This window comes from Amphiura filiformis, chromosome 14, assembly GCF_039555335.1.
Source record: "Amphiura filiformis chromosome 14, Afil_fr2py, whole genome shotgun sequence".
Classification (NCBI taxonomy): domain Eukaryota; kingdom Metazoa; phylum Echinodermata; class Ophiuroidea; order Amphilepidida; family Amphiuridae; genus Amphiura; species Amphiura filiformis.
The window spans coordinates 10,257,007-10,388,974 of NC_092641.1; the positions used below are offsets into that span (position 1 = coordinate 10,257,007).

At 36.7% G+C, this 131,968-nt stretch overlaps 4 protein-coding genes across 7 annotated transcripts; 3 read left to right on the plus strand and 1 right to left on the minus strand.

Annotated features, from left to right (window-relative positions):
• The first annotated feature begins 10,718 nt into the window (after positions 1-10,718).
• On the plus strand, positions 10,719-21,178 carry LOC140169676 (uncharacterized). The gene is made up of 3 exons (XM_072192969.1): positions 10,719-10,865; positions 15,430-19,688; positions 20,982-21,178. The coding sequence occupies exons 2-3, from the start codon at positions 15,521-15,523 to the stop codon at positions 21,152-21,154; spliced, it is 4,341 nt and encodes a 1,446-aa protein (XP_072049070.1). The 5' UTR covers positions 10,719-10,865; positions 15,430-15,520; the 3' UTR covers positions 21,155-21,178.
• Positions 21,179-35,812: 14,634 nt separating this feature from the next.
• On the plus strand, positions 35,813-48,862 carry LOC140169677 (uncharacterized). 3 transcript variants are annotated; one of them, XR_011861380.1, is made up of 8 exons: positions 35,813-36,027; positions 38,706-38,855; positions 39,819-40,058; positions 40,834-41,226; positions 43,244-43,384; positions 44,077-44,184; positions 44,682-44,870; positions 46,151-46,287. XR_011861380.1 is itself a non-coding variant. In XM_072192970.1 (8 exons), exons 1-8 carry the CDS (start codon positions 35,970-35,972, stop codon positions 46,452-46,454), a joined length of 1,506 nt encoding a protein of 501 aa, XP_072049071.1. In that variant the 5' UTR covers positions 35,813-35,969; the 3' UTR covers positions 46,455-48,862. The 3 variants fall into 3 exon arrangements, 2 of the variants coding, with proteins under 2 accessions (XP_072049071.1, XP_072049072.1); XM_072192970.1 differs by having other exon boundaries at positions 44,682-44,793; positions 46,151-48,862; XM_072192971.1 differs by having other exon boundaries at positions 44,688-44,793; positions 46,151-48,862.
• A 5,250-nt stretch (positions 48,863-54,112) lies between these two features.
• LOC140169679 (uncharacterized) lies at positions 54,113-71,777 on the plus strand. 2 transcript variants are annotated; one of them, XM_072192972.1, is made up of 10 exons: positions 54,113-54,451; positions 56,157-56,507; positions 58,912-59,095; positions 60,205-60,401; positions 61,580-61,930; positions 62,686-62,796; positions 64,343-64,434; positions 67,877-68,057; positions 70,180-70,285; positions 70,903-71,777. In XM_072192972.1, the coding sequence occupies exons 1-10, from the start codon at positions 54,331-54,333 to the stop codon at positions 71,582-71,584; spliced, it is 2,376 nt and encodes a 791-aa protein (XP_072049073.1). In that variant the 5' UTR covers positions 54,113-54,330; the 3' UTR covers positions 71,585-71,777. The 2 variants fall into 2 exon arrangements, with proteins under 2 accessions (XP_072049073.1, XP_072049074.1); XM_072192973.1 differs by lacking the exons at positions 54,113-54,451; positions 56,157-56,507 and adding an exon at positions 58,019-58,166 and having other exon boundaries at positions 70,903-71,707.
• A 31,428-nt stretch (positions 71,778-103,205) lies between these two features.
• Positions 103,206-110,840, minus strand: LOC140169177 (beta-1,3-galactosyl-O-glycosyl-glycoprotein beta-1,6-N-acetylglucosaminyltransferase-like). The gene is made up of 3 exons (XM_072192434.1): positions 110,487-110,840; positions 106,370-106,501; positions 103,206-103,313 (listed from the first exon to the last, which is right to left on the minus strand). The coding sequence occupies exons 1-3, from the start codon at positions 110,838-110,840 to the stop codon at positions 103,206-103,208; spliced, it is 594 nt and encodes a 197-aa protein (XP_072048535.1).
• Between the last annotated feature and the right edge of the window lie 21,128 nt (positions 110,841-131,968).

A 131,968-nucleotide genomic window follows, 5' to 3' on the forward strand; every position in this document is an offset into this window, starting at 1 on the left:
TTTTAATAACATTAAAATGTCGGGTTATATAAAGGTCATGATAACGTTTTATAACGTTTTGTATGAAAACACACTACAACAATATTTTTTAATGTTTTCAAAAATGTTATTGTAAACTATTTTTGCAAACATTTTTGCCAAATATTGTGTCAATACTTAAATAACATTATGTTAAAATATTTGAACCCAGCAAACACAGAAATGTTCTTAAAATGTTGTTTTCAAAACCTTTTAATAACATTTAAATGTCGGGTTATATAAAGGTCATGAAAACGTTTTTAAAACGTTATTGAAAATATTTTGGGCAAACATTTTTCGCCACATATTTTTTCAACCCCAAAATAACATTCTGTTTAGAATGTTTTGTATCAAGTTTTCAAGAATGTTTTTGGAATGTTATTAAAACGTTTTTATACCCTTTATATAACCCGACATATTTGTTTGCTGAGCAGTAGATTATCAAAAATGTTTTTAAGGTTATGAAAACGTTTTATACTCTTAATATACCCTTTATATAACCCGACATTTAAACGTTTTCTGACAATCTTTTCTAACCTTTTGCGAATGATGTCGAAAACGTGTTGTGTTTGCTGGGATGGTATATCAGAATTCGGAACAGGTGTATGAGCCCAGGCTTGGAGCACTAACCAATGGTTACTAACGTGCAATACGACAGCAAATACCTAATAGTACCGGTAATACAGTAGTAAGTCGGCATAATTATTTTACTTTTAACTCGTGCACCGTGATAAAGCAATACGTTAGCATGTAGGTCTAGGTCCTATACTAAATACTAAACCGAAATACTAATTTTTTGTGGTGCTTTAAAGGAGGATTTCGTGATCCTAGCATCCTCTTTTTATGACATTTTCAGTACATATCCACGAAAAAGCCTATTCCCAAAATTTCAGTTGATTCCGATTTTGCGTTTGCGAGTTATGCATGATTATGTGTATTACACTGCTCCATAGACAATGCGTTGTAATTTCGTTCTGGTGCACCAGAACGAAATTCAAATTTCACGATATCTTTGCAAAACGAATTAATCTGCAAGAAATATTTTGTACATAAACATTATGTAGCCAGAGGTTTCCAGTGATATAAAAATCTCAACTTTTTTTGAGAAAAGTGGGGGATGAGGCTGTGGATCACGAAATGCCCCTTTAACTCAGATGAGTTCTGTCTTTATTCGGATCCCGGGATTCGGATGTGCGTCAGCAACAAGTGAACCGAATCGCACGTGAATCTTACACAACGTGCACTTGATGAATCTAGAATTTAGCAGGGGGCACATAATATCAAAGGGACATTTCGTGATTTTGACAATTTGGCACCCTCTTGGTAGGTTATGGTTAAATTAATTGCTATCCACAAAAAACATAAAGGGCCTAGTTTCTTTCGAAAATTGTATTTGATTCGGACATCGTAATGCATAATTACACGTGAACACATTACAGCACCCCATTATAGCCACTATGTTGCAACTTCTGTCTGTACACAGCCAGAAAATACCAATTGGAAGAAGTCCTTGTCAAATGACAGAATGTGTAAGAAAGTTTATGCACAGGCGCAAACCTAATTTTCTGATGGTAAAGAAACCAAGTAAAGTTTTTCTGTTAGACAAGATATGTCACTGATTCCACTGCATATAGGCCCTAACATTGTTGCCACGATCTCTCGGTTTCATTTTTTTTCCTAAAAAGCGAAATTACAATTATATAAATTTTATTGTTACAGTCTGTATTTATAAGATGTTCAGCATTCTGTAACACGACTTAGGGATGAAATCAAAACTCGACCGGCTGTTGCCCGCCGGTTCCTTCCGGTTTCTTAAACAATGGAAAAGGGAATGGAAATCGGATGGAACCGGCCTGAACCCGCATTTGAGTTTTGATTTCATCCTAACGTGATGTTATAAAATCGTGTTGATATTATTCTTCATATGCATGGATATCACCCAAGATTCACAGCCATAAATTTAAGCCATATTGTAACTTGTGATATTTGCTGAGAACGCCTCTCTGTTTTGTCAAAATTCTGATTTTTCCATGATTGTAATGTGTACATTAATGAACTAACCATGCTAACATTATAAGCTTACTGCAAAATAACGCCTTCATGTGCTGTATTTGTGACGAAATCCGTAACACGATCGAAATAATAATCGAATGTATACGCGATGTTCCGCACTGCACGTTGATGGCATAGGCCTACGGGATGGTCAGAACACATCAAAAAGACGCGACCTCAGTTACGATCGACGGAATAACATGCATTGGCGACATCGGCATTTGAATTGAATCACGATTTTCATTGCTTTTTATACCTCTGTTGTGCGGCTCAAAAGTAAAAGGGGACATTATATATGGCAGTAAAACTAAATATTTTTTGGAAAAAATACAAATCTATTCTTAATTAACAGAAATGTTACAATACGGCTTTAAATAATACTGTAAACACACAAAGGTGTAAATGTAGCATATCTATTAACAATGATCATGTAAAAGTAAATAAAAGGTACAAAATGAATGAAATGGAATCGGCATATAAATAACTTACTGGAATAAAGAATTGAGGTGTATATTGAGTGATTATTCTTGTTTCTATTAAAACATAATAAAAGCAATTTTGGGACACTTTGCCCTCTGACCTATTGGGAAAACTCAGAAAAATTGGTTTTTGTTCGTACAAAATATAATCTAAAATGTTTTACAAGAACGAAAGCAAACCTAAAAAACATTAATATTGAATAAATTATTAATTATTTAAATATTTTTAATGATAACATTATGACACTAATAAATTAATTAATGATAATGTCCCAAAACTGCTCTCCAAAACAGGGAGTTAAGTCGTATACAGACTCCGAGTATTAGGCCTACGTATAATATTGTATGCACAATATGTACGTTATTTATCTATTGCCATTCTATTTCAGTAATGTTTGTTCTAACGAATGTTTGATGACGAAAATCGATAATATGTTACATACAATATCTAGCAGAAATATATTATCGATTTTACGTCATCAAACATTCGTTAGAACTTAAACATTACTGGAAATAGAATGGCAACAGATTAAATAACGTACATATTTATTGTACATACAATATTGTACGTACAATAAAAAGTCTGTATACTGCTTTACAATATCGATTAGGGTTATTATGTTTTAGTATTATTGATTTATCAATATTGATCAATATATTCCCATTCACCTACAGTTAATTTAATAGCTATTTAGCTCCATTAAATGTATTGCCCTTCACTATAAGTAATCTGCATTCACCTCACCTGTCATGTCTGTGTATAGACTGAATACAATACACAGCTCTTTTCGAAGACATTATTAATTGTACAGTACAAAAGGGTGGATTCAGGGGGTAGGGTCCTCCTAGAAAGAGAGGGATTTTGTTTTATATTTGCGCGACAATATGTTTTCATGAATGGACTTGGATCCAACCCTGACCGTAGCTAATCTACCTATCTTTGGCCGCACACTGTTCTGAAACAGTGGCGTACCCAGCAAACACAAAAACGTTTTAAAAACGTTTTAAACAAGTTATATTTTGGCTTTTGGTTCAGGTAAAAACGTTTTAATAACATTAAAATGTCGGGTTATAATATAGGTCATGATAACGTTTTAAAACAAACTACAACAATATTTTTTAAATGTTTTCAAAAAATGTTATTGTAAACTATTTTTGCAAACATGTTTGCCAAATATTGTGTCAATATTTAAATAACATTATGTTAAAATATTTGAACCCAGCAAACGCAGAAATGTTCTTAAAATGTTTTTTCAAAACCTTTTAATAACATTTAAATGTCGGGTTATATAAAGGTCATGAAAACGTTTTTAAAACGTTATTGAAAATATTTTGGGCAAACATTTTCGCAAAATATTTTTCAAGCCCAAAATAACATTCTATTTAGAATGTTTTGTATCAAGTTTTCAAGAATGTTTTTGTAATGTTATTAAAACGTTTTTATACCCTTTATATAACCCGACATTTAAACGTTTTCTGACAACCTTTTATATAACCTTTTGCGAATGATGTCGAAAACGTTTTGTGTTTGCTGGGTAGCCACCACTTCAGAGGGTGGGTGGACAGCGGGAGAGAGTGGGGCAAGATAACTTTTAAAGGGGACAAACTTTGACGAAAAGCGGTCAAAAATTGGCTAAAAATTCCTAAAAATCTTAAATATCAGGGCGGCCAGCATCCCACAGGGGTAGTGGAGGGGCATAATTTCTCACAGGGGCAGCATGTTTGCTACTGTTCTGAAAATATCAGTGCAACATGCCAACACCTGTATTGTAGATATACAATATTAATAGGTTCTGGCCAAAAACATACGCTCGATTATATGCAGACCCATTTCTGAATTTTCTGCCCCTTTGTGACCCATGTGCAGCTGCCCATGATACTCGATCATCAAAAACTCCCACCCATAATCACTTATCTGTTGGTGATCACACCTCAAATGATGAATTATCAGGTATGCTCGACGGCAAAACTGAAAAAAAATTGCATCATAGTTTGATTATTCCCATGATTCCCGTCGAAAAAAGCCACTATTTTTTCATGTAATAATTACATGTGTATGGGAATAGGATAAGGCGAATTCTTAAAATTGTCTGCCTAAAACCGTTTGGGCTCCCTTTAGACGTGCCAAAATATCTCCCCATCCTCACCCATATAGGCACACCCCATCTCAGCGCCAGATTTGTACAGGCAAATTGTCTAAATGTGGTGCGAGTGCATTTGGCAAGCAGCGTCGTTTTGCATTAGGCTATCTATTGTTTTGATGCCAACTAAATATATAATAAAACCCCGATTACACGATCATGATGGTCGCCTCTTTATCCAACATGAATTAAATATGGTTGAATAATACAATTACATTATAAGGGGCTAAGCAAAAATAATTAGCCCTACGGGAAATTAACGGGTAGGACAAGTTTTAAATAAAACGCTCTAAAGGCTTAGGATAACAAACTTAGAATATAAAATAGGCCTAAAAATGCTATTTAATTAAAAAGACTTGGTCTTTATACCATAATTGCTAGAAAGTGAAGGAGGATCCGGAATAAAGAAAGTATAGGTGTTTATTTTGTGAACAGATTGGATACCGGGGGTATAAAATAAACATTTTCCTGCCCGCTGCGTTCCATGCATTATATATACATTTATATAATTAGGCCTATGAGCATAAGGTTGAAAACGACCTATCCCAGCACAATTTTTAACCCGAAATGTAAATTTTAGTCAAAACCTCAAGTGTTCCTTACAATATTATTCCAATTTTATGTCATTAAATGATAGAGCACACTTATATTGTCCATATACTACCGGTACCTCATTAGAATGAGCAATGGCCAATTCTCTTTAAATTACAAATCTTTTCAAAAAGTTACTATTTTCGCCTGTTTTGATGGTTGATCAATGACTTGACTTTGACTTTGAAGAAATACTGTCCAACGTTCCCTGGAATGTACTGACTTTGCTAAAGAGCGCTTACAAAAAAATGCTTTCTTTCTTTCTATCAAAGTTCTTTTTTCCTTTCTATCTTCTTTCTTTCTTTCTTTCTTTCTTTCTTTCTTTCTTTCTTTCTTTCTTTCTTTCTTTCTTTCTTTCTTTCTTTCTTTCTTTCTTTCTTTCTTTTCTTTCTTTTTTCTTTCTTTCTTTCATTCTTTCTTTCATTCTTTCCTCTTTCTTTCTTTCTTTCTTTCTTTCTTAGTCTTTCTTTCTTTCTTTCTTTCTTTCTTTCTGCAAGAAATATTTTGTACATAAACATTATGTAGCCAGAGGTTTCCAGTGATATAAAAATCTCAACTTTTTTGAGAAAAGTGGGGGATGAGGCTGTGGATCACGAAATGCCCCTTTAACTCAGATGAGTTCTGTCTTTATTCGGATCCCGGGATTCGGATGTGCGTCAGCAACAAGTGAACCGAATCGCACGTGAATTTTACACAACGTGCACTTGATGAATCTAGAATTTAGCAGGGGGCACATAATATCAAAGGGACATTTCGTGATTTTGACAATTTGGCACCCTCTTGGTAGGTTATGGTTAAATTAATTGCTATCCACAAAAAACATAAAGGGCCTAATTTCTTTCGAAAATTGTATTTGATTCGGACATCGTAATGCATAATTACACGTGAACACATTACAGCACCCCATTATAGCCACTATGTTGCAACTTCTGTCTGTACACAGCCAGAAAATACCAATTGGAAGAAGTCCTTGTCAAATGACAGAATGTGTAAGAAAGTTTATGCACAGGCGCAAACCTAATTTTCTGATGGTAAAGAAACCAAGTAAAGTTTTTCTGTTAGACAAGATATGTCACTGATTCCACTGCATATAGGCCCTAACATTGTTGCCACGATCTCTCGGTTTCATTTTTTTTCCTAAAAAGCGAAATTACAATTATATAAATTTTATTGTTACAGTCTGTATTTATAAGATGTTCAGCATTCTGTAACACGACTTAAGGGATGAAATCAAAACTCGACCGGCTGTTGCCCGCCGGTTCCTTCCGGTTTCTTAAACAATGGAAAAGGGAATGGAAATCGGATGGAACCGGCCTGAACCCGCATTTGAGTTTTGATTTCATCCTAACGTGATGTTATAAAATCGTGTTGATATTATTCTTCATATGCATGGATATCACCCAAGATTCACAGCCATAAATGTAAGCCATATTGTAACTTGTGATATTTGCTGAGAACGCCTCTCTGTTTTGTCAAAATTCTGATTTTCCATGATTGTAATGTGTACATTAATGAACTAACCATGCTAACATTATAAGCTTACTGCAAAATAACGCCTTCATGTGCTGTATTTGTGACGAAATCCGTAACACGATCGAAATAATAATCGAATGTATACGCGATGTTCCGCACTGCACGTTGATGGCATAGGCCTACGGGATGGTCAGAACACATCAAAAAGACGCGACCTCAGTTACGATCGACGGAATAACATGCATTGGCGACATCGGCATTTGAATTGAATCACGATTTTCATTGCTTTTTATACCTCTGTTGTGCGGCTCAAAAGTAAAAGGGGACATTATATATGGCAGTAAAAACTAAATATTTTTTTGGAAAAAAATACAAATCTATTCTTAATTAACAGAAATGTTACAATACGGCTTTAAATAATACTGTAAACACACAAAGGTGTAAATGTAGCATATCTATTAACAATGATCATGTAAAAGTAAATAAAAGGTACAAAATTAATGAAATGGAATCGGCATATAAATAACTTACTGGAATAAAGAATTGAGGTGTATATTGAGTGATTATTCTTGTTTCTATTAAAACATAATAAAAGCAATTTTGGGACACTTTGCCCTCTGACCTATTGGGAAAACTCAGAAAAATTGGTTTTGTTCGTACAAAATATAATCTAAAATGTTTTACAAGAACGAAAGCAAACCTAAAAAACATTAATATTGAATAAATTATTAATTATTTAAATATTTTAATGATAACATTATGACACTAATAAATTAATTAATGATAATGTCCCAAAACTGCTCTCCAAAACAGGGAGTTAAGTCGTATACAGACTCCGAGTATTGTAGGCCTACGTACAATATTGTATGCACAATAAGTACGTTATTTAATCTATTGCCATTCTATTTCCAGTAATGTTTAAGTTCTAACGAATGTTTGATGACGAAAAATCGAGAATATGTTACATACAATATCTAGCAGAAATATATTATCGATTTTACGTCATCAAACATTCGTTAGAACTTAAACATTACTGGAAATAGAATGGCAACAGATTAAATAACGTACATATTGTACATACAATATTGTACGTACAATAAAAAGTCTGTATACTGCTTTACAATATCGATTAGGGTTATTATGTTTTAGTATTATTGATTTATCAATATTGATCAATATATTCCCAATCACCTACAGTTAATTTAATAGCTATTTAGCTCCATTAAATGTATTGCCCTTCACTATAAGTAAGCTGCATTCACCTCACCTGTCATGTCTGTGTATAGACTGAATACAATACACAGCTCTTTTCGAAGACATTATTAATTGTACAGTACAAAAGGGTGGATTCAGGGGGGTAGGGTCCTCCTAGAAAGAGAGGGATTTTTGTTTTATATTTGCGCGACAATATGTTTTCATGAATGGACTTGGATCCAACCCTGACCGTAGCTAATCTACCTATCTTTGGCCGCACAATGTTCTGAAACAGTGGCGTACCTAGCAAACACAAAAACGTTTTAAAAACGTTTTAAACAAGTTATATTTTGGCTTTTGGTTCAGGTAAAAACGTTTTAATAACATTAAAATGTCGGGTTATAATATAGGTCATGATAACGTTTTAAAACAAACTACAACAATATTTTTTAAATGTTTTCAAAAAATGTTATTGTAAACTATTTTTGCAAACATGTTTGCCAAATATTGTGTCAATATTTAAATAACATTATGTTAAAATATTTGAACCCAGCAAACGCAGAAATGTTCTTAAAATGTTTTTTCAAAACCTTTTAATAACATTTAAATGTCGGGTTATATAAAGGTCATGAAAACGTTTTTAAAACGTTATTGAAAATATTTTGGGCAAACATTTTCGCAAAATATTTTTTCAAGCCCAAAATAACATTCTATTTAGAATGTTTTGTATCAAGTTTTCAAGAATGTTTTTGTAATGTTATTAAAACGTTTTTATACCCTTTATATAACCCGACATTTAAACGTTTTCTGACAACCTTTTATATAACCTTTTGCGAATGATGTCGTAAACGTTTTGTGTTTGCTGGGTAGCCACCACTTCAGAGGGTGGGTGGACAGCGGGAGAGAGTGGGGCAAGATAACTTTTAAAGGGGACAAACTTTGACGAAAAGCGGTCAAAAATTGGCTAAAAATTCCTAAAAATCTTAAATATCAGGGCGGCCAGCATCCCACAGGGGTAGTGGAGGGCATAATTTCTCACAGGGCAGCATGTTTGCTACTGTTCTGAAAATATCAGTGCAACATGCCAACACCTGTATTGTAGATATACAATATTAATAGGTTCTGGCCAAAACATACGCTCGATTATATGCAGACCCATTTCTGAATTTTCTGCCCTTTGTGACCCATGTGCAGCTGCCCATGATACTCGATCATCAAAAACTCCCACCCATAATCACTTATCTGTTGGTGATCACACCTCAAATGATGAATTATCAGGTATGCTCGACGGCAAAACTATAAAAAATTGCATCATAGTTTGATTATTCCCATGATTCCCGTCGAAAAAAGCCACTATTTTTTCATGTAATAATTACATGTGTATGGGAATAGGATAAGGCGAATTCTTAAAATTGTCTGCCTAAAACCGTTTGGGCCCCCTTTAGACGTGCCAAAATATCTCCCCATCCTCACCCATATAGGCACACCCCATCTCAGCGCCAGATTTGTACAGGCAAATTGTCTAAATGTGGTGCGAGTGCATTTGGCAAGCAGCGTCGTTTTGCATTAGGCTATCTATTGTTTTGATGCCAACTAAATATATAATAAAACCCCGATTACATGATCATGATGGTCGCCTCTTTATCCAACATGAATTAAATATGGTTGAATAATACAATTACATTATAAGGGGCTAAGCAAAAATAATTAGCCCTACGGGAAATTAACGGGTAGGACAAGTTTTAAATAAAACGCTCTAAAGGCTTAGGATAAGATAGAATATAAAATAGGCCTAAAAATGCTATTTAATTTAAAAGACTTAGTCTTTATACCATAATTGCTAGAAAGTGAAGGAGGATCCGGAATAAAGAAAGTATAGGTGTTTATTTTGTGAACAGATTGGATACCGGGGGTATAAAATAAACATTTTCCTGCCCGCTGCGTTCCATGCATTATATATACATTTATATAATTAGGCCTATGAGCATAAGGTTGAAAACGACCTATCCCAGCACAATTTTTAACCCGAAATGTAAATTTTAGTCAAAACCTCAAGTGTTCCTTACAATATTATTCCAATTTTATGTCATTAAATGAAAGAGCACACTTATAGTGTCCATATACTACCTCATTAGAATGAGCAATGGCCAATTCTCTTTAAATTACAAATCTTTTCAAAAAGTTACTATTTTGGCCTGTTTTGATATGGTTGTAAATTCAATGACTTTGACTTTGACTTCGAAGAAATACTGTCCAACGTTCCCTGGAATGTACTAGGCCTATGACTTTGCTAAAGAGCGCTTCCAAAAAAATGCTTTCTTTCTTTCTTTCTTTCTTTCAAAGTTCTTTCTTTCTGTCTTTCTTTCCTTATTTCTTTCTTTCTTTCTTTCTTTCTTTCTTAAGTTCCTTCTTTCCTTCTTTCTTTCTTTCTTTCTTTCCTTCCTTCCTTCCTTCCTTCCTTCCTTCCTTCCTTCCTTCCTTCCTTCCTTCCTTCCTTCCTTCCTTCCTTCCTTCTTCTTTCTTTCTTTCTTTCTTTCTTTCTTTCTTTCTTTCTTTCTTTCTTTCTTTCTTTCTTTCTTTCTTTCTTTCTTTCTTTCTTTCTTTCTTTCTTTCTTTCTTTCTTTCTTTCTTTCTTTATTTCTTTCTTTCCTTCTTTCTTTCTTTCTTTCTTTCTTTCTTTCTTTCTTTCTTTCAGATCAACCCCTGCTGGAAGAACAGATCTCAACAGCGCCATCAATTAATTATTACGACGGGCTGTTGATAGCTGGAAGACATCTTGGATCGGAAAAGTCCAATTTTGAGTAAAAACTTTCATTATAAATTACCGTAAATAAGGATTAGGTTGCGTTTTAAATGTATATTAACTACGTGACAAAAATAATCTTTATCACAGGGTTATTATAAGATGTAAGAGGTGGTAAGTAATGATTTTTTGGACGGTAAAAAGAGGATGACTTTGTAATGTTTTCTTTCTTTGAACTTCACGATGTTATGAATGTGTGATTAAAACTAGTGGGGATTTATATGCACTTTCAGTTTCCCACGCGTTTGAACTAGACTTGCTTGCCAGTCCTATATACGCCGTACCTATGTATATTAAGGACTGGCTTACGCCATTTTGGATGTCAATGGGAAATACACACTTAACGATTTGCGCCAGTTAGAAACTTGAAAAAAAATCTTTAAAATTTTATCAATGTACCGGTATATAAAAGTGGTACCAACCTTATTGTGGCGTTTTGGGTCAAGCTGGGAGAAAAAAATCCCAGGTCGACCAAAAATAGCGATCGCACTACGATAGACCACCTAAGTTATCGTGAATCGGTTTCTCCCAGGTCGACCGTAAATTTTGGGTTGCCACATTCGGCCCGCAAACGCCAGGATTTTTAGCCAGGTCGAGGTCGACCCATGACAAGCATGCAAATAGCCCTACAACATACGTGTATAAACCATTGTACGGCATGATTCATTCATAACTTTGTGCAAGCGCCGGTGTGACTTACGATATCAGTTTGCATCTAAATTAATTCAGTCATAGGTCTACTCTCATTTTCGTATTTATTTAATAGAGTAGGCCCTATTCTTGTTTTAGTTTGCAAAATACAGAGGCAGATATAGTCCCGGGATATAGTCATACTTCCAAGTTTTCTACTTTCTTGAATTTGCGTCAACATGTAGGCCTAAGCGCTTAAGCTTACATCCAAGCCGGGCATCCAAGTTCGCCATGGACGGTACTACGACTCGATGTTTCAGACTTTACTTGTACGTTGTGAGAAAAGGAAAGTAATAAATTATGAGAAGAGGTCACAAATAGGATCAAATAAAATAATCCAACAAAGAATCACCCTGCCTAAGTGCGGACATAGGCTAGGCCTACATGTTTTAAACTTTATTATTATCCACCACGAATGGAGTGCCAATTTCTATTAGCCTAGGCTGTCTTTCTATCAACAAACATGGAATCTCCCAGCTTGACCAATTTGGCCTTATGCGTTTGCTAATTTAAGACTCGGTTGATTCAGAATTCGAATCGGGAACGAAAATATCCGATCTTTGCGATCAAAAACACAAAATTACAACTTTAAACATACTATTGGCAAAGACATTATTACCAAACAATATAGAATAGAAAATTTGACATCATTTTCTCAAAATATTGAAGAAATTTGCTCACTAGACATTGCAAAAGTACGCAATCCAATTCCCGTTCAAACGCGTGAGAAACTGAAAGTGCATAATCCCGACTAGTTTGAACGGGAATTGGATTGCGTATCGATGTTTGGTGAGCAAATTTCTTCAATGTTTTGAGAAAATTATGTCAAATTTTCTATTCTATATTGTTTGGTAATAATGTCTTTTGCCAACAGTATGTTTAATTTTTTGTTTTTGATCGCAACCAAAGATTGGATATTGTTGTTCCCGATTCGAATTCTGAACCCTTCGCAAGGGTGCCGATTTCGGCAGAACTTTGATGATAATTTTGCCTTTTTGGACACTAAAATGCATTCGATCCTTAATTTTGTTTCAACCGAGTCTTAAACTTCAATTAGCAAGCACAATAAACTACACCACTTTTATATAATCCTGTGTGGATAGTCTCATGATGATGGCAGCTTTTCTATGTGGTCAAATTTCGTCACCCTCATAATCTAATTGCCTAAGTCATTTTTTGCAGTTTTGAGAAAAAGGCAAAATAGTAAATACGCAAAAATGACAAAAAATGCAAAAAAATGAAAAATTAAATAAAGGGCATATCTATTGCCAAAACAAGTTTAACTATATTCGAAGAGATTAATTATTACATTACAAGTTGATACTCGTTGCAATTTTTTTTATGCGTATTTCTCCTGAAAAAAGAGAAATTGTGTTGGTAAAGTTCAGGCTCGTACAGGTCCGTCCCCCGTTCGAAGCGAAATTAATTTTCAAGGAAGCGGGCTGAATGACGCAAGTAAATGAAGAGGAAACTAATCAACTATAGGGGAGAGTGGGGTAATCCCAAACACCTTTTCATTTACGCCTATTTACTACACATTAAAACAACGTAAGATATAGAATAAACCATACCAATATCAAGAATTATACCTGATCTCATGTACCAATACCTTGTGTATTGGTACATGATTCGGCGAGTATATCAGCAATACCGAATAAATGGTTGTTTTTTACTCTGTTCAAAACGTCACATGTACACCAAATACAGCCCCCGAAATGGTCTACTTTTAGCGTGCCTTAACTCCAAAACAGTTTGGTCAAAGTTAAAAATGCGATCCCCAACCCTTTGCTTACCTTTGGACGAATTTGTAGTAATCTCCGCTAGCTCCATGTTGAAAAATGTCTGATACTTGCCCGGTACAAACATAGAATGGCCACATTGCTTCAGTCCTGGTAATGAATATTTCTTCCGTAATCCAATGGTTCCAACGTGGGCATCACGATGATAGTCTCCTACACAACCAGATTGTGTCGGCCTGACGCTCGTCGATCCTAATCGCTAAAGTGAGGACAGTGTGAGCTCTTACCTGCGTAAAAGTCTGTTCGACAAAGGCGATTGTGAATAAGGATGGTTGACAGCGCCATATGGTTCATCGGGCGGAGCCATTATGCCATATATTAGGCTGTTGTTGTGCACACGTCACGCTATATTACGGCATGGCAGCAGATAGGTTGCGCTGTCCTCTGACCTTCACTGTTCGTCACGTAGACAGACCGTGACCTGGGTACACGTACAAAGCAGGGGATGCGACTGCGAGCCGCCATTTTGACACGTGGTATCTACTCTTCAGAAAAATTACTTTTGTTGACGTTTTATATCACACAATTTTCGATAACGGATTTCTACTAGGATTTCAATTTTTTATTAATGAAGGTGCATGTAGTTTTGAGGAATGACATGGGATGTTTCGAGTTTTATTTCAACTGGTGGTGTTAGGGTGTAGGAAGGTGAGTGAATTCGTGAATGAGGCCAGGGAATGAGATTTTCTTGTTTCAACGATCCGATTAGTAGGATACGAAACGTAGGCTAAAAATGTCTAATGACGCCATGTTTACATGAAAACATTAGCTGCTGCGAGGTCAGTGTCGTTCAATTCGTTACCTAAATTCTTCTCAAGATATTCTGATTTCACTTATTTATAATGTGTACGAACGTGCTCCATACAAACTCAAAAGTATGAATGCAAGGTGTTATTGCTGACAATAGAAACATTGTTGCAACGTCATTAAAAACAGGTACATGTATACTTGTACTACAGACGTTCTTGTGCTGAAACGTGATACAGGCTAGTAAGGCAGTCTGATCAAAAATGGGATTACCCGCCGTTCCCCTATGTTCACGATAACACACTGAGCCTAGAGCTCTTTTCATCTTCATTCACATATAATGGTCAACAAAAGGTTATCTACTGGCCCATTGAAATTGTTCTAAAATTCTAAGCTCAAAATATCTTTTTATTTTTTAGTCCAAATGATGTTGATATGTGAATTGTAATATCACAATTTACTAATATGTATAATAAAAAAGTGGCTGATTTTATCCATATGTTTAAAAACCATTAAGTTTGTAATACCGGTACTTGATTCAGAGTTTTTTTTGTCTGAGAACAACAACAGTATATGTTCTGTGCATTGAGAGTGTTTACAGTCCATACTTTCAAAGTGGGCACATTTCATTTCATGACGTCAAACGTTTTTCTAGGTCAAATCTGTCTCGTTCGAAGGAACTCGCCACTTACAGTTGGTTTTGGGGGAATACCAATTTTAAACCATTTAAAATTGGTTTAAAACGCCTTATTTTCTCAAAAAAGGAGTCATTTTCATTGTCCTCATAATATAAACTTGCCAATAATATGATGTCCTAGCAATATATATGCCCTTTAAGGCAATTTGGTTATATGATGTTGGTGTTGTGTTGGTGGAGTTGAAATCACAATAGGCTCATGTGCATAAGATAATGTATTCAAATTAATGAAAAAGACAATGTCACTGATATAGCATTTGGTACAAGTCCTGGAATAAGTGATTGAAATCAATTGCCTAAGTCACATTCACAGACTTAGGGAGACGGTCAAAATCAAAAAAGGTATTATGAGAGGGTTCTTTATGGTAATAATGACCAATGCATTATGTTATAAATACAAGGTGGCAATTGTTATAAAGATTGAGTTAAGCAAAAAACTCAAAACTTCAAAAACGACTTTTATGGCAATTAGGTTATGAGGGTGACAATTTGCTGGTTACGCTTACTAAACTATTTATATATTTTTTGATTCTTAAAATGGCCCCCAAACTTACTCAAATGCAGGGATCAAACATTTTACATGAACAAATATCAAATAATTGTTTTGGTCCTTGGCTCAAGAGCTATGCAATAACTCCATGGCAAAAAGGATCACCAAAATAGCAAAATGAAATTTACATCGCAAAAGTGGATTTGTTTTGCACTGGTTAATTAACATATTTTCTTGTTCTTTTATTTTCTGCAGGAAATGTGTTGCCAACTTGCCACTGAGTTGAACATGGCAGTGGACTGAAGCTTTAATACAACTTGGAAAGAACAAAAAACTAGTACCGACCATGCAGAACAATGTGAATCTTGCGCCGGGGTGCTCTACCTCAGGCCAGTACAAATGTGAAATATGTCCAAGTCAGTTCCCCTTAAAAGAGGATCTGATCGTCCACCAGCTTTTATTCCATTCATACTCCAATCCTAAGCTCACTGACAATGAAGCCACCATGAACATTCAGAGGAGGCAGATTCATCATCCGGCAGAGGTCAGGAGTGCGAATCATCCAGGGACCTTCTCAGCTCCAGCATTGAGTACTTACCAGAGTTCTTGGAGTCACAACACAAGAACCTATCCATCTACATCAATGAGGAGTCCAAATCTTCCGTATAGCCCGCATAATTTTGGTTTTGCAAATAGAGATCGGCAAGTTCAAGCCACTGTTAATCTAGTTCATGGTTCACAAGGTTCAGGGCAGTACAAGTGCGACAGGTGTAGTTGTCAATTTCAAGTCCGTGAAGATATGGTTGTTCATCAACTGTTGTGCCATCCCACTACAAACCCAGCTCTGCAACAGTATCAAAGGCCTGTGGAAAGTCCACGAGTTCCGACCACTGTTGAGAGCCAACCGCTACAAAGCCGGCATCCTGCAGCTAGCGAGATACCTTTAGGTTATAGAGATACAAGAAACCCGTATTATTTTGGAACAGGATTTGCCTACGTACCTGGGAGCTATCCAGGACCCAAAGAAGGTTACAGTTCGGCTATGACTAATGTCAACCATGTGATGCCCCCTCCTCCTCCGCCTCATTCTCCTGTTCAAAGTAACTTTGTTGGCAGAAGTAGTGCTGTGAGCCCTGCGACATCCCATGATATTGCACATAGTATAGAACACAATATCCCACACTATTCTGCAAGTGGTAATATTGGCCATCCTGAAGTTCTTGACCTGTCTTATTCTGATAGCGGTTTTCCAAAGCATCCAGATACTTCAGGAAGAGGAAATATAACTCAAATGCGCGGACCGGCAGTTCTACCATATCAGGAAAGAAGTTATTCTCGAGATGATGAAAACCTATCAAGAAATCCAGTGCACCCTGGAAAGGGGTATGGACTCACATATGTACATGTGAATATCAGTGAAGATGAAAACTTACCAGGGAGAAGTAATGTCAGCCCTTTGCAGGAGCATCACCTTTCCAATGAGCATAGAAGTTTACAAGCTGCCCCTCATAACATCAGTCATCAGGAGAAAGAACCAGAGATGGAGGAAGAGCACCCAATTCTGCAACTCATCGGTGAACAGCGCCCTCGTACCAGTGTAGCTAACGACAGAGATCTCTCTGTTATTAATCGTAGGGAAATCACAGATCCTCCAAGGAGTAGCATGGGTATGGCAAGAGAAATGCAGGATTCAAGAGTGGGTGCAAGTCTTGCTAATACAATGCCTGGAGGCAGCATGTCAATGCCACTCGCACACAGGGAGCGTGAGGAAACTAGACATGTAACTGATCATGCAAGACCACAAGAAATGATTGGCGGGAGAGAAACTGATATATTTAGTAAGAGCAAGAGTAAAAGTAGCCATCATGGACATGTCCCAGACTATCATAGTGGAAAGAAACATGTTACACAAGAACACCGTGTGAAAAAGAGTAAAAAACACAAGAAAAATCGTTCAGAGAAGCATTCTCATCACCATAAATCTTTACCCACCTCTGCAGCACCCACTGGTATTAGGAAAGCAATAGATTTTGGAACAATTCCACCGACAACCACTTCATCTTTTAGCAACCGCACCCATGCATCTTATGGCACTAATTATAGAAATGTATCTGCAAGCCATGGCACTTCTGTGACTATGAGTTCTGTTAGTAACCGCATGTCTACTTCAGCGAATAATCGCACACCCATGTCTGGAAGTAATGCAGCACATGTCCGAAGTAACATAGTTTCAGGAAAGCAACAGCATGCAAATGTTCAAAAAACGCAGCCACGCCCTCAAACCATGCAGCCGAACAGAGTAAACCAAAGACCACAACCAATTGGACCATTATCAATTCAGAATAAAACATCAATGCCAAGTGACAAAGGTGCCCCTGAGAAGGATAGCAAATCAGGAGAAAAGACACCAGTTTCATCTAACGAGAAATTATTGAAGGCATTGACTAAAAAAGAGGAGAGTGTAGATGTAGATTTAGCAAAGGGAGAAGGGACTGGTCAACATAAATGCGGGAAATGTGGAAGTGGATTTCATGTTAGGGCTGACCTAGACATGCATCTGTTACTCTTCCACAGTCTGAAGAAAAAGGTGCCACAACATCCAATGATGAAATTTAGAGAAAAAACAGCAGATGAGAAGGAGAAAATAAAGCAAACCAATATGAAAAGAGCTGTTGATGATATCCTCAGTATGTTACCCAGTAAACGGAAGACAGGGGTCAAGGGTGATGTCAAAGTTGTTAGCGTAAGTTACAGATGTCAAACATGCGATACCAGTTTTCTGACCTTGGTTGGTCTGGAGGAGCACCAGTATGTTAACCACAAGTGTCGGACCTGTGAGTTCACGTTTGATGATAAAGAGCAGCTGCAGAGACATAAGATAATCGCTCACATGTGCGGCATCTGCGGGCATTACTTCAAGCGCAATGAGAGTCGTAAAGATCACCCGTGTGAAGAAAATCTTTGCACCATCTGCGGGGAACGAGTCAAGTCGAAGGAGGAGCTTCTGGAGCATAATGCTGAAAATCATAAGTGTAGCGGATGTCGAGCGTCATTTTTGCATAAATCGGATCTGATAAAACATCGCCTCGACAAGCACGGACATCGATGCGAAGTCTGCGGGTATCACTTTAAGTGGAAAGAAGGCTTGAAGCAACATATGCTGTCAAGTCATGGAATGAAATGTGTAACCTGCAAAGCGAGGTTTACTCTGAAAGAAGAACTTGAGGTGCACATCATGGAAAATCACAAGTGTGATATTTGTTCATTGTTCTTCAAAACTGCGGCATCGTTACAGAAACACAAGGAGTTCATTCATATTTGCAACATCTACGGTAACATCCCCAAAGAGCGGGATAAGTTGACCAAGCATCAGTATGACACTCACAAGTGTGGTCTGTGTAATGAGATCTTTAAGTTGCCGGCAGATCTTGATCAGCACCGACGTACGATTCACAAGTGTTGCTTTTGCGGGGTTGTGTTCGACTCCAAGCAGTTACAAGATAACCATCCCTGCGAGACGTATAAATGTCCTTGTGGCGCTAACTACGAGACAGAAGACGAGCTGGAGCTTCATTCTGAAAACAATCACTTCTGCACTTATTGCGATACTTTCTTCCTCATGAAAGATGAGTTTTATACCCATCGGAGCACCAATCACAGGTGTGCGATTTGTGAGGCTCATTATACGTCAAAAGTAAACTTGGATAAGCATAAAGAGACCGATCATAAATGCAAGAAATGTGGTGCTAATCCGGATTACGATAAGAAAGATCCAAATATCTGCAAATGTGGGGAGAAATTTGGAAAGGGGGATGATAAGGAATGTCAGCCTTCAGTAAGACAAGATGCTGAACCTGGCAAGGCGGATGTAAATACAAGCGCTTCTGTGGTAACCAATGGTGATGGAAAGCTACTTACAGAGACAGCACCAAACTCAAAATCTGAAGTTGATCTGAAAAATAACATCAATTCCGTAACAGCAGACTCTGCTTCAGCTCCTATATCGGTGGTCATCAAAGAGAAGACGTACAAGTATAACAGAGAGGGTGATGAACAGATTGAATATCCGTGCGAGTTTTGTAATCTTGCTTTTCCGGATAATAGACGGTTAAGAGCTCATGAACGAGCATGTCCGTTGAATAATTTAATGGAGCAAAAATTGATGCAAGATGCAGCAAGATTAGCTGCTCAAAATTACAGCAATATTGCCGCAAATAATGTGTCCACTCATAAAGCTACTATCAAATCTGAGACAACAGAAAACGATGTGAAAAAAAGTGAACCAGAAAATGTGTTATCTCTTTTGGATGCCAGCAAAAATATCATGGATAGTTTCGACTGTGTTCTGTGTAGCATGACATTTGATTGCCAAGAAGATTTGGATGGACATGTGAGGGATTTGCACCTGGGACCAACCTTTGATTGTGGTGGTGGTGACGAGGAGGAGGAGGAGGAGGATGATAAAGATGAGCTAAAGACAAAACTGATGGATTCTGAGAATGATGGTGATAAAGGTAAGACTTTTGTTTGTTTGGACCAACCAGTGGGGGGAGGAGGGGTGGGGTGTGTGAATGTGTGTGCCTTTGGTAGATTCTGAGGAAAATTGCTTTTTTAGTTCTTAAAACCACTCATTTTATGCCTTTTGGTGATAAAATATGTAAAAAGTTATCACATTTAAAAGAAGTTTAGAGGGTGTTGCTGGACTTGGATCTTTTACTTCAGTTGCATGCAAAGAGGTAATACATTTTGTAATGTGCATAGTAAGTTGCAACTCTCTTGCATTAGCAATCTTATATGCACAAGGGCTATGAGATAATGAGAACTGAATTTTAAGAAGTCTTCACATACCGAGTGTTTGTCAAAAAATGATACAGTCAAAAGAAAAACACAAAAAAGGAAATAAGTACCATTATTGAAGAGATAATTAGGAATTTAGAAATCAATTAAAGTTTTCATTGTAAATATCCAAGAAAAACTCACTTGTTTTGCATACAGTTTTGGCAAAAAGTAGGAACCATTTCTTTTTAGCAGCCTGTATTGTACTAGGTACATTATTAGAAAGCCTGCTTCTAAGCTCATCTCATTTACACCCAAAGCTACAGCCATTTTTATGAAAATGCTACAATCCTGGAAAAAAGTCTTGGAACACTTTAGTACAATGTACCATGTATTGAAATCGACCACCTGTCTCCCCCAGTACAATTTTGATTGGAGTGATATCGGTTGATGGGTGGTGAGATCTAGGAGGAGAAATATGGCTTCAAGGGGGCTCAAGCTAGCATGAACATATACAACACATTTTGAAAAATGCCAATTCAAAATTGCTGTAATGTTAAAGAAAACATCAACCATGATGCAGCAAGTTTCCCAACAAATTTTTCCATGATTGTAGTTCCATTTAGTTTAAATTGAACCATTGGCCCTTATACCTAATTAACAGTGAGCAGCTTTTCCTCATTTAATGAGAGCTTTTAAGCATAAAAGCTGCACTAAGCTGCAGGTTGGCTGCAGAAGGCTGCCCACTATTAAATAGGTACATGGGCCCTAAATGGCTTTACAGAAACAAAATGTGTGACTTATTAAAATGTCTTGCGATTTTCCATCTGAATTTCATATATGAGTCCTGCTTAACCATGTTGACATTAATAATAAATTATGTGCAGAAATGTTTTCAATGTGATCATTTCTTGACTTATCAAAGCTAGGAATTGAGACAATGTATGAATACCAAAATGGTACTTTGAGTTTGTATTGTTTTGTTTTTTACAAAGCATTTATATTTTACTTTTCCTCCCCATTTTATACAGAATCAATTGCAAAGAAATATTCAAGGAAGGTATATAAGTGCAAGTATTGCAGACTGAGCTGCCAAAACTATGCACACTTGAAGAGGCATACAAATCGATACTTGAAACGTTACAAGGCATTCAGGTATCCAAAAAGTGAGGAAGACAGAGGCAATGTGGACACAGATGAATAGTATATGTTTTATACACATGGATTAGAAGGTGAGTAGTATATGTGTACATGTAAATGCAACATATATCGACTGCTCAGTGCAAGAAGTGGGATAGTGCAATAGCTGCCCTGTGAACATTTGGCATTACACACAGTATATTGTACTCATCACACATGGCAGCTGCACATGACAGCTATTGCACTTGCCCACTTCAGGCACTGAGCAATCGATATGAGTAATCTGCGCTGCCAGTTAGCCATGATCTGGAAAAACAGCATAAGTCAAAACTTTTTTCAGTTAAGGTCATTATAGATCAATTTGGGGCGTTCTGAAATTATTAGCTTACAAAAGTGTACTGTTTCAAAGATAGCTGGACATATCTCGCCCTTCTTTTGCAACTTGTTACCAATAGAGGTTATCCACTTTACTCAAATGTGACATCTGACAAAAGGCGCTGGTTCCCGTAGTATTCCTCATTCAAACCAATTCAATGCATGACCTCGGAGTTACCTGCATGACTTTGGCAGGCTATTTTGAAACATTGATGGTTGCACATGCAGGTATTTCTTTTGAAAGTCCTAAACAAGGTATAGCAGTCGCTGATAGGATTTGCAGATTATAGAACACGGATATATATACACTAAAATAACACTAAAGTATGAGATACATTGACATTTGGAATTCAATCAAAATATGTTGTTTTGCCATACAAATCTGCCTTTGAAGCTGTATTGTTGGGCAGGGGAAACCTCCTGTTTCATTGGACCCTGAACATGGTTAAAGCAAAACCTCCTATGTAACCAGTTGGCAGTTTTGTTTGAAACATTTTCAGGGGCCACAAGCACATAGGAGGCTGTTCCTGCCCAAGAACATCTTTGTAACCTAACAAGGACAAAACAACATAACTTTGTAGAACCTGTTGTATTTTTTTTGTAAAATTTATTTATTTTATGCAAATATTTAATGAGAATGAAAAATTAAACATACTGCACAATTTGAACTTCATCACAGCAACTAACATATCAAATTTTCTCAAAATGGCGAATTTTGAGTTATGTTGTTTTGCCATACCAGAACCATGCTGTTGATGCTGAATACGGTGTTTTACTTGGGGATGTTGAAATAATTCATATTTCCAAACTTTGTTTAGAAAAAAAATCAGTTAAATTAGGAACCATCTCAAGAATTTATACATGTAGGGACTGCATTTATTATTTCTCCCCCCTCTCAACTTTAAAATGACACAATAGTGAATTTTATATTCTCTTTTGTTTTCCAACAGGATCTGCATACATCATGCTCAAGAAATGTGGAAGGTGGTTATGACAGACTTTCCTTTTTGAGTCTGTCACAGACTAACAGTGCTTTTGATGCAGTCAGGTATTTAATATGGAACAAGAGGTCATTTAAAAGTCTCAAATTTGTATGAACGAAAAATGTAGTGTAAATCATTGCCTGAATTCCTCTCACATGTGTTCTGCATACAATATTTTTGATGATGAAAGACCAGTAAGTACTCGCTGACATTGTGTTTTTCTGTTCTTAATTGTTTTCCATCCTAATTTTTGGTGCTCATCTTAGGTTGATTTCCACTAAAACAAGTAGGTTTTTGTAAGGGGTGATTTGTTTTGTTGCAAGGCTGGCCTATACTGCATTGGCCATTTTTAAGCCACTTCATTTTCAAACCTGTGTAATGTTTGTTCTTCCAAAAGGCAATTAGGGTTTGCTTTCTGGCTCGGCCAAATTATTCAGTGCAGTTTCCTATCTGGCATTACACATTCTTTTCATGCTTTTTGTTCTCCTATATCAACTCTTAATTTAAACCAACAACTCATAGTAGCAAAAGTAAGCAATAGTAATAAAAAATCAACCTACAATCAAGGAAAGAATTGTTGGCACACTTTCAACATAAGAACATCAAATTATTGCATTCCCCTTCCCCCAATACAGTGTTGATCAATGTCATGTCAGCAGCAGACCAGTTTACAGATGTAAGTGAACTGTAACCTGTTACATAACATCCACTTCACATGTCATGCAACAAACTTTGCCACCAGAAATTCAGTAAATTCTGAAATTTAGATTAAACAACCAGGATAGGATGTGAAATACTGGTATTGCCAATCATAAAATGTAAGTCCAGTAGATCAGATTGTAATCTCAATTCATAGTTATTACTACCTGGATAATCTTCACAATCATAATTAAATAAAATGTCACAGCTAATATATTGCAACTCAATGCAGCAATGACTTTACTGTGATTCAGCAAGCATTTTCCCTATGCTACAAGTGCACTGGAGTGGGTGTTAAACAGATGCAAGTTCGAAAGCTGCCAAGGGCGCTATTTAGGACAGTAGCACTAATTGGGTAGAATGCGGTACTTGCAACTTCATGAGGTCTCACATTTCTTGTTTGGCTTTAACAACCATGTTTCACTGTTGTTCATCACCGTTTCACAACGATGCGGCCTAGTCGTCTGCTTCGCGAGGGCAGCTTTCAACAATGAAAACAAGCTAAATGTCGTATACTAGTAATTCAAAATTTTGTGCGCTCTCTCGTAACGCGTAGGCATGCTTGCGTGCGCGTACACACTACAGTGTGGATTCATCACCGATTAACAACACTTGGCTCCTGTACAAAGGTACAAAATGTATAACAAGAATTGTTGAAATAATCATGAATGATAAATCATTGTTATGATCGTGTGATTTCTTAATGTAACTCTGCATGTTGCCTGCATACCTTATCAAAACTATAATACTGTATAAATGTATTTATTTTCTGCATGTAGTGATAGATTGAACATATGGTGCTATTGTAACATAAAGTAGTATGTTTAGGGCATTATCTGTAATACTTTTTAGATGTTAGTTTTCTGTGTATAACAGAAAAAATGACCCTGGTATAATAAAAAATAATGTATGAAATTTGTATATGTAATCAGAAATAAAAAATTTCTGAAATAAAATTTGTCGTAACAGTAAGATTAGTATATACAAATGTATCATGTATGTATACCTTAAAATGTATGACAACTGTTTTTTATAATGATGTGTATTTTTGCACACGTTTTTATCTTTCCCAGAATATGTGACCCATTCACCCATCACATCAAAACCTACATGTACCAGTTGTCTTCAGAAATGAAAATTGTGATTTGAAAAACAGTATTACCTGTTAGTTTTTAGCTTTAAGATTACACCTTACTTGAAATCAAATGCAGAACAAAATATGTTTTATAAGACAAAAGAAACTCAAATTTCTTTTCATTTTCTTTATATTTTCTCATCTTCTTTCATTGTTATCTGCAAATGAAGCCAGCTGACAACTGTTTTGATATGATGGGTCACATATGGTCCACTTCTGGCAATGAGCATGTACGTAACAAACTTGTGCACCCAATCACATGAGAGTACTATATACATATGAAATATCTAAATCTATAATGGTACATGTACTATTAGTAGCTTGTTTAGTAGCCTCATTTTGACCGAGTGCCATAGATCATGTAAAAGTGATTAAGAATGAAATATAGTGTCATATATTAATGTAAAAACTGATATTAAAATTAACATATATGTATATACTTACAATCAAGTGCAAATTCTTTGGAACACTTGTTCATATTTTGCGCATATGGTTAAATAAAACCGTTCTTGTAAAGTTCACCATACGGTATTTTTATGCCTCCACCGGAGGTATTATGTTTCCTGGTTGTCCGTCTGTCTGTCTGTCTGTCTCTCTGTCCGTCCGAGCTTGCGAGTGCAATTTTTCAGAACTGGTAAGACGTACAGTGATGCAAGTTGGTGGAGGGATGGTTATTGGGGGTCTTCAAATTATAGGAGATTTTCGTCGCAAAATATGGTAATTAAGTACCTAATTTGCATAATTTATGCGTAATATGCGTAATAAGCAAAATACCTTGTGAACAGATTATGTGGAGATCCGTATGGGGTACAGTGACGTAACTTGGTGGGAAGTGGCGTGGCCAGATGTTCTCGACCGGATTAGATTTTCAGTGCAAAATATGCTAATTAAGTACCTAATTTGCATAATTTATGCGTATTTGATGCGTATCAAGCCAAAAACCTTGTGAACAGATTATCTGGAGATCCGTATGGGTTACAGTGACGTAACTTGGTGGGGAGTAGCAGGGCCAGAGGTTCTTGACCTGATTAGATTTTCAGCACAAAATATGGTAATTAAGTACCTAATTTGCATAATTTATGCGTAACAAGCAAAATACCATTTTCTCGGAGACTAGGGGTCGCATGTTCCTCAAACTTGGTGGGTGGGTGCATCTTGACCCTAGACAGAACAAGTTTGTATTGGTCAGTGGGTCAAGGTCACCCGAGGTCATGCAGGGGTCATCTGAGGTCAAATTAGCCAAAACTGCCGTATGGACATGAAACTGGGTGAGTACAGTCAACATTTAGAGCCAAAATTTTGGAAGGTCATTTTGGGGTCATCTGAGGTCAAGTTACTAAAAACTGTCGTATGGGCATGAAACTTGGTGGGAACAGTCAACAGTTAGAGGCAAATTTTTGGAAGATCATTCCAGGGTCATCCAAGGTCACCCAGAGGTCATCACTGATTAAAATGATATGCCTCAAGGTGGAGGCATTGTGGCCGACGCTTTGCGTCGAGAACCGCGCAAGTCGAGAACCGCTCTAGTTATTATTTAGATTCAACCTATTTCGAACCCCCTTCCACATCCTCTAACCAATATTGGAGCAAACATGTTATGCATCTTCAAAAATTGAGGCATTTGGTATACAAAATTGAATAATATAAAGGATGCGGTGAGGTATATATATGGTCGAATCCAACGAAAAGTGTACACGGCATGTTCAGGGCCATAACTTAAAAGTATTAATCAATTGGCATTCGTTTTTGTATTGTGTTTATTCGCCTTGATCATATACGCTTCACGCCATGTATAATAAGACCCCCTTCTGTGAAAAACTTAGACACAGAGACCCCAAAACATGCTATTTTTACCCATTTTTTCAAAATATTTCTTAAGTTATTTTTAAAAACATCTAAATCAGTTATGAAAAGAAGTCATTGGATTGAATCTAAATTGATTTCCTGAAAGGTGTGTATTCAAAGATTGCCTGTTCAATTTTTCACATATTTGTACATAATTATGAATTTTTTGTGATAATTTTTTGAGTGGTATTTTTTACATTACCTACGAATACAATTTTTCATAGCACTAGATATATCTTTACAAAATGGAAATCACTAATAAATGCGCAATTGATACAAGCTTTGATATGTCCAATACTGAAATGCATTGCATTCGGACATCTTTATTATTGTGTTTAGCTGCCAGAAATTATAAATGGCACAAAGGTAGGTTTGGTAAAAAATATGCATTACCTCCGAATACATGTTAAAAGCTGTGCCATTTCCACAAAGTGAGAGAATAGTAAACAATAGTTAAGCAATAGGTGCAGGGTAATACACTCTTTATTTCTACCAAGTTTCAATAACCTGCGCTTAAATATTTCTGAGATGTCAACAATAAAAGCAAGTATTCGTAGGTAAATTTCGGTAACCGAATGTTACCTACGAATACACTTTGACATCATGACAGTATTGTGAAACACCGCCATTCATGCCAATGCCCATATTGGTACATAACGAAGGCCTGTATGTTTGCTATCAAATCATATGTCAATGAAAGTTGCGAATTCACATACATGCCCACCATGCAAAACTGAATACGGCTTAATTGGTGAAAAATATGTACTGAAATAGACGACGGTCTGCTCATTTGAAAGAAAAATCAGATTCAAAGAAGATTAGAAGGGGATAAATACTTAGATTTGTCAACTGTCATGTGTGCTTCATTTTAAATGTTTACCGACCTTCTGGTTTCTTAGTAATTTGTGTCCAAATTGATTTATTCGAAGGTAACTTTTGACGTTTTCACTAAGGTTACCTACGAATACCATGGAAAAAACGACTGTTCTCATTGTCTCATGATCTAGACAACACATTGATGGACCCTGGTATAAAGCTAATTGTAGTTGCCCTCAAACGAAAGGCCACAAGACGTAACTGACTCCAAGATGGACTTCACAAGTCTGCAATAACGGTTTTAAGCGATTTGTGTGCAATTAAGCACATTAAAGTCACTATAGTGCCTTTGTTTCTTACTTCAATCCTCTTTCAACCGCTAGAACCGACATTATTAATACATGATAGGGTCTAAAGTATCAATAAACGCACATAAAGAAAATAATACATTCAAAGTGCTTTATAAAATGAAGTTTTGATTGCGATATCCACCAAAAAGTCTAATTCTTACCTACAAATACTGAAATGTTACTTACTTAATACAGCATAATACATGACATGTGTAATGAAGTGTCCCTACCAATGGAAATTAATTGTCAAAAACTTTAAGCGGTACCCCAGGACACTATTATTACCCATATACGGATTCATTCAACAATTATTTATTATGTAAAATTGCTGATTAACTACTTGTATATCAAAATGAAGTGGTCAAAATCTTGCTAAAAGCATCAAAAATTTTTGATCTAAGGTAATAGCATTTATTCATTTGGACGTACCATCTGAAAGGGATCTAAAACTACCATTTTATTAATTCATTACCATAATAGCAAAATTTAAACCTATAAACTCAATATAGATATTGTTAAATCGCTCATGTTACCTACGAATACCGGGTTTCTTCACCTTTTCATTGTATAAAGCGTTAGGTGTATGCGTATAATTCCTAATATTCTTGAAAACATATATCATACTCGTTCTTATACAATGTGTAAATTGATTCATACTCATTTGATAAATAAAATACAGAAACTGACCTAAACTTCATTTTCAAAAATAAACTAGCATAAATTGACTAAGATCATATTGATCGCGTTATAAAAATAAAAACAAATATTTTCTGGTTGAGTTAGCATTTTCCTGACACCCTGTGGTCTACATTACACGAAAAAAAGCGTTAATGGGAATACTCCAATAGCGGTAGGGCGATTAGTATTGCGAGAGTGAAAGCCTCGGTGGGGGCCGCGTCGGTAAAATAGGGTTTTGATATCACATTTACTATCACACGCCCTGGATTTATTTTTCAAGATTAGTAATGGCACTTTTGGTTCCTATAAGGCCAATATGTCATCAATCAATGGGCAAAAGGAAAAATTGTGCAGACATTTTTATTTCGGACTTTTATTTTTGGCCCGTGGACACTTTTGGTTGGATTCGACCATATATCTGTATAAGTGTCCCAGCAATTTTGCTCTTGATTGTAGTTGGTCACTTCAACTTCTGAAAAGGGCTCACAACTCAGTTTGATAACATGAGTACAAGTTCCCACATAGACTGGTAGTCATGACAGCTCATAGTTGTGTGCGCCTTGATCGTCCACCAGGGTGGAATCATGCGTGTTATAATCGCTTTATCATTATCATTACAGCTCAGTCATGATATGAAGAGTTCAGACTGGGATGCATTGGGCTATTCCATTTAAAATCCACACTACCCCTGTGGAAGATTTACGAAATATATTCCACAGTTGGAGTATTAATTAGCCAATTAAGTAGATCCATTTCAATTCCATACACTTCTTTTCCTTGTTCTTTGTCTTCAAATCTGTTTCTCACTTCTCTTTCCATACAGGCCAGCATGCTTATTTAGTTATATAGGCTTTTTAGCCTGGCTTGAGCATTTTGTTTGAGCCTGGTCGCAGGACCCAAGCGTGCCTCCACACGGAGCGACCGTTTAAACAAACAAACCACTGAGACAGATTTAACATGAATCTTCAACAGAGGGAGGGTGAGTTTCAAATGGAGCAGTGTTCATTCCATCTGAAATTCAGTCTTTCCTGTGGAAGATATTTCCAAAATCATCCAAATGGCTAGTGCGGATTTTTTTTGCCCAATATACACCATTGCTGCCAGGTGGTATTTTTATTAGTTGTGTTATAAAATATATTTTATGTTTTACTGTACATTATTTTTTTTCTTTTTAATGGACAGGGCTTTAAATACAACTTTTGTGAACCATTCATACAAAATCAGACAGAACTGAGCGCCGCATGTAACTTGTTTAAATTTGATCTGATATTGTTGTCAAGCCTTGAAATAAGCAGACTGGAACCAGGAGCAATTTGTTTTTGAACATTGCTCCTGGTTCACTGGGATTTTCCAAGAACCAGGGGCAATTTCTGAAGAAACAGGAGCAATTTTCAAATAGTAATCATCTACTGCATACAATACCAGCACTACTGCATCAAGCATGCAAGTGCTAAACGGGAACCAGGAGCAATTTGTTTTAGAAAATTGCTCCTGGTTCGTGTGAATTTTACAAGGACCAGGAGCAATTGGTGGCTTTACGAGAGCAAATTTGCTCCCCGCGCCCGCTTATTTCAAGGCTTGATTGTTGTTGTTTGGCTCTGAATCTAGGAATTTGACATAGTGCACGTTAGTATCCATTGGTTACAAGCCTAGGCTCATACATTCATTCATTCATTTATTATTTTCACTCATCAAATTACAAAAAGCTAGAATACATACAAAATAATAATATAAGTGAGAGTGAAGGAATCACAGGAAAGGCCAAGGAGAGGCCTGAAAATCTGTGATCCCTTGATGATTGGTTAATTCATCATTTGACATGGCAGCAGACTGTCAATTCAATGAAGTAACAGTAAGCTGTCATATTATATCTGGATATGAATTAACCTAAATACATGAAAATAACAGTTAACAATAGTAAATAAGAAAATGCACAACACAATTAAATAAGTAATATAAAATATAAATAATATCCAATTTGGTTATAACCAGATACAATAAGAGTTAATAGTAACTTTGCATAAGATGTTTCTTAAATACATGGCGGAATTGATTAATCGATGATGAACTTTTAATGCTGTTATCAACATTATTCCATAACTTAGTAGCTGCATATTTAATAGATTTTACACAGAAAGCTTTTTTGATAAAAGGAAGCCTCAGACGATCTTTATTTCTGGTGTTTAAGTCATGGATCTTAGACTGTTTTACAAACAAATCATCAAAAACACTTGGTAAAAATCCATTTTCATGCTTGTACATAAATAAAGTTCAAATGTATACATATCCCTGACACCTATTCTGAATTATGATATATACCATAGGCTTTGTGTTGTGATCATTTCGATCAGTGGTTCGTAACAAAGAAAGCGTGAGCCAGTTGACCTAGCAACGGTCATATTCTGACGTGCACTATGCCAGCGAATAGGACAATTCGACTGCTCAGTATCAGAAGTCGGTAAGTGCAATAGCTGCCCTGTGAACATTTGGCAATTTACATACAGAATATTGTACTCATCTACACATGGCAGTTACACATGACAGCTATTGCATTTACCCACTTCTGGCACTGAGCAGTCGACATGTTCAATGCTTTTGTTTGAAGTAAGCAGAAACCGTGTAACCAGTAACATTTTAGGTGCCCAGTTTTGTCTGATTTTGACAGAACAGGTCACATTTGCTATACTTGGTGCCCTACCTAATGGGCTATTTCAGTTGCGATCTGTACACCCCCTATGGAAGACATTACCTTTTATTTGTCCTCCACAGAGGGAGTATGAATTTTAAATGGGGTTACCTGAATAGGTACGCGACTTCATTTGAAATTTACACTCAGTGAGTGGGAGATTAAGGTCATGTATTCCATAGGGGTGTATGGATTTCAACTGGAACTGTGCCTACAATATTACAACTATACTGCAAGGCAGGCCATTGGATATATCAAGTTTTGCATCTGCACTCTTCATATGAACATGACCAGAAATAAACTTAAATGATTTTAAATCAAAGGTGGTTTATACTCGCAACTAAAAGTGAATTGGTTGATGGGCGCAACTGTTGTTTTTCTCAGTCCCTGTAATGTTGTTATACAAGGGAAATACAGTTATTTATATTTTGAAAAAATGTGAACGTGAATACAGGCTATACAGCAAATGACCCGGCTGCCAAATTCAACTGTTTTTGCTTCTTATATCTATTCTTTAAAGGTCATTCAGTAATCTCAAAATTAAAATTGTGTTTAAATTACTTAAGGGGTGGGGTATGAATGTTTGGACAGTATTTATTGTGGGACATTAGAGCACATCAGACATATCAAATTGCATTCTGAATAATGAAGAATGTCCTTCTGATATCAAATAATTTTGATTTTTTGAAATTGCAATGTAATACACATTTTATGGCAAATGATTAAAATTGATATTTAACAGTACTCGAAGTAAACTTTATAAATCTGATGAGTATACTTAAAGTGTATGTAGGTGGGATGAAAAGCTGATGATCAATTGAAATTTTGACCTTTCATATTGAAGATATGGATTTTTTTCCCAAAAACACCACAATAAATTAGGTCTTTTTGGAAAAAAATCCATATCTTCAATATGAAAGGTCAACATTTTCAATTGATTGTTAATGTTGGCTTTTCTTCCCAGCTACATACACTTTAAGAATATGTCATTAGATTTATAAAATTTACTTCGAGGACTGTTACATATCAAAAATGTGAAAAATATCTAATTTTAATAATTTGTCATAAAAAGACATTCTTTGTTTTCAGAATGCAATTCGATATGTCTGATGTGCTCTCATGTCCCACAAAAATACTGTCGAAACGCTCATTCCAGATCCCTTAACAGTGAATGATAAATCATTGGGTATTTTTGAAATGAAAATTTGGTCAAAAAACAAGGAAACGGCAGTATTGTTAATAATCATTTACTGTGATAAGATCCAAGGTTGATTTTCATTTAACTGTGTCAAAATTTAAATGTACATGTGTATTTGCTGTCAATATGACTGTAAATGCCTTTAACTGCTTTGTATTTGTTCTGAAAGTACACATAGTTCTTTCCTGCCCAAGGTTGATTTTCTTTTAATTGTGTCAAAATATGTATTTTTCTAGAAATATGACTGAAATCCCTTTAACTGCTTCGGCTTTGTTCTGAAAGTACACATAGTTGTTTCCTACCTAGTAATGAATTAAGGTCATGAAATGTAATGTACTTAACAGGTGGAAGAATTAAAAAACAAGTTGACTGTTCAGTGCCAGAAGTGGGTAAGTGCAATAGCTGCCATCTGAACATTTGGCAATTTACACAAAGTATATTGTACTAATCTACACATGGCAGCTATTGGACTTACTCACTTCTGGCACTGAGCAGCCAAAGTGTTTGCTGTTTTTTTTTGCTGTTAATATTTTAATATATCTGTTTATAGTAGGTTAGTAGTCCTGATAGAAAATCAAGTTAATTTGAAGCTTGAAAACATAATTGCTGATTGAGTATTTCTGATCTAAGACCAAAGTCGGCAATAATTAAGGAAAAATGAAGACATGAAATCATGCGAAAATGGACATAAGATATTATTAAAAGATCACTTTGGAATCGAATAATATGTTATGCGATCAAGCAAAATCAGTCGGAACTCGGAAATATTCAATTTTGGATTTTGCAGAAAAGCCCATTGAAATTGAACAACCAGTTCCAAAGATATGCCGTAAAACACCGTCTACAAGCATATAAAGTGCTTCTGATGAAAGCTACATTAATCCAGGCGCCATTATGGAGTTTGAGCAAATAAATTACGGATCCAAGCATATACAAACAAGTATTATTTTAAGACCAATCTATTGTATTGGTATATTTACGCTTGCTTCGAATTAATTTAGCTTTCATAAAAAACACCATATATGCTTGTAGACGGGGTTTTATGGTAAGCAATCAAAGAGTTTCCAAAACAAGAGGAAACCAAAGGGAATATTTTCTTTGTTTGACTAATCTCAAAATCATTATTTCCGAGTTCCGACTGAATTTGCTTGATCGCATCACATACATGTATATGCCGATTATGTAGGACCTACGGATTTCAGCACTAGCTTAGGTATTGAGCAAGTTAGTAATGGTAATAACTACATTTTCAAAATGTCCATCTACTTTAGCCTGAGTGGATCAGATAGTGTCATATACATACATGTACAGTGGAGGGGGAAGCATGAAAAAAATTGGGGGGGTCAGTGATGAGAATATTTTTTACCAGTTTTAATGGGATTTCAATTTCAGACCATTTTAACCATTTTGTGGGCCAATGTGCGCTTGCAACATTACCCTATTTGGGCACAGTGTTTTTCATACTAAAAAGGGTAATGTCCAGGGCAATTATTGCTTTTTCTTCTTTTGTGATTTTTAGGGGGTGCTCCCTTGCTTGCAAAAATATAGAGGGATGTGCCCCCCAGTGGCGGTGCTAGGAATTTTTGGGGGGATATTGAGGGGCAAAGTGAATTTCAGGGGGGGCAAAATCCCAAAGGTTGGCGCAAAATTACCGTAAAAAGTGGAAATTTTGGTAATTTTGGGTTTTTACTGAGGGAGCAAGAGTTCTGACTGGGGGAAACCCCCCTTCCGAAGAAAATGCCAGCCCCCCCAACATCCAGTTACTATGGTTAATGAGAAATATCAGAATGATATAATAAGCAACAAATAAAAGTTAGTATTAGTTTGAAATTGAATAGAAATATAATTTTTTTACTCTCCATAAAAAGCAATGTTTTTAATGTCCAAGACATGTATAAACAGTTTCTATGAAGTTGGTCAACAATAACAATAATCATGAATGTTTCAAGTCTTTTGTAGTTGTTCTTTTGTAAAAAAAAAAGTATTACAATAAAATCATGTATTCATTATTGTATAAAAAATATCAGTCTGATGATTCTGGTGATGTTGTGTGAAATGTAATCCTTCTTGTTATTGACACCATACATTGAGCAGAGATGCCAACTCTCCCTGATTCTCAGGGAGGCTCCCTGAAATTGATGATTTTTTTTCCCTGCAAACAAATTTCATAACCTCCTTGATTTAGGGGCGTACACAAAAGGAGGGCAATCTTCAAGTTGGGTAAAACCCGGCAAATTCAAAAGACTTTTACCCACTTTGTGCACTAATTATGCATTAAACGGGTTTCAATGGGAAAATGGCTAATTTTGGGTGGAATTTTCTCATATTCAGAACGCTCACAGTTAAATTGTACTACATCGCTGCATGCTAATCAAGACTCTCATAAAGGTAACCTTTTTTAAAGATAAATGTCAAAATGACAGAGTCCAATATCAGTATCCACGCTGCTGTGCAAAACACAAATATCTTCTTTAAAATCGTGGTTGTGGTGTCATGGCAACAGTTCATGCGTATAAAAGGATGCTGATTAACAGGAAAAGATAGAAAGTGTGAGTTGGGATGGTATAGAAATCACAGGACGAGAGGAAGCTATACGCGGGTCATCAGTAAATACAACTGTATGTGTATAAATCTAGAATAGCTGCTTTTAGTAACAAGTGCAATGCGCTTTTGAAAGATTTTTGTTTTTATTTGTATGTGATCTCATTAGGCTTAACCGCTATTATCATGATTATTGCCATTGGTATTATATACTTTATTCTATTACCCCCACGACCCATTATTCAAAATCGCGCACTGTGATTTGTTGAAACGCGTCACGTGACAGACCATTAATTAGCGATAAAGTGTCAAGGGCAACGAACTTTATATTCTTCTATCATCACAGCGAACAGCAGAGCGCACAGCACACCTGCATGCTTATGTAGGGGAGAATGGAATGTCAGGGGTGTGTTATTGTATGTGCATACCTGCTTATAGGGGAGAATGGAATGTTAGGTTGTGTTATTGGAATGTGCATACGCTTTGGCTACGCGTATGCGCTCCACCTTGAGGTAAACAACTTGAAATATTTGGGCAAAAAATTTGATATTTTCTCTTTAAATCACACTATTTTGTGGTAATAGAATAGAAATAAAGGGTGCAGCATTATCCTTTACACGCAAATAATGTGTCCTCGGCAGTAAAAACGTTTAAATAATGGGTTCGGCTGCGCCTCACCCATTATTTACGTTTTTACTGCCTCGGACACATTATTTTCGTGTAAAGGATCATGCATTACCCTTTATTTCTTAATTAAAAGGAGTGACGATGTTAGATTATAGGATTTAAGTAGGATTTTATAGGATTTATGGCACAACGGCGTATGACTTTGGGAATATTAATCCTAATATTAATAAGTGCATGTGACAAACGTTATCGGGTGTGTGTGTGTGGGGGGGGGTCTAAAAAGAACATTGCCAATACTTTCATACTTTTTGAAGTGAAAGTCATACAGATTGGGTTCATGTTGTGAGAAGCGCGCAACAATTTGCGATTTTAATCTAATACCCAAATCAAGGTGTTGACCGAATGTTTGACAGTAGGCCTACTAAGAACAAAGAATGTTTCTTTTTCTTATTTTGATTAAATTTTCAGTTGGGTGATCGCACCCCTGCTTTCCTTTGCTAGACATGCCACTGGGTACATGTGACAAATAAACGTAATGAATCACCAAACTATATTTTGTTTTTGTGGAAAAATATTTTACAAAAATTATCAGAAACCATTTAAAATGTTGGAATTATTTCAAACACGATTTTCTCAAAACTAGTCTTTTTTGCGTTTTTGTCATAACCCATATTGTCTACTCTGGAGCTTCTTATTTGAAGCTCCTTGGGTGTTTTTCTAAATACGGCAGCTTTTACAGTTTTTGCAGATACGTACCTTTTGAAATCATATGACGAACAGTCTACCATTGATACGCACGAGAGGTAACTGCACTGCAAACTTGGAATGACCCGCATTCTGGGCCGTGTATTTCCAGCTCTTTCAGCGAACGCTGGTTTAATTATGATAACATTGATTTGCTAGTTAAACAAAACATTGTTGGACACGGTAAATAACCTAAAACAACATGATGTTTGGAATATATAAAACAATTTTTGTTCTAACAGGGGTTTATTCTGTAATAGGTAAGTTTTCATTATTCTTTATTGTTGTTTTTCTTGCTGGTTGTGTTCTTGCTCATCTTATTGCGTAATGGGCTATATCAGTTGAATATACACCCCTTTGGAAAACACGACCTTAATCTCCCTCCCACACAGGGGATGTAGATTATAAAGCAATAATGTGCGATTTCCATAAACAGATGTGGAAATAGGAGTATAAACTGACCAATAGATACCAGTTATATTAGATGGCCTAGGGGAAAGTTAGCCCATATTTGCAAGACTATCCTTGCCTTCAAGGTGAAAACAAACCTACTCATGTTACCCTCTGGCCATGGGCTGGCCTGGTGTCAGATCTTACCCAGGGAAAGATGACATTCCAATATTGGCCTTTAAGTTTTCACGGATCAGATTAAATCCCCAAGCAAATAATTATGAGGTAAAACAAAGAAAACTGCTATATTTAATTCCATGGGATCCCAGGATTTATTATAAAACTTAATTTTACTGGAGTAATGAGAGCACTTAAAAAGAGGTTTTCACACGGTGTTTTAGTACACTATTATTTATCATTACAATCATGCAAAAAGTAGCAATTCGAGAAAATATTGTTGTGGAGCAAATCACACTTAATTTTAAGGTCACGTCTTCCATAGGGGGGGTGTATGGATTTCAGCTGGAATAGCCCGATGAATTAGCATCGATTAATGTTATAATGATGAACACATCACTACTCATGTGCCTTCCAACGTTTGGATTTTATAAGAGGTACTGCTTCTGATGATGGAATTTATTAAAAATATTAACAAAAATCAAACTAGAAAGCAAAATAAAACTTCTACGCTATTCAAATTTGGTACACTCACCGTAGCGCTTTCCCCGGGTCAACCAGCGTCTTCAGCTGATGTTATTGCTCTAAAGATTTCTTGTTGCTAGTGACGTTGTTGAGACCCCTCCGATGACGCCACATATGTAGATGACGTCAAACAGGAAGATGTTGTGCCTCAACAACATCACTAGCAACAACAAATCTTCAGAGTATGCAATAACATTCGCTGAAGACTCCGCGCCGGTTGACCTGGTGAAAGCGCTCCGGTGAGTGTACACAATTTGAGCAGTGTAATTTTGCTTTCTATATAAGTTTACCGATTAACGTTTGGGTGAGTAAAATTTTAGTAGAACCATTTCGCTTTATTTCAAAAACTTACATTTAAAGGCAGGCCTTGACATAAGAAAAAATCCAAGGGTCCTCCCCGGACCCTTGCCTTTAAAATTTCAAGGGTCCTCACCAATTTTCAAGGGTCCAAGCCCGGACCCTTGCCTTTGTCATTTAAAAACTAGATGGGATCGAAACTAAAATAAAAGGAGCTGGACGTATTATGACATGTATATGAACCAGTGGAACAAAAGTAGGCTATAACAAAACTATGATTTTCTGCTCTTTGCTTGGTTCAATTTTTACGGGTTACGTGGACCCTTAGATTATTAATACACAGATTGAAATCTTGCATGCCTGTGCCCTCTAAGCGCCTACTCGAATTCAGCTGACGCCGGTATGTCCAGCGTACAGACCTGGCGACATCGCTTATCTTACTCGCGAAGTTTCTTTTGTGTACGCTCGCGCTGTTTGCGCTATTTTTGAGTTTGCTCACGCGGTACCTGACTTAGCGTCGATCCCCTGAGGCAACATGCCATGTTTCCGCGGTATGCGTGGACCCATACTTTAGGAAATTTGCGGGTCCGCACCTACTTTTGCGGGTATTTGACGCAAGGACGCGCCTTATTTCAAACGCTGTTTGAAGGTGTTTGGAAAGGTCAAAACTTTCATTTGATGGACTGTTTTTCCTCCCAACTATATACTCTTTAAGTACCAGATTCACTATTACTAGTTTACTTCGAGGACTGTTAAATATCAAAAATATCTGTTTTTAATACTTTGCCATAAAATATATTAGTATCGGAAATGTCCCAAATCTAAATTACTTAATATCATATAAAAACAGGGAAAATCTGTTCCAACTGACCAGCGGGGAACCAAAGGATGGATCCAAAAGGATACATTGTCACACTAGCAATGGATAAAATTAAAAACAGGGAAATATGACACAACATCCAATGGGGGAGTAACACAAAACATATAAACAAAGTTAAAAACCCGACATTTTGAAAAGACAAAACTTTTCTTTCTCCTTATATATAGAAAGCAAAAGTTTTGTCTTTTCGAAACGTAGGGTTTTTAACTTTGTTGATGTGTTTTGTTTTACTCCCCCATTGGATGTTGTGTCAAATTTTCCCTATTTTTAATATTTAATATCAGAAAGACATTTCTCGTATTTAGATTTGGTGTGCCTGATGTGCTCTCAGGCCCCAGTAAAATACTCTGCAAACGTGGGTGACCGATCCCGTAAGCTACTGCACGGAAGCACAGTGACCTATGGATCACTCCACCCTGGTGTAAAAAGGGAGTTGCTATGCTGGGGATAGTCTCCGGTGGGGTAGTCACAAGCTAAGTTGCGGACTTTGTTAGGTGAAAATGATTCTTTCGTTTCCTAATGCAGCGGAATAATTCTTGAAATGTGCTGGTACAGGTGTTATTTTATAATAACACTCTTTTTGATAAACTGGGTCAGATTAAGTCACCTAATAATCTCTTAACAAAAGTAGAGGTAAATCCATCATTTTCAAATGTTGTTTGCTTTTAGACTCAGTATTTGGAGCGTTATCTGCAAACGTAACCGTCGACCATCCTGCACCTATTGCCGGAACCGCTGTATCTCTTACGTGTTACTTCAACCTAGGAGCATACGACACCTTGAACCAAGTCGTCTGGTCATTTGGACCACAGTTACAGGGTGAGTCCCAGTAGCGTAGCCAGCAGGGGGGGGGGGGTTAGGGGCAGAGTGTCCCTCTGACCCCTCTGTGCCCCTCTGACAAAAAAAAAATGAAAGAGAAAATCAGGAGGGCAAAGGAAAAGAAAAAGGGCAAGGAGCCCCTTTTCTAGCTAAATTCAGGGCCAAAATATTGTAAAATACAAAATTTTTCAGCGCTACGCTCGCACATTGTAACAATAAAGCACTTTTTAGCCGGATAATGGGCGAAAATAGTGTAAAATACCATTTTTTTCACGTTACGCGCGCACATCATCACAATAAGGCCCTTTTCGGGAAGCTCGAAGACATACAATCTCTATTTATTGAATGATGCAACTGCAATTTTTTCCGTCTGTGCCCCCAAAATTTTATTTTGCCCCCCCCCGACCAAGAAAGCTGGCTGCGCCCCTGGTGAGTCCGTCAAATCGAGGGTTGAGAGCCAGAAAGCCTCAACGCACAATCACCTGCTCCCACAAAATGAGCATAAAGTCACCAGGGCACTATAGAAGATACGGTCCATTAATCATGACGAAATTCAATAGAACACACAAAAGACATTGTGAAGGCAATATTGATTTCTGAAGACCAAAGCAAGGAGCCAACTTTATGCTCATTTTGTGAGAGCTGGTCATAGTGATGGCTATAAACACGTGAAAATCCATGCACCTTTATGGGGTGACGCCATATGAAATCTACACCTTCCTGTGTTGGAGATTAAGGTCATGAATGAATTGAAATTTTTAACTGAAATTGGTGTGAGTTGCAATAATAATTCGTGCCGAAGGATTTGATCGGGAGGCGGCAAACTGATGTTAGCAGGGGGTTAGCAGGTCGAGGGTATTCGTTTTAATTTGGCACACACGTAGGAAGAATGCAAGAAAATCATAAGTATTAAGTCTTTTTATTATTTTATTGCGCACTATATGGACGATTTTATTATCATAGGTGCTACTCGCATTGTACACTGGAGAGAGAATGAACCAAACATTGTCCACTATAATCATGGATACACCTATACATCATCGATATCACCGATATATCAAATGACGATTGCAAACCTCTACCAAGGGAAAACAGTTCTGACTATTAATCCCATAGTGCTTTACGATAGGGGAAGTTATTGGTGCAGTGTGGTTGTTAATTCGACTGAACTAGCATTTGCAACCACGTATGTTCAAGTTCATGGTAAGTCGGTATGCACTATGTGTATAATTTGTCTGTTTACCTCTGTCTCCTTTTACGTTCCATCCTTATTACGTCACACACACCTTACACAATTTGTAATATTTTACCATTACTTTGTATTATCTAAAATATGGAGTAATAACTCACCCAACCACTAGTCATATTCTGGAAGCAATATGCTTCTAAATGGTCAGCTAGACCCATATTACTAACTGTCAACAGTGAACAACTATTTGGCTCTGGCGAGGGTGACATTTTGTATTAAGTGGTGGGCTTAACAAGGTCAATTGATCAATGCATTGTTGGCCTACAAATCATCAACAAAATCAGTCCACAAAGTACATATGCCCTCAATGTAATAAATATCTAAGACAACAGCATACTATTCTGAAATGATGCAAACTTTCACGAAAATAAAACTATTTAAAGGCCAATCCAGTTGACCAGGCAAACTTTCAAGGGCAACCCAGTTAAGTAGGCTTAAAATATAATCAAGTCAATGTTCAGTTATTGTTCACCTCTATACCAACAAACTTTACACAGCTCCTAACTTAATATGTTTTCCAGATATTTGGAGCGGCCTTCAAGGCAATCCGATTCAAGAATAATAAACTTGCATGATCATTTGCGCAATGATGTGACGACGGATATGACCGTAAAACAAGCGAATTTTGCTTCTTATGAACCTACATGTGGTGGAACCTATTTCATTTCTAGAGTAATGTTTATTTCTCTTTTAAACTATAACTACTAAAATTTCAATTTTTTTCTGTAGCAAGGGCATCTCCAACAGTAAACCTTTACCTGCAAGGGGAACAAGAAATTGAGCGTGGGTTTGGAACAACATTTTTCTGCAACTACACCAAATCACCAATAGACACCATCAGCAGATTGAGCTGGACCCACGGTATCCAGTTTGAATCCAGTGTTAAAATTAGCGACTTCCTGCTTTATGGCAGCCCTACAGATCCTGTTGCAAGCTACCACGAACCTTATAAACCACCCGGTTATGAAGCAGCCTTTAATGAGGTTGATCGAGGGGATCGCGGGTATAGCTCGTTGAGTATAGCTTCAGCAAGGATAAGAGATGGTGGTAGATACTGGTGTGCTATAGAGATATCAAGACACATACAAGCACTAATAACTTCTGTCGATATAAGTGTTTTAGGTGAGTATAAATTAATACTCTTGAACATTCAATTTAAAATTATAGCCTTATGCCGTGTCCCAGGCAACTGGGAAAGAAGGGATAGACCTAATGTGGCGTCTATGTGGTATCATCTGGAAAAAGAAGAAATGGCCGAGAGACTGGTGCAGGGCAGTATTTATTCCACTGCCAAAGAAGGAAATTTGAAAGAGTGTGCCAATCACCGGACCATCAGCCTGATTTGTCATGCAAGTAAAGTGCTTCTGAAGATCATCATCAAGAGAATGAAGTACAAAATGGAGCAAGAAATAGCTGATGAGCAGGCAGGATTTCGTGAAGGAAGGGGTACTAGGGACCAAATTGTCAATATCAGGAATGTGATTGAGAAATGCAGAGAGCATAGACTTCCTCTTTACATGTGCTTCATAGATTACAGTAAAGCTTTTGACTGTGTTAGCCACCCTCAGATGTGGGAAACTATGAAAAGATGGGTTTCCCAAGTCATCTTGTGGATCTGATCAGCTGCTTATATGAAGACCAAGAATCGGCAGTCAGAACAAGTAGTGGAGACACAGATTGGTTCAAGATTGGAAGAGGCTTACGACAGGCTGTGTGCTATCACCAAACCTATTTAGCATCTACTCTGAAGACATAATGAGAACAGCTTTGGAGGGGTTTGAAGGTGGAGTGAAGTTTGGCGGTACAAGAATTACTAACCTGAGGTACGCCGATGATACCACTCTTATTTGTAGCAGCAGAGTAGAGCTGATTGATCTTTTGAAGCGCATCAAAGAGGCCAGCGAAGAAAAACACCTTCTCCTGAACACAAAGAAGACAAAAATAATGGTTGTAGACAGAGAGCGGAAAAGTGATGAGTTTGTGATAGATGGACAGCAGATTGAGGAGGTGAAGCAATTTGAATATCTGGGTTCAATGATTAACAACAGTGGTGACAGCACAACTGAAATTAAGAGAAGACTGGCTATTGCAAGGACAACTTTGCAGGGCATGTCAAGCATATGGAAAAGCAGAGGCCTATCCATTGACCTCAAGGTACGCCTACTTCGTGCAACTGTGTTTTCCATTGCCACTTATGGATGCGAGTCTTGGGCTATGACCAAGAATGATAGGAAAAGAGTAGATGCTTTTGAGATGTGGTGTTACAGGAGGCTTCTACGAGTGACATGGAAAGACAGGAGAACAAATTCCTGGATCCTCGACAAGATTGGTACTAGTCTAACCATCAGAAGCGGCATAATGGAGAGAAAGCTGAAGTACTTTGGCCATATTGTCAGGAAACATGGAGGTGTAGAAAAACAGATTTTGCAAGGGGCCATGGAAGGCAAACGAGGAAGAGGACGTCCACCAACATCTTGGACTAATGACGTGAAGCTGGTTTCTAACCAGGGAATGCAAGGTGCAACGCACTTGGCATCAGATCGAGTGAGATGGCGTACTCTTGTGAAGACCACAGCAGCGCTACACAGCGCCACCTGACACAGAGAGAGAGATGCCGTGTTATATACACGTATTTCCCTTTCAGTATTAAGCACCAGGGCCGCTGAGTAGACAAAACTTTAATGTTCAACATAACAAATATGCATACGGATAATGTTGCCTTGACTTGTTGTTGCCCTGTCACTAATTTGTACCCTTACGGGAGAAAATACAGCTTCTTTAGCCAATGTCAACATAAATTGACCGAATACTTCACATATATGCCAGGAAAGGAAAGAAAAGTACAAATGTTCGAGTTTTTTTTAACAAGGTAGACATTAATCTCTTACACAAGACATGCCACAGGCTTCATGAGTATGAGTATATGACATATTTAGAGGTTATAATTAAGAAGCATGGTACATTAATTTGAAAATAAAAATTTAAAAATTGAGAGTACCATTTATGAACGTGCTTCTAAATAAGACAAGACACAGAGGAACATTATTGTCAGGTCCCAATAAAGAAAACTGTCAAAAAAAGTAGAAGAAAAAACATTAAATTCTCCTTAATTTTCTCTTGATTTTTGTTTCTATTTTAGGTATACCTACAACTGCTCCCCCAACAACTACACCTGTACCTACCACAAAACGTCTAACAACAACTACCAAGACAACAACAACAACACCAGCAAAGCCAACGACTTCTCAAACTACGACAACAGCTTCCACAACCAAAATACGTAAGTTTATTTTGATAGTTGATCATGTTAGCAAGTATCTTAAAATAGTCATTATAAAACATGTACAGTTGGCAAAGGCAGTGGACTCATTCAACCATACTGTGCCCAAAAGTAATATGTAACCAACTGTCAACATTTGACAGCGAAGGTCAATTTCTGGAAAGCTGGTCTGAAACAAGGTCATCTGATGATTCCCCATCTGGGTTAAATTGCCGTTTGTTGTATCACGAATTGGTATAAAATGGGTCATCTCAGGGATGGTGGACAAATTCCTTTGAGAACACCACGCTGTGTGCCAACATGGCCAATAAAAAACGCTGAAAAACTTTAAAAGATAGCCTGGTGATCAATAATAATGTCATCTCTTAATAGCTATTCTTTTATTTGTAATATTATCAATTTCTTGTTATTGCTGTATCATGTGTATGTTCTGTATTCCATCTTGGCATATTTGCACTACTTCAATGAACATAATTGATTTCAGATACACACCACGCTGTGTGCCAACATGGCCAATAAAAAACGCTGAAAAACTTTAAAAGATAGCCTGGTGATCAATAATAATGTCATCTCTTAATAGCTATTCTTTTATTTGTAATATTATCAATTTCTTGTTATTGCTGTATCATGTGTATGTTCTGTATTCCATCTTGGCATATTTGCACTACTTCAATGAACATAATTGATTTCAGATACTTCAAAAATGCGTACTACAACAACTCCGATGACGACGACAGTGCCCACAACGCCGTTAGCAACTTCATCGAAAATGTACACATCTCAAACTACTACCAATACATGTGAGTATGAGAACAAATCGCTTTCTTCTTAACTTGACAAGTTTGTAACCAAGACTAGTGTAGCAGGATTTTTACCCCTACTACTCCATATATAGTTATATATTGCTTCAGTTTCAGTAATGTTTATTATGATTTGCCGATAGTCTGGTGGTTATGACCGTCTAACTATCACGCGAAATGTCGCGGGTTCGATTCCTAGTATATACTACGCACGGCATATTCTAGTAATTGTTGTTGGTAGCTTACGCTGGCACTTGTTAATTTCGTTTGTCTTAACTTTCAATAGTTATATATCGTTTGGGATAAACATTTCTTTCTGTTGCACCTTTAATATGCTCATATTGTGCTCCCTAAGCTTTCATATATTCAAATACTATGGCCAGTTGGCCACCAATCAGTTTAAACACCACAAATGCAAATAACCATACCAACATTAATATAAACAATTTATACCATTCTATTGGTTGCTTTTCTCTTCCATGTCTTTCACTTCAAAGTATCAGACGGCAAGAGAACAAAAGCACATTCAAAGATCATGACTGGCGTTATTTTGGCAGCAGTCCCGGCATTTGTCATAGCAACCTGTTTAGTATGCCTAGGAATTTGCAGGTAAGACTCAGTATCATTTTGGCAGCAGTCCCGGCATTTGTCATAGCAACCTGTTTAGTATGCCTAGGAATTTGCAGGTAAGACTCAGTATCATGAAGTAACTATGCTACCATAAGGAAGTAACTACAGTTTCTATCGATAAAGGTCTCGGGTGTACGATACGATCGGCGTAGCAAGCGGGTGATCGGACGGGGTGGACAAAGTCAAGAGGCCCTGAGGGTTCAAGGACCCGAGCAAACGCAAAAATGAAATAAGGCTGATAAGGGCCCCGCGCTGCTCCTTGACCACGGGCCCGAGGCTCTTACTACGCCCCTGTATGACCGATAGATTTTGAAAACGATATAAGGTTTGGTATTTCCGTTGATGCACTATTTATCACATTATTGATTTGATATGCCATACTTGGTCGTATTACAGATGCGCCTAATTGATTATTACATAAACACAACAGAAAGACGTTGACGTCGCTATTGTCCTAAAAACCGACTAATTCCATTAATTTACCCGAAAAGTCGACATTGCTTTATTTCATGGAAATATAAAAATTAATTAATGATTTCAAAATAATAACTGTACAGTTGATGCCATGTTCATGTGTGCTCTTTTCTTGTCAACATAAACATGTCATTTCATGCTGGTCTACTGGACATTTGAATATATGAATACAAAACCCACCCAAGTCCATACTGTGGCCAAATTGAGTTAAGCATGGGAAATTGTTGCTATACATAGGCCTGTCATATGTATGAAAGAACAACTCAAATTCATCCTCTGTGTCTATTGAGCATGTGAAAAATAGCATGTATGACAGAACCTCTACAGTCCATGATTTGAGTCTTGTAACACATTGATTGAAATCCAGTATGTATAAAAGTCCACTTGTAATACATTCATTACTGGAGAGTGACTTTTGAAAAAAAAATGGGTTTAATCAAGGAAAGTGTGTGGTTTATATTACATGGCAGAATGCTTATCAACAGTATACATACCTGTGTGCTTTATTTTGTATTATCTCAATAGTGGTAATCTCATTCCAACATTATTGTCTTTGTATATGATTAAAAAAAACACCCAAGTCCAGAATTTAAAATGAACCCCACAAAGTCCCTGAAATGCTAATCGTCATACCTTATACAGTTTAACCTACTCATTTGCACGTAAAACTTACAATATTGACCAGGTAAATCTAACTGAAGGAATTAAAATGATACACAGGTTTTTTTCTCAAAATCACTTCCCATGGACTTGGGTGGGTTGAATTCATGTATTCATTTGTTAGTCGCAAACGGATTTATGACAGCATTATTATTCTACATGATTGCAATCAAACATTTGAACTTAATTGTTTCAATTACAGATACATACCATCAGCGAAACAAACAACGCCACCTAACGATGATGAAAAACCAGCTCCTCCCAAATTACCACCAAAAGGAATACCGCCCAAAGGATACGAAGATTTGCAAAACTCGCACCAAAGGCGCCCAAGAGCTTACCAACGCTTGATTTCATCGTTTGCAATGGTTGTTGGGCATGTTGGGCGGTCTGTACCTACCGATGATTTCCCAGAATACGAATACCCTGAGCCAAATCGAGATAAATATGAACTCAGTATAGTTGGCAATACTTATCATGAATATTCACCAGTCTCACCTTATTGATCAGAAACGGCATTATTTCGCAAGTTGAATCTTGGATGGCGTATGTTAGGAGTAGTGTACCATATTTAAAAGATGACTCTCTTTGAATGTGGCGGAACCTCTCTATGTTGGTGTAATTCAACATTGATTGTTTGGCATAATAATGCTGATGATAACGTTATGCTTTTGAACGTGGAAGAAAAACATGATTTTTAGCAATGCCAAAAAAACTAGGAAATATTGTAAAGAATTTTTCAGCAATTTTCGGTACAAAATAGAGCTACTTCAACACAATAATGTCTGAAACATATAAATAAGCAGCTCTGCAAGTGTATTGCTATCCTTTGTGTCTACTACCCAGCAAACACAAGAGGTTTTAAAACGCTTTAAAAATGTTTTCAAAACCTGCTGCAAAACATCACAAAAATATTTTCCAATAACATTTTGACAACATTTGTAAGATGATATTTCATATAAAACGTTTTAAAAACGTTTTCATGACCTTTATACATGTAAATACATCAAATTCAAAACACGTTTTAAAACGTTTTTGTTTTTTGGCCTGGGCAGTAGAGGGATGTGCCATGCCGAATTTAAAAGGCAAATATGGTGTGATCAAGCAAAATAAGTTTGAAGTCGGATATTCAATTTTCAGTTTCTTATAGGATTGTAAACAGCATTTGCAAAGCTACATTTTGCAAAAAATAATATTGAATTTAGGAAACCAGTTCAAAAGATCAGAGCAGTTAAAGAGTTTCCAAAACAATAGGAAACAAAACGAAATACTTCCTTTGTTTGGCTATATCTCAAAATCAATATTTCCTACTTCCGACTGATTTTGCTTGATCGCATCACCACGGACGCGTCACAAATGTGTAACCAAATGTCAAGATAACCAATTGCAACAAGAACTGTCTTTGAAAAAGACAACGCCATGGATGAAGATCATGTTTCATAATTTTGCATTGAGAAATATTGGAACGCTTGTAATTTTTTATGTGTGACACAACTAATCGGGTGGGAAATATCAGTATTTATTGGTAAATACCACCAATCAAACAGTTGACTTTTGAAGCGACGTAGAAGTGATTAATAGAGTCTAAAGAGAGAGAGAGAGAGAGAGAGAGGAGATGGAGCACGGTTGTTTGATGGCTGATGGCATGTAAAATTGTACAAATGTAGTACTTTTTAAGTAAAGGTGAAACAATAATGGCGCTATTCATCTTAAATCTTGTTTGCATCTTTACGAAGGGTAGACACTTGTATAATGGTATTAAAACAAAAAAAACCCTTTTTATCATGAAATGTAAGGAGTAACTCGTATTTGCTAATTTAAATATAAAATGTGTGTCATTAGCTCTCTTAATTTGCACACACATTTACAGGGTATACAAGAAAACGGGGAGAACGAATAAGGGAGGGGAGTGAGAGAAACAGACAGACACAGAGAGAGAGGGGGACAGAGAGAGAGAGAGAGTGTGTGTGTGGGAGAGAGTGAGAGAGAGAGAGAGAGAGAGAGAGACTGATTAATTAAATAATAGTAATCCTCATCAAAAAGTATTTAAACCATGCGAAAATGCTTTTCAATATTACATTACGTTAATGATGACCGAATAATACAATGCAAACTAAAATGCATCTTAATTCTTTTATTTACAATAATCATATTGTGAAATACATGCATAGACAAAAGTTCTTTCCCGACAGTAGCAGACAGAAGAATATGATCCTGTGTCATATACAGGGGTACCCAAAAAGGTGGTTTTGTTACATTTTGATGTGCAGCTTGGACTTCAAAACAGTGTCGCTTGAGTATTCCTTCACTTAGAAGATTCAATTAGGTCTTAAATTGAGGCTAAGTTATTTTATATTACTCATGTTTTAAAATAATTTTTAATTATTTTCTTATGACGTTTGGCATGAAATGTGCCAAGGGTGGTTGAGGATTAGGATGAGGAGGATTAAGAGGAGGGATTCGTATCGTAAATTTGATCTAAAACCCCCATTAAGAATTTGAATCTAGTAAAAAATGGCTAAATGAACTCCAGACATCTAAACCAAGTAAATAAATACAGAAAGTCATTAAAAGACTAATACTTGCTCAGAATGATTGTAAATGTGGAAAAAAAGAGGTGGGGTTAAATCCCACCTACTTTGTGATTGTTTTTGCCCGCACTCATTCATTTTTTTAACCGATTTCCATTTTTAAAAAAAGGTGTCAAAATGCTCAGGAGGATAAACCACTTCAAATGAGACGTGTAGGTAAAATGTTTGAAACATTTAATTTTTATACTATGTAACACAAAGGTACCCCAGGTTGAGACACAGGACCATATACCTAATATTCGTCTAAGGACAATAGCTTATAAAAAATTGGAAAGATATGAGTCATTCGAATACCAAAAATAAATAAGTTTCCGGAATTATTATGATCTGTCTACAACCAGGTCCAGTCTGCATCCGCTATCAAAAGTCATGCTACTGCACTTGACCTACACTTGTTTAGGATTGACTTTACTTTTCAAAATTAACTTTCAGGTCAAAATTATTACTAACGCAAGTTACTGAATTCAAGTTGAGGTCTCACACCAGTTATCTGTGTCTATGATTTGAAGCTAATAAGTGCTTTTCCTTTTGAAATCTGCCTTACTCTGTGGAAGATTTCCCTAGAAACGTCTTCCACATTATTTATTTATGGAGACGTTTCTTAAAATAAAGGTCTTCCACAGAGGGAGTACATTTGTCAAAATCCGTACTACCTCCACTGCCCCCCCCCCCCCATGTCAAAAAGAAATCTACGCCACTGGTGTTTTAAATGGGAGTTAGCAATGAATGCCTATTTAAAATCAACACTCACTCTGTGGAAGACTTTAACAAAATCTTCAATCTAAAAGTGGGCGATTCCCCCTATATGACCTTTAATTTCAGGGGGGGGGGGGCACTTTGGGAGGTAACGCGTATGTAGGGCTTTTACAGCGTCGCCGTCACCCAAAGAACCCATATTTTTTTCCATTTAATCTGTCACCCAAAAACCCTTATTTTTCAACTTGAACAGCAACTTTCATTTATCACTGATTATGTTACTTATAGTTTGAAATTTGAAGCCATTTAGAACAATGTTCGTGTTTTTGTGGCACTGTTTCGGCTCTCGCCTAAAGGTTAACTTCCACTGAAAACAAAAGGTCTTGTTCTTACCCAATGACCTCATATTTTTTATATTTTGCTCTCACCGAATGCCAAAAATCATGCTCTCGCCCAATGACCCCATATTTATTTACATTATAAGAGTCATCCCAAACATATATCCACTTCATATTGAAGTGCCTCGGATAATTTCCTCCACAGTAGTACCTGAATTGGTGACTCCATTTGAGATCTACATCCCCTGTGTAGGATATTAACCCTAACCCGCCTGTATACTACAAAATACTACTTGATATATGCACTGTTCGTGCGTGCACCCCACGTGGTGTGATGACGCAAACTCCCTAAGTGATATATAGGCACGGTTTCGCTGGCCAGCGAAGGCCAAGACCCGTGGTATAAAGGTGTCGCCGACCGAGTGCTTGGCATTCGAGGGGTCTCGGGTTTGAATCCCACCCATGCGAGGGGTCTCGGGTTCGAATCCCACCCACAGCAAGCAAGTTCTTTCTTTCTTTTCTCTCTTATTCTTTCCTTCTTTCCCTTCCCGTCGCCAAAAAGCCCTTAGGGGGTTAGGGTTAAGGTCATGTCTCCTATAGAGGGTATGTGGATTTATACTACAACAGTCCATTACGGCATCTCGCCGATGGTTGATAATAGGCTGCAAGACGCCTTAAAACAAGTCAGTCCTGTTTTACCTATGTTTTAGCTGAAAATAACTATAACTGTCAAATGCAGGTGGGTATGTTATGTCAATTATACCAGTGCTATAAAAGAACCCGTCCGCACGTCCGAGACGGGCTCACTTGGTCTTCGGACGTGCTATTCCAATAACCAGAACTTCCGACGGACGCACTGAAATGTTGCCATTATAACTAATAGTGGCGTCGACCACCGAAATACCATACCAGGGAAAAATTTACCACAATTATCCTTATTTCGGCCCATTTCAGAATTACAATTGCAAAAAAACTCGCACATCAATTTGTAAGTGCTCTTTTTAGCAAAGTCATAGTTCATCAAAATTTACGAAAAATTTTTGCACAAGATTTGCAATTTAAAGCAAATTGAACAATATAAGTGAGCTATATAAGTGTGCTCTTTCATTTAATGACAAAGAATTTGAAAACTATTGTAAGGAAACACTCGAGGTTTTGACTTTTAAAACCTACATCTTGGCCAAAAATTGTGCTTGAATAGGTTGTTTTCAAGATATATTTCACATTTGCGTAGCTATAAACATTGAATTGCGTCATATGTTGACGGAATGAAAAAAGTGTTTTTTAAGTGTTAGCTTTCGTTTGATATAAAAACTTTTCTGATTGGATAAAGGGAACATTCGGGGTTTTGACAAAAACCAATCACAGATGGCGTAGTTTCCGCCATAGTCACCAGCTAGAACACACACAGTTCTTATGATGCTATGCACTCAACCGTGTAGTATAAACACGGACTGTGTAGATGCTAGACTCGCTATGCTTGGAAAAATCTGTGTAATCGGGTGTATCGAGGTAGACACTGTGCGTAGATGCATTTATAAGAGAAACCTTTTGTAGTTCGCGCGCACACGTTCCGGTAAAGTAATTTTGGTAGCTGTTGAGCGGCACGATTTTGCAAGTTTGCCTACCTTGAAAATTGAATACATGAATTCAAAACCCACCCAAGTCCAATGGGAAGTGATTTTTTTGAAAAAAAGCTGTGTATCATTTTAATTCCTTCAGTTAGATTTACCTGGTCAATATGGTAAGTTTTACGTGCAAATGAGTGGGTTAAAATGTATTAGGTATGACGATTAGCATTTCAGGGACTTCGTGGGGTTCACTTTAAATGCTGGACTTGGGTGGTTTTTTGAATCATATACAAAGACAACAATTTTGGAATGAGATTACCACTAGTAAGATAATACAAAATAAAGCACACAGGTATGTATAATGTTGATAAGCATTCTACCATGTAATATAAACCACACACTTTCCTTGATCAAACCCATTTTTTTTTCAAAAGCCACTCTCCAGCAATGAATGTGTTACAAGTGGACTTTTATACATACTTGATTTCAATCAATGTGTTACAAAACTCAAATCATGGACTTGGGTGATTCTTTCATACGTGCTATTTTTCACATGCTCAAAAGACACAGAGGAGGAATTTGAGTTGTTCTTTCATGCATATGACAGGCCTATGTATAGCAACAATTTCCCATGCTTAACTCGATTTGGCCAAAGTATGGACTTGGGTGGGTTTTGTATTTATATATTCAATTGGATCGCCTGATAACTAAATACTATGACAGCGCCCGCGAGGACCGATAGATCAAAACCAAAGTTACACATAAAAATACGGACGGATTACTTTAGGTCGGCCAGGTTATTTTTAGTAGAGGGTGTTCCCCCAAAAAACAGAACTCTCATAGCGCCCTCCTTTTCTCCTATTTTTGAAAATTTAATCAAATATATTTTGGTGTGTAAATAAACCTGTATTCGTTAGCTTTAAATTAATAAACCGAAAGAAATATTTCAATCGGCTCACAACTTTTGAAGATATAATATTTTAAAGAAATGAACCCGTTTTTCACTCTGTATACGGAGGAGGTTTGGCTACTTCAAAGATTGAAAAAAAGAATTACACGTACCATGCATGAATATCAAGCATTCCTCAATGATAACTAACCTTTATAAAATAAAGGCTTTACCGGTGGGCCTATGGGCTATGAATTGTGTTAAGTGTCATTAATTTGTCGGCAAAATGGACGTGTGGTGGGACTTATCTTGCTATACTTGCAATTAAACTTATTTTTCTTGGTTATTTATGCCTTTTTGTTTTATTATGTTTTTTACTTTCTTACTTTGTTGTTTCTGGCTTTCTTTTTGTTTACAACATTTCATTTTCTCCTTTTGGGATCAAAGGTAGCCTGAAAAGGGCTGTTTGGTATGTCCTTGGTTCTTCTGAAGTGAGTTTACTGTGCTGCTTTGCCCTCTACCTGCATGGTTACCTCCTTGATGAATACAGGTTTCAGCCCTGGTCCTCATTGCATCATTATTGCATTGCGTACCCTCCTTGTGCGCCGTATACTTGTGAATGCAGTAGTAATACGGTTGCGAAGATGTTGGAAGCTAGCTGGTGATCCTCGCTCATAGTGATTGCGTTCCAAAGCCTAATGCATCCATGTCATTACCCGTGTGTTTCGTTTTAATCTTTGATGTAGCCAAACCTCATCCGTGGACAGAGTGAAAAACGGATACATTTCTTAAAGAGGGCATATCTTCAAAAATTGTGAGCCGATTGAAATAATTATTGATTTGGTCTATTAAAGCTAACGATCGATTTAAAGTTTCTTTACATACCAAGATACATTTTGATCAACTTTTCAGAAATAGGAGAAAAAGAAGGCGCAATGAGGGTTCTGTTTTTATGGGACACTCTGTATTTAATCTCAGACCGGAAATGATCAGCGCCACCACGGCATTAATTGAGTCAATTCGAGTTTTACTATGAAAAGCGTAAAAGGGTAATGCTGGTCCAGTAATGCCAATTTAGCAAAATGAATTTCCTCTTCTATGAGGTGGCGCTAGAGTAAAGTACTTATTTTTGTCATGTACATAATTGGCAAATTGTGATTTATACACAAACTAAGAGAGAGAGACTCGATGGGTTTCGAGAAGTAATTTGTTGTTGGCGCCTCCGAAGTTCGGGAGCTGAAAATAACTCTTGCTATAGTGTTAAACGCAATAAGTTGGTAATCATTTTGTTAAGACGAGTGGGAAGGCATTTTTCCAGTTTAAGCCAATTAATAGACCGCAGTATATACCCTTTGCATGGTCATTTCAAAACGAGGTTCTACCCGCAAAGTGCGTGATGTGTGTAAGTACGCCTGTCAACCGCGTGCTTTAAATACCGCGTACGCTTTGCAAAAGCCCTCTGGCGCGTTGCCATTTATGCGTTTACAGAGAGAACCTCGTTTTGGCAGCAAGAGGGCGGATATATGTCAAGGGCGAATAGGCTATTTCTTAATATCAATACATTGGTATTGTAGTAAATGATTTAATCACTGAAGTTATCTTGCGGTTGCAGAGTGAACAAAAATACATCAAAACGAAAGTTTTGGGTATTATCGAACGCCCGATAAAATTATGTGTAAGGGGTGGAAATTATAACCCCATACCAAGCCTTGAGAACTCCTTCATAAAAACCCATACCATTCCACGATTGTTTGATGGGATCATTTATTAATGTGTCTAACAAAACATTACATATTTTTCAATTCTAGACCTTTGCAATACCAACAGCTATCACACCATATCCATATATCTTTTTCTGCCTTTTGTGGTAATTGTTATTCTATAAACTGTATATTGGTGTGCAAGTTGAGGGCGCTATTTACATATATTTTAAATTTAATTTAGTCCAATAATATGAATTATTTCTTTCATTTCATGATAAAAAGTAGTTTGAAAATTTCCGTGCTATATGTTACTCATTTTTATGACGTTTTTAATGTCATTATACAAATATCTACCCCTTGTAAAGATGCAAACAAGATTAAAGATAAATAGCGCCATCAGTGTTCAACTTTGCTTAAAATGAATACAGCTCTACATGCCATCAAACAACTGTAACTCCTCTTATGCGTCGGCTTCATTTGGCTCAATATTTGAATGCAAAACGCCGCTAGGTCACGCTCTCCTCCAACCCACCTTATATTGGACATACGACATTACAGTATACTTCCGTGTTCAGAGGATATTACATTATATACATGAATTATACCAGGCTAGTGTACAATAAGAGCAGTATGCGAGGACATTCTCAATTTTTGAACATGGAATATTTAACATTGTTCATTTGCATCGTAATAACCTGTCTTTTGCAAAGCAAAGGTAATGATATTACTATGGTGTCATTTAATATACCGGTAATGTTACATGTATTTTATTAATGAGGTTTACCAGGTTTGTTGATTAATCAGTTACCAATATAGTTCTTTTTTGAATTTCTGCTGGCCGTTTCGCCAAAATACTTCCGGTTTTCTAAAAGCGTTGATGTTTATTGAGTCGACTGCTTTGGAGTTGGAAACTTAACGGGGTGTTTTGGTTTCATTCAAAGTCGGATTCCTATTTCCAGACCAGTTTCCCATTCCAAAAGCAGTTAGATCAATACACATCAACGCTTTGAGAAATCCAGAAGTATTTTGGCGAAACTTCTAGCAGAAAAACGTCAATCTGTGTGCGTGTTGGGGTCAGCGACGTAGCTGGAATTTTTTCCAGGGGAGGAGGGGGGCAAGCCTGTATTGGGCGGGGGCCCAAATCCACACAATTTTCCTGCACTTGGGGGGCGGGGGCGGGGGCCCAAATAACAATTTTTGCCAGGCTTATTGATAATAATCGTATGGTATTGCATATCGTATGGATTCCCCATCTTTCTGCCCCTTTCTCCCTCTCTCTCCTCTCCTTTTTCCTCTTTCTCCCTCCTTTTTCCTCTTTTTTCCTTGCACTAGGGGGCGGAGGCCCAAATAGGCAATTTTCGCCAGGGGAGGGGCAATTGCCCTCTTGCCCCCCGGCAGCTACGCCACTGGTTGGGTGTGATGATAAGCGTTTAATGGGCGAAAATAACCGTTGGCCTAAGTATGCTTCATGTTAACTCAGAATCGTTAAAAATATGTCTAAAATGAGTGTGTTCTCGCTTCCAAGATTATTAAAAGAAGTCGCCGGCATTCACAACATTATGCCTTATGTTTGAGAAATCAAGAAGTATTTTGGCGAAACTTCCAGCAGAAAAACGTCAATCTATGTCACAATATTATGCCTTATATGTTAGAAAAATAATCATCAAGCACGAATCATGTTGTTTTATTTCAAACAAAATCATATTGACAATGAAAACGAATAAAAAAAACCGGTTCTCAACACGCGATATTCAAAATTTCCGCCGAAATTGTCTAGGCAATGACGTCTTGGTTATTTGTGCTCAATTATTGTCGCCAGCCTTCATTGTATAACTGGGATGCATGTTGCCTCAGACAATTTCAGTGCCCGGGAATTTTGAATATCGCGTGTTGAGAGGCAGCTGTTTTTATTCGTTTTCATTGTCAATATGAGTTTGTTTTGAATAAAACCACTTGATTCGTGCTTGCTAAATATTCTCTAACATATAAGGCATAATTCCTCTAACAGAAGCACACTTTATTAACTTGGAATTGCATGGAACACGTACTTTTTATTTATATCCTTATTTAAAAAAAAAAAAAAGTTTATAACAACTCTACCTAAAGTTCATTGAAATTTATCACACTAAATGATGACTATCATAGCATGTAGTTTTGTGCAAAAAATTATGTGCAGGAGGAGATCAGAGCAGATTCCTTCCAGGCCGGACTTGAATCCAATTTGGAGGATTTGGACGTTTCTTGGACTCGGACCTAACTTAACTTAATACTCGTGTTCCAATGGACCTGACTCGGACTTTGACTCGAACTCTACCGGACTCGACTCCAACATTGGTATATTAAGACCCAACATAGCTTTCCTAAACATTGATATCATACACATACGTGAATATTTATATGTTGTTTCACATACTTCCCAGAGGTTTCGGCAGCAATAACCAATTTAGATATACCACATAAGATTCATCATGGAGATTCGGCACAAATGTCGTGTTCCTATGACACAACCTTGGCTCAACTATTTTGGCTTCGTACTCCTTATAATGTCAATGCACCGAAGGATGAACATTTGTTGATGCAATATATCTCCCCAACCGACACATGGTCAGGTCCTGCAATGGATCGCATGACAGGTGATATCAATGGCATGACAAGTACACTCACAATCACATCAGTAGATCGGCAGGTGGATGGCGGGAGATATTGGTGTGTAGTAACAGAAGCTGACCAATATGACACATTTTATAGGAGTGATAATACTTCAATAGCAGGTGAGTTGTTGGGAATAGTGGCCTATACCCCTGGCCTATACGTGAGTTGAGTTCTGTGCATTATTTTTTTTGGGGGTGGGGGGTTCATCATATCCTTAAACTTCGCTCGCATCAACAGAGGCTCTCACTTGTGTTCTCTGGGGAAGAAATATATAAGATTCTCTGGGGACGAAATCTAAAAAGATCTCAGCGACACATAAATGGGAACTTGATGGATGAATGGGTCTGCTACAAACAATCTTCAGCTTCGAAGCATATGGCATAGGAGCTGAACTGGTGGTCTTTCCTTGGATGTTGAATAACTGCATTCGTGTCATTGCTAGACTTCTGTACTTGAATGATTGGCTGTCATTGTTCTAACCCAGTATTTTTGATAAATATTCCACTGGATGTAATGGTTCCACACATCCTGATTCACTATTGGGAATGAGGATCAGGTTATGGCTTTCTCGAGTTGTTCGGTATCCGAATTCGTCAGTTGGTAACCCATGTGATGTTTAACCTTTAGTAGATCTAGGAATAGGTTGAAGACTATTATCAGGATCAGAACTACTGTAGTACTGACGACCATAGACAATCCCCAAACAGCCCTAAAACACTCCTAGAACGATTCTGACTTCCACAGAGTGTTATAATTTCGACATCCCCATATCGTAATAGAGAACTCTATGCATGCTGCTGGCGCACAGTTCCGCTGACAACGGTGTAAGGGTGCGAGTTATCCCGAGCCTGTGGAGTTTTAGGGAGTTCGTAACAAAGTAAAAAAACCCTTCATAAATACCCCGGACCTGGGTGTAACGCACCCTCCCTTAGGGGTCCGTAAAAAGCAAAAAGGGTAATAGTAATAATGTCAAAACTAGTTTATCAAAACATGAAAGCTCAAGATTATCTAGATTAATTTTGTTACCCCTAAGACCTAAAGGGGATGGTCAGATTTCATATGATAGTAGGCCTATACGTACTTCCGGTGTAGGTTGCCACTTTTTCCACATTTTTGTTCACACCATTTAAACGAAATAATCTCGGTCATTAAATGTTACAGGGGTAATGAGAAACATGAGTTTTCTTTTTAAACCATAATCTCAGTTCCGATAAGGCAAAAATGAGGGATGAGTATGTGACCTCACAAACACTACGAATGGATTTCCACGTCTTTAGTTTGTAGGTCTCAGTTTTCCAGGTCTTCGTTGTTCAGGTCTTAGGTTTTAAGGTCTCAGTTTTCCAGGTCTTGGTTTTCCTTGTTTAGTTTCCAAGTCTTAGGTCTAATAGTTTTCCACGTCTTAAGTCTTAGTCTTCCATGTCTTAGGTCGTAGGTCTTAGTTTCCGAAGAATTTGTATAGTAATTGTGGTCTTTGGTCTTAGTGTAACAAAATTATTACATAAAATAATAATGTATGTCTATGTAAAGATATAATTGATCAAAAACAAACAAACTGCAACTGTGTGTGCAATGAACCATAGGAGAAATACAATTACCCATGAGTGACCTTGATAAAGACATTCAACAGCAATCCTACGGGAAGTTGTTTGCAATTCAAGTTCAAGCTATGAGTCTCATTTACGTGAATGGTGGCATGTACTTTTAATGAATAATGGCCGACACTGTTAATGTGGTTTCATTCATTTCAAAGGCGATAGTACTATCACATTTAATTGTTGGTAAGTAGGGTAGACCGGGGCTAAATGTTACAGGGATAGGCTGTTACAGTGTTAATTTTCTACAAGATTGAATGGGTACCTAACATACATTATAAGATAGTTTATAACTAATAAAAAAGAATAGTCTTACTCCAGCCAAAGACAGAAGTGCTATTTACCCACTAAATGTGGTTTTTTTTCCGGCGTAAAAAGTAACTTTAAAAAGAAATTTTCAGTAACATCGTATTTGCACTCTCTTCTCACGATAAAGAGAGGTAAACTGATCGCAAAATATACAAAATCCATATGAAAACGATTGCCTTTAAACTTAAAATATTTACATCCTTATTTTAGACTCGTCTTATGTAAATTGTAGAAGCACAGCTAAATGAAAATATTTTTCTTTATGACAATTAGAAGCTAATGATAAAGTCGTTATCGTACCTAAATAATAGAGGTTATCCGTGTACTATAAGCTGCATATCCTATCAAAGACTGCTATACCTTGTTTAGGACTTTCAAAAGAAGTACCTGCATGTGCAACCATGACTGTTTCAAAATAACCCGGCAAAGTCATGCAGGTAACTCCGAGGTCGTACATTGAATTGGGTTGAATGAGGAATACTACGGGAATCAGCGCCTTTTGTTAGAAGTCACACATAAGTGAAGTGGATAACATCTATTATTTATATTACATTTCACATGTACCGTACCGTACATGTGATTTTCTTAATGCCACAACAAACTACTTCTGACTTTATTCCAGTTATCGCCCAGGGACCATTGTCAGTAACAGTGGACGTCCAAAGCAGTAATCCAGCCGAGAGAGGTTCACGAGTCATATTAGCATGCAACTACACGAGATCGAGCAGCCTAACCCTGGACAGTTTAGGGTGGAGCAAGGGTGGTACTTTCACAGGATCACTTGTTATTGCTATTTACAACACAAGGTATGGACTCAAAAGAGCAAAACTTTGACGGTAGCGGTCCAGGCTGTTCCCCCTGTGTCCTGTTATAAATGGCCCTGAGCTTTGGCCTGCACGTACAGTACAGGGTGAAAGAACATTACCGTTGGAGTTGTTGTTTTTTTAAATATTTTTAATTCCTGAACCTGAAAATGTGTTATGTTTATGGTTTATCATTATTGATTTCACGTACATTTCAAATAGAACAAAACCAATGACATGGTACATGTATCTACCAACTCGTGGGTAATGATATCAGAAAAGGAAGCAAAACTGGGTTAAAAGAAAAGACTAGTATACATTTCAAATTGAGTTTCGCAGTGTAAAGGTCATTATATTAGTGACTATAATTATGTTGTTTGCGATGGTACAATGGCATTACTGTACAGGGTGTCTATTTAAATTTGTGGGTTTTAATATAATGCGCATAACTAAATAAGCGATGTTATTGAGGAATGAATCGGCTGGTCACATACTGTTTGAAATTTGACATTCGACCTCTCCGTTCTTAAATTTTAAACAATTTTAAAATTACACCTCAATTCCACAGAATCAAACATAATCTATAATAAACAATCATGACAATATCCCCCTACCACAACAAAAGCGTACCACCGTTCGAATCTGTTCCCCCTATCATAGTAACTTTTGTTACCAGTGTGTTATTATTTTTTGAGAAAAATGCAAAATAATCACAAATTTATCAAGGGGTGTAGTACCACCTTAAGGTCAGCAACTATTTTAAACTGTTGCGATTTGGTATTTCACATCATGTGGTAGTTAAAGCCTTGGCAACAAATGCATTGATGATCATTTGCAAATATCACAGATATACTTTTGTAGGTCATGTGGTTCTTGAGTTATGTTGTCAAGAGGACTGAAACAACAACGCTTCATATTTTTATCCTGAAAATTAAAGCAGTTACGGGTAGACAAGGTATTGTTAATCGAACTTCCAAAAAAATCTGCAAAAAAAGTTCATTCTATAGATCATATACTTTGAAAACTTGCTCATTAATGAGTTATGTACGCTTTACAAAAGTGCCTCCTAGGATGTATATCATAGATATTTTGTTATCATATAATATCAATAGGTATGATGAGATTGATTATAACGATACCTACGGTCATTCAGGGGATTACGTCATGACTGTGCCAGATACAGAGTCCCTTATAGGAACCAGCACTCTCACGATATCTTCGGTGCACCCAACAGATATTGGATCATACTGGTGTCATATCAATGCGGAAGGTTATATTGAAAAGGACTTCGTAACATTGGAAGTAATTGGTGAGTTATTGTCACACGGTTTCAAACATAACACTTTACTAATCACAAAAATCGTGATAGACATATATTTAGAGAGTAGGACACCTGTGTTAATTTCTTCCTGTCATGGACTAGCATTTTCTGGCTTTGTGAAGGATCTAATTCACTGTCTCTTTCCATGAATGTGACAGCTGCAACACATTTACCGGTCTATTTCTTAATATCATCAGTCCATGATGCTCACACCCTTCCATAACTCCTTGAAATATCTGTTCAAAGATGCCACTTTTCGCATTACCTAAGTATAATGTAGCATTCTATCTCTGTTGGTACGGTATTCCTTAAAATAAGATTTTGTCGGTGTTGCTATCACTTCTGATGTTAAACATGGTAAATGAGTGGTGCCAGATGACCCGTCCACCTGTTCTGTCTTCTGTCCTTCCAAAAATTGAAATCATGACCCCTTCTGTTTTTGACCGTTATCTTTGTCATCTATGCAATCAGAAGACCTTTCTTTCGTGTTTGATATGTTGTAGCAGGTCAATCAGATTACATCATTTCTTCCTTCGTTTCTTTCAGGTTACATCATTACATGTAATAGACTTAATGTACGATCTTTTTTTTTTTAAGAATATACCTTTATTTTTATTTTCAAAACCGATTTTTTTAAACATATATGTATACTTACACATGTTCCAACTTACATCTATGAGCAAACTGTCAAATTCGCCCTATTTGTAGTAAAATGGGATGATTTTCTGTTGGTCCGACATATTATCATAATTTTTCAGATTATGATAATATGTCGGAACGATCGCAAATCTTAATCTCCTACAAAGCCAGTTTGGTTACGCTCCCTTCACACATGTGGAGGGAACTTAACCAAAATGGCTGCGTGGGAGACTAACTCTGAGGCCGCACTCGGCGTCCAAATCCCAAAAGTGCGAGATATTACGAGTGATAGAGGTGAAGTTTATGATGTTTTTCGCGTCCAAATGTATTGGGAACTTTCATAATGATTGCATATTATCATTTTGGAAGAAAAAAAAGAAAAATCTAAATATTTGGAAAGATTGTACATTAAGGCTTTAATATGATTGTTGCACGTAGAGCATTATTAACTCAATATAAATTACATGATATTTCCGCTTTAAACTCGCCTACGGTCCTTAATATTAATCAAAACTCCGTTCTTACAGATGCTAAAGGTGAATATTATGTTACCGAAGGCAGCAATGTAACCATATCGTGTGTCTTACCAAACGCCGCTACCAGTAGTACATTAATCTATTACGCTTGGCGTAAATTCATCAATCCGGACACCACTATACCAATTATATACTGGGATACTGAAGTCCTTACACCGACAAATACACACGAGTTCCCGTTCCCTGATTATCAGATGACTTTTGACAAAGCAACTCTGTCCAGTAATCTGACGATAGCATCTGTTGGAGTCGAACATGACGGGATGTATTTGTGTACAACATCGTTTGTTCCAACACCGATTGGAGGAAACCCAGAGGAGCAATTCAGTTTATACGTGTTAGGTAAAAATTATTACAGCCTGTATATTTTCATTTCCATGTTATATTTAGAGGTCAATAGCTGTGCATCGGTTATCTGGAAGGACTTGCGAAAAATCTAAATATTTTGCCTTAGGAACCGAGGAATATCCCGAGGGGTGTAACCCGAGGGATATTCCGAGGTCCAAAGCAAAATGTTTAGATTGTTCAAAATGCCGGCAAATTACCGATGCAAAGTTAATAACCTCATTCATAACCGTCACTTTTATTTCGTCACTTAAAGGAGTATTTCGTGATCCTAGCATCCTCTATTAAGGTCATTTTTCATTAGATATCCACGAAAAAACCTATTCCCAAAATTTCAGTTGATTCCGATTTTGCGTTCGCGAGTTATGCATGATTATGTGTATTACACTGCTCCATAGACAATGCGTTGTAATTTCGTTCTGGTGCACCAGAACGAAATTCAAATTCACGATATCTTTGCTAAACGAATTAATCTGCAAGAAATATTTTGTACATAAGCATTATGTAGCCAGAGGTTTCCAGTGATATAAAAATCTTAACCTTTTTTTTGAGAAAAGTGGGGGGATGAGGCTGTGGATCACGAAATGCCCTTTTAAGAGACAAAAGTGCGTATCACAATCTGTGCAAATATGGTAGCGCGCAATCCAAATACGGTGGCCAGTGCGTGCGCAGTTTGTTCGATAGCTTGGAAACGGCATAAGAAATAGGGTCTAATAATTCAACCATTTATAATTATATATCCAATGTTTCAGGAAATTCTGAAAATATCACCGCAACAACGGCTTTCACCACCATGCTAACATCGTCTTATCGAGCAATCCAGACTTCGGCAACCTCTGGAACTATGACATCGGAGATGATAAGTAAATTTGAATAATTAATCAAAATACTTCATTTTATAATCAGGTATAACAATGGTAGGGGAAATCAAAGCTACTTATTATAGGGGCAGGTTTTTGTACAGTGTTAATTTCTCCAGGAAGGAATAATTGCTTGCAATTTACGTTTCGTCTCTCACAGGGTATTTATGTACTCCAATGGTCATTAAATGAGGGCGATGCTGTGGAGCTAATTACACATTATGGCTTTAAGTTAAGGGATGGGGTATGAACGTTTGGACAGTATATATTGTGGGACATTAGAGCACATCAGACATGTCGAATACGAAGAATGTCCTTCTGATATCAATTTTTTTTTTTTTAATTCACATGTAATACACATTTTATGGCAAATGATTAAAAATTGATATTTTTTATATTCAACAGTACTCGAAATAAACTTTATAGATCTGATGATTTATACTTAAAGTGTATGTAGGTGGGATAAAAAGCCGACGATCAATTGAAAATTTTGACCTTTCGTATTGAAGATATGGATTTTTTTTTCCAAAACACCAAAAAACAATTAGGTCTTTTGGGGGAAAATCCATATCTTCAATATGAAAGGTCAAAATTTTCAATTGCTCGTCGGCTTTTCCTCCCAGCTACATACACTTTAAGAATATATCATTAGATTTATCAAATTTACTTCGAGGACTGCTATAAATCAAAAATGTGAAAAAAAATCAAATTTTAATAATTTGTCATAAAATTTGTATTATATCGTGAATTTCAAAAAATGAAAATTATTTGACATCAGAAAGACATTCTTCGTATTCAGAATGCAATTCGATATGTCTGATGTGCTCTCATGTCCCACAAAAATACTGTCGAAACGCTCAAAACGCTCATAATTCCAGATCCCTTAAGTATTTATAAATTACAAAATAACCAACACTACTTTTTATGTTAATCCTGTTAATTTTGAACAGTTTGTGAGTTTCATGCAAAAGTACAAAATCGTTACATACGAAAGTTTGCATTTGACCTTTGGAATTACAATTGAGGTTCTTCTCGCCTGCGACGATATTTCGTAATTTTGTTTAATTACACAATATAATGTCATTATAATAAGGCTGTTATATGATTTCAAATTGTATACATTGAAATTCAATGCTGTACAATGTAGTTGAAATGCTGTGGTATGTTATTTACCAATTATAGCAATCATGTTCACTGACGTGACCACTGACCACCAGTATTTCATTTATTTATTAGTAACACATTAGCAACATTATTATAAAAATTATAAAAAGGCAATATGATTTTGCTGCAACTTTTATCTTGGGTTTATACTTTCATTTAAATGTACGCTGCAACATCAATATTGGGACTATTGCAATAAATGATGTGTAATAATGCGGAGAAATAAATTCTGCTTTGACTGCATATCCCAAAGTTGGCATTCCATCAACCATTTTGGAATAATGATCATTCATTAAGGGGGAAGTTACTTTTTTATATGTGTTTATAATCAAATGGAGTAACACACATCCTAATAACCCGGTTCTTTTTTTCTTTTTTTTTGAAGATTTCCTTGATATCATTCGGGTGGAATCCAAGCTGATAGAGTTGAGTTGGAGCCTATTTCATGAGCGGAACGACGATATCGAGAAGTACAGAGTAAGAGTATCTGAATATTGTTTTTTTTATAAATAAAACGTTAGAGTGACAAATAGTCCATGAGGAGTGACACAGGTCAAGAACTGACATTGGCACCTATGTACTATAAAAGACAATGAGTGATTCACGACAGCTTAGGAACAACAATAGTTACGAGGTATACATTAAAGCAGGGCTACGACACTCAACTCATTTGCATAGCAAAATGACCCGTCTCCTCTGCAGCCAATTTGGTTCCGCTCCATCGAAATCAAGCTGGTCACGGAGGAGACTACCCTCCTTGTGTTTGTTCATTTGTGTATGGAGAGCCCTTCTTGGAGTCCGTAATGACTTAGGCTACGCTCTCAGCTAGAGTCCGACGCTACATTGCACTAGAAATACCTTTTCTGTGAAATCGCTATAGAGCCAACTGGGAACGCGTATTCGTTTTGAAAATATAGCATTAAAATTAGTATCATCCTTGTGGCCCCCGTGCAGTGGAAAACCTGAATTTTTTCATTAAAAGGAAATGAAAATTTAAAAAAAAACCACGTATCTACCTGTGCACCTATAAAATGGGCACAGTAATTTGTCTCAAATATATATGAATTTTAAGAAACATACGGGATATGATGAACATTGACCTGACGCCATGATAGTAGGATCCATTAGTATGTTTTATATACAATGTATATACCGTATTGTCATAATACCAATTTTGTCACTATATCAATGAGTAATATTTAGCAACGTAAATATGCAGTTCATATGCACAAACGAATACTGATATTCAGGTTTTTGTACATCACATATAACATGTCACATAGGAGGTCATACGTGTTGACCGTCATCTATTGTATTTGTTCATCTGTGTATGGAGAGGATTAACGCCATTAAAACTCCATCAGTATTAGGGCGTAGTTCAGTGAACTCACCGTATTGCGATTCCAAGTACTTTGATAATACAGATAATGTGCATTAATGGGTCGAGGCGACTGCATTGAAAAACCTAATTAATTATTCATAACAGTTACGTAATCAATCGATAGTGCGGACACTTTTCATTTGCAAACCACCAAAATTCGTGATCCTTTAGCGTTGGAAAAGAAACAACGTGAATAGAGTGCCCTCTCAAGAATATCTACTCTCTGATTAAAGCATCAGGTACAGGGTGTATCAAAATGAATGGTACCGACGACTTCTCATTTTTGCCGAATTGTTTTACTATTTTTTGTACCAGTTTGGGGTTAATTGTTTAAATATTTGAAATTATAGTAGTTTTATCTTCTCTAAGAATTTTAGATCATAAAGATAGCACATTCTTTTCAGAAGTTACATGATTCTAAAGGAAAGTAGGTGTTTTTACACTTTTGATCGTAACACTGATCAGTAGCGCACCATTTCAAAGCTCTATTTTACCACAAATACCGTACCTTGTAAGAATGATATGTTGAAAATCATGGAAATGTTTAATTTTTTCGTTGCCTATTTCTTCATTTATAATATATATAAATGTTCTAATCAATATTTATTGGTTGAGAGTAATATTATTGACTTACATCATTTAGGTCGAGTGAAAGAAGTTTGTGTATCATGAGCGGTAATTTAAATTGTAGTAATAGATGTTTGAGATTACTAAGTAGATGGTGTGGCAGTGAATGGCTGTAGATTGTAGAGAGTGTCTGTTTGGTTAGACAGTATTCCACACTTCAGCGTGCATTCATAAAGAATTACTGGTTGACACGAAGCTAAGTGCAGAGACGATTTAGAAGACCACAGAGTCTAAGAAGAGCAAGGACTATCCCATGCAAACATGCTATAACTTGTAGTGTTTCAAAATTGGGCAGTTACAGAATGGATCCGACCAGTTCATTCAAGATAGGGCTTCACCTCACACTGCCAGAGCAGGGACTTCATTCAGGAACTCTTTCTAAAAGCATGTGTAAAGTAATTTTATGTTTTGTAGACTGAGATAAGATATTGAAGAGCATGTATGCAACGAATAGTTGGAGTAGTGAACCTATTCATCTTGTGTTGTGTAAGTAAAATCATGATTACGTCGATCTTCGTTTAAATGACAATAGCTCCCAGATGCATCAACCTATTATCTTTAGATCATTAGATCAATGAGTTAACATATACCCCTTTCTATTTATAGTACAAAAATTATATTGACTAGGAATTTTATATTTTTGGTATATTTTTGAAAATGTCACATAGCCCGGTACCAATCATTTTGATACACCCTGTATGTAAAATAAGATGCTGATGCACTCTGCTCTTGATAATGATGGTGCGCCGTTATCAGATATGTCTCCGACTACTCCATCTGGTAGTCTATTCCAAACGTAAACTGTAGTGTCCTGCCAATAGTTATAGTTCTACGATATTATACTGTGAGAGCATGGCAAGGCATGGACAAGCTGGAGCGGGTAGCTCTTCTTGACTACAAATGGCTTTGGTAACAGTGCCTTCAGATCTGGTGGGCACAAATTAAATTAAAATGAGAAACTAACTACCGTTTTCGTGTGAATTAATAAATAAAAATATGAACCCAACGGGCGCAAAGATTACCCATATAAAGTTCCATTGACGAGTTTATTTTATTCCAAACATGAATTCCAAATTTGAATTGAATTCGGTGACAGTAGATGTTGCATTGACATAATTGTTTTAAATAAATAAATAAATAAATAAATGTTGGTATTTATACAGTGCCTTTCACATGTGAAAATGTACCAAAGCGCTTTACATTTATTCCGCCGTCATTAGAATATGTCAGCTGCCATACAATGCCCAAGGCATGCTCATACGTTTGGGCGGCGCTCAATGGACAGTATTCATAACAGCTCCCCATTTCACACCTGGGTGGAGAGGAGTAATCGAGATAAAATGCCTTACTCAAGGCACAACACGATGGCGTCGCCGGGGCTCGAACCCGCAACCTTCAGATTATGAGTCCTAGCCCGTTCCGCTCGGCCACCGTGCTCCCTTTGTGACAATGAACGAGGACAACGTCGAGAACGGTTAAAGATGTTTAAAACAAACTTGTTATTCTTCACTTGTTGGTAACTTGATACAGAATAAAACAAAATAGGTTGAGAAAATTATTGTATTGGAAACAAAATTAGAAATACATTTATTTCATGTAGCGTGTTAAGATCTCACACTACCAAATGCCAGTCCCTAGAGATATGTACTAAAATAATTCGCCAAAACTCGATCTCTTGACATCTGAGGTATTTGCAGGATTTAACAATTATCATGACCAAACCAAATTTTAGGAAGAATCATGAAAACTTTTCATTTTAAATACTGAATTTAGTGTATAATCTTTTTCCGTGAATTGCAACAAACAGTAATTTCCAAGTCGGTCTTTTTGGTGGTGTGAGATTTAAAGTTTTCTTACGCCTCTGTAAAGTAATGGAAGTAAACTAAAAGTTTCTACGTAACAACGTTACAGGTTTTCTACAATGAAGGAGAGAAAGGTGACAGTATTATTGAATTAGTCAACGTGGAAGGACATCAAGACAGTGTTAACATATCAAATCTGTCACCTGATGAAACGTACGTTATCCATGTGGAAGCCAATACAAATCGGGGAGAGCTGCTTATTGTTGGGAGCTTAGAAGTCACAACTTCAGGTAATGGTGTATGAGCTGAAGAAAATAATTAAGCCGTTATAATTGGCCGGATTTACCTTTTGGGGGCTCTGAGTTAGGCCAAAATTTGGAGGCCCCAAACTCACCGTGAGGAAGACAAGTACACTCAAGTGGCTAATGCTTGGTTTAGGTATCGATTGTGGCGGCAGGAGTATTACAATTTAGGGGAAGATGAGTATAGATTCTAGCAGGACATTTGTGCGAGCGAAGCGCGCGTATTTTGCTATATAAGTTTGCTATATAACTGGCCAGTGCGCGCGGCTTGCGCAAAATGGTGCAATTTTACCCAATTTTGGCCCAAAACATGGTGTTTTTCGGGCTAAAAACGAAAATGCCAGGGCAATTTTTGGGGGCCCAAAATTTGGGACCCTGGGCCCGGGCCCATCTGGCCCAATGTTAAATCCGGCTCTGTATATATACGCCATTAACTTTAAAACCATTAGTCGTATGTGATCTTTGGAATCACCAGGAAAAAGAAAATCTAGTTACAGTACATGATGCAGTCATGTCTACAGTAGAATTCATCTCGACCTTTGCAGGACTTAACCCCATTAAAAGCTATTAAACCAAGATAACACTCATTGAAACAGCTCAACTGATTAAATCGGATCTTCTCTGGTTGTGCACAAGTGACTGTTTTCATGTGCGATATCGCAATAAAGCTGGTATTCATAGCTTCAGTTGGGTAACCGATTACAAAGGAAACGAAAGGAAACAATGTTATGTGTGGCTTTGTTCACGAAATCAGACAATGTCGTGCTTTTGTAAACCAGCATTCTTGAAAATGAGCAACATAATGATTTTTGACTTAACACGGTTTAGAAATAATTTCTTCATATTTTTGGTGTTATCTGTCGTTTACATGTCCTTCCTAAAACACAAAAGTACGACCCTCTCCAAACACCTAAATTAGCTAAAAATTTAGGACATGTTACAAAACTTTATTTTCTAGAACCTATTTAGAATAATTTAAATGTAGCTTTTACCGGTTTTTTGTGGCATCCTTCAGAAGTGAGCGGTCCGATACCAATATTTTCGGTCAAATCTCCATTCAAATAACACGGGGAGTTGGCTAGCTATGCCTTGCCCTCACTCATATTTTACAAAAGTACGACCATTTCTGAACATCTAACCTAGCTGTAATTTTAGGTCCTGTTAGAGAAATATATTTGCTAGAAGTTTTGGAGAATAAATAAAATATTGGCTGGTTATTTTTCACACAGTGATGTTAACTAGGCAAGTGTCCATTCTCCCAACATACATCATTTGTAGGGGTCACGCGTCAATGGTGAGAGCACTGTGTATTGTGTATAGGAAAACGGACAGTAACTGCAGTATGAATTTTGAAACCTCGTTTGTTATAGTTGGTTCAATATTGTGGTTTCAGTGTAAGTATGAAGGTGACAAGTGTCCGTTTTCAATTTTTGCAATAATTGATTTGAATTCAGCGCGAAGATAATGGCGGGTTATACAAGCCAGAATGCCTGCGTAATAAGCATTGATCGATGTAAATATAACTTTTAAATTCGGGTAGCCTATTTAAAGAATAAATGTATTGTTTTTAGCCGATGGAGTGCATCTATCGTCACGGGCGACATCGTTTATTTTGAGTTTTTTTACGCCAAAAATAATTTGAAATTATTATATAGTAATAATTTGAAATTATATATAGTAATAATTTGAAATTATATATAGTAATAATTTGAAATTATATATAGTAATAATTTGAAATTATATATAGTAATAATTTGAAATTATATATAGTAATAATTACGAGGTACATGTACATTTATATGCAAAATGGTAAAGTTTTAAACATGTTCAATATCTGTTGGTAATGCTTTTTATTACAACATATTATGTTGATGTCATGAAGGAGTTATGTATTTAATTTAGTGTATTCGATTTAATCGTCACAAAAACAAAAGGATTTAGTTTATATTTAGTCAATGAATTTCTTGATTCTTTTAAGACCGACGTCTTTTGCGTGCGTTCTTCCGTTGCTAAGAATTCGCTGTTCTTCGCTGGGAAACGCTGTGGGAAAATTTGTCGAAACGGAAACAACACGCATGCAAAAGACGTTATTTGTTCATTTATTTTTCAGTGTCCGTTAACAACGTTGGATGTAGGAAATCATTGATAATAACGTCGTCTGTTACAGTGCCAGTGGTTGTGGTATTAGCGTTGATTTTCATCGTCATTTATAGAAGGTAATATTTCTTTATCACAGTGAATCGTATACATATTTATAGGTTAATAAAAGTGAAATTGTACAAATAATGCATGCGTACTGAAATGTTGATGCGTCCCAAAGGGGAAGTGCATTACACGCATCAACATCTCAATACAAGCTACATCATGCGAATTCATGCTACGCTCTGGCCGCTAACGAATATATTTGTGATATCCCTTTCTTTCTTTTAGTCTTTTATTCTTTAAAATTTAAGCTTAGGCTATCATGGTTGTTGATTTGATACCCACCCTTGTTAGTAACCAAACAGATACCTCAGTATGACCAGACTATAACACTGAACAATTTGAAAATGCCATATCATTACAACACTGCCTCATCGTCATTTTTATTTTGCTATCTTGAGAAATACCGTTTACATATAGTCCTTTGAGTATAAGACTACGTTTTACTGATCTGTGGTCTTATTGTGGTTAGAAATGGACACACGTCTTTGTTGTCGTTGTAAGCCCATCATTTTCTAAACATTTTGGTACTGTCATTTTTTTGCCAAAAATGGTGATGACGCAGTTTGGAGCTGAGTTACCGAGAATTGCAAAATGCTATATGATATATTTGTGTATCGATTTGTTTAAGGTTTCGGAATTCACGTCAACTCAAATCAGAGGGCATGAAAGCTACGCCAGAGCCTGAATACGAAATTCAAGCAATTGACACCTCCACATATCAGGATCTTGATTTAGCAATAATGGACAACTCCGCTTATCAGGATTTGCAATTAGCAACGGACAACTCCGCTTATCAGGATCTGGATTTAGCAACGGGCAATTCTGTTTATCAGGATTTGCAATCAGCAACGGACAACTCCGATCAGGACCTGCAATCAGCAACGAACAACTCCGCTTATCAGGACCTGCAGTTAGCAACGGACAACTCCACTTACCAGGAACTGGATTTAGCAACCGACAACTCCGCGTATCAAGACCTGCATTTAGCAACTAGAGAAGATCCTCACATGTATCAGGCCACAGCTACTAGTACTTTGGCCTCGTCCTCACGAGTCCAACAGTGCACAGAATACGTGGTTCCTGATCTTGCCCAAGAAAGCCAACCACCAACCATACCGGAATATATCGAATTTTATGAAACGCATCCAGAGGTGAAACTGGATATATTGGACAATAATCCTACACAGAGTCTTTCACAAAATGTCATTACCAAGTATATGGAGTTAGATCCAAAGACAAGAGTTCTTGATCAGAATGACCACACCTATCAATCACTAAATGACAATGGATCATTCAAGTGTATGCCATGAACTCGTGTCTGTAAATAATATTATGACTGTGTTATTTTGTTTTTGTTTTAATCCTAAATAATATAATACTAATATACAGCCTGTCTCAAAAAAAATTGTGCAAGTGGAAAGCACCTTCTTTGGCAATTAGAAAATACCGTTGTGACAAGATGCTTACATTAATGTCATAGCTCTTAGCCTTAGCTCTCAAATCCCGTTTGTTCTGTTAAATTTGCTTGTTTTAATCTCGAGATATGTTTAGTTAACGACGAAAGGGTAAAATCGCAATTGTGCCAATTTTACTAGGGAAAAGGGCTTTACATGTAAATCAGTGATATAATCAAGTTTATCAAGAGTTCCTTCGCGAAATCAAAAGAATGCATCAATTGCACAATACAATTTTTTTTACTGTTTTTACCATGTTTACTGTTTTATCATGATGCAGGAATAATGATTCTCTTTTTCCAATTAAAAAGATTAAATGATAAATAAATATTTCACATTCTGCTGTAAAATTAAATACATGTGCATGTCAATGATTTTATCATGGTAAATACTGTTCACTTAGACACTTAAGGGGTGGGGTATGAACGTTTGGACAGTATTATCATACATATCGAATTGCATTCTGAATACGAAGAATGTCCTTCTGATTTTTTGAAATTCGCAATGTAATACACATTTTATGGCAAATGATTAAAAATTGATATTTTTGATATTTAAAGGGGGTGCTACACCCCTGGCCAATTATAGCGCATTGGTGACAAGTAAGATACGTATATTATAGGGGCAAGGACTGCACTGAAAATTCAGCAACTCAAGGCAAGTAGTTATTGATTTATTGATCAAATATTGGTTTTCCCTCATTTTTGACTGTAACTGTTGAAATAAAATTTCCAGTGCAGTAGTTGTAGTCCTTGCCCCTATAATATACATATCTTACTGGTCACCAATGCGCTATAATTTTTGAGAAAAATGTAAAAATATGCACAAAATTGGGCAGGGGTGTAGTACCCCCTTAACAGTATTCAAAGTAAATTTTATAAATCTGATGATTTATACTTTTAAAGTGTATGTAGGTGGGATGAAAAGCCGACGATCAATTGAAATTGTTGACCTTTCGTATTGAAGATGTGGATTTTTTCCCAAAACACCAAAAAAAAAAAAAAGGTTTTTGGGGAAAAAATCCATATCTTCAATATGAAAGGTCAAAATTTTCAATTGATCGTCGGCTTTTCCTCCCAGCTACATACACTTTACGAATATGTCATTAGATTTATAAAATTTACTTCGAGGACTGTTATATATCAAAAATGTGAAAAATATCAAATTTTAATAGTTTGTCATAAAATTTGTATTATATCGTAATTTCAAAAATGAAAATTATTTGATATCAAAAGACATTCTTCGTATTCAGAATGCAATTCGATATGTCTGATGTGCTCTCATGTCCCATAAAAATACTGTCGAAACGCTAAAAACGCTCGTTCCAGATCCCTTAAGACATGTTAAAAGACAAACAAATATTGCACACTTATAAGTTAATCAACGCGTATTACTTGTTGGGAGAGAAATTAGACAAAATAATGCACGCTCGCTGATGTTGATGCGTCTTATGCACTAGCCCCGAAGGGGAGTGCATTAGACGCATCAACATCAGCTATCATTGATTTACATGTACAGGTCTCTTCCCTAGTAAAAGTGGCACAATTGTGATTTTACCCTTTTGTTGTTAAACAAACATATCTCGAAATTGAAACAAGCAAATTGAACAGAACAAACGACATTTGAGAACTAAGACTGCGCCCTTGACGTTGATGTAAGCATCATGTCACAACGGTATTTTCTAATTGCCACAGAGGGCGCTTTTCACTTGCAAAAATTTTTTTGAGACAGACTGTAAATCCAAAATTTATTAATTTATTTAATATTCTATATACCTTGAACATGGTAACGGAGGATGGTGCAATGTGTTATTTACACCACGGTTGCGTGACAATAATCACCTCTCCTCACCTCTCTCATGTCGGTATTTTAAACCGTTTTAATATGCGAATCAAAATGTTGCTTTTGAAATTCCTAGATGGTGCAAACTATTCTTAACTTGACTTATTTTTGCAAGAACGAGTTGAGGACATTTAGATTTTGACCCCTATGGAGTATCAAGATGTGACCTTTGATCTGTTTTCTTATAAATTGAGAACAATACGTCGCAGATAGGTCAAACTATGAATCGTTATGACTAGATTAATCCTTTGTCGTGGTTTTAACAAGATTTTACCTCTGTTGTATGAAATATGGACCCCTATTGATCTGTTTTCGAATTTTTTAAAAAAGCTTAACGTTGAATGAAGATAATTGCATGAACAGACACCGGGAACAGACAGAGTAGACATGAATTTAATATAAACAAATAAATAAATAACACGCAATCCTGAGATAATCAAGTTTATTCTCCAAACTCTTCCATGCATGCTTGTTCAGTTTTCTGTCATGTAATACGGCGTGTCATTGCCAGCGCGACGCAAAATACGGCTATATGTTGTACGGTAATTTGTGAACCAATAAAATGTCGTAATTCGTGGCTACTGAATGAAAAAATAGGCGATTGCCGAAAGATATACTCCATATGACAGAATAACCAGCACATCGCGTCTCTTATCATAAATCGGCTGCCCTGTACACTCTTAGAAATCGCTGTTTTTTACGACACAAACCGTACAATTTTACGGTAATTTAACGTAAACTGAATAACTATTTCTCTACAAATAGGCATGTTACTACCGTTAAATTTTATTATTTTGTAATGTGTTGCATCGTCCACGTTTGTCAAATAGGATATAGCCGTATTTGTCTTGACAGATTGTGTTCAAAGACTACATCATATAATTCATCTTGTATATTTACCGCGCTACTGTAATTTTAACGGGAAAACGTTGGCAATAAAACTGCCAGGTATTTTACCGTAAAAAATTACGGGCTTTCTGCCGTACGTTGTACTGCATACAGTAGAGAGATTGCGAAATTTACGTGAAACGTGACACGGGAACGCCAACGGCAAGCTACATTAGTCGAAAATCGGTTAGTATGACCTCTAGAGGGTGAAATCTGTTGTGATTTGGTCAATCGTGGAATTACCGTAAGGCGATTACGTTGCGGTTGGTAGCAAAAAATGACGTTCCAAAATGACAAAAAAACGCATTATAAAATGCAGAAAAATGTTATTTTTATCATGTTATGAAGCGAATCAAAGTATCCTAATACAACAAGTAGAGACCGACATGTAATAAAATCCATTTTGGGGGTTAAAATTTGATCTCATATGTGGCTGGACGCGGCGAATGAGCCGTAAACTCGGCAAACTTCATTTCGAGCTACAGGTGAAAATATATGCAAATCTCGTATTTTGGCGAAGTTGAGATTTTTGCAGATTTGAAATGTTTAAGCTTTCTTCTAAACACATACAAAGTTTTATTTTAAAGAAATAAGTGGAAATATGAAATAATCTACATTTTCTGAGGCCCATCTGATGAATGGTCGTTTTGCTTCCATAATTTTGAACGTGTTTTTCTCGGTTTCGCGTTTTGATTCATGACAACCTATAACAAGCCATAACTTCGCTTCTGATTGTCATATGAAGTTCATTGAGGTGTCATTTTAATCCCTGAAACATGCTCTTTGCAAATATGTAAAAAAGTAAAAATGACCAGAGGGAGACTTTACGGCTTATTCGAGGTGTCCAGGCACATATAGACAAGAAGAAGTGAACAAATTTCGATTTTTTTCGACGCAAATTCGTAAGGGCAGATTGATTATTCATTTGTGTGTGGAAAATGCCGTCCAAATATCAGCTTGCGAAGGGGCGTTTTAGGCAAGATCGTGTCGTGTTACGGCATAAATGCGGTATAATTGTCTGTTTGGGACGGGGAACAGAAGTTCGTGCAACGCTATTTTTCGCCTTGCTTTTTCTTTGTGCATTAAACAGCTGTCAAAGTGTTTGGCGTATGGATACTATTCAGCAAACACCAAAATGTTTTTAAAACATGATAATGCATGTGTTTTTGGTTTTAGTTAAAACATTTTGATAACATATCGATGTATGTTTATATAAAAGTCATGAAAACTCGTGTTATACTGGAAAAAAAATACAACAACATTTTAAGCCAAAATTCGAAATGCTATAGTAAAATATCATTTGGCAAACATATTTAAGTGTCCATTGTGTTAGAATGTTTATCAGCAAGTTTTGAACAAAAGGTTTTTTGAATGTTATTAAAACTTTTAATGCCCTTGACCCTCACATAACCTTTAACCTGACATTTAACGTTTTCTATAATATATTTGTGTTTGCTGGGTAGTAATCGACCTAGGCATATTAGATTATCTAATTTCATTTTGCTTTAGAAAGTAAACAGGGTATTATTTATATGATAATGGGGTTTGTTTCTTGTCATTCGAATAATATACACCAAGGCGACTTCCTAGGCATCCAACCCCAAACTCTGTTTAGATTATTTAGACAAATAGCATACACGTGTGAACATAGGCCTATAGTCATTTTCCAATAGCCCGCAAAACTCAAATATCGCTAATCTGGACTGAATGCTTAGAGCATTATATATAGATACAGCCAGTTGTATTTGCATATCAATACCAAGGAAAGTAGTTTGATGAAAGAAGATAATCTTCTCTGGTTCGATGCACCCAAGGTGAATCAATGGGTGCTTCCTATTACCTTTAGATTATTTGTCTCAGCATAGCGCCATCATGATTGCAATTGCGTTTACACGTAGTCTTGGTTCAGACTCTATGCGGCTATCACGAACATATTAGGAACGACGAGCGTTAGGACCAACACAAACTGGCTGTGTAGGAGGCTAGTTTGGATGTGAACGGGACTATGACATTCTACCGCAAAATGCAGAAATCCGTAACCCGTACGGCGTTTGCAGTGAACGCCTCTTCGCAATCTCTCTATTATAATATTTTACGGCAATAGATCGTAAATATGCTACTTTTACGATAAAATACATGCTAAATCGTCCTTTTTACGGGAAAAAAGGTACTGCCAGGTATTTTACCGTAAAATTTACGGAACATTTCTAACATTGTATGCATTACCATAATACACAACCTATCTGATTCGTCATAAGCTAGGCTAACCCAGTCGATGATATGAGTTTTGTACATTAGTGTATATCATTAACACGCAGCTGATGACCAGGTGGAGTATTCCTAGTCCCATAAATGTGTAGGTATAGTCTCCTGTTTTCTGCTCCAGCCATCCTGTAAGAGAATATGAAATAAATATCAAATGGCTTTACGCTCATATTTTATCAGAAAATATCAGAGAATCATTGGCTGCGTCAGGTGAAATTATATAGAATGGTTGACTGGAAATCACGAAATAAAAGACAACTCTTGAATTTATTTTTAAAGGAAGGTGACCTGATAAATTTGGAAAATCAAATTCTTTAAAACTTATGTATAACATAAAATGTTGTCCCTTTCAAGCATTCATGCAAAAAGATCATGTAAATGTTCCTTGTAAATGCGACTAATTCTTTATGGAATTACTGACATTTAAAACTAGCATTTTTTGGCCGTCCGTATAACGGTATATGACGCCAAATGTAGAAAAACATAGGGGATTGCCATTCCACTTTACTGTAATTATTGTTATAAGCATTGCAGGACGATGATTAAGGGGCGCACCATTTGATTTAATTCCAGGGGGGGGGGCATGGGAGTTTTTTTGAAAAAGAAACATTTGCCTCACTGCTGAGTAAAAAAAAATTCCCCCACCGAAAAAAAAAATTCTGCCTTACCCAAACTCCCACCCCCCTGATAATCTAATGGTGCGTCCCTAAGGGTTCGGATAGTAACGTTCGATATGTCTGATGTGCACTCATTTCCCACAAAATAATACTGTGCAAACGTTGCTGCCCGTCTCCTTAAGGTAATCTTAAAAATCCATCAGTATGCGCATCTCACCTGTGAGAGGTCCTGCTAAGGCATTCCCTGTACCTGTGAAGAGATATGTCCATGCTATTGCTGACAAAGCGTACTGTTCTTCCTCAACCTGTGACTTCGCAAGACTCATCGCCAATGGGAACTGGGCACCAACGCAAAATCCGGCATTAAATGCAAGTATTCCAAGAATCCAAAAATGTTTAGCTAGTATATCCAGTATGAAACTTACAGCAAGCGTAAACATAATACCTGTAAAAAGGTTTACTTCTGATATCACCTGCCAGTCAATAAAAAAACCACTTCCGGTTCGGCCAATTATGGCCCCAATTCCACCGATAGTGGAAAGATAAACGGCATTGTTGAGAGAAAGGCCTTTTGACATTGCATGTGGCACTAAGAATACTACCCAAGTAGTATAAATCAAACCATTTAATAAAAATATAACTTGGAACATTGTAAACGGTAAGAATGTCACAAATAGTTTTATGTTTAACTTTGATGACAACGTCGCACTATCTTTCCTTTTTGGAACACACGAAGGTCGTTTCAAAATGGCGCCGGCTACCACGGCGTTGAGTGAAAATCCCCCTAGAAGTCCGATCGCACTTCGCCAGCCAAATTCGCGCATAAGATATTCCGATACAGGAGGTAAGATCATCATTCCTAGGGCTCCTCCTGCCAGAGTTATACCATTCACCGTTGTAAATAGATTTGGAAAGTACCAAAAAAGTGGCTTCACGCTGGGTACTTGCGTAAAAGCTTGTCCTATACCTATGATAGAATAATAACTAGTGTTGCATACAACACGAACAAGCCGGCCGGCAAAGATACCACATAGTCTTTGACCCCAAATAAAAAATGCCACGTGCAGTGCGTAACAACAAGTCATGTTATGTTTTTCCTGGCTAACAAAACAAACAAGCGACCCTTAATGACCTTTGACCCCAAATCTATGAACACCCTTTAGACACTCGCTAATGTCAATGCACATATGTGCAAGTGGCGTCAATCTGCTATGTTGTTTGTGGCAGAAGAAGCATTTTGAAGATTTTTGTCTTTTACCGGAAGTAACCCCTTAATAACCTTTGACCCCAAATTTGTTAACACCTAGTAGACATTGAATAATAACAATGTTTATGTGCAAGTGTCGTCACTGTACTACTATGTAACTGTAGATAGAATTAAATTTTCATTTTTTTTAAATTTCAGACCGGAAATGACCCCGTTGATGATCTTTGACCCAAAATTTGTGAGCACCCCATAGACACTATGACTTGCTAATGTCAATGCATGTGTGCAAGTGGCGTCACTTGGCTATGTTAGGGCTGTTGTCGAGTAGTACTTTCATTGTCGACAATCGTCAAATCTCAAGATCCGACGTCGACAAGTTGTCAACAAAGCAATACGTCGATAAAGTAAAAATATTACGTTCAGAGACCACGTTATACGTCGTTCGTTGACATCAAAATATTACTACCCCATATACGCAGCATCAGAATATTGGGATTGTAATGGAAAGATATTTTTGTAAATAGAACACTAATGCAGTTATTTCATAGTAAATATAATACGTTCATGGGACCTTTGGACGTCCAACCGATCGATTTGAACGTACCATTGGCCTGGAGAGGAGGCATCTTTGTAGACGATAAATCAATATGACCTTCATCAAGTGAGGATCAGCCAAGCACGAGAAGTCTCTTGTTTAGCGTAACTAGCATATTATCTTTTTTACCGTAGGCCTTATAATCATATAACACAGGCCTGCCTCGTGTGTAATGTGCGAGTAGGAAAAAAATCTCTGATATTCTTCTTGATTTGATCAATATTATACTTATTTCTTTTCTTTTAATACCTTACATCATAGGCCTATAACTTGTATTAGTTAAAATATAGTCTAAAACAAAATGGGACATATATCAATTGTGTGAAGAATACTTTGTGGGAACAAGTTAGAGTTAATGCAGTATGTGCTTCTGAACAAGTTCTGAATTACAAAGTATTGGTTAGTACTTGTGTGATTTTTCCAATTGGCGTTAAACATGTTTAATACACGCCTGCATTTGTAATGCCTGTTGGGGAGTAAACAAAATATTCTGTGTGCGTGGCCTGAACTAAAGGTCTGTAGTGCAAATCTGTCTATTTATGCAGCGTTTAGAGATTGCGTACTCAACCGTTGCTGTCAAAAGACCTTTGATTCTGAATACTTGTCCGAGTGTTTAATGACATTGTACCATATATGCCTACTGCGGATGAGGTGGCATAGCATATTCCCCACTGACGTGTATAGAACATCATTAACAAACTTTAGTACTTCTCGGACCTAAAGATTATAAGAGATTATACTCTTGGATGATATTGTCCCGGGATATTGTATTCATACTTGCATCTACTAGCATCTATTGCGACGTCGCCCGAAGCTAGCCTTTCTAATATGCTTCTCGTGTGGTGTGTGTAAATAAACGAATTAGGTATGAAGCATGCACACAAGGTTAACATTGTCACACGTCTGCGCACGTCCGTAGGTGCTAGGCCATGTATAAACGTTCATTTAACATTCCAACCAAGCACATGCACCTCAAATATAACCTTCTACCTCTCTTCTGGCAAACATAGTCCAAGGGTCCCTTAAACGTACTATAGTAAATAATGGCGATGTTTAACTTATCTCTAACGTTAATAATTAGTGTTTTTGTCAACAGTTAGTCCATGCTTGTTGACAATCTGGAAAATTGCTTTGTCGACAATATTGTCCATAACAGTCTTATCGACTACAGTCCTAAATCGAATACATTAAAAATGCTGAAACCTGAATGCAAATTAATTCAATTTTTGGTGATTCGCAGCGAACAATGTATAGTATGTATGGCGAGTGGAAAATTGCTCACTAGAAATCGAGTGTGGGCGAGCGGTGGCGAGTGAAAGCAAGGCCTGTATGCTACGAAGATCTAAAATGGTTAGAAGAACCGCAGGGTCAAAGTTTGTAGGCCTAATTATTTTTTATACGTAGGGGTTGAAGGCTGTGTAGGAGAGGTTAGGTGTCATTTCATATTATCTTGTTAAAGTTCATTAGAGTACTTAGAATATGCAGGATAAACATGATAAATGCACAGTTAATCAAGTTGTAGTGAAAATGTCTTTTAAGAGAGTCCGTGCGGGCAAAAACCGACTCTTTGCAAGAATATTTTGAAGAAAAATAAGTATTAAATATTAAACATTAACTATTATTAAATAGAGAAGAAGTAGATCTATTATCATGATTATCGAATAGATTTGCACATGAGTCAATACAAAATGACTGGGGAAAAATGTTGCCAAATTGAAATTAATTATTTTAATATGGAAAAACAGTGACATGATCGACGGGAATTATATAAATACACACGACGGCGAGCCTGGCGAAAAAAATGTGTATAACTTTTTAATATTACGTTCAGAGACCACGTCATACGTCGTTTATTTACATATATCAAAATATTACTACCGCATACACGCAAGATCAAAATATTGGTCCTGTGATCCTGTAATGGAAAGATAATCTGCACCAGTTGCAGTCGTTTCAAGGTAAATAATGGCAATGTTAAGCTGATCTCTAACATTTTAATGACTAGATTTTTGTCGACAATTGGTCCATGCTTGTATACATTCGGGAAAGCTTTGTCGACAATATTGTCGACAACAGCCTTGTCGATAACAGTCCAAGCTATGTTTATTTGTCATGTTTGTAGAAGAAGCATTTTCAGTGTCAAAAATCATGTTTTTTGGCGGTAAACCGGAAGTAGTTACCCCTTTATGACCTTTGACCCCAAATCTGTGAACACCCAACAGGCACAGCATAACAACAATGCACAGGTGCAAGTGGCGTCACTGTGCGATATGGGAGAAGAAGCAGATTGACAAAAGACAGAAAGAAATCGGGCAAAAACAACACAAGCCGACCTTGCAAAGGCCGGCTTGTAAATATATAACAACTGACCAATACAGGGTGTCCCAGAAAAAAAATTACCGAGTGAATAAAATTGAACGTAAGTCGAGAAATAGACATTTGAATCACAAAATTTAAAATGTAGCGCATAGCCTATTTTATTGTACATTACATACGAAAATTTTATTTGATTCGGTTGACTAATTGCGAAGAAATTAACGATTAAATAATGCGTGTATCAATCCAGTTCATTCCAAGTTTGATCAACAGGCGCTTTTTCATACTCGCTCAGCGCTTTCTAAAGTTTATGTATCTCATTAAATTTAGTCAACATTATCTATTTTATAATCCGACGGTGTTATGTTTTTCATGCTCTCACTAAATATAAATAACAGTTTGTCCGAGAAAACTTTGATTTCTGCAATTGGAAGCTTTCCAACTTTAATTCTTAAAGGTGTGCAAATATGTTATATTTTAACATTCGAGCCAAGAATGACAATGATCAAGTGCTTCCAGTTTTACTTGTGATTTTTGATACCATGCAACATTAATTTTTTGCATTACAATTTCTTGGAAATGTTCCAAAAACATTAATGTGTGTGAAAAATTTTTTAAGCCATCTGGAATTCTTTTTACAATAATTCTTTATGCAACATTTATATCAACATTAACGAAAAAAAGATATTTACAAGTACCGAGCATCATCTTACATGCAAGCTTCCATTTTCAATATCGTGCAGGTTTTCAAATTTGAACAAACCATAATTGGATGTTTTGAAAGAAACAGATTGTTTAAAAAGAACGAAAAGGATTTCACCGAACAAAATATGAAGCCCAATGACAGTGTTAACCACTAGTGCGCATTGTATTGAATGATCTATCTTTCAAACTTGGAATGAAGTGAATTGAGGCATGCGTTATGTAATTGCTCATTTCTTCGCAATCAGTCAACTGATTCCAGTAAAATTAGCTTATAAGATACAGAATAAGATGGGCTACACGCTGATTTTTAAATTTTGGCTTCGGATGTCTATTTCTTGACTTACGTCCAAATTCATTCTGCCCGGTAATTTTTTCTGGGACACCCTGTATGTACAATGGTGTAGCAATTAAGCAAAGAAATTATGAAGCAAACAAGAATAGAAAAAAAACAGCAAGCACGAAAACAACGTACTTCTTCTACACCAGGCACAAAAAGAAACTCGTCAGTTATAGTCATCTTTGCTGTTCAACAACCTGATAATTTTAGATTATTCTGCAATATACATTTTGTTAAATGGACTTTGCTTTCTTATTTGACACCCTGTTCGTGAAAATCAAACAAGAATTGATCAAGATATGCACCTCCAAACCCTCAAACCCCAAAATTTGCAATTTCAACGATTTTCAATGGGAACGCATGGTTGTGTTGCACACACGAACCACGAGCCAATCAATAATGCACATAGTGTAACAGGCACAATTGAATCGTTAAAATTGCAACTTTTGGGGTTTGAGGGTTTGGAGTCGCATATCTTGATCAATTCTTGCTCAATTTTCACAAACAGGGTGTCAATTGAGAAAGCAAAGTCCAATTAACAAAATGTATATTTCAGAATAATCCAAAATTATCAGGTTGTTGAACAGCAAGGATGACTATAACCAACGAGTTTCTTTTTGTGCCTGGTGTACTTCATCTCCATCGTCGTCGCCGTCATCATCATCATCATCATCATCATCATCATCATCATCATCATCAACATCAACATCATCATCATCATCATCATCATCATCATCATCATCATCATCATCATCATCATCATCATCATCATCTACAACATCAAAGTATCGCTCAAGTACCTGCAAGCACCAACCCAGATGCAAGATAACATATACTAGGAGCAAAACAGGTGATACCAAGACCAACAGCCGTCATCATCCCGCCAATTATCACCAATTGCCTTACACTCATAAATTGGTCCAACATTATCGTAAAAGGCCCTGAAATGACGAAAACGACAACAACAAATTATATAATTTTGCATTAAATGCACACCATGCAGACGGAACAAAAATGACTAGGATGACCGCCAATAATTTTATTTAAAAAATACATTAAAACAGCATATTGGTGACTGCATGTACCTCGCGCCAATCGATCCGTGTTCAAAGTATAAATGATATATTCTTTTTATTGCTTAAACGTTGGCAAAATGGGTAACCCTGAATACAGGGACCCAAAACTATTAGGATTTATTTTATGAAGTTCCTTATTTTTTTTTCTCATTCAGTTGGGGATCAAACTAGACAACATTTGCCCACCATAGATCCGCCATAACACCCATAACCAACTATATTTATAACACCTCTTGACCCATCATGGCAACCCTTGATCATGACACCCCTTGAGCCCCTTGAACCACCTTCTCGTGGCACTTGAGTATCAAGGATCTAAAATCATAACGATAAACACTTCCCTTTGTAAGGAAAAAAACAAATGATCAATGACGTCCTAGAGTTTCGTTTAGGGGAGGGGAAAATACTCGATTTCGTTAGGCTTTCCCTTTTAAGGGAATTTTATAAATAAACATCGGTCTGATGAATGTCTTAAATATTATGATATTTTAAACAAAAACAAACAAAAAACAAACAAACCGCAAACCGGTGTAAATATATAGGGACATGAGGTGCATGGGAACAAAAGTTAGAAAGATTTTCGGGATTGTGCAACAATTATGAGCCCTGGTGGAGAGTAAACTTGGGGGAGGGGGGATTTTTGGCAACCCGAAAGTAGGGTGCAAGCAAGTTTTGGCAAGCTGAGAGGAAGAGCACACGATTCTTGATATACATTTATGGGGCGCCTTTTAAATTGAACGCTATAAAAAGGCTAAGGAAAACATTTACCTATATCATTATCTAAACCATTTAAAGTTTGCAAATTGGGATCACAAACATTTGGCATGTGCATGGGGGGGGAGAATTTTTTGGCAGGCCGTGAGGGGGGGAGGGCGATTTTTGGCAGGCCGAAGGAGGATGGGCAAACATTTCTTGGCATGTCCTTTGGAAATTTTACCCTCCCCAGGGCTCATACTAATGCACAGCCCCTTAATATCTGCTGGACCATCTTCCAAACAACGATGATTTGCTTTTCCAACTTGCTGTTTATTAAGTTGTAAAAATTGACCTCCAAAATACTGCAAACTTTTGTCCGTATTCATTTGTCTTAGTTTCACGGTTATTGGTTTTAAGAATAATAACACGTAATCTGTTCATTGTTATATTGATCCAATCTGGGATTCAATGACCCCTTGAGATCGCGTGAGATATATCTCACGCGATCTGTTCATTATACATATGACCTTAACCTATTCAATTCTGTACAAATGACTTTATTTGATTATATTTTATAGGAATTTTCAAGTTACACCAAAAACTAAAAAAAATAAATAAAGAATTTAAAACCACAGAAAATTTGAACCCTATAGAAATTATCATGTGTAAGCAGTTGCTGTTCATTTTCCTATACACAATACACAGTGCTCTCACCATTGACACGTGACCTCTACAAACAGTGTATGGTATAGGTATAGGGCATTGCCTAGTTAACGTCACTGTGTGAAAAATAATCGGCCAATATGTTTTGTACTCTCTGAAATTTTAGAAAATATAGTTTTGTAACATCCCATACATTTTTAGCTAATTTAGATGTTTGGAAATATTCGCACTCTGGTGATTTAGTAAGGAAGGGCACGCATGGCCTGCAAAATTCCCTGTGTAAATCGAATACAACTTTTGGTGACTATCACTCGCTTGTGGACCGCTCTCTTTCGAAGGCCATACGGATACTTTTTGTACTTGTAGGCTAAAAACTGAGTAGGTGGGGCATCTGCGAATGGTCCTACCTCCCTGATATGTAAGTGACATATAACAGCAAAAACAACTCCCATATCTGTCCATAACATTGGTCAGTGGAGCGAGCAAGGGGATGTCAAGTGGGTGATTATTGATTGGCAAGTGCCATATTTGGGCATAAGTACAGTCCACCATTCAATGTGGAGGATGGGCTAGACTTTATCGATTGATTTTGTTGGAGTAATTTCCTGTTAACCAGGTTTAAGTACTGCAACGGTCGAATCATGTCTGCTGTGCAGAATAACTGCACTATGTACATTGTATTCGTATATTATCGCCTCTAAAACTAGTATCAAACTAAAAATAACACGTCCTAAAAAGGGTCTGATATTACGGGCTGAAATTTATAGCTTTTGATTGTGGCCAAAATAGACAAAAATGACACTAACGAACGTTTGCACCAGGGTTTGAACGATAGTATTACTAGACTACCCCGTAGTCCACTTGCCCATTGTGTATACTCTGGATATTGTATTTAAGCTTAAAACTCTGATTTAATTAATGTGTGCACAATTGATAGATTTTCACATCTGATCTTTTCAGTCACCCTACTCCCTCTGTTTGTTAGCTTCCATATTTTTAACCTGGAATTTCGCGAATAATAAACTGGCAGATTCTAAAATCAGAATTGTTCAGTACTGAAGTGCCAATACAATTATGACATTATGATATGTTGCATTCAATAATATAAGCCACTTTACTTTTACTGTCACTAATATAATTATATTAACTTTTTCATAACAATTTTATACTGGTATTTTGATGTATTAAATATCAGTATAATTTCGAGTTCAACTAAATGCTTTCATCATGATTAACATGCTTTTATTTATCAAAAATAGACTATGGCATAGTCTATAGTATTACAAGACGTACAACCAAACCGGGACAACCAATCGCCAAATCGTGGATACGCCCCATTTTATAGCCCCATGGAAATCTAAAAAGCGGAGACCTAAAACGGGAATCTCAAAGCAGCCATCCCCTATAAATATAGACCTACTCGTACGTATAACATCATAACATGTTGTATTTTAGAATCCCTTTTTCAAGACACTAGTTATACCTACACAATGGCAGATCAAGAAGTTCAAAGTTGTAGTTCAATTAGTTATGTTTTTGTTTATATACCTGTTATGCCCATTGTCTAGTTTAATTCCTTGTAAAATATATAAGATCCCGGACAGTTTTTCAACATTTCAGGATTACATTTCTGGCAGGGAGGGAGGGGTCGGCCGAGAAACGATATTAGTTTCGCTCATAGGACGTCATCGATTGTTTGGCTTGTTCCCTTAAATGAATTTTATCAATAACTAATATTTTCAAATTGACGTATTGGTGACGTTTATTTTATTGCTTCAGCATTGGAGAAATGGATAACCCTGAAAATAGGGACCAAAATATTATGAATTTGTACGTCCTCTTATTGTTTTATTGTATTCCTTATTTCTTTCTCATTCATTTGACACTACCGGGGTCATACCCACCATAACACCCCTTGACCAACTATATTAGCCTTTGACTCACAATGACACCGCATGATCTACCATGACACTCCTGATGAACCATGAACCATGACACCCTATGACCCACCTTGACACCCCTTGACCTATCCTGATGCCCCTTATCCCACACTGACACCCATGCACCTACTATGATACCCCATTGGCCCATACTGACATCCCATGACCCAACATGACACTTATTGACCCATCCGTCTTCCCCTTGACCCACCACGACACCCCTTTATCCAACATGACACCCTGACCTTGACTGACCATGACACACCTTGGCCCTCACGAAACCCCTTATCGTGATTTCTTTAAATGTTATTGTATTCCTTATTTTTGTCATTCATTTGACACCATTCTGAGGGTCACACTAAACACCATTGATCCACCATAAAACCCTTTGACCCATCATGACAACCCTTGACCAACCATATTAGGCTTTGACTACCGGTCTAGATTAACCCACCATGACACCCCACGACCCACCATGACACCCACTTACTCTCAATAACACCTCTTGACCTGTCATGACACCCTAGACAACCCACACCCCTTGACCTCCTGAGGCCCTTATTGGGGTACTTGAGAACCAGAATCAACGTATATTTTATTGGTTAGGCTTTCCTTTTAAGGGAATTTTATAAATAACTGCTACGCATGATCAGATCAATTAGCCCCTGGTGCCCACTTATATTCAAGCCTGTCCAAATAAAAAAAAATCTTTCTAATTTATTAACACGAATGCTTTGTTCAATTAAACTCTCACTATGACTATAAAATTCCCTTTTCCTCTGAAAATAGTAGTAAAAAATTGATATTTTTATTACATAATATCATTGCTTGAATAATTTGTTTTGATTAAAGTATCATGAATATTATAATTAAGGTAACTAAATTTATAATTTACTTGTTCAGAATTCCCCACGTTCGATTCAAAAGTGAATACTAATACCCTGCGCCTCCCTCGAGAAATGAAGCTTGTGGATGTGGTCGCGTGGATGCCCGCGTGTTGAGTGGATAGGTACGGGTAGCGCGGGTGCGCCAAATTACGGTAAAAGTCAATACATTCTGACTTTTCGCAAACGTGATTCAAATTTGATTTAACATACACGATAATGACAAAATAATTTTGAACAGATATATTTTAGCCTATAGACATGCTGATGCTTGTGTAAATTTAGTCACTATTATTGTAGGAAAACATGCAAAATAATATTTTGTTAATTCAAAAACCTAGAATTTTAAGGGGATGTCATTTTCATCGGCAGGAGGAGGGTCATAAATATGTCGCAAAAAATGTTGCATTATATAATGAAAGATTATGCGCACATTTTGATTGTTAAATTAAAAGAATGCGAAAATTTTGAGTCACCAGCCCTTAATAATTCTATAACAACCCCTATTTTCGGTGTTAACAAATTACCCCCCCCCCATATTTGGTCTAAAAATTCTATGACCCCCAGTATATTCATGACCCTCCTCCCCCTTTCGAAGAAAATGACAGCCGAAGCCCCCGAAGGTAGTACTACACCCCTTGATAAATTTTTCTCAAATAATAATAACACATTGGTAACAAAAGTTATGAGTATAGGGGCAAGGAATCCAGTTACGTCACTGGAATTTCAGTGACTCAAGACAAGCGGTATGTTATTTATGATAAGTAAAGAGGTACCGCTAGAATGTACCTCATTTCTTAACATCATATAATGTAACACTTGTTTTCAATCACTGAAATTTCAGTGAAGTAATTGGATTCCTTGCCCCTATAATATACATAGTACATAACTTTTGTTATCAGTGTGTAGTTATTTTTTGAGAAAAAAGAAAAATTAGTCACAAAATGTATCAGGGGGTGTAGTACCACCTTAATTACAGTGCAGGTGTTATGCAAAGCCCATAAACCCCGCCATAAACGTGGGAAAGACAAAGTAATGATGACCATAAAGTATTACGATAATGACGAAAGTGTCATGAAGAGATATATTCTAGCCTATACACATGCTGCTTGCCTATTTCTGTTTTAATTTCAGTGCAGCTGAGCTGTTATGCAAAGCTCATAAACGTTGTTATAAGACAAAGTAATGACAGATAATGTTTTCAAATGTAGACAAATTGCAGATGTTTTGTTGTAACAACTCAAAATTCAGAAATATGAAAATACTTAACTGTATGGTATTTCCGTGCAATATCTGAAATGGTATTGATATTTTCCAGTCGACCCTTAAAGCTGTTGGACCTCTCATGTCCATTTAGCTATTTCAAACTTGAACTTATTAGGATTAGGATTAGGGTTAGGGTTAGGATTAGGGTTATGATTATGATTATGATTAGGCTTAGGGTTAGGGTTATGATTAGGGTTATGATTAGGATTAGGATTAGGATTAGGATTAGGGTTATGGTTAGGATTAGGGTTATGATTATGATTATGATTAGGGTTAGGGTTAGGATTAGGGTTATGATTATGATTATGATTAGGCTTAGGGTTAGGGTTAGGGTTAGGATTAGGGTTAGGATTATGTTAGGATTAGGGTTAGGGTTAGGGTTAGGGTTAGGATTAGGGTTATGATTATGATTAGGCTTAGGGTTAGGGTTAGGATTAGGGTTATGATTATGATTAGGATTAGGCTTAGGGTTAGGGTTAGGGTTAGGATTAGGGTTACAATTAGGATTAGCTTACACGAAATAATTACATGAAGGATCGACCCATTATTTAGTGTCACCCCTTGTAAAAATGCAAACAAGATTTAAGATAAATCACGCCATCAGTGTTCAACTATGCTTATAATGAATACAGTTCTATACCATCGAATAGGTGATGTGATCAAGCAAAAATGAGTCGGATGTCGGGAATATTGATTTTGAGATATAACCAATAATAGCATTCAATTTCGTTTGTATTTTATTGTTCTGAGCAACACTAAAATGGCCATATCTCTGGAACCATAAGTCTAATTATGATGGGAATATCAGCAAAATAAAGCTCTGAGAATGGCTCGTATAATGAGATTGAAAACTGAATTTTGATTTTGATCGACATTAGACTCATTTTGCTTGATCGCATCACAATTATGAAATAGCAAATTTTTTTGTTTGCTCAAAATTAAAAGTGAAAATGTATTATGTGAAAACTAACATTTTGTGGAAAACAAAACTAGAGTTTGTGCTTTAAGAAAACTGTTAGCCGATGTGAAGCTCTATAGGGGAACTGATGGCATTATTAAAACAGTACTCTAAATTTTACTGTAATTAAAACACTTCAGGCTTAGCATGCTTCATCTTTCACATGGTAATTTAGTACATCGTTGGGTATTCGGGAAAATTCGGAAAAAATTGAGGGCGTCGCCCTGGAGCGAATCACACATTATGGCTTATTTTGGTTTTGGGACACACGGTATAATGTATGTATTCTGATACTCAATCTGTTTTGGTTTGAACTTTTGAGTTATTAATTTGTTTGAATGGAAAATAAAGATCAGTTCATATTATGTGCTGACATGTATATCAGTTTAGCATTAGCAGGTATAAACTAGTTTAATAAATCGGTGTAATAAACCTACCTAATATGTTCCCCAATCCTGCAAAAAGACTACAGCAAAGGCCCACAGCTGTATGCGTTGAGTTCAGATCAGTGGCGAAAATGTTAAAGAAAACGCCTAAAGATTTGTATACACCAACGTTGATAAATGCGAGAAAGAAACGGGCAACGACGATAAGCAACCCGCGAATGGAACATCGGTCAATCCACCCTTGAGATGCCATCGATTAGCTAAAAACTTTCATCTGTCTGGAATTTATGCCGGACCCGAAACCTTCTTGTTTTAGAGCTGTGACGAACAAAAAATACCTCGATGGTCAATTTACTCGAGAAGTCTAGCCACGCATCTGCATTCGAGGCTAGAGTCGATTGCAATCCCGTTGGAATCAACATCTAGTAAAAATCAATGAACCACGACACCGTATACAAAATAAAGCAATGGAAGGTCTAAAGTAAACACAGCCAACCATGCCAAAAACGGGCGATCGCGTCAAAAATTGTTAAATTGCACGTCAACTTAATTAATTTTAGAATATTCAAACTATATAGGCAAACCGTTGCTCTAAAAGATACAGTTGACTGATAAAAATAACCATCATCCAAATTTGAACATCTGTGTGTGAGGACAGTACAGCGCCGCAGTAAAAAGAATAACAGAATACTTCACATCAGCTTTCGAACCACTGCCAAGGCACTATAAATGTTAAAGAGTGACAGGCGACGATGCCTACATAATATTTTACCAGTCAGATTCAGAAAGAGAAAATCTCATTACAATCGTTAATTACATCACAATCCAAACATTGATGGTAAAGTTCATAGAGAATGCTACAAACTGTTGTATGTTTTGTTATTTCGTTTTCTCTGTAAGGAATGTGTTTTATCGTTAAAATTGGGTATGAAAAACTATCAAAAATAGAGCACAAACGGGCATCACTATTTGTGTGCATAATACAAATTTACGAATTATATAGAAGTGACATATGACACTTATAAAAGCTGTATCTCAAAAAGGAGATTACTCTGATGCTAGAATCTCGGCATGGAAACTCATGTGAAATGAGAAAAACTATTTCTGATTGAGTTTGTGTGCCTTTTGAGCGTTAAATGTTTCAAAATGAACAAAATTCGAGTAACTATGATGTCATCAACATGACAATAATATTCATGAGGAATAATTATTGCTCCCTCAAGAAAGAAATGATTAACAAATGGTTGGATTTCATCGCACGACCTTCTGGTAATTGTATCTAGAAATTTGTGAAAGTTACTTGTCAATTTTTGCGGAAACAAGCTTTTTCTATGGTTACTGACCAGCTCATTAGCGCGGTTCATCAGACATTGGGACATTTTTTACCGTGGGATTACCACCCTCTGTTGATGACAGGGCTTCGAACTCTTATCAAGGCGATATAAGAAATGCAGGGCCGTGATCTACGCGGTTCAAACTTGGTATGCGCAAACATGGCAAAAGTGGCCCAACACGTTTTCTGAACGATTTAATTAATCGGACATAACTTTTGAACCCAAACTAGTAAAGAAACCAACTAAACGTCTTCTTTTAGCCAAGATATTACTATAACATTTGTGCCATAACTCTTTTATTTTTTTTCTGAGAGGTCAAAATGCAATTGTACAAATTTTATTGTTACACCCTGTATAACCTGATGATATTTACCTTAATATACAGGGTGTCCCAGAATGATTTATACCGGAAAAGATGGACTTGAACGGCATTTCTTGTGGTCCTATTGTTTTGCATTTTTTAAAATAAATATATGTAGAACTTAAAAGTTCTACATATATTTAGCTTTCTCAGATTTTTTTAGATTTTAAAAGTTCAACGTTTCTAGTAGAAGTTAGAGAGGATTGCGTAAAAATGGTGAATTCCAAGTTTTGACAACTTAGCAACCTATTTTGAAAATTTGTAAAATTACTAACCGTTCAGCACAAAGTTAATTGGAAAATGTTATGCAGTATATTTGTTGTGTCCTGTTCTTACTTCTACTAAATAGTCGATATCTGTCGTTTATTTATGATGTTACGAGGCAATACTTGTATGGAATTAAGGATTCGCTACCGTCGCTTGAGTGACCTTAAACTATTCTTTCTTTGGCGGCAGTTTTGAAGCCAATTATTGCGGTGTGTGATTTTCATCATTTGAAATGCCGGCAGAGATGGATTTTTCATAAAAGTATAGAGAAGGTTCGTCCTTACTGTGACAGCATGCATTTATGTCCACATAATACTGGCAAGCCCACAGCTACGTGACAAAGAAGATCAACATTTACTGCGGAGGATCCTTGAGGAATTTATATCCTCTGTAATAATGACATTTTCGGGTAAAAATTGGGGTAAAAAATCACATAAAAAGTATGTTTTTCAACCTAAATACCTGATGTCATATTGAAATGTTTCACTTAATCCCATATCAAGAAATATTTAGAATTGTAAGCTCTACATCTGTGCCAAATTTGGTGTATTTCCTATAAAAGAATGTAGGATTTCTCCAATATATTGCACAGTGCGGCTGAACGATGGTGATAAAGGATCCATGTGTTATGATGCCTTTGCACTGCAAATTACACACATGCAGTTTTCGTCCATTTTCAGTAATAGCAATGTCACGCAAAAACGAATCAAGTCATTTCCATGAAAGTCCCAGAATAAGTAGGAGACATATGTGGCATTGTATTGCACCTATTAAGATTAGATACACTGTTTTAGCTCTTGTATTTTCAGCCACAAGAAGATTTGATTTCAGGGATGCTGTTCGAAAAACATAGGCACAGAAAGTCATCATGGGGAAAAACATCAACGACACATACGGAAATTTAACCATTAATCACAGGCTGGAAGTGGGTTTCGGAGAATTGTCGGTGATGACGACGTGCTTGTCTTTATGGACGATTTATTGAAACTTATTATAAAATTGAACTCTGAGGGGAAAATGATCCAAAGGACATGCCTAGGATATAAACAGAGCGATTCACGAATATACAGAGATAAATCGCATAGGTGGTATGTCTCTGAGGACGATTTAAAGGGAAAATTCTTTCCAACATATGTGACGTGTCATGTCAAAAGCAGACACTTTTGGGCAGGTCACCAATTTTGAGATTTTTACATATCTTAAATAAAGAGATATTTTGCTCCACAACGCCGTTTTCCCCAATGATATCGGACATTCCTAAGCGAAGATATTGAGTTCGTAAGTTATTGCATTATAAAATTGGAAATTGAGATATCGGCCTTTAAAAATATTATTGACAATGTTGAGAATAGGAATTACCTTGAAAAATGTCTAAAAAAATACAAGATGCCAGTTATATTCCGGTTTGAAACTCTCGGACAATATTTTAAACATTAATAACATTACAAATTCGCAACAAACCCAAATTGTGAAAAAATCACCCCAATCAGATTTTTGGCTATTTCTCCATTTACGATCCTGCCCAAAAGTGTCTGCTTTTGACATGACACGTCACATATTGTGCAGGATTAAGCCACGTGTTGACGACAGACATAATTCCAGATTTACATCAATAAGCATTGAACACTACACTTATTTATATAGAAGATGGATACCAAGGTGTGGTAGGCGGGAACGTTGGTATGACATGGTTGCATTGGCCAGGTTTTGATGTGTTTGGTCGGGTTAACTAAGACACTTGTACACTTCGTAATCCAGACATCATGCAGTTATTGATAACTACATGTATGCACACAACACAGGGGCACTCACAATAGGCAATTGACCCCTACTGGCAGCGCTGTGTTGTAGATATAGGAGATGAATTAGTTAGCGTCATATATTAAAAAGTATAAAAGCTATGATTTTAGTACTTGCTCTATGTTTCAATTCTTATTCTTTTCAAAATATCTGACTTTTCAACCCGGTACAAGCTTTAATAACGGGGGACCATACATTTGTATGACAAAGAAATCCTACCATCTGTCCAAACTCCCGTGTTATTCCAATGCACATTTTGCTTCACCGGACAGCCCTGGTTTGGTCGTATTTGGAAGATTGGTGTCATGAAACCGTAATAGGTACTAATTTAGTATTTTCTGTGAATCAAGTATGGTTTATTCTCTACATGTCAATCTTTAAATCATTAGCATAGTCCTTATAATAACGGGGGACCGCCTTGATGAGTAAATGACAGCAAACCAGTGAAAAATACCCCAAAGCTCGGTCAGTGGAGCTTCGTCCGTACATGTCAATAGCGACATTATCGATTGGATTAGTCACCCGTAGCGGACAATTCGATCGCTCATTGGATTAATATTATCACGTAATAATAAATTTGCATTGGACAATAGATTACTATAATGGTTTAGTACTGCATATATCGGTTTAATCTTCACTAAGCGGGTTTATGGCTGGAAAGGTCACGGTGAATTTGCCGCGGACATAACTGCACTATGATATCTTGACAGTACATGGGTTTGAAACCACACATCAAATTTTTAGAATATGGGAGAAGTTGATAAATGTCAATGTAACATGTGACAGATAATCATTTGCTGTGGTCTTATGCGGATAGGCGTTGAAACGCTCCGGTGATTTTGAGTTCTAAAGCCCGCAACTACGACAGAGCTAACTGAGTTACAACGGAGCTATTATTATTATTATTATTATTATTATTATTATTATTATTATTATTATTATTATTATTATTATTATTATTATTATTAGTATGTTTCTATTACTACTTCAATATTGACTCCATATGCGTTAAGCTTGTTGTGCAAGAACTCATAACTAACAGCTACCTTCGACTATAATTACAAATACGTATTTATAAATATGCACGTGAGCCATGGGCACGACATACCAAAACCAGCAAGCGTGACCAAATCCTCATGCCATTGAACACTATACAGAAAAGGAGAAAAACTCTTTCTGATGAAGTATCTGATGAAGTCTCATTTTCACTGCTCTCTTCTATGACTCACTGGTATGCCAGTTCGGCAAAAAATGGTAGCCCGCCCAGGGGTCGTGTCGTAGTTAAATGGACTCCGGTCACCGACATATTGCTTCCGAAGAAAATGGGAGCCCTCTAAGACTTATTTAAAAGTCTTGTTAAAATGACATTGTTCGCATAACGATTGCTTCTATGTTTAGAAACCTGGTCATTACTATATGTGTCGTACACCACGAATGAGCCGTAAAGTCGACAAATTGTATTCTGAGTATGTGCGTGAAGGTATGGTGCGACATGTATCTCATTGATAGCGCCAGTCAAACGCCGTTTAAACCAATCAATAATCTTATCGCTGAAGATGATAATAAGCGTTTACCTATTTCTATAGAATCCTTAAATAGCGCTAGTCTTTGTTTGATTTTGCTAAATCCTGTTCAAGTGGTTACAAAGCATTGTATTTTGTCTAGGAATGTATAACCAACAATTAACAATGAGAGGACATTCCTGAACCTCGTTGACTTGGGAATGATTTGAAATGACCACCACTTATGACTGTTTGATATTTATTACCAGCAATGTGAGACACATGTAGACCCGAAAAAGGGTATATACCATTTTGTTGAAGGAGCCGAGTTCAACAAACCATAACTCCACTTCTGGATATCGTTTGAAGTCAAATGATATACAATTTTTATATCATAAATATATATTTTCTAAACACGAAATAAAAAAAAATTGATCGGGGCCGACTTTACGGCTGTTTCGTGGTGTCTGGGTGCAGCTGCAAAGAAAATCAACATATTTTGTTTTTAAGTGGAATTTTTGAAACCTTTCTTTGTTTTATACAAATTCATTAACGTGTCAATAATGATCAATAAAAATTGTCAGATTCTCGTCCTTTAAAAAAATCGCATAATGCACACGATTCGGGATAAATTTATGGATTGTTTGAGTGCAGCTGCAAAGAATATCAATATATATTTTTGTTTGCATATTTTTTAATCGAAAATGTAACACATCTTGGTTTTGTAATAAACGTTCGTCCGCAACTCATTTAGAGAATGAATTTGGAGAAAACCTTCTGATAATTACAAACACTCGTTAAGCAGCAAGACCTTCCCTCTAAGCTTTTAATCCGATAAGCTGATTATCTATTTGTTTTCATGAATTGGAAGACATTCTTTGATGTATTTCTGAGCTCAATCATCTGAAATAACTGGAGCGTGAGCCACCCAGGCTGGTGGCTCAGCATAGTATTTTATTAACAGAAGGTTTTCTCCAAATTCATTTCCTAATGTGTAGTATGAAAATAAGGTTAGGGAATAAATCCTCGTATCTTACTCATTTTTGTCAGGTACATTCTTTCCACTTCGTGTATTTTGGTTAGGGGGAACTAAGTTATTTAATGAAAGTTAGAGCGGGTTTTTTCGGATTAATCTGTCGGTAAACATTGTGGTCAAATGTAAGTAAAGAACTCCAATCGCAAATTGGAGTGATACCAACAGTTAGCGAACATTGAGTCAAGACTACGTGGGAAATATAAAAAGATTTGACTACAAAACCGATTCTCTTATAAATGCATCTACGCACATTTTCCATCTCGATACACCAGAGTACACAGCTATTTCCAGCACAGCGAGTCTATTCTCCACGCAGTCGGTGTTATACTACACCTTTTGAGTGCATAGCATCATAAGAGCTGTGTGAGATCTAGTGGAAAATAGACGAATAGACGTCTGTGATTGTTTGTCAAAACGGCAAGTGTTCCCTTCATCCAATCAGAAAATATTTGATATCGAATGAAAGCTACTACTTCCCCCTAAAAACACATTTTTTACATTAGGTCAACAGATAACGCAATTCAATGTAATAGCAACGCGAACATGGCGAATGTGGTAAATATGTTGAAAACTACCTTTCTAAGCACATTTTTTGACCAAAATGTAGTTTTTAAAAGTCAAAACCTCGAGTGTTCGTACCATAATTTTATGTCATTACATGAAAGAGCACACTTATATAACATATACTAGCTTCATTAGAATGTACAAAGATAAAGGTAAAGGAGACGATCTTGTAAACAGTAATCGGGGTGCCCATCTCTCTTTCATTGGCGATTATGCCACTTCCATGTAATGTTGCTATAGGGGGATCGCAACATCTCCTCCACAACGAGTCTGTTCCCTTACCAGCATTTAATAATGCCAGTACCCATTTATACATCTGGATGGGAAGGAGTAATCAAGATAAAGTGCCTTACTCAAGGGCACAACACGATGGAGACGCCGGGGCTCGAACCCGCAAACTTCCGATTATGAGTCGGAGCACGTTCCGTTCGGCCAACGTGCTCATTAGAATAAGCAATGGACAATTCTCTTTAAATTGCAAATCTTGTGCAAAAAGTTACTGATTTCGCCTGTCATACGGTTGTAAATTCAATGAACTATGATTTTGATAAAGATCTCTTACAAATTGATATGAGTTTGAGGTAAGTAAACCATTTCCTTATTATAAAAAAATTAGGAAACTCTTAACGCAATGTATAGAAATGATGATCTACGCTAGCTCTTTAGTTTAAAATCTATTAACCACCTGCTGTCTGGTATATGGTATCTTTGGTATCAGTAAAGTCTATGGAACTAATGTGACTAGTTACTTGTTTAAAAACCGATACTGTTAAAAATATCGGCATTTACGCAAGCGACAATACATTTCAAGCGGAAACAATTTCCAGAAACATACCAGCCTTTTCTAGACAGTCGCTGAAACCGAAATAGGCAATTCCAGCCGATCTGTAAAAAAGAGCGTGAGCCTAAATGACTGTGAACTTTGGACGCCACGAAACGTGTTCAATATATGGTCGACTTTTAATCCCAGCTACATAATAAATGTTAAAAATATTTATTCCTATTAATTAATAATCTGCCATAAAATTAAAAGAGAATCAAAATTATTTATATCAGAAGGACATTCCTCATATTCAGAATGTAATTTGGTGTGTCTAATGTGCTCTCGTTTAATCAATGCTCAAATCATACAATGATGCGGGGAATAAAATCGATGATATCGTTCATTGATTTCCCACACATTATCAATGTTTATTTCATTGCATATTATTTTATTTAAAACAATTTGGCAGCAAAATACTGAATAACATGCCATAAAAGTACAATAAAAATTGCAAATACAGGGTGTCCCAGAAAAAAAATTCCGGGTGAATGAATTTGGACGTAAGTTGGGATTCAAAAAGTTAAAAATGTAGCTAGTAGCTCATTTTATTGTGCACCATACACGCAAATTTTATTTTATTTGTTTGATTGGTTGCGACGATATTACCGATTACATAATACGCACATCAATGCAGTTCATTCCAAGTTTGATCAAAAGGAACTTTTTTCATACTCGCTCACCCCTTCCTAACGTTTGTGTATCTCATTAAATTTACTCCTTATTATCTATTTTATGATTCGTCGGTGTTATGTTATTCATGCTTTCACTGAAGATGAACAACAGTTTGTCTGAGGAATTTTTTTCTGCAATTGGAAGCTTCCCAAGTTTAATTCTTTGTGTTCTGCAAATATGTCATATATAAACTTCACAAAAATATTTGAGCCAAGAATGACAATGATCAAGTGCTTACAGCTTTACGTGTGATTTTTGATACCATGCAACATTATGTTGAAGTTTAGAAAGATTTAAACTTTGCATTACAATTTCTTGGGAATATTCCATAAACATTAATGCTGGAATTCTTTATGTAACTATTCTTTAGGCCATAATTATATCAACATTAACGAAACACGATATTTACAAGTACCGAGCACCATCTTAATTGCAATCTTTCATTTTCAATATCGTAAAGTTTTTCAAATTTGAACAAAACCTAATTAAATATTTTGCAGGAAACAGATTGTGTAAAAAGAACATAAAGGATTCACCGAACAAAATATAAAGCCCATTGACTAGCTGAGTGTGCATTGTGTTGAATGATCTTTCTTTCAAACTTGGAATGAAGTGAATTGATGCATGCGCTATGTAATCGCTCATTTCTTCGTAATCAGTCAACCGATTCATGTGAAAATAGCAAATAAGATGCATAATAAAATGGATTCTGATGCCTATTTCTCGACTTATGTCCAAATTCATTCACCCGGTAATTTTTTCTGGGACACCCTGTATAAAGTGAAACATAGATATTAAATAAGAAGAGTCATGCTGTAAAAACTATTGATCATAGATGGCAACAAAAATACTACTTATCAGACTCTTCCAGAAGAGTCCTAAGCCATTGATATCAGGAAAACAGGACCACAGTTGAACAGAGCCACTGGACTGGACTTACATCCAGTGTGTGACAACCTTCTCATACCCAAGACCACCAGGGGCCGGACGAGGAAAACACCTTTGACGTCACACAGTGTCATCGCCCCGATATCTTCATGGCAGAAAACGCCATGGTATGTTGAATCCACAGCCACGCATGGCCATTTTGTTCCGACCTTTGAGACGCATAATGAGCCGAGGGAAATCCGACTAAGGCTACTGACAATAGCCTAGTAATTGACCTCTCTGTGTGTGAATGAGCATGTATACGCCATGATGAGGTCAATGGTCATCTGCTTTTTGACTGCCTCCACGAATGAGTGGAGCTAGCCTACGCTGCGCTTTAGTTCGGCACATATAAAATCAGAATTTTTGTAAGTTTTTGAGTTCAAGACGCAAGCTTCTTTCTCAAGACGCAAGCTAACGACTATCATATCCGTTCAACACATATACCGTAAAACCTCGTCTACAAGCATATAGAGTGCTCCTGATGAAAACTAAATGAATCCAGGCGCCATTATGGAATTTGAGCAAATAAATTACTGATCCAAGCATATACAAACAAGTATTATTGTAAGACCAATCTATTGTATTAACATGTTTACGCATGTATCTTTTTAATTGAGCTTTCATCAAAAACACTATATATGCTTGTAGACGAGGTTTTACGGTATTCAAGTGCAAGGAACAAAATCTGGATTCTTTAGACTAAATCAATTACGGGAGATATTCATCATTTTCTACCCCGGTATCCAAAGATTTATCGTCTGAATATCAAATCGTGCATAGCACATTCACGTGTATCGATCCCGGGTATTCATTTCAGTGTCTCTGCTGTATAATGTAATTATTAACCGGGCGATGTCGGTGTGTGTCATCTAGAAGTGTGGCGTCATCCAAGGTTTTCAAGCAATAAATCATCAGAAACATAACATCCGGTTGAGGATGCAGTTGGTACTGTGAAAGCGCTCCAGGTAAGCAAATAAATTTGAGTAATGCTGAAGTTAAAAAAATCTTGTAACCTGTCAGGCTGTTCTTTTACAATAATTAAGGGAAGGGGTATGAACGTTTGGACAGTATTTATTGTGGGACATTAGAGCACATCAGACATATTGCATTGCATTCTGAATACGAAGAATGGCCTTCTGATATCAAATAATTTAGATTTTTTGAAATTCGCAATGTAATACACATTTTATGGTAAATCATTAAAAATTGATATTTTTGATATTTAACAGTACTCGAAGTAAACTTTATAAATCTGATGATTTCTACCTAAAGTGTATGTAGGTGGGGTGAAAAGCCGACGATCAATTGACAATTTTTACCTTTCGTATTGAAGATATGGATTTTTTTCCCAAAACACCAAAAACAATTATGTCTTTTTGGAAAAAAAATCCATATCTTCAATATGAAAGGTCAACATTTTCAATTGATCGTCGGCATTTCTCCCAGCTACATACACTTTAAGACTATATCATTAAATTTACTGTTAACTGTTATATCTCCAAAATGTGAAAAATATCAAATTTTAATAATTTGTCATAAAATTTGTATTATATCGTGAATTTCATAAAATGAAAATTATTTGATATCAGAAAGACATTCTTCGTATTCAAAATGCAATTCGATAGGTCTGATGTGCTCTCATGTCCCACAAAAAATGCTGAAAACGCTCATTCCAGATCCCTTAAAAATACATATAATATTTAAATATCCAATCAAATAATGAAACCCAAACAAAGCCAAACAAAACCACAAACACACGACAACAATCGCACATCAAAAAAAAAAACAATTTAATATCGTATTTTTGGATCACATTTTTTTCATTCTATTTCAGAATTTCCCAATACTATGTAAATGTGGCTATCCGAGCCCTTAACAAGTTTAATCAATGCGCAAATCATTACTATTTATATGCGGAATTTAAAAAAGATCGTTGGGATGCAGCTACAAAGAATATTTATGTTTTTTATTTTCAAATTATCGATATAATTCTTTGTTTTCCCACACATTCGTTAACACGATCAATTTTCAAATCTTATGGTTCATTTTAATATCATTTCATATTATTTTATATTATCTAAAATCTATTGTTTAGCGTACAGGTTTTAGATAATGCATTGTTTAAAGTGCATGGTTTATATAATATGGGTTTGAAGGGTAGTATACAAATATTTACTGCTCATGAGGGATCTGGTGGAATCTATTGGTCCCCGAGGTGAACTGGAGACCGTGAGCCTACTATTTTCCCGAGACCGAATTCAGAGCAGTAAATATTTGTTTTATATCCTTCATTAATATATTCTTTGTTCCTTGATTGGTTAAAATATTAGAAACGCAAGGCCTTTATCCCCGGGCCTTTATCATAGACATAGGCCTAGGCATAAGTGTAGGCTAGGCCTAGCCAAGGCTAGACTCTGAGGGAGATAGTAAAACTATACTATTTCCCGGGGAGATTTTATTTTTGATTTATAAACCCGGAACATAGCTTGCACTTGCCACGTATAGTTGGTAATAGGATAATAAGACACTTGTTGTAAAATCCCAGATCGCTGTCGTCTGTACTCCAATAGCTCCTCCATACATTGCATCGTGACTGGGTCATAATCATAGTGAAACTTATTTACAAACATCTCTGGGCGCTTCCAAAGTGTCTGAAGATCTTCTCTTCTCTCTTCAATTGTTCTCACTTTCTCTTCTTTTTTCTCTCCTTTCCCCCTTTTTTCTACTTGTCAGTCACTAAAGTACTGGGGGAAATATGATATTGCGTCACACACCCTTCAGAAAGTCCCCCCCCCCATGATCGATGCACATGTTCGCCATAGGCCTATATCCGGCACAAGCGCCTGCGAAACCTTGCAAACACCTGCGGTATATAAACGAAAGAATAACGAACAAACCCAGGGTATATATACAGAACAGTACGAACACACATCGGACAACTTCCGAACATGTGTATTCAGCACACTCCGTTGCAACTTTTGTGCATGCACAAAACTTGAAACGTATTGTCGACGGACTAAACAAACATCACCTAACACGAAACGCATTTGGCGGATAATAGCAGGCCGGACATATGAAGAACATAAAACGACCATTGACGAACACTAACGGATTTGCTAAAATACCATCCGTTTCTTATACGGAAGACCGATCCGGTGTAGTGTGACACTAACACGGTCTGGGTCAACGTACATCACCGATTGCAAAAATATGCTATCCGGTGGTGAAGGCCTCACAGGAACGTATTTGCAACGAACACGGGCCGAGTGCAACGAACAAAGAACGAACATGAACGAAAGGAGAGCGAACAAACTCCGGCAATATGCAGCACCATACGAACACACATCGGATAAATACCGAACATGTGTATTCGGTACCTCCGTTTCAAGTTTTGTGCATGCACAAAACTTGCCGACAGACCGAACGAACATCACCTAACACGAAAGGCATTTGGCGGATGATAGCAGGACCTAAAAAGAACATAAAACGATCATTGACGAACAACAACGGATTTACTAAAATACCATCCGTTTCTTGTACGGAAGACCTATTCGGTGTAGTGTGACAGCCGCATAAAATTAGGTTCAGCTTTTAAATCAACATGAATACAGTACACATTCTGAGGTTGGTATATGCTTCGCAACAGTCTTTCCGTCTGAAAAAAAAACACCAAAAAACAAAACAGAACAGAAGACTTGAATTCGAAAGTTGTTTGAGATGAGACTTCAGAGAATTGATTCGACTCGAGATAAGACTCGACTACAATACAGCCGCGCGCCATGATTGTCCCGGGTGAGCGCCTTGCCCACCTGGATCAAGGAGATGAGGATAAATTTTGAAAATGATGACGACAAGATGGATGCAAACAGGGGCGTAGCCAGCTTTTTTGGTCGGGGGGGGGCAAAATAAAATGTCGGGGGCATAGACGAAAAAAATGCGCAAATGCATCATACAATACATAGAGACTGTATGTCTTCGAGCTTCCCAAAAAAGGCCTTATTGGGATGATGTGCGCGCGTATTTTACACTATTTTGGGCCTGAATTTTGCTAGCAAAGGGTCTCCTTGCCCTTTTTCTTTTCCTTTTAACTCCGGATTTTTTCTTTTCATTTTTTGTCAGGGGCGACTCTGCACCCCTGCCCCCCCCCCCCCCCCCTGGCTACGCTACTGGATGCAAGAAAGGGGGAAAGAGAAGGGGAGGAAGAAGTTAAAATAGGTTAAAGTTCCACTACATTGTTCGAAAAAATTCAAAACAAATACAAACAAACAAACAGGATTCTGAGGCCATGTCTCAGAATATCAGGTTGGACAAATGTCCTTTCAGGAGTTCCACAAGGGTCCGTGCTGGGCCCACTGTTATTTAACATCTATGCAAATGATCTCCACTTACACCTGAATTCATCAATTTACCAGTATGCTGACGACACCTTCCTCTTTAGGGAAATAAAAAATGCCACAGATATTGTTCTTCTCCAGTCAGATCTTGATAAACTGAACTGGTGGTCTAATAATAATGCGCTTCAACTTAACCCATCTAAGTGCCAAGTTATGTGTGTCACCCGGCGTAAATCAAAGCCAACCCTGTGTTACTATGTTAATGGCACCCAGCTTGAAACAACGGATACATTGCGTCTTCTGGGTGTGTCTATTACCAGTGACTTACGTTGGAATTGTCATGTTAATAATGTATTTAAAAAATGCAATAAACTTCTGGGTTTTATTAGGGTTGTTGCAGGCAAAAACAACTCAAAAGTTCTTCTTAAGCTATATCGTACACTTATATTACCTGTCATTGATTATTGTGCACCCGTTTGGAAGGTGTATCGCAAATGTAACATTGAAAAACTGGAGCAAATTCAACATAGGGCCACAAGACTCATTTTATGTCAACGGAGGGCGGAACAGTCATACGAGGAAAGACTCTGTACTTTAGAACTCATCAAACTCAATCACAGAAGGACTTATATATCAATATGTTTTGCATGTTCATGTCTAATTAGTACTCATGTCTTTTATTTTTGTAGGTGGAGTGTAAATGAACGGCATGGAAATCTCATTTTTAAACAGGAAATCACAGCCAAAACAGATGCATTTAAAAACACATTGCTTGTTTCTTTTCCAGCCATATGGTCAAATATAAATAATGATATCAGGAATTCACTTGTCACGTGCACCTTTACCACATTTAAAAAACAACTCAGGGCTTTTCTAAACAACATCTCATAGCTTCAACTTCAATTTTTCCATCATCGTAGCCATTTTTTCTTGTCTCTTGTGTTAAATTGTATATAACTTTTGTGTAAACTTATTTTGAGGTTTGCTGAGTTGGGGGCACTGCACCTTTTGGCGACTGTGCTTTCCTGTGCTTTTCAGTGCTCCCTGGCAGCTCAGGAGGCCTCCTTTATGTTATTTTCTATTTTTGATGTTTGTTGCCAAATGAATAAAATAAAAAAATAAATAAATAAACAAAAATCAAAAACAACAAGACTAAAATACATCCAGCCCCCACAGCCCATCGGATATCTAACCTCAACACCAACAGCAACAACATGGAACTAAATTGACAAACCCAGAACAAAAAACAAAACAAAACAAACAATTCAGAGATGCATCTTTTTGCTAGGAAAATAATTTTCTCGGTTAAATATAAAGCAATATTTTTCCTTTAGAAATGTCAGTTAAAAACATAGTGCTTGGATATACATTTTTTACAAAAATCATGGTGTTAAAATTAAGCATAAAATTGTGTCTATTAGTGTTGATTTTTATAGGCCTTAACTTCGTGAGTTTTTTTTCGGAATTAATTTTTTTGCGTTTCAAACTAATATGGTAAAAGAAAAGAAGATATTTCCCACCTCTCTAAGGCACATCGTGTGGGTTTATATATTATAGTTTTTTAAGAATATCCTTTTTGATATCACCTTTTTTCACTTGCGACTGCCAAAATGTCCAACTCAGTACTTCATTTTTAATATAACCAGCAGAAATATCGTGGCTTATCCATTCGCGAGTTTATTTTGACAAAATTGGTACTCAGAATTTAAAAATGGTCAAATCAAAACCGAAACTCTGACAAAACTATGATATATAGCTCACGGTGATGTGCGTTAGAAAGTTGGGAAAAATCCTTCATTAGAACAAACTTTTCTTGCAGACTAAAACCCTATGTTATAATCATAGAAAATATGAGGGTGGGCCAGAAATTTATGAATGACCCTCGTATGATGAATTAAGGTTATTAATTATTTTAAACTGTTGTGATTTGGTAGTTCACAGCATCTTACACAGATATACTTTTATAGGTGCTGCGGTTCTTGAGTTACGTTGTGAAGAGGGTTGAAACAACAATACTTTTGTAAAACGCACATAACTAATTAACAACAATAAATTAAGCAAGTTTGCAGAGTATACGATTTGTAGAATGAACTTTTGCAAAACATCAAGGTGTTAATTTTCAATAATATATTGATCTAGATAATGAAAATCAATTTTTTAGGTTGCTTCGACCAACAATACCTCGTCTACCCTTAAGAGAGAAAAATCAGGACTTAGCGGGTATTGAACCCCGTACCTCACCCCATAAATCTCATAAATCTCACCCTACTTCAATACGGCACCTATTGTCTAAAATAGGGATGGATACTATATAATTGTGTTGTTACGTAGATCCCTTGCTCTTTACACAATCCATTTTCCCTGACCAACGGCTTACCTGCGCTGCGTTTTTGTGAGTTAATATGCTATAAGCGATGGGAAATTCTTCTTCTTCCGTTGACCAAGGCCTTGTGGGATAGTCACGATATTGCCTATACTTGGTGCAGTCTCCGAGCCAATTGTCAGCTACCTGTGTATGTGATTGTAATGGGGTAATAATATATATAAACAACGGATAATCTGTTTTCAAACGTTCAGCCTTAAATTAGCAGAAGGAAGCCATGCTATGTTTTGCATATTTTGATACTTCATTTTGATTCATTTTGAACACTAGTAGTAGTAGTAGTAGTAGTAGTAGTAGTAGTAGTAGTAGTAGTAGTAGTAGTAGTAGTAGTAGTAGTAGTGGTGGTGGTAGTGGTAGTGGTAGTGGTAGTGGTAGTGGTAGTGGTGGTGGTGGTGGTGGTGGTGGTAGGTGGTAGTGGTAGTAGTGGTAGTGGTAGTGGTAGTGGTAGTAGTAGTAGTCGTAGTCGTAGTCGTAGTCGTAGTCGTAGTAGTAGTAGTAGTAGTAGTAGTAGTAGTAGTAGTAGTATAGTAGTAGTAGTAGTAGTAGTAGTAGTAGTAGTAGTAGTAGTAGTAGTAGTAGTAGTAATATTGCATTTTTGCTTTTCAGAAAAAAATAAATATATAAAAAATAATAAAGGGGGTTATGGCGTAATTGTGATATGCAGTAATCTTGGCTAACAGAAAAACTTTACTTGCTGTCTTTCCTAGTTCAGATTCAAAACGCTAAGTCCGATTTTACTTAATCGGGGGGAAATTGGGCCACTTTTTGTCATTTTCTCACATCAATTTTGTACCGCGTAAAATGAATTCTCGTGCTTATCGTCAAAAATTCCAGAACAAAAGCAGAGGTTTTTTGATGTTTTTCTCTCATTTAATTGACATGATGTTTATTTCAAAATCATAAATTAAAATGCCCCATTGTTTAAAATTACCCATCTTAAGAACATCGACCAGACGGTTCATGATTTAACTCAAGTCAGTCACTTTTGCTACACAAAGACACGAAAGTGGCCCAAACTGAGCTGTTTTAGGACTACTTTACACAATTGAATATATGAATATAAAAGCCACCCAAGTCCATACTTTGGTCAAATTGAGTTAAGCATGGGAAAGTGTTGCTATACATAGGCCTGTCATATGTTTGAAAGAACAACTCAAAGTCATCCTCTGTGTCTATTAAGCATATAAAAAATAGCATATATGAAAGAATCAACCCAAGTCCATGATTTGAGTCTTGTAACACATTGATTGAAATCCAGTATGTATAAAAGTGCTGGAGAGTGACTTTTGAAAAAAAAATGGGTTTAATCAAGGAAAGTGTGTGGTTTATATTACATGCTTATCAACATTATACATAACTGTGTGCTTTATTTTGTATTATCTTACTAGTGTTAATATCATTCCAACATTATTGTCTTTGTATATGATTCAAAAAACCACCCAAATCCAGAATTTAAAATGAACCCCACGAAGTCCCTGAAATGCTAATCGTCATACCTAATACAGTTTAACCCACCCATTTGCACGTACAACTTACCATATTGACCAGGTAAATCTAACTGAAGGAATTAAAATGATACACAGGTTTTTTTCTCAAAATCACTTCCCATGGACTTGGGTGGGTTTTGGATTCATGTATTCAATTGGGAAAATCTTTGGTTACCGACCACCGATTTGATTGGAACAAAGCTTATGGAGTAGCTTAAGAAACCTTGACGACCAAGTAAAACTTTGTACAATCAATAAAAGTTTGCCTAATTTTATTTTCTATATAGTATAAATTTTTTGTTACAACCTGTACTTCAACATATACGCCCAAAAGTCGATAAAGATGTCTTGGTCATATTCACACCTAGTATTCACATCTGAATTTTCCAATCAAAAGAAAATAGTAATAAACTTTAAGGTTTCAAAACACGGTTGTTTGATGGCATGTAAAAACTAAGTAATTTTAAAGAAAAGTTGAACAATGATGGCGCTATTTATCTTCAATCTTGAAACAAAAATCTATGTCAGATAGATAAAATAGCTAAAACGTATGTGTGTATAGCTGTTGGTATTGTCCCGGTCTAGAATTTAACATTATATAATGTTTTGTCAGAAAAATTAACTTAGAACTTGCTTATGAGTGTAAAGTTTGGTATGACTACAGATTTTTGCTTTAACATTGACATATGATGTATATTGAATAATAATATAACTTGTGCCCAGTGGGCACCCTTGAGCATTTCGAGAAATTTAGGGTCAAAGTTTATATAGGGGTCAAAACTTAAAATCCGATTTTGTTCAAATCCATTGAAAAATATTCGCCATATTACAAGGATCAGAAAATATAATAGTTTGACCTACCTACGACCAATTAGTCTGGAGTTATAGGCGAAAAGGTCAAAGGTTGCAATTTGGGCTTCATAGGGGTCAACAACAGAAAAGTAACCCAATTTTCTTTGTATTGTTATAATCATTCCGAAAAGAAATAGTTTGCATCATCTACGACGTGTCGTTACCATGGTAACACACCAAAAGGAATTACTGTCCACTGAGTCCAATTGATGTTAATTATTTCAACAAGACAATCATTTAGAGACCATTTTTTATCACAATTGAACTTTATGTGGTTGACCCATATGGAGCACAAATTTCAACCTTTTTGCTAATAACTCCAGATTGATTTGTCGTAGCTGAATCCTTGTGACCTAAGAAATATATTGGTATAGCTTGTAACCAGCTCGGAGCAATTGTGATTTGTAACCCCTGTATAACCTTTGACCTCATTTCTTCTATTGCTCAAGGGTGCCCACTGGGCACCTGTCATTTTGACCTTTCAGCATGTTTAGGCATCAACTTTAAACAAGAAAATGTTAGTCATACACAAATTTACACGAAAGGGAACAAACCAAAATACATCTATTCGACTATAAATGATCACATCAAGCAACCGTGAACCCGTTACGTATAACACCAAAAAACGTTGACAACGCAATGAAAGCGTAAAGTTTAAAAAGCCCCCACCTAGGGTCTCCTTTTCAAACTTTCTGCTTTTTTTTCCCAATTCGTTGTCAACGTTTTATTTTTTGGTAGATTATTTTTTGCATGAACTGTGATTTCTATATTGCAACAGATTGCCCGATATTATTGCACACACAATCGATACTTGTTTTCAAATGCAAAAGTAATTTGGCGAGAATTCGATCGGCAAGGTGTTTGCAAGGCTAATATCCATTTGTCTATATATTGATATCAAAACGATTTTAGCACAAAAATGTGTCTATTTTGCCGTTCAATCAATGCATGGCTCTGCAGCGACGTCCAATAATTTGTTATAGTAATTGAATACATGAATACAAAACCCACCCAAGTCCATGGGAAGTGATTTTGAGAAAAAAACCTTTGTATCATTTTAATTCCTTCAGTTAGATTTACCTGGTCAATATGGTAAGTTGTACGTGCAAATGGGTGGGTTAAACTGTATTAGGTATGACGATTAGCATTTCAGGGACTTCGTGGGATTCATTTTAAATTCTGGACTTGGGTGTTTTTTTAATCATATACAAAGACAATAATGTTGGAATGATATTACCACTAGTAAGATAATACAAAATAAAGCACACAGTTATGTACGTATAATGTTGATAAGCATTCTGCCATGTAATATAAACCACACACTTTCCTTGATTAAACCCATTTTTTTCTCCAAAAGTCACTCTCCAGCAATGAAGATGTTACAAGTGGACTTTTATACATACTGGATTTCGATCAATGTGTTACATTTCACATGCTCAATAGACACAGAGGATGAATTTGAGTTGTTCTTTCAAACATATGACAGGCCTATGTATAGCAACACTTTCCCATGTTTAACTCAATTTGGCCAAAGTATGGACTTGGGTGGCTTTTGTATTCATATATTCAATTATTTAAACAACTAAAAACAAATATGCTTCCAAACAAAATCAGAGTTTTTCAGTGAGAAACCACAAAATTTAACTATGTTTTGCACTTGATAAACTCTGTTTATCTTAGATAAACTCAGTTTATCTAAGTTTATCTAATTATTGTACATCCAACTTGCCATAAACGTATCTTAAAAACCGAAAAAAACATTTGGCACATACCTCAGCATCCGATGGAACTGCAGGGGGTTTCAGAAAAATCGTGTTAATCTTCTTCACCTCATCCTCATCCCCAGCAAATACCGCAGAACAGTTAACAAAGTAATGTCTGTGCATATGAGAAATCTGAGGCAGAATTTTAGCCGAGCTAAGAAGACCATCAAGTGATGTTACTTTGAAGCCATCTATTATCTCTTGCGTTGGATTTCTCCTTAGTTGTAAGGTATCTGGTATAATTTTTGTTAAATTCCTGAAGGTCAAGTCAAAGGATGTAAATTCAGCTAGAAAAACAATGAAAGACGAAACAAACGTTGATATGATCATGAACAGAATGAACAATTTCGGTAAAAGCTTCATTTTGATAAAGTTGCCAATTCCTTTTAAAGTAAACACCCTTATGTGCTCGTTAGTTGTGAGCTGGTTATATATATGATACTAATTTAATAAATTGCGATGTTAACATATGTTATATTATTATTCAATAGAATACGAATAAAAATCGATTCCTTTATTTATTCCGATTTTACTGCTTAAGGCAGGTCAGAAGGGAGCTTGACGTAGCAGTGTTTACACACAAACTGTGATACAAATAAAGCTGACATACAAGAGAATGTGTGGTTTATAATATATAGTAGATCCCGATTGCTTGATAAAAGGAGTGTCTTTTCTGCATGATTATTCTTGGGAGAAAAAAACGACAAAAACTTTACGTTTGATATTTACCATTGGCCTTAACTCAAGAACCGCACAACCTATGGAAATATAAATGCAATTACTGACTTTCGTGACTCATTATCGATAAGAGTGGGAAAATATGGACCTTTCCACCCGCCTATTTTATTCGTATTTCCTCCCAAGAGAAATTGTGTTGTTAAAATGCGGGCTCGTACGGGTCCTCCATCCGTTCTAAGCGACTTTTTGATTTTCTAGGCAGCGGGCTAATGACATAAGTAAATGAAGAGGACACTATGTATGTTCCCGAGTAGTACATAACACATGAGCCCTAGAGCATGTTCATTCGTGTATAAATGCGCGACCTTCACCTGGATAAATTGAGAATGGACAACAAAACGTTAGCTCCCTGCCCATTGAAATAGTTTATTTGCATAATAAATGCAATATCGATGCAAGCGGCATGGCGTATCAACCAATGACAAGCCTTGATTGTGTCCGGGTTTTTTTAAATATATTTTTTATATTTTTTAGTCCAAATATTTCTCATGATATTAATATACATATGAATTGTAATATCACAATTTACTAATATATAAATAAGAAGCGGCTGATTATATCCATATGTTTAAAAACCATTAAATTTGTAATACTTAATTCAGAGTTTCTTTCTGAGAACAACAGCAGTATACGTTCTGTGCATTGAGAATATTTATATTCCCTTCTCTCAAAGCAGGAAGAACGTCAAATACCCAAAAGAAATGTAGCCAATACCATGCATACTTTCTAATTAAAGGTCGCAGAAGAGAAAGAAATTTGTTCCGTAGTTATTCTGATCTGAGGGAAAGCTAGGTACGCATACACGTGACTAAAAACGCTCTGTTTCATGTTGGCTTACATTGCATTCCTTATGAGCAAACTTGTTTCAGCACTGTAAGTTGTTGATATCCACAAGTCCTTCTATGTTGTGGGCAGTAGCCTATTTATGTTATAACGCTCTTTTGTTTGCTTATTTCTAAAATGCTTTATGGCGAAATACAAGCATATGATAATGAAGGCATGAATAGCGGGTAAAAATAGTGAATAAAATGCATAGAAAAAGAAAAGCACTAACAATACTCACAAATTGTATATAATACCATAAAATAAATTAATGGTTTATACAGGCATAAAGGCCTAACAATGTATACAGTGGCGTAACGTGGCCGCTCCTACCCCGGGGGGCTGAAGAAAATTCAATTTTGCCGCCCCTTCCTCAGCAGCCCGAAAAACATTTTTTATACTTTTTCAAATTTTTTCCACCCTTTTTCATTACTAATTCTTTTTGCCGCCCCTTCGTTTGGCCGCCCCTTCTTCTTCCGCCCCTTCCTTTCGGCCGCCCCCTGCTTTTACCCCGGGGGCTCGCGCCCCAAAGCCCCCAAAAAAAAAAAAAACTGCGCATGAGTATACCTACTATTGGTGATTTAATAATGACACAGTGTTGTACATACGGCGAGACAGAGAATCGAGTCTCGCAACGACTCACCGTTATTCTCCTAAAATTAGTTTGCAAAAATGATGCTCCTAAATTACAAACACAGTAAGTTAATTCCCTTGATTCTTGCAAGATGAGTTTGTGAAAATCAATTTTGATTAACGCAAAGTTTAAAAGTGCACCAATCATTTCACATCCCGGCTTACGTTTAAACAAACTTAATTTTGACCTTTGACTTAAAACTGGCGCCACATTTATAATTTACATTTTTTAGTCATGTTTTCACCAAGTACTCTTAGAAAAATGTTCTTTTTGAGTATGCAACAACAATTTGAATCAAGTACAAAATGTAAGGCAGAATTTGGTATATTTTTTACCCCATTTGCTGCAACACGTGTACAGATCTAGAAAAAAAGGGAAATCGACCTACCTACCCACTCCTTGCTACCCCATGTCTGGGCAAACAAACACTTTTTTTGGCCTAACTTCAAATCGATTGTTTCATGCCTATCCTGATCAAGGTGATAAATAATCTTTAATGTTATTTGCAATATATTATTATGATGTGTTCATAAACTGCGCACAAAAAGTATCGGAACACTTAAAACAAAAGCCATTTCTTAACAACACTACAACTACGTTAAGGGCGTACTACACCCATATATTGGTTTGATTGGTCTAAATAAATATTTTTTCATTTATAGCTAGGCGATATATGCACGGATCATGTGAAATAAAAAAAATATGAAAAAAAAAAGAAAAAAAGTGCTTTTAAACAATTGTAGTAAGTCATTTTAGCCCTATATATATTTTGTTTACTGTATCCTAGTTATTCAGATGCGTGTTTCATAACAAACCATGATTTATTCTATTCAGCATGTTCAAGTAGGGTACATGAATAGAATACATTAAATCCTTTGTTATACTCTCTATAGAAAATCTAGTGGTGCATGCAAAATATATAAACACTTACACAATGGACGTATAGTCATTAGTCAATAATATTATAATGTGTTGTTAGGAGAAGAAAAGGCTATTAGGTCACCGTATGTCAGGTTATAGGTCAATTGGTTCAGGTCAAATTTAAGCATCAATTTTGAATACACATGTGAGAGTTTGTGATATCATAATGAGGAATAATTTTGATATTCTGTCTTTAACTGGATATATATCGAGAAGTGCAAGGTGGATATACTAATATACCTTGGGATGTAAATGGTGAGTATAATTTAGAATGCCTAGTTGAGATGGATTTCACAAATAAATATAAAATAGTTACCAAAATCACAAACGTTAAGCTTACGGAAAACTACCCAATATGGTGGTATAGGTGACAAGAAATACAATTTTTTCAACATTGCTGTAGTATGGTTGTGGGAACCTGTTACCTGTGGCTTAATTAAGTTTCAGTGAAATAATGTCGCAAGTTAAAAATACAAAATATAGCTCAACATTGAAAATAGAAGCATTTTAACCAGTTCCTTTTTGATAGTTGTGGAGCACCAAGTTCATGAAGTCATAAAAGAAATCAGGAACCACTTATTCCCATTTTACATATCAACTTTATTTCCCTAACGTGTTAGCAACACATATCCAAAATTTTAACGAAATCCGTTGATAGTAAGCTTTCCAAAATGAAGTGAATTTAAATCATCAGTGATGTACCACCTTTTGGCTTCTACTTTTAAAAGCATGTAAGCTACGTTGATACCGATGCCACCAATAAAACGAGAAGATTTGCCCCTTCATTTTGCATACCACTTTGTCCAATTTTTTTGTAATTTCTTCACAAAATGCAAAAAAATGCAAAAAAAAATCAATTGGTGTAGTACCCCTTAAGTAGTCGATAGATGGGGAATTTTGTTATGCGTATTTTGATACCTCATTTGGTACGATTTGACTTTATTTTTGTAATTTATAGCAATTTGAATAAAAAATAGAGCTTTTCAAATGTGACAAAACCGGTCTGGCATTATTGGTCCCGCAGCAATAGAAATATCTAAATGTGTCACATTTAAAATTGTTGTCACTTTTAAGATTTATGTCATCCAAATACGAATAGCTTAGAATAAAATCGCATCATACCGAATAATGATCAATGTAAACAGAACAAAATGCTCCATAAATGGACTACTTTATTTTACAATTTAGTTTTAGTGTATTTAAGGGGTACTACACCCCTGGCCAATTTTGTGCCTATTTTTGCATTTTTCTAAAAAATTATAGCACATTGGTGACAAGTAAGATATGTATATTATAGGGGCAAGGACTACAACTACTGCACTGAAAATTCAGCAACTCAACGCAAGTAGTTATTGATTTATTGATCAAATATTGGTTTTCCCTCATTTTTGACTGTAACTACACAACTGTTGTCTGTGCTGAAATAAAATTTCCAGTGCAGTAGTTGTAGTCCTTGCCCCTATAATATACATATCTTATTTGTCCCCAATGCGCTATAATTTTTGAGAAAAATGCAAAAATAAGCACAAAATTGGGCAGGGGTGTAGTACCCCCTTAAGGCATTGCTTTTGCTTTAAGTGTTAGGATACTTTTTGTGCACAGTATAGTTAATTATACCGTATCAAAGTTCGTAACTAATCTGCATCGGGGAATTTTCATTTGCACATTTAAATATTATGATTACATATTGTAAAGTAAAAGATTTCAGTAAATAAGCCAGGTACTTTACACTGTTTCAACGTTACTATCGTATTACCTTACACAATGGCGGAAGGAGGGGAATACATAACTCGGCAGTTACAAATACCGAGAGGTAAGCTTATTACTCTTGGGTTAAATAATGGAGCGATAGCCGTTCCAAATTGTATACTTCGACCCCTACATTAACGTCAACTTAATTGTTTATTCATTGTAGGAACTTTTACTGTAGAGTGTTTTTGAATAGATAATCAAAGTAAACTGTATTTTGCAAACTCTGTACTGTTTGTTGGTTATTGAACATGGTAAAGAGTAGAGCCCGTGGGCGTCAAAAATATGAAAGTGCTCCGATTTTGACAAAAGAGGTGTAAAACTGTTCGTTTTCTTATAATAGTTCATATAAACATGATAAAGGAAGGATTTCACAATCTAAGATGTATCGTTACCTATAGATAATGCAATAGAGGTCAATTAGGCATCAATGGTACCAGACCTATTTTGCTATGTTACCTAGGTAACGCAACGCATTGGAATTTTTTATATCAAAACGACCATGTGACTGTCATTTGGCCGCCGTGCATCCTTATTTAAACGTCACAGATCATGCATCAGGATTTGCCACAAATTGATTACCCTTTCGATTTTGAACCAAAAAAGTTGCCCCTCTTAGCCCTGCCAAACATTTTCCAAGTAAACCCCTCCATTTTACACAATAATAGCACACATAACACCAGTGAAAATACGTGACGGAAAACCCTATTGTATGTAGCCCATGGGCTTCATGATCGAACAGTGTCTCAACACTGCATGGTAATAATAAATAAGACGCAAAGAAAGTGTGCTAGCCAAAACTCTTATCATTATTTTCACTCAGGTGGACAGCTACGGAAGGCAAAACTTGAATACCACAGGCAAGACGGTGCTGTCGAGACTTGGTCGTGTAAAGTTAAGTCTGGATCTAGCCAAACTAAGCGGGGATTTAAGTCTGTCCTTTCCTGGAGAAAACAAAGACAGACCGATGAATGTCCAGAAATAGATCACCGTGGTGACATATATACCCCATTTTCAATGACACCAGACGATCCGTACTACAACCCTCATTGCAAAACAACTGAATCGGCACAGCTTCATCGACCTTCCCGTCCTTTACCCGAGCTTCCAATCGAACAAGAACCGGAGATATATGACATTAACAATGATCTTATTTATGCTAGTGAATCTCTAAACAATGACTATGAAAACGTACAACATTTGGGTGGTTTGGAGACAGATGAAGAAACCCTTTTATTGACACCACCGCCGATACCAGAACACCAGTGTAAAACTAATGCAATAACGAATTTGAGTGATCAACGTAAGTCTATAGAGGATGATTATCAAACAGTGGATGTCGAATGTGAATACAGTAATTTTGAGGCTATGAAGGAATCGGCGGCTCTGAAACCAAAGCATTCCTCATCGTTAGCTCAAGATCTTCCAGGAGCTGTCAAGCGATCACCAATGCCTTTGCCGCGTAAATTGTTCGGTGTAAGGCCATGCTCGGAATCAGATCTTAATCTGAATGTTCATACTGATCTCCAAGCAAATGTTGCCCAACAAGGACACAATAGGTATCAAAGCACCGGAATAGAAGACGCATATGAGCATTTGATTGAAATTGGGAATTCTGAAATCAAAACAACGACAGTCGCGACAAAGTTGAGAAAGAAGCAAGTCACAACAACAAAAACGATTCCAAGACCGTTTTCAGAGCCAAACTTGAGATTGGATCTCGGATTACCATGTTCAGATGAAGAGAAGTTAAGTTTAGAGGCCAGGGACGAAGCTGATTCTGATGACGATTATTACGACGATCCCGACGACGATACTAGCGAATTAAGACCATGCTCGGAATCAGATCTTTCTGATCTCCAAGCATATGTTGCCCAACAAGGACACAATCGGTATCAAAGCACCGGCGTAGAAGACGCATATGAGCATATTGAAATTGGGAATTCCGAAATCAAAACAACGACGGTCGCGACAAAGTTGAGAGAGAAGCAGCTCACAACAAAGACGATTCCAAGACCGTTTTCAGAGCCAAACTTGAGATTGGATCTCGAATTACCATGTTCAGATGAAGAGAAGTTAAGTTTAGAGGCCAGGGCCCAAGTTGATTCTGACGACGATACTTGCGAATACGATTATTACGAATCATATCATAACAACTATCAGCATCTCAAAAGCAATCTCGATCTGAGCATTGTCACATCCAATGACGGAAATGGTTCTGATACGGACGAGAATGCGTACGAAATACCTAAAACGCCAGATGACCTGAAAATACATGATCGCTACCCACTGGAGAAATCATCTATGTCAGTATCTTTTGAAGACGACAAATACGACCGTATTGCTGCGATTCAACAACTTTATAACGATCTGCGCCAAGAAGAAGACAATGAGCCACAGACTGAAGATGTTTTATCCATTCACACCGATGAAGTGTTTGTATAAGGTTGTGCTGATAGATCCTCATGCCATAAATATTATACTGTGCGTGAGTTAACAATCAATAGTACTGTATAATACAGGGTGTCCCGGTAAGAAATGTATCGTCAGGAACTTATCTTTTTGGGGTATTTCAAGGCAAAAAATAAAAAACAAAAAACTAACTAATCAATGTGGTTGAGGAAATATATCAGCTATCACCATGATCACGCCCGTTTTGAATTTTGACAATTGACCACTCCGTTTTAGAAATAAAGAAGTGTACGAAAACTACCTCATTTTTTTTTTTTTTTTATGGAGTCAAATATCTATCAATGGCAATAGATGCATCATGCACTGATGATGCGCCGTGATTTAGATCATCGATTGACATTTTAATCCGTGTAAAGGTTTGAAAATGAGGGAGTTTCGTAAAATTCTTATTATTTCAGGAAAGGTGTGGTCAATTGTAAAAAAAAAAAAAGTATATGATAGTTGAATTTGTCTTCAACCACGCCAAATATTTAGTTATGTTTAGCTCTGGCGTTAAAATACCCAAACAGTTAAGTTTCCGACGATACAGTTCTTTCAGGGACACCCTGTATCACCATATTGCTCTAAGTTTAACCCTAGTTGTCCCATGCTCTAAGCATGTTTAAACAGATTAGCATTTATGCAAATTAGCTCATTAGCTCTAGGCTGTAATAGATTGAGAACTTCTTGTATTTGACAGCAGTTTAAGTGATGAAAATTGGGATCAGCAATTTTCTCTATTATATTTATTGTAGTCACATCCCTGCTTGTTTAAATCATGGCAAGCAGGACCACTGGCGATTGGACATATTTTATAGCATGTATAGAGTAGAGGTAAGTGGACAACACTTACAGAGATCAGAATAAAACTAAATCGAGAAGTAAAAAAGAGAAAAATGAATAAATAAATACTATCCTAGCGCCCTAACGCCTCGAACCGAAGCTGAAAATGTATGTGGTTTAGAAGACAGAAAATTTTATTTAAATTTTTATATACGCCAAAATATTTTCTGAATTTAGTCAAAATTAACACTGAACTGATGGTGAAAATTTTATATAAATTTTACGTAGGTCCCGACTAAAGATTACTGTTTCGTCTTTATGGGAATCTAATCTTTTAATATCTGAAAGAAACTTTGGGGACCTACGTGGACTTTTCCTATAATTTGCAAAAATTCAGACCTCTTACAAGAAAAATGGTACGCTGACTGGGCTCCATACCTCACAACCGATGCGATGTCCTGATTTATGTATTGTGTATGTATCATATCGTAATAATTGTCTGTATGCCCTTGAGAATTCAGAATTCAATGGTAGTGGTAGCTCTGTTATAATACACATTAATGTTTTTAAGCAAATAAAATTACGTTTTCTGTCTTTGCTTGTCACGTAGTATGTTAAAGTAATGAAGTTGCGATTATATGTTCAAATTTTCATGATGGCATCAAGAAGTCAGGTGGCCAAGGGTAAAGGCGCTTTTAATATGTCGATACTGTATGATAGCGGCGCAGTGCAGCGTGGATTCGAGCCCCCATCTCTGCCGAACTAAATTTCCTTTTTTTTAAATTTTATATTGGGGAAATGTGGCTGGGAGAATTTATGTATGACGAAGAGTGGTGTGAATAATATAATACATTAAAACACATTAGAAATACTTTGACCACCTTTCAAGTCAAACATTATATGTAATGATTTTTAGCAAAATATTGGCAAATACGCTCGTAGTTAGGCTATAGGTTAATGAACGCGTATTACTTGTTGGGAGAGATATTAGACAAAATAATGCACGCACGTTGATGTTCATGCGTCTAAAGGTCCGCTCACAGTACTACCACCACTTTTGCGATGTGTTGCTTTTCGATGCGGTGCGTTGTCACACTGCATCGTACTGCAAACTACTCCATTGCGATATCGCAATAAAGTTAAATACATTTTATAAACTTGGAAATGCGACGAGTTGCGTTGAGTTGCGGCATCGCAAAGCAACGCATCGCAAATGCTGTGGTAGTATGAACGGACCTTAATGCGCGAGCCCCGAAGGCAACAAAGGGATGCTGATTTTTTTAAATAAATATTTTTGTATTGGAGCCCAATAGCTTCTATCTCTCAGACTTGGAGCAAAATCCAAGAGATGACGTGTCCAAGAGTTTGTCAACGTAGAAAGAACCTTTTGAACTACTAAATCGCACATAGTGCGAGAAAATGTTGAATTCAGGTAAAAATAGATTTAGAAAGCGCAATTTATTGTCGGGGTTGATAACATTTGTTGATGTTTACGTTTATAATGCTTGGCTCTAGTACATTTCTCTGCTGATAGTTCCAAGTCGATCCGAGAGAGAACAAAAAGTGTTTTTCGCTACATACACACGTGTACAGGGTGTCCCATAAAAAATTACTGAGTGAATAAACTTGAACGTAAGTCGAGAAATAGACATTAGAATCAAAAAATTTAAAATGTCAGCGCATAGCCTATTTTATTTTGCATCACATAGGGAAATTTTATTTGATTCGGTTGACTGGTTGCGAAAAAATTAACGATTACATAATGAGCGCATTAATGCAGTTCATTCCAAGTTTAATCGCAGGCGCTTTTTTCATACTCGCTTACCACTTCCTAAAGCTTGTGTATCTCATTAAATTTGGTCCACATTATCTATTTATAATCCGACGGCGTTATGTTATTCATGCTTTCACTGAAGAGGAATCACAGTTTCTCCGATGTTTCTTCAATGTGTCTGGGAATTTTTTTAAGCCAGCTGGAATTCTTTTATGCAACAATTCTTTATGCAACATTTATATCAATATTAACGAAAGAAAATATTTACAAGTATCGAGCATCATCTTACATGCAAGCTTTCATTTTCAATATCATGCAGGTTTTCAAATTTGAACAAATATATGTTTTGCAAGAAACAGATTGTTTAAAAAGAACGAAAATAATTTCATAAAACAAGACACGAAGCTCATTAACAGTTAATCACTATTGTGCGCATTGTGTTGAATGATCTTTCTTTCAAAACTTGGAACGAAGTGAATTGACACATGCGTTATGTAATCGCTCATTTCTTTGCAATCAGTCAACTGATTCCAGTAAAATTGGCGTATAAGATACAGAATAAGATGGGCTATACGCTGATGTTTAGATTGTTGGACTCTAATGTTTATTTTTCGACTTACATCCAAATTCATTCGCCCGGTAATTTTTCTGGGACACCCTGTACACTGTAGCGCAAACTTTAGACTGCATTGGTCATTGCTTTGTTAAATTAAGTAGGTCTTCACACTTTAAAGCACTTTTGAAAAGGTGACTTTTGTATTGAACCTTTAAAATTATGTAATTTCGTCTGACAGAGCTCATGCATATTTAACTGGTTGTCTCAAAACAAGCACATTAATTATGGCTTACTGTATTTTTTGTAATATTAATTATGTAAATATGGACAAACCATAAAAAAATGGATGTACTAAGTATTATGAAAATTGTAATATAATTTTCGTCAAAAGGTTTTAGATCAATGCGCATGATTTAAAAATTATTGCACTTGGACCTTGTATTGTTCGTGGCAACTTTATCAGATCGAAATCAGATTAGTATAAATATACCCTACTAAATTATTGATAAAAAGCATAATTGCTATTGTAAATAAATGTAGAATTGTGATTGAAACTGTTATAATTAGAAGCTATGGTATTATTTTGTTGTTTATAGGAGAAGATTGAAATTAACATTTGTCCACTCTGGCGTGCCATAGACCTAACATTAAAAAATAATTATGTGTATAACAATGCCCCATAAGCTGATTGAGAAAGAAGCGTAGAGCTCGGAGTCCTTCATCATGAGGAATGCAAGTACATAAAGACTAAAACATCCATAGTAAACAAAAGAAGCCGTTCATCTTGCATATCCAGTTCATTGAGTATACGAAGAGCGTGTGGGGAGTCTCTGACATAGTATGGTAGGGACTCAACGATAGGTCTTCATCCAAGTACTATGCGATCCGTTCATTAAGGCAATTGCATGCGGATACAATAGGTCTCTCGGGTGTGCCAACTTTATGAATTTTGGGTAAAAGATAGAATTTGCTCGTGCGTGGCAAAGGGTTGATGAGATAGGTGGCAGCATCTGGAAGTTCATTAGAGTTGACCAATTCGTCAATAGTTTCCTTGACAAGTTCTTGGTGGTCGTCAGTAATGTCACCATCTAGCTGTTGGTAGGTCGAAATATCCGATAATTGACGGTCCGCTTCCTCCAGATGCGCCACACCATTATTGCACCCCCCTATTGCACCCCCTTATCTTCTTTTTTTTTCAATTATGTCACAATACGTTTGAAGAGGGTTTAGATAGTATATCAATATCATTGATACATGTACACATTATAATTTCGATGCAATGATTTTTGCATATTTGCTTAGCCAGATACTTTATTCAAAATAGTTCAGTGACAAGCGTTTTATTGTAACGTATTTTGGGCTCGGTATTGTGAAATTTGCAACCTGTAGATAACCTTTGCTATATAGTGTCAACAATACATGGCTGTACGAGACGCGTTTTTTCTGTGGCAAACGTTTAGACTTTACGCCCCGCTGAAGTATTATTTGATCAACTTCATTTTAGCTGCTGGTATCAAAAATTAGTAAACAATTTAACAAAGTTACAAGCATCATGGCATCTGAACCGCGCAGTCGTAAAGATTTTAACCAGGAATTTCTTACATGTTCTCTATGTGCGAGTCAATACGACGGTGAAGAACGAGCCCCAAAGTGTCTTCCATGCCTTCATTGCTTCTGTAAGTCTTGTCTTAGACGCCATATAGGTGGTAAACTTGATGTACATTGTCCGAATTGCAGAAAGCGATTTATCGTTCCAGAGGAGGCGCAGATGGCTTTGTGACGAATTTCAATGTTGAAAATTTACGCGAGTATCAAAATTTGCACCAAGAAACTCCACTATATCCCGAAAATGTCGACAGCCAGTTGGAGTGTGGTAGCTGTGACCATGGCGAACTTGCAACTGGATACTGTTATGACTGCGAGGCATTTGTTTGCCAAAACTGCACTAAGATGCATAACTCGATGCGAATAACTAAATCTCATGAAATAGAAGCCTTGGAGAATATTCGCAAGCCTGAACGACAGCTGAAAAGACAACGAACGTACGATCGCTGCCGTGATCACAACAAGGCGTACTCTATGTTCTGTCAAACATGCAAAAAACCTATATGTGATACGTGTGGGCATATTACAGACCATTCTAACCACGAGAAGGTAGATTTAAACAAAGCAATTGACCAGGCAGTCATGGTGTTACGCGAACTGTCAAGCGATGTACGAAACAAGAAAGAACCTTTGGAAAGACTCTCCGCAATGATCGACACAAGAATAAACGACATCAACGCGGTTTTAGGGATCGCGAAGAGGATATAAATGAACTATTTAAAAACCTAGAAAGTAGGCTCCGTGATCGGTGTAGTCAGGCAAAGGAAGAGTTACAAGGTCGCTGTCAGGTGCTCAATAAACTTCTACAGGAGCAGAAAGCTGACGTTGAGGCGCTTGTAGCTCAGTATGAGAGTGCCTGCGATTTTGCCAACCAGACTTGTGAATATGCCAGCCCAAGACAGCTGTTCAAGCATCAAGAAATGGTAAGCAAATATAAATAATAAAAGAGTTTTGTCACTTCAAATGTTACTTCGTTAAAAACGAATTCGAAGCAAATAATTTCATATAATAGTTTGTATCATAAGGAATGTAGATTTAAAAGTGAACCCTTAATAATAAGTTACACAGGTCTACCATTTATTTGATGCAAACACTCACCCTTTATGTCCCACTTCCCAACTCCCATCATTAAGGGAAGGGGTATGAACGTTTGGACAGTATTTATTGCGGGACATTAGAACACATCAGACATATCGAATTGCATTCTGAATACAAAGAATGTCCTTCTGATATCAAATAATTTTGATTTTTTTGAAATTTGCAATCCACATTTTATGGCAAATCATTAAAAATTGATATTTTTGATATTTAACAGTACTTGAAGTAAACTTTATAAATCTGATGATTTATACTTAAAGTGTATGTAGGTGGGATGAAAAGCCGACGATCAATTGAAAATTTTGACCTTGAAAAATATCAAATTGTAATAATTTGTCATAAAATTTGTATTATATCGTGAATTTCAAAAAATGAAAATTATTTGATATCAGAAAGACATGCTTTGTATTCAGAATGCAATTCGATACGTCTGAGGTGCTCTCATGTCCCACAAAAAATACTGTCGAAACGCCATAAATGCTCATTCCAGATCCCTTAAGGGTAGAGACAATAGAAATTCTTACCAAATGAACATATTCTTGTTTATACCATGATATTGTTGTACATGTATCTCAAATCTATCACAACTTCAGCTGTGTAACTTACCTAAAAAGTGGTTCTTTTAATTAAAAATACAATAAATAAAATCTCTCTGCGCTTTTTATACTGACCAGACTATAGTAATATTTATTCGTCGTTTATTACTTTAGTTTACCAAAAACGAAGAACTGATATAACTGTACAAAAAGGTTTATGTCTATTTTAAGCCAAAATAATGGGATAAATTAAAAATAAAACGCACTACACTATATCTTGGAGCTGTACATAGCGATAAAATAAACCAACAAACCTATAAAAAAACCCAAGAAATATACAGTTATATAGAAAACAGTCCCAGTACAAAACTCACCGATAAATAACTCTCTTATTCATTTCACATTCATTTATCTAATGTAATTAGCAATGAGACGCTTACTATACGCAAGACTGAGTCCAGCTGTTAAAAATTGCTCAACTCTATTCAATAAAACCATATCAATATTCCTGACTTTAAAATTAGTTTATCCAACTCCAGACAACTAATATTCCACCCTGGGTAAGATTCAAAACTTCTGAACACAGTACATTAGGATCAAGGACAGTCTTCAGCAAACGGCTCTTTTCAGAGCCACCAAAACCTTTATATTAGCAGATAGGCGAGATCTGCTTGTTCTCTGTTGACAAGGGGCAGTCCTCAGTGAACGACTCTTTTCAGAGTCATCAGTAGACAAGGGGCGGTCTACATGTCTCATTCTTAGGTACTTTGTCCTGAAGAAGTCAGAGCTACTCCTGACGAAAGCTTGACAGTTCTAAACTTGTCCGACGGCGAACCCGCTAAAACCCACTAATAGGATCAAGGACGTTGGTTCGAATCAATTGTTTGAAATCAATCAATGTGAGAAAGAATTGGGATTCCAGTGCGCTCAGGGCATAGTGGCTTCTGTCAGAATTGGAAACGCAAGCTATGGTAATGTTGTGGTATTTTAAAGGGCATATCTATTGCAAAAACAAGTTTAACTCCATTCGAAGAGAATAATTATTATATACATTACAAGTTGCCACTCGTTGCAATTTTTTAATGCGTATTTCTCTGAAAAAAAGAGAAATTGTGTTGGTAAAGTTCGGGCTCGTACGGGTCCTTCCCCCGTTTGAAGCGAAATTAATTTTCAAGGCAGCGGGCTGAATGACGTAAGTAAATGAAGAGGAAACTATTGGGGAGAGTGGGATAATCCCCAACACTTTTTCATTTAAGCCTATTACTACACATTAAAACAACGTAAGATAGAATAAACCATACCAATATCAAGAGTGGTATTACCCGCCGTTCCCCTATGTTTACGATAACACATGAGCCGAGAGCACTTTTCATATTCATTCATGTATAAATGCGCGACCGTCAATGGTCGACAACAGGCTAGCTACCGGCCCATTGAAATTGTTTATTTGTATAATAAATACAATATTGATCACTATCATTAAATATACATGCTACAAGCATGCAGATACAAGCGACATTACATATCAATTTGTAATCGCTCTTTTGCAAAGTCATCATTGAATTTACAACAAAATAGGCGAAAATAGTAACTTTTTGCACAAGATTTGCAATTTAAAGAGAATTGGCCATTGCTCATTCTATTGACGCTAGTATAATGGACAGTATAAGTGTGCGTTTTCATTTAATGACATAAAATTTGAAAAATATTGTAAGGAACACTTAAGGTTTTGACTTTTAAAATCTACATTTTGGTCAAAAAATGTGCTTGGATAAGTAGTTTTCAACGGATTTTTCACATTCGCCTTACTATAACATTGAATTGCGTTATCTGTTGACCTAGTGACGAAAAGTGTTTTTAAGGGAAAGTGTTAGCTTTCGTTTGATATAAAACAAAATCTGCTTGGATGAAGGAAACACTTGAGGTTTCGACAAAACCAATCAAATAGGCCCATTTTTCAGCTAGAAGCGCCACAGCTCTTACATTGCCATGCACTCAACCGTGTAGTGTTATCAAAGACTGTGCGGAGACAATCCACTGCTTGCTTGAGAGCTCTTGGACGAAAATGTGTGCTCAGGTGTATCGAAGTGGAAACTGTGTGCATGGTGGTTTATAAGATAATCGTTTTGTACAGAACCCTTTCCATATGACTCGGTTGAAATAGGTTTTTAGGCCAATCAAATTAAAAAAAATTACCCACCACCAATAACAACAGAATCCATTTCGCATGCATCCAATTCCCAAAAGCTAACACAAAAACATATCAAAAGTCCCCAAAAATCCAAGTAGTGGAACAGTGCCTAATTTGCATAAATCCAAAATGGTCGCTTATGCAGTGGTAAAATTTCAAATTTGGTCAAATGCTTGCTAACAACCAATGCAATGTACTCCTCTCGTCATAATGATTCAGAAAAAGTATAGTTTGACCTTTTCTTGATTTATAGGGGGAAAGGTCAAATGTCAAAATTTGGATCACACACTGGGACAAAAAAAATGAAAAATTCTCCGATGTTGATCAAAATGGTCTCATATTGTTCCGCTTGGTTTGTTAACCTGGTAACATGGCAACGAAGATCAAATACCATAAAGCCGTATTGACCTTAACCTATTTTGTGACGTTACCTATGTAGTTAACAAAACATCCAAAACAATGCAAATTTTCTCGTTTTGTTTTATTTTTGCCAAAGGAACAATTAGAGACCAGTTGGATTAAAATTGGCTCATATTTTCATTGTAAACGACTGTGGACCCAAAATTTGACCTTTGACCTTTTTGCCTATAACTCAAGAACTGTATGTCGGAGACTGGTCAAACTATACTTTTTCTGTATCCTTATGATGAGAGCAAGACATTGGTATGGCTTTTAACTTTGTAATTTCACCCCTGGCATAAGCGGCCATTTTGAATTTATGCAAATTAGGCACTGTTCCATTTTGATATTTTATTTAATATACTTTTATGAAATGAATGGTGATTAAATGGTTTCTGTTGCAATTAGTGGCGGGTTAACCCTGATTTTTCTTAATTTGATTGGCCTATTTCTGGGGGAAGGCCACGTCTACTATAGATCAGGACATAATGCAATATGATTCATAATAATTATTCTGCTGCTTGTCCAAAGATATAGATGAGGGATTTTAAGTTGTATAGGTAGGATTACTGAGGTGATCTTATCTCTCAGCTTTTATAGCTTAAATTAATAAATAGGTAACCTATTGTGTTAGTTAACTAGTTATGGTCCTGGTCAAAAAGTTGCGGACGAAATCTGCCATGTGTGTTTTGTTTCCAGCTAACTATAAGAGGGGGTGGGTACTTTCCATAATTGAAGCTATTATACAGACATGGCACTACTTTAGATTTAATTAACGAAGTTCTGTATTTGCGTTAAAACAATATCAAATCTCCCCACATTTACCCCCCCCCCAAAAAAAAAAAAAAAGTAGAGAAGAGAAAGGGAGAAATGGAGAAAAAGAGAAGAGAAAGGGAAAAAAGAGAACAGAAAAGTGCAAGTGGACGTAATTCAGTAGGCCCATCACTGCCCATGCCTACAAACCGCACATTCGGATCGATCGTAAGTACAGTATATAGGCCTGCGATTATTTTAGACCAAAATCCTGTGAAAATGACTATGGGCCCGCCGAAAGGCAAGTTCCGTCACATTCTTTTTATCACCAAAGTCAGTATTATGACGGACTCAATGCTGTGCTGACTTAACAACAATCCATGAAGCCATTAGTGTTTGCGAATCTCACATTTCAAGTAAAATTTTGGAATTGAGTTTGGTCCTTTTGTTGTTGTTGTTTTTTTTAAATTTTTTATAGAGCAATTATAATGAATTAAAAATTACTTCAATTGGACTTTTATTTGGCAAATTTTCTAACTTCTGAGGGGTGATCGTTTTCCCTTCTGTTTGGGATACCAGTGTATAATAAAGAATAACGTTCTATGAATGGCTTCAATTGGGCCTTCATTTTAACACAATTGCTAACATTTTCTAACTAAAATTGTGCACAATAATGGTGTCAAAATCGTTAAAATTTAAATATAATTAAATAACACCCTCAATTTGCACACAGATATACAGTTTATAGAATAAATATTATCACAAAAAGGCAGAAAAAGATATAAATAAATTGAGAAAGAAAAGAAAATCTAAGTCAAAAATAGTTTTTAAAATATATGTGTGATAGCTGTTTGTATTTTAAAGGTCTATAATTTCAAATTATGTAATGTTTTGTTAGAAACATTAATAAATTGTAACGTCAAACGCCAAACACTTTTGTTCCTTTTTAGCGTTAGTAGTAACAAATATGTGTTTCCTTTCATTCTTAAATAGGTTACACATCAACTGAATGAGCTAATTGCCGAAACTCTTTCACATAATGAGCCGGTAGCACACAGTTTCCTGGAGTTCAACGATGATCACTGCGGAGCTATGAAGTTAGTTGAAGAAAACGTCTTCTCGCGTATCGGTGGCACTCGTACCAGCGACACATCGGCATCTCTTTGCTACCCTGAAGTCGCAATAAGCCACAAAGTCCCCTTGGATATACCGCAAATAATCGTCATTAACGCGATGAATTTCGAAGGTAAAGCACAACAGACCGGTGGCGATCCGTTTACGGCCGAGCTGCAAATACCCGACGGTACTTTGATTCCGTGTGAAGTCCAGGACAATAAGGACGGCACCTACAGGATCAACTACACAGCCAATCAACAAGGTATCAACAAACTCGATATACGCGTGTTTGGTACACCAATCCATGGAAGTCCATTTCCCATAAGTACCGAAGAAGATGCAACAGCACAAGTGGACACTAGTCAAGGAATTGATGTCGAAATCCCCAAAGTAGCGCTTGTCGGATATTCCCATGTAATTTCAGTGAACATCTCCAGTGAGGAAAGTGATCTTGAAGATGTTGAAAAGAAGCCAAAGTCAATCACGTGCAAGCAACGATCAAAACCCAAACTGGAGACTCTGTGAAGTGCCATATTCGCAATGTTGACGGCGGACAATATGCTATAAAATACACGCCAACAACTGATGGGTTACTCAACTTGAACATCACCGTCAACAGTGTTCCCGCCAGGGGAAACCCCTACCCAATATACGTCCAACCCGCTTCTCCTAAAGCTTCCCTAGTAGCGCTAGGCCGGCCTATTTCCAACCAATTTTGGTCCATCAGAGTTTCACCTCGAGATAACCGTCAAAACCCAATATCGGTCGATGAAGATGCGGTCCAATTAAAAGTAACCAATGTTGCAGACAAAACCGACCAAGAGTTAACGTGTCGTAGAATAAAAGATGGGGATCTAGTATTCACTTGCATCCCAAAGGTAGGATCATACTTAGTAAAAGCTTCCTTGTATAATATCTCAATTGTCGAAGAAGAGGTTGACGTACAAGAGTATATGGAGATAAATCTGTCTGAGACATCAAAGAGTTTCCCGACAGGTATCGCCAGTGGTTTGGACGACTCGCTGTTCGTAAGCGACACTGCCGACAGCAATATCTACTGCTTCAGTACTGATGGAGCGAGAAAGTCGAACATAGCGGTAGACATGATTAAGTCATCGCAAATCGCGATAGATGATCAAGGAAGGTTACTCCTACTGTTTCCACAAACAAGGATGGTACACACTATAGATCAGCACGGAAATGAACTTCGCAGGTGGCCCTGTCAGAAGCGGAACTCTCGTCCGGTGACCATTGTATCGTCGAAAGAAGGCAGAGTGATCATCGCGGATAGCAAGACACCGTCTATGTACATATACAAATCCGACGGAGACCTAATAAACATGCAAGAACTTCCAGAGAAAAGCATCAAAGACGGCGTGAACAACATCTGTGTGGATAAGCGAAGCAGCATTATTCTCGCTCACCACAGCCAAGCCAAGATCTATACCCATAATTCCGACGGTCAACCACGTGGACAGTTTACTTCTGGGGCAACAAGCAGTCAGCTAGCCGTCACGTGCACGCATGATGATATTCTACTCGTAGCTCAACTTGGCACAATCCGTATGATTCACTACAATGGTGACAAACCAAACTTTATCGGGGAGATTCCGCTGGTAACTGGACACATTTATACGGGGCTGATCTCGACAAATGACGGTTGTTTGATAGGTTTGGAAGTTGGGTACAAAAGACTCGTTAAATATGGATATAAAATTTAAACCTATTAAACTTCAGTAAAACGCAATTAAATTTCAATCTACGAAACTCCCTGAGGACAATCAAAATGTACTTTGCACATGTTCAATCTAGTGTTATGTAAATTTCATTTAAAAATGAAAAAAAAAACCAGATAAATTCGAGTTGAATTTTACACAATTTGGCCTCAAATGAAAAATGGTTGGATCTGAGATTGTTTACACTGTTGAATTTGATTCGAATTCCAAAGACTTCCTTAGAGTGAATGTAGATATCAAATAGGTTAGCCCAATAAGCACACGCAGTATAACTCGAAACAATTTCTACACAATTCAAAGAAACAAGGGCAAAATGTATTCTTTCTTCTTTAAAGCCATGTTGTAACAGTTACTGAAGACGGGTCAATCAAATTATTAGTTTATAGAAAGAAGCCAACTACAGATCAATATCTGCACTTCCAATCTCACCATCCCTTACAACACAAGCTTAGTGTTATTCGGACTCTAATGGACAGAAAAGATAAAGTGGCCACCGAGCAGAAAGACAGAGAGTTGGAGGAATCAAAAATAAAGGAAGCTCTTTCGCGTTGTGACTACCCGGAGTGGGCCTTTAAAACGGTTCAGAAACCTGCTAAGCCAAAAGTCAATGGTCAATCACAAACCAAAAGCCGTGGCTTTGTTTGCCTTCCTCCAGGGTTTGTCAGAGAAAACCAGAAGAATGTTTAAGAAAGACGGTTATCAATCAAACTTTAAACCACACAAAACGCTCAGAAACCACCTGGTCCATCCCAAAGATAAACGTAATATCAAAACAACAGCAGATTGCGTATATGAAATACCCTGTTTAGGTTGCCCAAAATCCTATATCGGCAAGACTTCCAGAATTTTCGGCACAAGAATGAAAGAACACAAAACTTAATCTGATTTGGCATCGGAAAAACCATATACCAGGGCCCAAAGAAAATCATATGTTGCAAGTGCCCCAAAGAAATCCGCTCTCACGGACATGTCGCTGAGGACAATCATGTGATAGGTTGGGACGAAGCCAAAATAAGAGACATTGAAACTAACAGAAAAAGGAGACACATAAGCATAAAGGAATCAATATGGATAAGAAAGAGGGGGCAGGCTAATACTCTCAACAGGGATTGTGGGAACTACTTCCTTCTACACATCTATGATCAGTTATTGACAGCTCCATCTACGTCAGCTACTAATAGGAAGCAGCCGACGTCAAAGGTCAAAGCTGGTCATTCAATTTGAGAAAGTACGAAACGTCATTGAGGTATGTTAACATCACCTTTATCTGGATTTGTTTAAGAACATCTTTATATAATTGTAATGGACAATCCTGATGAATCTATTTGCAGACGTGTAGTAACAACTTGGGGTACCTACATGTATGAATACGACCTTCATGCGCATTTTACACTGTAACTCAGAATACAATTTAGGACATTTACGGCTTATTCGTGATGTACGGTCACAAATATGCATGACCAGCTTCAGGTACTTGTCAATCCTATATTAGTGCCACTACATACTTTTTAATGGATGCAGAATATTCGATGTAACTCCGGTTTTTTTAATATTCCCATTCTATTTTCCAATATTAACTTCTAACGAATGTTTGATGACATAAAATCGTTTATATATTTCAACCAGACA

Bases quoted from the DNA above. Each gene is read 5' to 3' on its own strand.
- LOC140169676 (XM_072192969.1), top strand. From the start codon at position 15,521: ATGCAGAACAATGTGAATCTTGCGCCGGGGTGCTCTACCTCAGGCCAG. The intron at 19,689-20,981 runs GTAAGACTTTTG...CATTTTATACAG, and splicing joins TGAGAATGATGGTGATAAAG to AATCAATTGCAAAGAAATAT.
- LOC140169677 (XM_072192970.1), top strand. From the start codon at position 35,970: ATGATGTTTGGAATATATAAAACAATTTTTGTTCTAACAGGGGTTTAT. The intron at 43,385-44,076 runs GTAAGTTTATTT...AATTGATTTCAG, and splicing joins AGCTTCCACAACCAAAATAC to ATACTTCAAAAATGCGTACT. The intron at 44,794-46,150 runs GTAAGACTCAGT...TTTCAATTACAG, and splicing joins GTATGCCTAGGAATTTGCAG to ATACATACCATCAGCGAAAC.
- LOC140169679 (XM_072192972.1), top strand. From the start codon at position 54,331: ATGAATTATACCAGGCTAGTGTACAATAAGAGCAGTATGCGAGGACAT. The intron at 60,402-61,579 runs GTGAGTTATTGT...CCGTTCTTACAG, and splicing joins CGTAACATTGGAAGTAATTG to ATGCTAAAGGTGAATATTAT. The intron at 68,058-70,179 runs GTAATGGTGTAT...TTTATTTTTCAG, and splicing joins CTTAGAAGTCACAACTTCAG to TGTCCGTTAACAACGTTGGA.
- LOC140169177 (XM_072192434.1), bottom strand. From the start codon at position 110,840: ATGAAGCTTTTACCGAAATTGTTCATTCTGTTCATGATCATATCAACG. The intron at 106,502-110,486 runs GTATGTGCCAAA...TCACATACACAG, and splicing joins CAGTTCCATCGGATGCTGAG to GTAGCTGACAATTGGCTCGG. The intron at 103,314-106,369 runs GTAAGCCGTTGG...TTTTTTTTTCAG, and splicing joins CTCACAAAAACGCAGCGCAG to ACGGAAAGACTGTTGCGAAG.